Source organism: Salvelinus namaycush, chromosome 32 (assembly GCF_016432855.1).
Source record: "Salvelinus namaycush isolate Seneca chromosome 32, SaNama_1.0, whole genome shotgun sequence".
Classification (NCBI taxonomy): domain Eukaryota; kingdom Metazoa; phylum Chordata; class Actinopteri; order Salmoniformes; family Salmonidae; genus Salvelinus; species Salvelinus namaycush.
Genome location: NC_052338.1, coordinates 12,913,140 through 13,057,318, shown reverse-complemented (window position 1 = coordinate 13,057,318; position 144,179 = coordinate 12,913,140). Strand labels below are relative to the sequence as shown.

At 42.6% G+C, this 144,179-nt stretch overlaps 3 protein-coding genes across 5 annotated transcripts; 2 read left to right on the top strand and 1 right to left on the bottom strand.

Moving 5' to 3' along the window:
• Positions 1-34,509: 34,509 nt before the first annotated feature.
• LOC120027241 (gonadotropin-releasing hormone II receptor-like) lies at positions 34,510-47,038 on the bottom strand. Its single transcript, XM_038972142.1, has 3 exons — positions 46,496-47,038; positions 35,768-35,969; positions 34,510-34,928 (listed from the first exon to the last, which is right to left on the bottom strand). Exons 1-3 carry the CDS (start codon positions 47,036-47,038, stop codon positions 34,510-34,512), a joined length of 1,164 nt encoding a protein of 387 aa, XP_038828070.1.
• Positions 47,039-82,085: 35,047 nt separating this feature from the next.
• Positions 82,086-120,996, top strand: LOC120027485 (transcriptional repressor p66-beta-like). Its single transcript, XM_038972434.1, has 11 exons — positions 82,086-82,160; positions 112,614-113,010; positions 113,333-113,462; positions 113,664-113,795; positions 114,449-114,577; positions 115,187-115,354; positions 115,640-116,024; positions 116,619-116,821; positions 117,231-117,341; positions 117,676-117,895; positions 120,837-120,996. The coding sequence occupies exons 2-11, from the start codon at positions 112,622-112,624 to the stop codon at positions 120,971-120,973; spliced, it is 2,004 nt and encodes a 667-aa protein (XP_038828362.1). The 5' UTR covers positions 82,086-82,160; positions 112,614-112,621; the 3' UTR covers positions 120,974-120,996.
• Positions 120,997-126,758: 5,762 nt separating this feature from the next.
• Positions 126,759-133,985, top strand: LOC120027020 (DNA-directed RNA polymerase III subunit RPC7-like). 3 transcript variants are annotated; one of them, XM_038971863.1, is made up of 8 exons: positions 126,759-127,105; positions 127,608-127,750; positions 128,088-128,217; positions 128,861-128,929; positions 129,311-129,367; positions 131,972-132,042; positions 132,186-132,305; positions 133,190-133,985. In XM_038971863.1, the coding sequence occupies exons 2-8, from the start codon at positions 127,631-127,633 to the stop codon at positions 133,274-133,276; spliced, it is 654 nt and encodes a 217-aa protein (XP_038827791.1). In that variant the 5' UTR covers positions 126,759-127,105; positions 127,608-127,630; the 3' UTR covers positions 133,277-133,985. The 3 variants fall into 3 exon arrangements, with proteins under 3 accessions (XP_038827791.1, XP_038827789.1, XP_038827790.1); XM_038971861.1 differs by lacking the exon at positions 126,759-127,105 and adding an exon at positions 127,217-127,431; XM_038971862.1 differs by lacking the exon at positions 126,759-127,105 and adding an exon at positions 127,217-127,482.
• The last annotated feature ends 10,194 nt before the right edge of the window (positions 133,986-144,179 follow it).

Below are 144,179 nucleotides of genomic sequence, written 5' to 3'. Positions count from 1 at the left end.
ACGCTGGACATAGAGCGGGAAAGCACCTGGAGGATGTTGGACTTTACACCTCCAACACATCACTGGACTTTTGTCTTGGCTCTTGGGTACAAATATCTGAGATGGTTTAGCCCCCAGAGAGCTATGGGTATACTGGGATGAGGGAACAGGGTTTTTAGTTTGAAGGTGGTGCTTCCAGTCCTTTTCAAACTGAGTCCCCAGACGCACCAGATCATCCACATTCTGCACACGTTCTCGAAGTTGACTAGCAAGGCGGGGAACCATGTTCTTGAGAATGAGTTTGACCATCTCCAGCTCAGTAATGTCAGCCTTCCATCTCCTACATAGAACTCGATAGGATAAGGCAAAGTCCCGTATTGGCTCTGCTTCACCCTGGACTCTGTTACGAACACGTTCCGCCAGTTCATCCCCATAGTCCTCTGAGAGGAAGGCTGAGAGGAATATTTTTTGAAACTCCTCCCAGGTTTTCACATGTTCACAGGCGATCTCCCACCAGTCTCTTGCTGTACCATGGAGAACACTGCGGAGGGTGGCAAGAACCTCCCAGTCCGTAAGGGGCCGGATAGAAAGAAAATCATTACACTTAGATAAGAAAAACAGTGGATCAACATCATCTCCTGGGCTGCCAAAAGTTTTAAGTTCCTCGGCGTACTCATCATGGACAAACTGAAATGGTCCACCCACACAGACAGTGTGGTGAAGAAGGCGCATCGGCGCCTCTTCAACCTCAGGAGGCTGAAGAAATTTGGCTCACATAAAACCTCACAAACATTTACAAATGCACAATTGAGAGCATCCTGTCGGGCTGTATCACTGCCTGGTACGGCAACTGCACCGCCCTCAACCGCAAGGCTCTCCAGAGGGTGGTGCGGTCTGCACAACGCATCACCGGGGGCAAACTACCTTCCCTCCAGGACAACTACAGTACCCGATGTCACAGGAAGGCCAAAAAGATCATCAAGGACAACCACTGCCACTGTAATAAATGGATCACGAGTCACTTTAAATAATGACACTTTAATAATGTTTACATATCTTACATTATTCATCTCATATGTATATTCTGTATTTTATACCATCTATTGCATCTTGCTTATGCTGCTCTGTCATTGCTATTCCATATGTACATATTCTTATTCCATCACTTAAGATTTGTGTGTATTAGGTAGTTGTTGTGGAATTGTTAGATTACTTGTTAGATATTACTACACTGTAGAAACTAGAAGCACAAGCATTTCGCTACACTCACATTAACATCTGCTAACCATGTGTATGTGACCAATACAATTTGATTTGGTTTGATAGAAGCGAGATGATTACGAGGTAGCTGGAACAAACAAAGGGTAAGGAAATGGTCTGACAATACTACTGGTGAAGCAGTGTGTCAAGCATATTTGCCTGTTAAATCTCCTGCGTCAACCCCTGTTTCAATGGCGAATCACAGAACTCTGGGACTCTTCCCCTCCATGGTTTGATGTGTGACACACTGAGAAAATACCTTTCAAATCGTGCATTCCAGTGACATGTTTTTGGGTTAACGATAAAAGATGTGTCCGCCGATGACAGGAATTGCAACATAGACTACATAGCTAAAGCTGTGGCTTAGCTGTCAGACTGGCCCTATCCCATTCGGGGAAATTGCTTTTTTCCCATTCTTTCACTGGAAAACAACTAGGTTGGGGGTCAGGTGGTGGGGGCTTTGCTATACATGAACAGACCACTGTGTCAGACAGATGAGGCTTCCCAGGGTTAGTAACCCGGACATTCAGGATCTGATGGAATCAATCCAGCTTTGGAGCTGTTGTGACCTACATTATATAAATCTGGGACATTGTGATAAAATGCTTGGTTCGTAGTCTGAGTCAGGCGCAGGACACAGGTTTGAGAAAAACACAAAAGTCTTTATTCAAAATATATTACAAAACCGGAATATCTCCAACAAGGAAACATAACGAGAAAACCCTCCAACACACACGGTAACACAAAACAATCACGGACAAAACAGAAAGGTAGACGAGAGGGTAAATAAGGAACATAATAAGGGAATAGAAAGCAGGTGTTAGTAATCAAGACAAAACAAAAGGAAAAAGGAAACATGGATCGGTGATGACTAGAACCGCCGAACGCCGCCCGAACAAGGAGAGGAGCCGACCTCAGCCGAAGTCGTGACAGACATGCTTGTTTTGGTGTGTTAATTGTAAAACCTAACTGATACCATACACAAGTATGCATATGCAAGAATACAATTAGTTACTCAAAATGGCTCCGGTTGTTGGTAGGGGTAAATGAGGTGGATACCCTCCACCCTCCTTTAGCGTATTTCTGACAAGAACTTCCACAGGCTTTCTTTACCGAAGGTGAAGTGAAAGCCTGTGACAAAGACTACTAGAAGAGTTGTACACTATCTCCTGTAAGTGGTTTTGCCACAACTGTTCTGTAAATATTGTGGAACATTTTGATCTGATTTAAAGTTATCTGTTGTGCTACAACCATAAATGTGTGGTACAATGGTTAGAAGCTCCATTCAATGTGAATGAGGTCGAAGTCACCAGCCACCACTCATTCACCATCCTTCTAAATTAAAGAGAGAAGGAATTCTGACCACTACTTTAATTATCTATCCATTGACATCGGGTACAAACATCATGTGTTAGGGCCAGAATCCCTCAGTCTAAGTTATCACGTTTCAAGACCCAGATGCAGACAGTGTCGAAGTAACACAAGTTTATTACTAGAACAGGGGGCAGGCAAAACGACAGGTCAAGGGCAGGCAGAGGTCAGTATTCCAGATCAGAGTTCAAAAGGTACAGAACGGCAAGCAGTCTCGGGGTCAGGGCAGGCAGAGGTCAATAATCCAGGGCGGTGTAACAAGGTACAGAATGGCAGGCAGACTCAGGGCAGGCAGAATGGTCAAAACCGGGAAAATTAGAAAACAGGAACTAGAGAAAGTTAGGCGCATGGGGAAAACCGCTGGGAGGCTTGACGAACAAACCGAATTGCCAACAGACAATCGGAGAACACAGGTATAAATACACTGGGGAAGATGGGCGACACCTGGAGTGGGGTGGAGACAAGCACAAAGACAGATGAAACAGATCAGGGTGTGACACAAGTGAGTTATCCTGGGTGGGAATTCCTCTCTCCAAGATTATAACAACACTATCCCTTTTAAATGTCAGATTGGATGAGCAGGGGAATTGGAACTCCTATCATAGGCGAGACATTGGACACATACTGTCCTTTGTCTAAAGGTCACCCAGAAACTGTAGGAAAGGGCTTAACTACTGTGTTCAGAAGGTAATTATAGTGTGTTGTTGTCATCTTCAGTTTAGCTTCTTGAGGAAGGCTGGACTCAGAAGCTTGAGGAAGGCAAGACTCAGAAGTTCTGAAATGGCATTTTTTGATAATGTGTTTTTTTATGCTAAATTGGGTATTCACCTCATGCTATATATTTTTGGAAGAGAAAACAAGATATATTGAATGATCAATCACATTATACAATAATAGCTTTCATCACATTTTAGTTATTTAACTTTCATGAATAAGTATAAGTAATATGAACAGTTAATTAATGATTATTTCATTAATTGCAAAAATGTGTAAACAATACAACTCCAGAATTTGTAAGGATTTGCAATGGCTTATTCATGAAATGTTACGTCCATCGTTAGAATGAGACCAAGGTGCAGCGTGGTAGGCGTACATGTTTCTTTTATTAAAAATGACACCAAAAAAGCACAAAATATAAACGAACGTAAAGTTCTGCAGGGCTAACAGCAACTGTGCAAAAACAAGATCCCACAACTGAAGGTGGGAAAAAGGGCTGCCTAAGTATGATCCCCAATCACAGACAACGATAGACAGCTGCCTCTGATTGGGAACCATACCCGGCCAACAAAGAAATATACAAACTAGAATGCCCACCCAAATCACACCCTGACCTAACCAAATAGAGAAATAAAAAGGCTCTCTAAGGTCAGGGCGTGAGAGTACCCCCCCCCCCCCCCCCCCCCAAAGGTGCGGACTCTGGCCGCAAAACCTGACTCTATAGGGGAGGGTCTGGGTGGGTATCTATCCTCGGTGGCGGCTCCGGTTCGGGACGTAGCCCCCGCTCCGTACGCTGATCCCTCCGTTTCCGTGGAACCGGACCGTGGATCGTCGCTGGAGGAACCGGACCGTGGATCATCGCCGGAGGCTCTGGACTGGGAACCCCCGCTGGAGGCTCTGGACTGCAGACCGCCGCTGGAGGTTCTGGACTTTGGACTGAGGTCAGGGCGTGGGCGTGAAAGTTGACCGTAATGTTGTTATAGAGTATAACTGGATGCATTTATACTCTACATGCATCATGAATATGCAGCACTTTTTCAATGTCAACCTGAATGTGTGTGTGTTTGTGTGTGGTGTATGTGCATGAAGGATAGGGTTCCCAGGGTAACCGGTCCTGTGAAAACAGTGTGGAGATAAAATGTCTTTGATCTGAGAGCTGTGGCTGTCCGTTGTATGTTCTAAAAAGTAGAGTTCCCTAGCATACTGTATTGATTTCCCTCCCCTACTATGTATTGTTTTCAAAAGTTATTATAAGTGAAGGTAGGAGTGTGCCAACAGATGGAGCCTAATGACCTTGTGTATTTTTATACTCTTAAATTGAACGGCTGTCCTGTTTTTCTCAGATCAAATCAAAGGTGTTTAATGGAGATGGGTTCTTATTCCCTCGCTATAGGAAATAAAATCTATAGGATCCAGAATATGACTTTGCAATCTAATTATTCAGATAGGCAAGAATAAAACAAACTTTTAGCACAGTCATTACACACAATCATTTGTATATGCAAACACACAGATCATAGGATACCCCATGGAGGACTGATATTGAAAGAAATAACTGCTATTGTGTGGCCGACAATTTGTCTACCGGTAACACCACCATCTTTCAGTGCATATCTGCATGAGATCGAATCCCGTACTTTGGCACAAACGTTCTCCTCAAAAATACAAAAGATTGGAAGTTCCTACTCTTTAAACTCTGCCATTCTACCTTGATACAGAATGTATCATTTCAAACACACCACATGGCCCACTGTATTCAGGTATACAGACTCAGAGCCCCTATAATGCTTCGTTAATCAATGCCAGGTCCCAGAACTATCTGCAGGCTTTATCTGAGAGACACAGGCATCTGGCATCTATGACTTGAGAAATATTTCCCAATCCCGAAACGTTCAAGGAAAATTCAAATCTCAAATTCAAATCTATGTCAACAAGGAGACAAGCACTTTTAATCACAGTCTGACTCCGGGTGGTGCTGACTGCCACCTCAAAGGGGTTTGACATCAAGCTGGAGGCCCTGTCTAAGTGTCACAGCTTAGATTACCTGTCTAGAATACAATGCTGCCCTAAGAATACCTGTGTTCAAAGAGAGAGCTTCTGTCTTGACTATCGATTATCTCTTGAAGACAGCCCTCCTGCAGTTTCTTGTGCAGCAACATTCCTGTAGCTTTGCCACCTCCAAATGTCAGTTCCCCTCCTTGGATAAGTTACCCATACACTTTTTTTTACTCGTTCTATAGATATAATCAGTCTGGCTTTGTGCTATTTGTTAATATTCCATACATGCAGTGTCCTTACCACACTAAACTACAGATCTTCTCACCACTTTTGGTTGTAAGTAAATGGCAGCAAAAGACAATCCCCCAGTAAATGTTGGCTTGTGTTCTCCTCTTTCACAAGGTTTTTTATACCCTTTGGATCACCTTCTGTAGAGAAGGATTTCGTCTATACACTAGAAGGTACTATGTCAGCATGGTTTACAGAGCCGGTTCAGTGTGAAACAGGGAACCTGAGGTGTTAAGAGGAATATAGATAGAAATGCAGCGCCTCCAGCTGTGAAAGAACAATAAATAAGTGGCTTCTAAGCTTTAAGGTGCTAAGCGCCTCCATGCTCCCACAGCGCCGCTCCCACAGCGCCGCTCCCACAGCGCCGCTCCCACAGAGCAATGGGGTAAAGTACTTAAGTTGTTTTTTGGGGTATCTGTATTTTACTTTACTATTTATATTTTTGACTACTTTTACTTCACTACATTCCAAAATAAAATAATGTAATTTTTACTCCATACGTTTTCCCTGACACCCAAAAGTACTTACATTTTAAATGCTTAGTAGGACTGGAAAATTGTCCAATGCACACACTTATCAAGAGAACATCCTTGGTCATCCCTACTGGCTCTGATCTGGCAGACTCAATAAGCACAAATGCTTCGTTTGGAAATTATGTCTGAGTGTTGGAGAGTGCCCTTGGCTATCCTTAAAAAAAGTTTTTTAAATGGTGCCCTCTGATTTGCCTAATATAAGGGATTTGAAATTATTTATACTTTACATTTACTTTTGATACTTAAGTATATTTTAGCAATTACATTTACTTTTGGTACATAAACATATTTATAACCAAATACTCTTTAACTTTTACTCAAGTAGTATTTTACTGGGTGACTTTCACTTTTACTTTAGTAATTTCTTTACTCTTTACTTTTACTCAAGTATGACAATTGGGTTCTTTTTCAACCACTGCCACAGAGCCCCTGCCACAGAGCCACTCCCACAGAGCCCCTGCCACTGAACAATGGCTGGATAGAACAGAGAGGAAGGTCACAGTGACTGCTCAACACAGCTGGACCATACCAGGCCATAAACTAAACGGCTCAATGTCTCAACAAGGCAGGAAACTGAACACAGCTCAATGTCCCAACAAGGCAGGAAACTGAACACAGCTCAATGTCCCAACAAGGCAGGAAACTGAAAACAGCTTGGTCTTTAAAGCCAGAAACTGAATAGAGCTTGCTTGGTCTTACAAATCAAATCAAATTTTATTTGTCACATGCTTCGTAAACAACAGGTGTAGACTAACAGTGAAATTCTTACTTACGGGTCATTTTCCAACAATGCAGAGTTAAGATAAAGATACAAAATAGACATGTAAAGTGTCACAAGGAATAAATACACAGTGAATGACTAATAACAATAACGAGTAAAAGTAACATAGCTATATACAGGGAGTACCAGTCCTGAGTCAATATGCAATGGTACGAGGTAATTAAGGTAGCTATGTACATATAGGTAGGGGCAGTGGCGTGCCGTGGGCCTGGGGCCTGGGCCTTCAGTGAGGTCCTACACAGTCCCACCCGAATTAATCCACCTCTTATTACCATCATTATGATGCCATGGCTCTAGACACTATACATTGAGACAGAAACGCAGTATAACCAGGCGTTGCGTCACCTTGAAATTGACAAAAATTGACATTTTTGGGTAAACAGTGTTTCCCCAAAAACATGACACAATCAATGAGTCTTTTCAATATTTCCCTATTTTTCTTCACCTTTTCATTGTGCAGCTCCGTTGCCCTGCGCGCTTGCTCGTTGAGCTGTAGATCCACTCGGGTGTCCCCAAAAGTTTTCAAAAGCACCATTGCTTGTAAGTGCCCAGCCGTACTTTGGTGTCTCGTTGCTGCCTTGGTTAGACAACTCAAGTTTGTAAAGCCAGTGTGGCTCCAAACACCAAATCGATCACTTGCAAATAATAGGCATTCCCAGCAGTACAGTTTGCAGTGCTTCTCGGAGCCTGTGAGCCATTGATAGCGCTCGTAGTTGCAACTTTGAAAGTGGCGAACGAACCCCTTTCCCGCCTGTGACAGGCTTTGTAGCGTCGGCGTCGGGCGACCTCTCTTATCTTGAAAAGTTTGTCTTGAGAATGGCGTTATAATTATATCCTCGACCAAATCGATATCTTCTCCTCCTTCCGCCATTTTGGGTTGAAAAAACAGCTTAGTAGTACGCGAATTAATTCGTTTATCAAATTCAGTTTCCTAGTTTTGAGGTTCTGCATAGACCTGCCCATAGGACCTTCCTCTCAATATTGGTAATCCAATCAAAAGACGTGCACGCACTACGCCTGCTAGCTGGCTCCTGTGTAACACTGGAGCCAGCCAGCAGGCGTACAATAGCCAACTCTAAAGCTGATTGGTTGACACTAAATTTTCATTTCCATTCACTTTAAGCTACAAGCGCCCGCACTGTTGATTCTGAAGGCCTGAGGTCAGATTTTAGAACCCTGGCAACACATGATGGCTGAATATGATTGGATAAAAGATCTAACATAAAGACCAGCCCTCCAAATCTCAACCTGGGGCTGGAAGCAGTGCAACCAAGAGGAAAGCTATGAAATGAAGAGTATAACTCTTACTCTGGGGAATAATTTAATACATATTTGTGGGAAAATATATTTAAAAAAAAATTATATTCTGATGATGTTTAGGCCAGCAGAGAAGGCCTTGCTGGCCCTGACGGCCCACCACTGGGTAGGGGTAAAGTGACTAGGCAAGAGGATAGATAATAGACAGTAGCAGCAGCATGAGTACGGGGTGAGTCAGTGAGTGGTAGGTGTGAGTGTGAGTGTGTGTGTGTGTGTGTGTGTGTGTGTGTGTGTGTGTGTGTGTGTGTGTGTGTGTGTGTGTGTGTGTGTGTGTGTGTGTGTGTGTGTGTGTGTGTGTGTGTGTGTGTGTGTGTGTGTGTGTGTGTGTGTGTGTGTGTGTTGGGATGTCAGTGTAAGTACGTGTGAGTGTATGGGTAGAGTCCAGTGTGTGCGCATCGAGTCAGTGCAAGAGAGTTAGTTTTAAAAAAACGGTCAACGCAGGTAGTCAGTTAGCCATTTGATTAGCTATTTAGCAGTCTTGTTTAGTACTTATGGCTTGGGAGTAGAAGCTGTTCAGGGTCCTTTTGGTTCCAGACTTGGTGCACTGGTACCGCTTGCTGTGTGGTAGCAAAGAGAACAGTCTATGCTTGGGTGGCTGGAGTCTTTGACAATTTGTTCGGCCTTCCTCTGACACCACCTGGGGTAAAGGTCCTAGATGGCAGGGAGCTCGGCCCTAATGATGTACTGGGCCTTGTGGTCAGGTGCCTTGCAGTTGCCGTACCAAGCGGTGATGCAGCCAGTCAAGATGCTCTGTAGGTGCAGCGGTAGAACCTTTTGAGGATCTGTGGGCACATGTCAAATCTTTTCAGCCTCCTGAGGGGGATGAGGCACTGATGTTCCCTCTTCACAACTGTGTGGGTGTGTGTGGACCATGTTAATTCCTTAGTGATGTGGACAACGAGTGTCATTGAAATTCTTACACAGGGACACTCGAAGTCAATCTTTAATGAATCATTATTTATTGTCAGCGCGCTGGAGAGGTTCCAACAAACTTAATGCACCATAGTGAATGTCTGTCAGAAGCTCTGCTGGGGGCAGTCCCAAAAGTCGTCTTATATATGGCTGTACACAGACAAGTTGTATTTGCATGATTTAGCATAATCAATTCATCATTACCGTTTGTTTCATTATTGTGACCGACCAATACTGGTTCATAACATACCTCACGAGGTTTCTCCTCTAAGTTGAGACCTTGAAACTGAGATATATTTTCTTAACAAAACTAGGTCTGGGCGTACAGACAATTATTCTATGTTTTTATCCTTTATTTAACTAGGCAAGTCAGTTAAGAACAAATTATTATTTACAATGATGGCCTATCAGGGAACAGTGGGTTAATTGCCATGTTCAGAACAGATTTTTAACTTCACAGCTCAGGGATTCGATCCAGCAATCTTTCGGTTACTGGCTACCTGCCACCCCATCAAATTGCAGCTACTAATAGTGAGGATTTGTTCAGTCAGTCACCTGCATGAACACAGAAATTGGTTTATAGAAGAAAAAAAACATAGACATAGAAATTGGTAAATAGAAAAGCACAAGTAAAAAATGTCCATCAGACAAGGAACTTGACGCTCTTGACCCGCTCCACTACAGCCCCATCAATGTGGATGGGGGTGTGATCACCCCTCCATTTCTTGTGGTACACAATCAGATCCTTTGTCTTGCTTACCATTGAGGGAGAGGTTGTTGTCCTGTCACCACACTGGCAGGTCTCTGACCTCCTCCCTATTGGCTGCCTCGTCGTCGTTGTTGATCAGTCCTACCACCGTCGTGTCATCTGCAAACTTGATGATTGTGTTGGAGTCATGCGCGGCCACTTAGTCGTTGGTGAACAGGGAGTACAGGAAAGGACTAAGCACACAACCCTGCGGGACCCCCGTGTTGATGGTCAGCAAGGCATATGTGTTGTTGCCTACCTCACTGCTTGGGGGGCAGCCCGTCAGGAAGTCCAGGATCCAGTTGCAGAGGGAGGTGCTTAGTCCCAGGGTCTTGAGCTTGGTGATGACCTTGGAGTGGACTATGGTGTTGAATGCTGAGCTGCAGTCAATGAAAAGCATTCTTACATAGGTATTCATTTTGTCCAGGTTGGTGAGGGCAGTGTGGAGTGCAATAGAGATTGCATCATCTCTGGATCTGTTGGGGCGGTTTGCAAATTGGAGTGGGTCCAGGGTATCTAGGATGATGATGTTGATGTTAGCCATGACCAGCCGTTCAAAGCACTTCATGGCTACAGATGTGAGTGCTACAGGGTGATAGTAATTTAGACAGGTTACCTTGGCGTTCTTGGGCACAGGGACTATGGTGGTCTGCTTGAAACATGTAATTATTACAGACTGGGTCAGGGAGAGGTTGAAAATGTCAGTGAGGACACTTGCCAGCTGACACTTACAGCCGTAAAAAGCCAGAAACTGAACACAGCTCAATGTCATGACAGATGAAAAATTATGTGGCGCAACACGTCCTGAGGGTTCGAGGGATGAAGAGAATATAAAAAAAGATTAGCTGACATTAAGACAACGTGAACTCAGTGCGCCCACAATGACATCTCAGCCGTTATGAGGCATGTATCTGGAAATGCGTTTGTCACTTATTCGTTTCCCCGGACACTTTCACTTGTGTCAAGTCTCTCATCAATCCAATATTGTTCCATTGTGCCCAGCCATGGTCCCCCCAAGGAGAATTTCCCCATTGCAATTCAACATTGCTCAATGACATTACACTAGCTCATCTGAGAATATGAAGCTATTACCCCCTGCATATTCCCAATGAAATGTGCCATAGAAAATACTCTTTACAGAGCTTTATAGTGTAGGTTTTTTGAGGACACATTTTCCAGCAGGACCAGCTGTTAAAAAAGGTGTATTTTTATTATATACATTCATACACTCGATTGTCCCCGTAGAATAACTCTTTTTGGTTCCAGGTAAAACCCTTTTGGGTTCCATGTAGAACCCTCTGTGGAAAGGTTTCTACTTGGAACCAAAAGGTTCTACCTGGAACCAAAAAGGGTTCTTCAAAGGTTTCTCCTATGGGGACAGCCAAAGAACCCTTTTAGGTTCTAGATAGCACCCTTTTTTCCTAAGAGTGTAAGTAACAGTCACTGAACATATGCACATATGGGTTGCTTATTAAATGTGCATCTGCATTCACACAGGCAGCCCAATTATTGACAAAAGAGCTGATCTGACTGGTCAATTAATGGAAAAATATCATGAGGCTGACTGTGTAAACGCAGCCTTCGTGACTAAATATACAATAATATCGGCACACACGGATTCTTAAAGGCACAGCAGATGCCTTAAAAACATGTTGCAGGGAGGTGAGTCATTGTATTCTTTATACTGATTTCCATTAAGACCTCCTGTGCCTTAACACTTAACAACAACATCATGTACAACATGACATGTTCTTGTCATCCTCATCATCTTCAACGTAACGACAATCAGTGATATTTATATTGACAATTCCCCCACGTGTTTCTATAATGGCTGCAATAGATGGCTCTGCATTTGGTCACACTTTATTTTGATAGTTTAGATGGTCTATCTGTAGATGCTCTACAGATGGTCATACTATCAACACACTATCTGTTGATAAGCAACTGCTTGCTAAGGTTACGGTTATGGTTAGGATAAGGGTTAGGCTTAGCGGTAAGGTTAGAGTTAGTAGATAGTTGAAATGTTACTGATCGTCTATAGAGAGGTGGTCACAAACCTTTTCTGAGTCAAGATCTCTTTCTGAGTCAAAATACAAGATATACGGCTCAGATAGTTTTTTAAAGTAATGTAAAAAGATATATTAAAAACAGCACTGTAGCAATGACGTTTGTGCAGTAGGCTACAGGCCCAATACATTATCACCACATATTGGCTTTACTTGAATTGCCCTGCCAATGCATTGCTGTTCTTCTCAGACCATTTTGAGGTAGGCTATATGATCACACCGGTAATAGACAGTACTGGAAAAAGTACCCAATTGTCAAACTTGAGTAAAAGTAAAGATACCTTAATATAAAATGACTCAAGTAAAAGTGAAAGTCACCCAGTAAAATACTACTGGAGTAAAAGTCTGAAAGTATTATGTTTTAAAAATACTTAAGTATCAAAAGTAAATGTTATTGCTAAAATATACATACGTATCAAAAGTAAAAGTATAAATAATTTCAAATTCCTTACATTAAGCAAACCAGACGGCACCATTTTCTTGTTATTTTAATGTATGGATAGCCAGTGGCTAACCTTTGAAGAACCCTTTTTGGTTCCAGGTAGAACCTTTTGGTTCCAAGTAGAACAGTTTTGGGTTCCATGTAGAAACCTTTCCACAGAGGGTTCTACATGGAACCCAAAAGGGTTTTATCTGGAACCAAAAAGAGTTATTCTACGGGGACAATCGAGTGTATGAATGTATATAATAAAAATACACCTTTTTTAACAGCTGGTCCTGCTGGAAAATGTGTCCTCAAAAAACCTACCCTTTAAAGCTCTGTAAAGAGTAGTTTCTATGGCACATTTCATTGGTAATATGCAGGGCGTAATAGCTTCATATTCTCAGATGAGCTAGTATAATGTGATTGAGCAATGTTGAATTGCAATGGGGAAATTCTCCTTCGGGGGACCATGGCTGGGCACAATGGAACAATATTGGATTGATGAGAGACTTGACACAAGTGAAAGTGTCCGGGGAAACGAATAAGTGACAAACGCATTTCCAGATACACGCCTCATAACGGCTGAGATGTCATTGTGGGCGCACTGAGTTCACGTTGTCTTAATGTCAGCTAGTCTTTTTTTTATGTTCTCTTCATCCCTCGAACCCTCAGGACGTGTTGCGCCACATAATTTTTCAGCTGTCATGACATTGAGCGTGACATTGAGCCGTGTTCAGTTTCTGTCTTTTTACGGCTGTAAGTGTCAGCTGGCAAGTGTCATCACTGACATTTTCAACCTCTCCCTGACCCAGTCTGTAATAATTACATGTTTCAAGCAGACCACCATAGTCCCTGTACCCAAGAACGCCAAGATAACCTGTCTAAATTACTATCACCCTGTAGCACTCACATCTGTAGCCATGAAGTGCTTTGAAAGGCTGGTCATGGCTAACATCAACACAATCATCCTAGATACCCTGGACCCACTCCAATTTGCAAACCGCCCCAACAGATCCAGAGATGACGCAATCTCTATTGCACTCCACACTGCCCTCACCCACCTGGACAAAATTAATAACTATGTAAGAATGCTTTTCATTGACTGCAGCTCAGCATTCAACCCCATAGTCCACTCCAAGCTCATCACCAAGCTCAAGACCCTGGGACTAAGCACCTCCCTCTGCAACTGGATCCTGGACTTCCTGACGGGCTGCCCCCCAAGCAGTGAGGTAGGCAACAACACATCTGCCATGCTGACCATCAACACGGGGGTCCCGCAGGGTTGTCTATCCTCCTACACTGCTGCTGGCCCTGCCCGGTCATATTGACATTCCATTCATGTTGGCAGCATTCCTGTTTGCAGCGTGCAGTTCGGCTACTGAAGACCAACATATTTCTGGAGTTACTTCCTACTTTAAGGCAATGAGGAAAAGCAAGATACATTGTGCAGTAGCTGGCTGCAAGGCAGCAAATGCTTCTTTGCACTGTCTTGCATCCGAACAATCACTTTGTCTGATTTGGTCAGAGAAGTTCATGTCACACAGTGATGCCAACTTAGCAATTTCTTAGCTAGATTTAGCAACTTTTCAGACTACCCTGGCAACTTATTTTTCAAACAGTACCTAGCAACAAATTTAGCTACTTTAAAAAATGTATTTTGAACTTTTAGCAACTTTTGAAAAGTGACACAAATGCTAAAATGCATGCATTTTCCTTCTAAATTACACAAAAACGATTTTATCTGTCACACACTCAGTCACAACACACGTGCCTGGCTGCAAAAGTGCAATGTGAGTGACGTCAGCAGCAGGCGCTCAGTTCGTGCACAGGCAACAACAGGCCAGCATTGTTGGCTGACTGCAGCAGCAGTAGTATTTCGACGAGCCAAACCCAATGGATATAGTTGGTCTCGAATGTTTGATCTTGAACAGAACTTACAACATCAATCAACATGTCTCAATCAAAATTGTACAGTCAGAAGTACAGAAAATAGTGGGAGTCTGTGCCTGAACAAATGTCAAATCATATTTTTTGCCGAGTTGGCCAGTCAATTTGAGTAATGTTATTGTGTATTCTACATAATGACTCAGTTTTACGTTATCACGCAATGACATCACAACGTCATTTAGCAACTTTTACCAACAAATCAACCTGCCTCTTGCAACGTACCCTGAAAATTAGTTGGCAACACTGATGTCACATTGGACTGCATTGGGAAAAAATGAAAAATACAAAGAAATACAGACATACTGTATGTGGATTTGCTAGCAGCTTGGTCCTCCATCCCATCAACCTTGTAACGTAAACTCACTCACATTTGTACATCGCCTTGGTCCGTACATCGCCTTGATCAATACCATTGTAAAGCACAATTTCTCCCCTTTCCAACAGAATCAATTACATGACCCCCACGCTGCCCATTTCTGCATAATTCAACAAGGCAATGAGCTCCGTCGGGTCTTTAAAAAAATGGCGGGTGGGGAAGCGAAACTAATGCGTGATAGTGAGAAGGAGAGATGTTGTGTGGGAAAATTGCTTTTTTTCACTCGATCTGTCCAACTTATCACCTTTTCGCCTCTTAAATGTAAATAAAACACTATAAAGAGTTTATATAATGTGTCATTACATACCTATTTGAATGTTTGTGTCGAATTTGAATCGGGTTTTTAGGGCGGTGCTAAAGTGATATTAGAAGTTAACAGCGGCTTTGAGAATGATGATCGCATGCAATGATGACGCAAAAAATTACTAGGTATCCCCCTTACCCTCGTCACTGTCCATTTCTTGTTTTTAAAGGATGAGAGAAGTGCTACACCTGGTGGAGAGAGATTGTAAGACAGAAATAGTTGCTTTATGCGTGCTGTACGTTACGACATGACACGTCACGACGTAACGGAGGGTCCGTTTTTTCAACTTTTCTCCAATACTATAGAGCCATTACCATGTCGATCAACGCTTTAATAGAAACGTAGTTCACACCCCCGATTTTGAAGTCAACACAGTCGCTACAGTCCCATTAGTTTTCTTTGTAGCCTCGTTTGAATGTTGCGGTTGCACACATTTGTACGGAATTGGGTGAGTTTATGTTACCCGGCAGTGGCGGCAACTATTCAAGAAATAAGTGTCTGGATAGTTATTATTTTATTAAGTAAAGAACATGCTATTCAAGGGTTCCACGTTTTGATTCAAATGTTCTTTTGAAGACTGATGCCTGACTGAAAGTTGTAACGTTACTCTCAATTGGCGCTGATGAAGATTTTTTCCAAAAGCGTGGCTTGGAAACACGAGGCATATAATTAATAGGAAAACTTTTTGTCATCATTGTTATGTCGCAAGATTGACTTTCGATGTGGCATAACGTTAGCTAGCTAGCTAAAATTGAGGGGACTGCACCAGATTTAACTAGCTAACATTAGCATTGCTAACTTGGCTAGCTAATGGCAACATTGTCATCAAATGTGATGATATCATAATGATTGCATAGTTTTTTACTACTAATTATTTTAGCAATGTCATTTTCCTGGTCACCATAGTGTAATTTAGGCAAAAACAGTAATTGGCTAGCTATGTTTTAGCAGCAGCAGCAGCATCATCAATGTCGCATTGAAAACCTAATTTACAGTTGGAGTCACTTAGTTATAACTATTTATGCATTAACCAACTTATAAATATAGAATGGGTGTCTGCCCAACCCTCTTGGACAGCCAAATCTGGATGGCCCATTTTTTCCAATCTTTAAAATGGACTAAATAACCATTTTTATTTCACCACATTCTAGAAGTCAAAATATGTTGCAAATTATGTTAAGGATATGAAAGTGATTTAGATGTATTGAATGTCATTGTATTTGTCCATTTCTTTCTGCAGACAAGGCACTAAATCCACACTCAAAGTTGGCAAGTCTCTCTCTCCCCCGCACGCATGCAACCTTGGCAACATCCTGGATTCCACCCTCTCCTTCAACGCCCACATCCGACAGACTGTCAAAACCTAATTCGTCCACCTCCGCAACATCTCCAGAGTCAGGTCCTCCCCCTCCCGTCCTGGTGCTAAAACCCAAATTCATGTATTCATCTCCTCCCAACTAGACTACTGTAACGCACTACTCTCTGGCATCAACACAAGCTCCTTCCATAAACTCCAAATGGTTCAAAACTCTGCAGCCCGACTTCTCACCGACACAAACTCCTGGCAGTACATCACCCCTGTCCTATTACTTTTTTCAGAGAGTGTTAAAGTGGTTAAACCATGCCCTATAACTGATTAGTAGGAATTATCAATGAGTAGGGGCTATGTCTATCTGTTTGACTGAATTATTATTCAAAGACACATTTGTAGTGTGTAGGGGCAGTGGCACCAAACATCCTCCTGGAGATCCATTCTCCGGTAGATTCCGCCAAAAATGTATTGGTGAGACGCTAAGTGTAATTGTGTGTGTGCAATACTGCAACTTTTCCACTTTTCCTCTCAGGGGATGACATTATAATATCGTAGTTGTGTATAGTAATGTCAGTGTTTGAGAAAGCTGATGATGACAATACAAATAAAACCACTTATTTTTTGTACTTAATTCCATAGATGACTACTCTGTTGCTGCACTATACTTCCTATCCGATTATGTTTAGCTAACACGCTCTTACTTTCACCATGAACTGTTTTCCTCTCACAGCCTTCCAGACCTTGAGCACATGTTTATTATGTTATGTAAATAACTGACAAGAGAATTTATGAAGAATAACAACCTTTCATTGCAGTCTGGTTTCTTTATTTACCTTCATCAGAAAACATTCCAAAATGTGTAATTCAAGAGTGTTTACTCATTAGAAAAATGTAAATAAGTTATACACTTCAGTATCATTACAAAGTCTATTTTGCAAAATGATGAAACCAGCTAGAACTCCAGCCTGAGCTTTCATAAGTCATATGATCTATCATAGTGGTTATACATTAATTCTTGCATTCTACAGCCGTACTATTCTTTAGGAATTATATCACAAATAAACATACCTCTAATGAGATATATAGTTAGGGTATATTATTATTATTATTAGCTATGTTTCTTCTGGCTGGTAGGCTAGTAGCTACTAATCCAATCACAAGCCAGTTCTTCATTTTAGCTAATACCTAATGACAAATACTCTTGAATTTGTCTATTTGAGCATTTTATTTTGTAGTCATAAAAAAAAAACATTAAGATCAAAAAGACAAGACACAAGCTAAATTAAGTAGGCTACCTTGGTCCGTTTTGGGTGACTGACTGACTGCAGCTTGAACAACAGTCAACAGACTAGCTTGACTTTGGTAGCTAGCAATCTAGCTAACATTATCTGAGGAGACACTATAGTGGCCTGAACATACGATGACTGCTAAAGTAGGCAAATAATAATTTGGAAACAACTTTGCCATCATTAACAGGTTGTCACGTTCCTGACCTGTTTTCCTTTGTCTTGTATTTATTTTAGTTGGTCAGGGCGTGAGTTGGGTGGGTTTGTCTATGGTTGATTTTCTATGTTGGGATTTTTGTGTTCGGCCTGGTATGATTCTCAATCAGAGGCAGCTGTCAATCGTTGTCCCTGATTGAGAATCATACTTAGGCAGCCTGGGTTTCACGTGTGTTTTGTGGGTGTTTGTATCTCGTGTCAGTGTTCGTGCCACACGGGACTGTTTTCGGTTTGGTCACGTTTGTTGTTTTTTGTATCTGTAAGTGTTCAGTTTACGTTCATTAAATAATGACCACTTTCCACTCTGCGTCTTGGTCCGATCCCTACACCTCCTCTTCAGACGAAGAGGAGGAAATCTGCCGTAACAGAAACACCCACCACCAAGGGACCAAGCGGAGTGGAAAAGGGCAGCAACAGCAGCAGCAGCAGCGGCCAAAAACCCAGGACTCCTGGACTTGGGAAGAGATCCTGGACGGCAAAGGACCCTGGGCTCAGCCAGGGGAATATCGCCGTCCCAAGGCGGAGTTGGAGGCAGCGAAGGCAGAGAGGCGCTGGTATGAGGAGGCAGCGCGGCGACGCGGTTGGGAGCCCGAGAGTCAGACCCAAAAATTTCTTGGGGGGGCACACGCGGAGTGTGGCAAAGCCGGGTAGGAGACCTGAGCCAACTCCCCGTGCTTACCGTGGAGTGAGAGGGCGTCGTACTGGTCAGACACCGTGTTATGCGGTGGAGCGCACGGTGTCCCCAGTACGCGTGCTTAGCCCAGTGCGGGCTATTCCACCTCGCCGCACTGGTAGGGCTAGGTTGTGCATCGAGCCGGGTGTCATGAAGCCGGCCCAACGCATCTGGTCTCCAGTGCGTCTCCTCGGGCCGGCGTACATGGCACCAGCCTTACAAATGGTGTCCCCGGTTTGCCAGCATAGCCCAGTGTGGGCTATTCCACCTCGCCGCACTGGCAGGGCTACGGGGATCATTCAACCTGGTAAGGTTGGGCAGGCTCGGTGCTCAAGAGCGCGTGTCCTCCTTCACGGTCCGGTATACCCGGTGCCACCTCCACGTACCAGTCCTCCGGTGGCAGCCCCCCGCACCAGGCTGTCTCTCCGGGTTCTCTCCCCAGTTGCTCCCACCTGTCCAGCGCTGTCAGAGCATTCCTCTTCTCCAGCGCAGCCAGAGTCTCTCATCTGCCCAGCACTGTCTGAGCTGCCTGCCTGCACAGCACCGTCAGAGCTGTCCGTCTGTCCCGAGCCGTCAGAGCTGCCCGTCTGTCCCGAGCCGTCAGAGCTGCCCATCTGTCCCGAGCCGTCAGAGCTGCCCGTCTGTCCCGAGCCGTCAGAGCTGCCCGTCTGTCCCGAGCCGTCAGAGCTGCCCGTCTGTCCCGAGCCGTCAGAGCTGTCCGCCAGACAGGAGCAGCCAGAGCCTTCCGCCAGACAGGAGCAGCCAGAGCCTTCCGCCAGACAGGAGCAGCCAGAGCCTTCCGCCAGACAGGAGCAGCCAGAGCCTTCCGCCAGACAGGAGCAGCCAGAGCCTTCCGCCAGACAGGAGCAGTCAGAGCCTTCCGCCAGACAGGAGCAGTCAGAGCCTTCCGCCAGACAGGAGCAGTCAGAGCCTTCCGCCAGCCATGAGCAGACAGAGCCGTCAGCCAGCCAGGACCAGCCAGAGCCGTCCAGCCAGGATCCGCCAGAGCCGTCCAGCCAGGATCCGCCAGAGCCGTCCAGCCAGGATCCGCCAGAGCCGTCCAGCCAGGATCCGCCAGAGCCGTCCAGCCAGGATCCGCCAGAGCCAGCCAGCCAGGATCCGCCAGCCAGCCAGGATCCGCCAGAGCCAGCCAGCCAGGATCCGCCCCTCAGTCCGGAGCTGCCCCTCAGTCCGGAGCTGCCCCTCAGTCCGGTGCTGCCCCTCAGTCCGGTGCTGCCCCTCAGTCCGGTGCTGCCCCTTAGTCCGGTGCTGCCCCTCAGTCCGGAGCTGCCCCTTAGTCCGGTGCTGCGTACATGGAGGGTGGCTGTTAGGAGGAGGCCACGGGGGCGAGTAAGGAGGCGGACAAAGACATTGTTAAGGTGGGGTCCACGTCCCGCGCCAGAGCCGCCACCGTGGACAGACGCCCACCCAGACCCTCCCCTAGAATTTATGGTGGTGCGCCCAGAGTTCGCACCTTAAGGGGGGGGGGGGGTTCTGTCACGTTCCTGACCTGTTTTCCTTTGTCTTGTATTTATTTTAGTTGGTCAGGGCGTGAGTTGGGTGGGTTTGTCTATGGTTGATTTTCTATGTTGGGATTTTTGTGTTCGGCCTGGTATGATTCTCAATCAGAGGCAGCTGTCAATCGTTGTCCCTGATTGAGAATCATACTTAGGCAGCCGGGGTTTCACGTGTGTTTTGTGGGTGTTTGTATCTCGTGTCAGTGTTCGTGCCACACGGGACTGTTTTCGGTTTGGTCACGTTTGTTGTTTTTTGTATCTGTAAGTGTTCAGTTTACGTTCATTAAATAATGACCACTTTCCACTCTGCGTCTTGGTCCGATCCCTACACATCCTCTTCAGACGAAGAGGAGGAAATCTGCCGTAACAGAAACACCCACCACCAAGGGACCAAGCGGAGTGGAAAAGGGCAGCAACAGCAGCAGCAGCAGCGGCCAAAAACCCAGGACTCCTGGACTTGGGAAGAGATCCTGGACGGCAAAGGACCCTGGGCTCAGCCAGGGGAATATCGCCGTCCCAAGGCGGAGTTGGAGGCAGCGAAGGCAGAGAGGCGCTGAAATCTGCCGTAACACAGGTCCTACGCTATTACTCCAAGATCGGTGTACAAGCTGACGCGTTTTCCTCTACAGCAGTGTCTCATGCTGAAGTTGTCAAGAGAATAAACTGCTCTAACGTTACAGGCCTCAACAATATCCCTGCCAGGTTTTTAAATGGTGCTGAACTTAATGCCCCCTGTGTCACCCTCTCTATTGAGCAGGGTGGAATCCCCACGGATAAAACAGACACTGGTAACTATAGACCTGTATCTATTTTTAGCATGCTGTCTAAAGTGATGGAAAAAGTAATTTATGAATAGATAGAGGAATATGCTAGCAATAATAATACTTTATATGCTCTACAGTCTGGTTTTAGAAAGTCCCACTCCACTGACATGTCTATTATTTTTAATTGACTTTACCAGAAAATCATTCTTGAAGTTGATAGGGAACATTTCTGTGGAATGTTAATGCTGGATCTGCAGAAGGCGTTTGACACGGTTGATCATAGTATCATGCTCTACAGGTAAATAACCATTGGTTTTAACAGCAGGGCCATTGACTGATAGACCAAATGGTGGATGTAAATCAAAAACATTCTAGTGCGAAGGGGATTAGCTGTAGGGTCCCACAGCGGAGCATGCTTGGCCCACTTCTCTTCCTACTGTATATTAACGATATGAAATCAGCCTGCTTTCGTCATTTGTTTTTGAATGCGGATGACTCCGCTCTACTGGTGTCCCATGAGCACAAAGCCTCAGTAGAAGAGATCTTTAGTGCAGAGTTAACCAATATCACTAAATGGCTTTTATCATTTTCACAATTTCAGTGTTATTTCAACCTCATAGTGTGGATATCATCAAAAAAAATCAAGAAGATCCAACCTCATTGCGGAGAAGAAACTAACGTCTGTGGGCGTGGCGTAGCGTTTGCCCAGAGCAAGGAGTCTGGGTAGCCAGGTAAACAACACTGTAATGAGGAGCGTATGAATTTATGGTTGGATCAGAATCACCATTATAATCATTGGCCAGAACGGAGAATTAAGTAAACCCACAAGTCCAAATCCCTATCTCCATCCATTACTAATTTAGGAAAGGGACAATTTTAGCTAGCTAGCTGGCCACTGGAGGACAACACAACAAAATGCACAACAAGTTTCTGTCAGTGACGTATGCTCTCAATGCGATGTGATTGGAGTGAAGCCAAATCCAAACTGGCTTCCCTTGACACTTTTTGTTTGTGCGCCAGGACCATTCACAGTTTAGCTCACTCAGTTTAGCTCAACACTTCATTTTTTTTATCAAGGGAGGCCAAATGCTCGCTGGCTTCCCTTGCATTCAATGCTGCGGGCGGCACAATGTCATACACTTTTGGACCAGACAGCATCAGATAGATGGCCTACACATACAGCGACAGAGTGGCACTGTTTCGCTTTCTGATGAGATACATCAGATAACACAGAGAGACGAAAGATAAATTATTTAATGTTTTTAATTTAAAAAATGAAAATATTTGGGCCTGGCTTCCCTTGGCCTGGCTTCCCTTGGCATCAATGAATACACGCCAATGGGCCTAAGAGGATGGAAGTTCAATATATAGCTAGATGTAGAAGGATAATGTTAACTAGTTAACGTTGCCCATGAAAGGAAGTTAGGCTAGCGAGCAAGCTTTTTAGCCAGGTAGCCTTGGGACAACAAAAATGAAAGTGTGTACCATATGACAGAGTGATAGACTGTTTCTTCAACATGAAAGAGAGGTGGATGGCATTAGCATTTCTCTACAAGTAGGGTGAGTCAACGTGTTTTTCTACTTGCAAGCAAACACACGCACACACACACACAGCAATCAGAACCATGGACAGCCACATCATATTTAGCTTATGTTTATTGGACTAAATTGTTTTTGGTATATTTCATTTGTCACTGTATTAGACTAAGCACATGTGATTTGATTATGTTGAAATGTTGAAGTTGAAATGGTGCTGGAATAGTGGAGGTTGTTTAGTGGTCAGAAAATGTCGGAAACATTAACTTGCTTGACCATGATGTAGGTCATGTAACTGTTTGTTACATGCAATATGCTTTGTTGACTTCACCTGACAGAGGTTGCTCTCCGGTTTTGTGACGAAGCAGAGGTGTGGTTGAATTTATTCAGCCACTGTGTCTTCTTATTGTCTCGGCCTTAGGCCTGTATATCACGGTGTCAAGGCGTATGAACTAACAGGTTATAGAGCAAAGAGCCCAATTATCACAACACAACGGTTGTAATATGGCTTGTTTCTGGCTTGGCTTCCTCAGGGATTTTACCCACGCAACGCTACTGGTAAAATAGCGTTCAGCTAGCCGTGGTTTCTGATGTTAGTTGATTTCATTAAAGTATGATTAAGGCTGGATTAGGAGTATAAACAGGAGGTCCTTCCAGAGCCTTCACATTATATTAATCTTCCATTTTGCTCTAATCTAATTCCACCAGTGAAGGCTGCTGAGGGGAAGACAGCTCATAATAATGGCTGGAATGGAATATAATGGCTGGAATGGAGTGAATGAAATGGTATCAAACACATGAAAACTATGTGTTTGATACCATTCCATTTACTCCATTCCAGCCATTATTATGAGTTGTTCTCCCCTCAGTAGCATCCACTGAACTCCGCAAATTGGAACCACGAATCCGTGGAGAAGAGCGAATAAGGCCGCATTTCACCAGGGGAAGCGAAAAAACTATAAATGCAAATTAGGAGTGATGTGATGTTTATTCAGGTCACTCTTCGACACGCCGACACCCCATAGGAGTTGTGTTGGTGATAGTTGTGGGAGCAGTGAAGGTCGGTGGGTGATAAGTTTTGTTGCCCATTGTCTCACACAGTGATGGGTGGCTGTGGCGAGGGCAAGACCCTTGGAGATAAGGATGCCACTTACTGTCCTGGGTTGATTCAACTGGATGGCCACGGTGAGACCGGTTTCATCCGTTGCTGTGTAGGATGCTTCCTAACTATTGTGTCAAAAACAAGCCTATAGTGATTCCTGTGATTTATGGTACTAAAGCCCTCAATCCGAATGTGCACAAAATGTGCACCCCTTTGGGTCCCCAGGACCAGGATTGAGAACCACAAGGGGTCCTTATTACAGTGTAATTACACATGTAATGACACTGTAGCACGTATTGTAGTTGGTTGTAATAACTCATAGTTACACTGTAATAACAACATGTAACTAGTGGTAATTTCCATCTGTAAATACAGAGGTTCTTACAAGTGTTTAGTTTCTTCTCAGCTGCATTTGATACAGTAATAACTGTCACAAAATGTCATCTCTTGTGGACTGATGCGCTGGGTGTTTGATATTACAAAGGTTGGAGGCTCAATAGGTTTTAATTACCTACCCGTGAATGCGCACTCAAAATCTCCACTCAATGTTGTTGCTAGCACTTTCCCCCAAAATGTGTACCATCTGGGTTAACTTGATTGAGTTTACAAAAACAGATCAAATATAGGTCAACCTCACTGACTGGGGTCTACTATATGGGTGTCATCACAGATTATAATAATACAGAAATAACTTCTAATTAATGTGTACATTACCCATTATGACAACCTGAACCTCCTTGCAATCCAAGTGAAAGGATAAACACACTAGTACACAAGAGAGTACATGCAATATCTGCATAAGTACAATGTAAGTACTCAGTGTTACACAGGATTTAGATAGTTGTAAAGAAGTGTATGTTGAGGGGCACTTACTTGTAACTAATGTGTACTTATATAGTACATTACCCATCCTGACAACCTGGTATTTATTTTAAGGCTTCCGGAAGCAACATCCAAGTGAGAATATAAACACACTAGTGCACAGACTACATGTAATATCTGCATAAGTACAATGTAATTACTAGGTGCAACACAGGGTTTAAAATGAAGAGTATCTTGAGGTGTACTTACTTGTAATTATTGTGGACCTACAAAGTACATTACCCATTCTGACAATCTAATCTTCAGCTTCTGAAAGTGCCATCCTAGTGAGAAAAATAAACACAGTAATACACCACAGAGTACATGTCTATAATATTTGAATAAGTACAAGGTTATCGCTAGTTGTTACACAGGATTTAGCTATTTAAAGTGAATTGTAATTTAATTACTTATTACTCATTACCAAGTATTGAGGCGGCAGGTAGCCTAGTGGTTAGAGCGTTTGGCCAGTAACCGGAAGGTTGCTGGATTGAATCCCTGAGCTGACAAGGTAAAAATCTGCCGTTCTGCCCCTGAGCAAGGCAGTTAACTGTTTCCCGGGTGCCGACGACGTGGATGTCAATTAAGGCAGCATGATGTATGATGCAAACCTATTATTTTAACTGTTTGTAGGCTACTAAGGCCGACGACTAAGTGCTGCACCACAGTTTGATGAATATTGTGGGGGGAAACATAGAAAAACTTCTATGTGAACATCAAACGCTGACACTGTATGTATTGCTGACCAGCAGGTGCCTCATGTTCAGAGTAATGAACTGTTTTTCAGCGCAATTTGGTGAAAGCTCCAAAGGCTTCAGAAAGCCTCGGTTTCCCATCGCTATAGCTAACTACCTACGCTAAATCGTCCATCAGAATTCTTGTATCCCAAAAAAGCAAAACAAATTGCATGGAGAGCATACATTCTCTGTCCTGTGTTGACGTTTTTGACATACAACACTTTGTTTCTTTTTCTGTGATCTTTCATGGATTTTGCACACTGACCTTCTTGACCCCGTTCTTTGTGCACTGTTACATGGCGTCAGTGTCAACACGTGGGCACATTCCCAGTTGTTGTTATTTAGAGCGAGTTGCGCAGATGGGCAGATCTTGACATGATGCCATATTAAATCATTTCACCAATGCATCCCATCCAAAAGTGAGAATGTTCCTCAACAGTGAAACCCTTGCAAGGTTACATGATGGAATAAGAGTTTTGTCTTATGACCATTTTAAGCGCATTTATATACCATGATTCAACCAAGCTTAAGAGGCTTACAATTTGCCAAGCATGAATGACTATCTCACAATTTTAACCTTAACTGTTCATTAATGTGTAGTTTTTATTATTATTGATATTTAAAGTAATTGACCCACTGTTAAATGCACCATTAAATGACTGAACAATTGAAAGTATTTTTTATGTGGACCGTTTGTGAACCCATTTTTGCCATTGGGCCTGGAATCAGACTCCAGATCTTCATTGCAGAGTTGTATCAATGAGGTGTTCGGTTTTCAATTGGCGAACACTTATCACAAGGTTTGTGCAGGATGAAATATGGTGCATTGGGATGATATCAGAAATGTAACATTTGTAACAAGCATGGTAACAAACCCTGATAGAACATTGGATGGTTCAGCTGAGGAGAGCAAAATCAGAGTACACAGTTCTCCTGTGATGGAGCAAAGACTTTTATTTTCAATCGACATTAATACACTTTGAACATATACCAAAGAGACACAACAACCAGAACTCGCATTAGCATTATTATGGTTGCATGTTGTGTTGATCATATAATATACCATGTTTAATGGAATGACTTGGGGAAGGCACAGTGATGCCCAAACGTTGGTAAATACCCATTAAATTGCTGGGAGTTTATATATGGAGTGTGTGACTTTCTTTATTTTGATAGTTTAATGGAATGACTAACCTTGTTTGGGACTCATAACATAGGCTGGTTGGTAGAATCAAGCATCACAAGTCTAGCCTGGATCTAAACTGAATTTTCACTTTACAATATCAGTCTGGGCATCTCTTCATTGGAACCATGAGATGAAATCTGTAATGAGGGACAATACTCAAAACTAATTTAGGGACTGGGACTGTACTTTATTTATAATAAACAAAAATATAAATGCAACATGTAAAGTGTTGGTCCCATGTTCCATGAGCTGAAATATATGAGATCCCAGAAATGTTCCATGCGCACAAAAAGCTTATTTCTCTCAAATATTGTGCCCAAATTTGTTTATATCCCTGTTAGTGAGCATTTCTCCTTTGCCAAGATAATCCATACACCTGACAGGTGTGGCATATCAAGAAGTTAATTAAACAGCATGGTCATTACACAGGTGCACCTTTTTCTGGGTACAATAAAAGGCCACTCTATGTGCTGTTTTGTCACACAACACAATGCCACAGATGTCTGAAGTTTTGAGGGAGCATGCAATTGGCATGCTGAGTGCAGGAATGTCCACCAGAGCTGTTGTTAATTTCTCTACCATAAGCTACATCCAACATCAATTTAGAGAATTTGTCCAACCTGTCTCACAACTGCAGACCAGGACCTCCATCTGGCTTCTTAACCTGCGGTGATGTGGAGTATTTTTGTCTGTAATAAAGTCCTTTTGTGGGGAAAAACTCATACTGATTGGCTGGATCTGGCTCCCCAGTAGGTGGGCCTGACTCCCAAGTGGGTGGGCCTATGTCCTCCCAGGCCCAACCATAACCTGCCCCTGCCCGGTCATGTGAAATCCATAGATTAAGCCTTATATGAACTGTAATTGTAATCCTTGAAATTGTTGCATGTTGCGTTTATATTTTTGTTCAGTATATAATGAAGGATACCTCTATTTATAATCGGACCCCTTTGAAATTAAAATGGATGGCACTCCCTTCAGTAAAATATACTTTTTCCCAACCCTTCCTGAATGCTTGAAAACAAGTGACCCTCCACTGTACCCAAAATAATAATGAAAACATAAAGTGGATAGCAGAGAACATGCCAACCATTTACCCTCACTCCTAGGTCAGACCAGTGCCGATATGCAGTTTTAGAGACTGTTCTTCGTTTTCTAAGCATTAAATGGCAAAGTAACCAGAAGGTTGTGTATTCACAGACCACCTCCGACAAGGGTAAGGGTGAAAAGATATTCATTATAAGGAAAGCACTGCATGAATCTATCATATTATTTGCGTTCCGAGAAAAAAATACCTTTTATAAACACATTTCATGCAATTATATGTCATTTTACATGACTGAAGAAGAGCAGAATCTACTAGAGTAACGCAACAGAGCATGGCAACGTATGAGCGCACGCTACAGCACTGGCACCGGAGACGTTTTGATATCAAAACAAGCTATTGCTAAAAAAGAGGATAGTCCAAGTTTGGAAGAGGGCTAAAGTTGTCTATCAACTATAAACATTGAACGCAACAGAACCAGTTACAAGTGAAGTATCTGATCATCAATGAGTTCGAGAAAAACACAAGTGTTGTTTAACACAGCAGCTGCATATCATCAGGTAGGACTATATGTCCTTGGTAATTTGGGAAATTATCATTTTCTAATTTATTCTATTTTACTCCATTATATTGTTGTTACAAAATAGATTTGTTTTGACTGTGATAAGGGCAAGGGAATATAAGAGCATCTGCTAGGCTAAATGAACAAACTAGGCATGCATAGTTTACCGCATGATCCACAAACTCATGTTTCTAGAAGTTCATTCAAAGGCACTGTAGAATGACTGTATAGCCTTATGAATTGCAGTTGTTGATGTGTTGAAATGTTGAGTGCTCCTGCCAGCCTGTAGCATATCACAAATGCTTCACAATTGATTTCTTAAATGGCAGTCTATAGCTTTGAAATAATAATAATATAGCCTAAATAATTCATTTTTGGCGACCTGTCTTGCTCCTGACTGATTTATGGTTAGTATATTGTTTAATAGCCTGTTTAAATGTCCAATGTCAATTGATAGTGACAGAATCACACATTACTTCCCAAGCAAAGTAAAAAAAAATGTCTCCTCGGCTATCGAAGTTTGTAGTGCAACCTCTAAATGTCATAGAGACAAACCAAAGATATTCCGTATGCATCGGAGTCACGTCTTTCCCAGCATTTTACATAGTTTCTAGCATAAAGCATTGCGGACTAAAGAGTCATTATAGATTGCTTGATATAATCAGGTCCATGTAAGTATTTTCAAAGTCTTAAAGCTAACAAGGGATAGGCCTATGCTTTGAGCCATTTTCTTTAACAAAAGCCACAATACACTCACATATCTCCTCAATTCTAGCCCTGATTTTAACTTAACACAACAAGCTCTTTCTTGAATAGGAAGAAATATGCTCCAACACAAAGCAATCTTGTGGTTAGTAGCCTAAAGTAAAATTAAAAGGAAGACTGTTTAAATGAATTATCCTCCTATCTGCACCCAAGCGCTGTCCATCTCCGCGGCTGCCGCATCACAAGTTATGTCGATTCCTCAAATATGGCTTATGGTGAGGTCAATAACGCTGATAAATAGCTTCAGAATTCTAGCAGTAGCAAGCTTATCTCCAGTCTTCCTTCTCATCTTCGTATTCTCCCTTTCAAACTGAACAGGACATCAGTAGGCCTAGTTCGGCACACACAGATATTGCATTTTTTGGACAAATAAAACATTATTTTGGGAAGAAACCTTTGACTCACCTCCTGAAGTGCCACCATACACAGCACAGTCATTGGTTAGGCAGCTAAAAATGGTTTAAATCAGCAAGAGCAGGGCAGGCCTGGCCTATCCATTGCAGTGTGTGTAATGCAGTGTAGCCTAGTTTTATATACTGTACACCATACCAGCAGCGCAAAACTTGGGAAGGAAGTGCATTTTCTTAGAAATATAACTTTGCCATTTGCTTCTCTGAGCATGTTCTTTGTATAGCCTATATTAATAGCCTATAGTATAGGCTATGGATAATGTTATTGAGACCACACTAGGAGCACTTAATATTGCACGACCAGCAGGGAATCAGAGATGAGTGGCATCATCGGGCACACATCGAGATACTATAATAAGCAACTCATTCTGAAACCCTGAGCAATATAACATTTAATAGATTACAAATTACATGACCCTCCCCTGGACTAAATAAAAAAACATTCAACCCTCCCCCTTCCTCATTTTGCTCCGGGTAACAATTGTGTACATTTCGACTGCTCCCTTGTTACAGATTGCATTCAATCAATCAGAAAATGACCTGATCTGGACATCCTCTTTAGATGTTGTTGAACTGGGAAAATCAAGCTTGCAACAATACAATAAATTGTCTCAAGCAATTGGATAGGCTTTAGAAATAGAATCTGTAAAACAAAAATAATAATACAAATAGTATGTACTGATAACAAAAATGTATGATAAACCCAGATTTTTTTATATAAAGTGCATTCGGAAAGTATTCAAACCCCTTGACTTTTTCCACATTTTGTTACTTTACAGCCTTAACCTAAAATGGATCATCTATCTACACACAATACCCCATAATGACAAAGGGAAAACAGGCTTTTTGAAATGTTAGCAAATGTATTAAAAATAAGTATTCAGACCCTTTGCTATGAGACTCGAAATTGAAATTGAGCTGCGGTGCATCCTGTTTCCATTTGTTATCCTGGAGATGTTTCTACAACTTGATTGGAGTCCACCTGTGGTAAATTAAATTGATTGGACATGATTTGGTAAGACCTGTCTATATAAGGTCCCACAGTTGACAGTGCATGTCAGAGCAAATACCAAGCCATGAGGTCAAAGGAATTGTCCGTAGAGCTCCGAGGCAGGATTGTGTCGAGGCACAGATCTGGGGAAGGGTACCAAAAAATGTCTGCAGCATTGAAGGTCCCCAAGAACACAGTGGCCTCCATCATTCTGAAATGGAAGAAGTTTGTAACCACCAAGACTCTTCATAGAGCTGGCCGCCCAGTCAAACTGAGCAATCGGGGGAGAAGGGCCTTGGTCAGGGAGGTCCCTTCTGTCACTGACAGAGCTCCAGAGTTCTTCTGTGGAGATGGGAGAACCTTCCAGAAAGACAACCATCTCTGCAGCACTCCAACAATCAGGCCTTTATGGTAGAGTGACCTAACGGAAGCCACTCTTCAGTAAAAGGCACATGGCAGCCCGCTTGGAGTTTTCCAAAAGGCACCTAAAGACTCTCAGACCATGAGAAACAAGATTATCTGGTCTTAGGAAACCAAGACTGAACTCTTTGGCCTGAATGCCAAGCGTCACGTCTGGAGGAAACCTGGCACCATCCCTACGGTGAAGCCTGGTGGTGGCAGCATCATGCTGTGGGGATGTTTTTCAGTGGCAGGGACTGAGAGACTAGTCAGGATTGAGGGAAAGATGAACGGAGCAAAGTACAGAGAGATCCTTGATGAAAACCTACTCCAGAGAGCTCAGGACCTCAGACTTGGGCGAAGGTTCACCTTCCAACAGGAGAACGACCCTAAGCACACAGCCAAGACAACGCAGGAGTGGCTTCGGGACAAGACTCTGAATGTCCTTGAGTGGCCTAGCCAGAGCTTCGACTTGAACCCGATCGAACATCTTTGGAGAGACCTGAAAATAGCTGTGCAGCAACGCTCCCCTTCCAACCTGACAGAGCTTCAGAGGATCTGCAGAGAAGAATGGGAGAAACTCCCCAAATAGAGGTGTGCCAAGCTTGTAGCGTCATACCCAAGAAGACTCAAGGCTGTAATCGCTGCCAAAGGTGCTTCAACAAAGTACTGAGTAAAGGGTCTGAATACTTATGTAAATGTATAATTGTAACGGCTGTCTATCTCTTCCTCCTCATCTGACGAGGAGAGGCGAGAAGGATCGGAGGACCAATACGCAGAGTGGTAAGTGTCCATGTTTTAATAATATAAACTGAACACTACACAAATAACAAAATAACAAATGTGAACGAACCGAAACAGTACCGTGTGGCGACAAACACTTTCCGAAGGCACTGTATCTTGCACTTACTATTAAAACCACATTACTGTTGTGTTTCGTTTGTTTTGTTTGTAGTCTGGCCCTATAAAGATCCGTAACATGCCATTATAGTGAAGTTTACAGACAACAGTCAATGGCACTAACGAAGAGGCAGTGGACAACAAAGAAGAAAAACTGTGAAATTCAACACTGACACTAAATAAATGTTGGATTTGGGTGTCAAGAAAATCTTGGATAAACTCTTCCAGTCAAAGGACATCAACACTTTCAGTTGCACCATGCTGGAGAACATCCAGATGTTCAAGAACCCTGGGTGCTACCGTTACCAACAGGAAATCAAGGACAAATAATAGAGAAAGGTGGTTTCAGAGTACCTTTACTGGCATTTCATCATGAAGAATCAAGCAGCCATCGCTAAGTTTGAAGATGAATTAATCGGAGGAGTTGGAGATGCACCCAGAGCTATTCTGTGGCACAATGTGCTTCATCGACATCAAACAGACTGTTGAGATCATCGAGACGCTCTTGGTCAAGAGGTTATCGCCGATGGAAGCAACAGGAGGCTTGGGGAAATTTCCAGTCCAATCTCGAGGGACCAGGAAAAGAGTAGACACTAGAAGAGATGGTGTTCTTTACGACTGGACTTAACTGCATCCCTCCTTCAGGGACACAGTCACAGCTCTGCATAGAGTTCAGTGATGACCGTCTATCCACTGCTAGTATAATATATGTGGGAACGTACTCAGATTACCCAACGGAAGACTTCGAAAAGAATATGGCGTTTGGCAGTCCTGGCCACTTACAAAAAGTACTTGAGATAGCACTAAGTAGTTGTTTGCCATATTTTTGTTAACAAACCCTTTTCCGTGACAAACAAAAAAGGGGGAAAAATAGCTAAATTTGTCCATGTGGGTTTTCATGCTGTCACAATCACAATTCATACTGGACCAGTAAGATTCTGTGGAACATTTTAGCCATGCATAGAATGATTACAAGAGTTGAAAATATCAGGTGTGTAAACAGAGATGATTAGGCTGAGTACAACACAAGACGTTGAGAAAACACAAATCTCTGTATATGAATTTGTTCCTTATTAAACACTGACCCGTTGCCTACTCACTGGCATTTGTTTTTCTGGGTCTAGCTTATAACGTCACTGGCTCCATAGAGACCTAAATTGTAATTGCCTTCCCTTTGACTTAAGAAGTAAACATTTCTCAGAAACAGTTCAACTGAGCCTACGCTGTATCATAAAAAAATTCTGTCTTGATACAGTAGGATTAGTTTAAGACAGTAGGATTTGTTTAAGCCTGTGGACAGACTTACTCAGGAATTAGTTGTAATGAGTGTTTGATTCTTGCTGAGACATCAACAATGCCCAGTTAGTTCATCTTGTAGTAATTCCCGTGTGATGATCCAGAGGATAGAAATTCAAAAGAGGTCCCAAGGTTCTGTCCTCCCTGGCCAAAGACCCAAAGTATGTGGTCCAAATATTTGATGTTCAATATGATCCTCCTTGGGTACATAAGAGTTGTTTGGTTAGTGTCAGAAGCGAAGCAGTTCTCTAGGAAGTCTATACTGTTCTGTGGATATATCTAAACTCGTAGAAAAAAATGGTTCCAAAAGGGTTCTACGGCTGTCCTTTCTATGAATGTACTGTACTGCAACCAGGGTCTTCACTGAAATCCCAAAGTACAAAGTCATTAATTGAAGAAATGTACTTTTAATCCAAGGTACTAGTTAACTAGATATTCCCTTAGAGACTGGTTTAAAGGAAGTGTTTGAGTGTTCTGCCTAAGACACTGGAGGTCTTTACATTCATAGTGGAACTGCCAGGACCCACTCAATAATACAGATAATGTTCTAGAATCCATTCTTCCATTACCAAGCTTTATGAAGCTGTATGTGAAATAGTCAAAGGGCCAGTTTTCCAGATCCAGATTAAGCCTAAACCTAGACTAAAAAGCTATTTCAATGGAGTCTCAATTGACCACGTGTTTGGTTAAGTAGTCTTAGGACTCTATTTAATCTGTATCGCTGAAGCACTACAGATTGCGCAATAGACATTTAAAGGTGATTTCCGATTGAGCCGACATATGCAGTGTTTACCGTGAGTGCAGTCTTCGCCTTTAAATGTAAATTATGCTGTAAAGCTGAACTTCAGCGATACAGATTGAATAGAGCCCTTAATTTGGGTCTGGGAAACGGGCACTAAAGAGTAATAATAATAATAATCTGCATCCCACACACTGTAAACCAGCCAATTTAACCAAGTGTTATTCTGTGAGTTGAGTGACATTTGAGCTAATGTGTTAAAGTGTGTTTACTCAACACTCTCTGCTCGAAGTTAGCTGAATTTGAAAAAGCTTGTTGAGTAAACTTACAAATTCATGTTTGCTCAAAACAAATCAAAACTACACCAACATATTCATATTTCCCAGCATGCTCTCTTGCAGGTTGATTTTCAGAATGGTTTGTTTCAATACTTGTGTTTTTGCATGTACTTTGATTGGTTAATCTTATGCTACACAAACATAAATAACATAAATGTTTCTAAACTAATACAATCTGTTAGTAGTTGGACTTATTGCACCCGTTTCTGAGATGTCTGTTCCAGTTTATATGATTTAGGTAGTCTCAATAATCAACATTCCTTACCCCGGCAATCATTCTGAATGCATGTTGTGGGTTATTAAAAGTTCCAATTGTTGGATATCCTCACTCTGGCTCGATTCCAACAGGAATTACACGCCACTTTGCAAGCCAGCATAATGTGACATGCAGGCTTAATGTGACCTACAAACTAAGAGTTTCAGACCATTGTGTTAGGGTTTATACAATATATTATCATAAATAGTTACATTTTAAAGATGACATTCACTTAGACACTCACTTGGGGATAGCTACAGTACGGAAAACCATTGAATACATAAAGCATGTCTCTGTCGCTAACAAATACAGTCATGGGTGGTAAATACATTTCACTCAAAAGGCAAGGCACTCAGGGAAATCTGCAAAAAAGGTTAAATACATTTTCTAGTTAAATTGTATGTTTACTCAACCTAAAATTCAAAGTCGAGTGAACATACAATTCAACTTGAGAATGTATGTTACTTCAGCTACTGTATACTATATGCCCAAATGTTGAGCAAACTCACAATCCTATTGCAGCTGGTTTGTTTACAATTGTACGTTAAATCAACATATGTATTTTTTTACACTGCAGTTGAACAAGAGGCCCACGGATATCTACCCCAGGTTTCCACTTGGCTGGTCGCCACTGGGATTGTCAGACTCTGCCTCTCTGCTTGCCCTGCCCCCCCGACACGCCAGGCGGTCCAAGGACCTCGGGGAGATGTCCTGCGATCGGCAGCGGCAGCAGCAGGCGACCACATCAGCCAGGTCGGCCCGGAAGGAGGGCGTGTAGAAGCCGTAGATCACTGGGTCGCAACATGTGTTGAGGTTGCCGAAGACGAAAAGGGCGTGGTGGACGTACTCGGGTGTCTCCTGGAGCATGGCTGGCTGGAACCAGTACCAGATGCCCAGGAGGTAGTATGGCGTCCAGCAAATCACGAAGGACGCCACGATCACGATGGTCATCTTCAGGGTCTTCATTCGCGCCTTGGGGATCATGTCGGCACCACTTCGCCTAAGGCACGGCTCCCCACCTGAAGTGATAACAGACATACACAGTTTGTGAGGAGATATGGAATGGTACTATGTTGAAGATGTTGATGATAACAAGAGCCCTGGGTTTCCTGACCATGTAACCTGATCAGGACCTGACTATGGCTGATTGATTCATGTATTAGATGTACAAAAAGTGAGACTATAACACTGAGTGTACAAAACATTAGGAACACCTGCTCTTTCCATGACATAGACTGACCAGGTGAAAGCTACGATCCCTTATTGGTATCACTAAATCCACTTCAATTAGTGTAGATGAAGGGGAGGAGACAGGTTAAAGAAGGGTTTTTTAAGCTTTGAGATAATTGAGACATGGATTGTGTATGTGTGCCATTCAGAGGGTGAATGGGCAAGAAAAAAGATTTAAGTGCCTTTGAACGGGTTGCCAGGTGCACTGGTTTTAGTGTGTCAAGTACTTCAAAGCACACAGTTTTCTGTGTGTATGAAGAATGGTCCACCACCCAAAGGACATCCAGCAAACTTGACACAACTGTGGGAATCAACATGTGCCAGCATCCCTGTGGAACGCTTTCGACACATTGTAGAATCCATACCCCGACGAATTGAGGCTGTTCTGAGGGCAAAAGGGGGTGCAACTCAATATTAGGAAGGTGTTCAGTGTATAAAGGTACAAAAAAATTAGAGATTTTCTTGGTCAGATCATGTGGACAGTAACAACTTTGGGCTCTAAATATGACAATCGAGTATGTGTTGTTGAAACGTCCAATAGTCAAATATATCATGAAAGCCAAGAATGCAGTGTGCAGAGTCTCTTCACCTTTTACACTAACACACAGACACACACACAGACACACACCTTTGCCCTTGTGCATCTGACGGCTGATCTCGATGAGGATGCGGGTGTAGCAGAAGCTCATTACTAACAGGGGGAACACATAAAGCGTGACAAAGTGGAACATGTTGTAGACCGTCTCTTGCCAGCGATGGTGGAAGCTTCCATGCGTCACACACTGAGTGAATTCCACTCCCTCGGCTTTGATTGCTCGAAAAATGAACAGCTATGAGATAAAGAAAGACAAACGGGCAATGAGAAATCATGATTAAGGTCTATTAATCAATCAATACAAAATGTATTTCAATTCCTCTTGACAGCAACAGGTCTTTAAAGTAAACCTGACCTATTGACCAGCAAAGCGCATACGAGGCACAGTGACAAGGAAAAGCTCCCTAGAGGGAAGAAACCTAGAGACGAATGAGACTCTGGGTTCGATTCAATCCGCATCACAGAAGTTCAGCGCTATAGTGTGATTGAAGTTTAAAGGCAATGTTCCTTGATCCTTGGAGACTGCTTTCACAGTAAACAATGCATAATCCGGCTCAATCAGAAATGTCCTTTAAATTACAATTGCGCTATAGTACGGAACTTCCGCGATACGGATTGAATCGAGCCCTCAGAGGGTGGGGCCCATTCTCTGGCTGTACAGGGTAGATGATATGTAGCGCCCATCAGAAATAAAATACCATGTTAACTTGGTCTCCTGGTGTGGAAATTGATTGCTCAGTTATAAGGGCAATGATGCATTAATAAGTACAGAATTACTATACATACATACGTTAATGGAGTGAAGAAAAGTATAATTACATAGGACAGACAATTGTACGCACTCAGCGGCCTTTGAATGGCCTAATCAGAAATCTAGTGCAAAATCGATCTATTCTAATCTGTTAGAATGATGATTCCTTTCAAAACAATTTCTGCACCAGAGGTGATATGATGTAGAAGTGATATGATATAACAGATATGAATTTAATGTGAAGACTAAAGTCCTAAAGCATAAATCTCTATCATTTTTTAATCTCTATCATTTTTAAATTGCCTTGTTTTAGCATATCAGGAATCTGTAATAAAATACAGTATAATACAGTCATCTTGTACAGTGCTGAGCCAGTCATGTTCATGACTTTTGACACAGGTTGCATGCCTCTCCCATTTTGGGGTGTTTTAACTGTTTATTGGAAATGCTTATGTTTATAAATATAACAAGTTAAGTATTAAGTATGAAGTATATATTTTTGTTAGCTATTTTGGTATAATGTTTCTGCATTTGTATATTTTGTAAATACAACCTCTGGATCCAGTCTCCTCCATTACCTGTACGGTAAATAAATACCACCGATTTTTACATCTGTTCTACTGACTGTCTCGACAGTTGCTGCTCCATACCAACTAAATAGGCTGCCAGCTCCTCTATTTTAACAGTGAGCACAAGTGTGATAGCCCATGGGTGCTTTTGTGAATGTTTAGGCCAATACTTTGTTACGCTTGAGGCTGGAAATAAATAAATGATCTTCACTCCAGTTATGACCCATAGATAGGGTTCATATTGCTCTCACATCTTACCCTAGTCCTGCATTCCTATCTGGAATGGAGGAAATTAACTGTCAATGCTTTTATGTTTCAAATAGTCTTAAAAAATATATTTTAACTAGCATAATATCGTTTTCTTCCCTTTGCCGTATTATAATTTCCTTTTAAGGCAAATTCTTGCACTTTCTCAGTATTTCATGCAATTCATGACAGACTGTCATACACGCCGCTTCTTGCTTGCTGTTTTCCACTTCCTCCATCACCAGCACTCAATATCAATTAAATGCACAAGGACACACACAAATCAATGTTAATCAGCGTATTTTCTTTGGCTTTGTCAGCTACAGTGCTTTCAGAAAGTATTCATACCCCTTGACGTATTCCACATTTTGTTGTGTTACAGCCTCAATTTCAAAATTGATCAAATAAATACAAATCGCACCCATCTACACACAATACAACATAATGACAAAGTGAAAACATGTTTTTAGATTTATTTGATTTATTTATTGAAAATGAAATACAGAAATATCTCATTTGCATAAGTATTCACACCCCTGTCAATACTTTGTAGAAGCACCTTCGCCAGTGATTACAGCTGTGAGTCTTTCTGGGTAAGTCTCTAAAGAGCTTTCCACACCTGGATTGAGCAACATTTGCCCATTATTCTTTTCAAAATTCTTCAAACAATTTTCAGGTATTGCTGTCACACCCTGATCTGTTTCACCTCTTTGTGCTTGTCTCCACCTCCCTCCAGGTGTCGACCATCTTCCTCATTATCCCCAGTGTATTTATACCGGTGTTCTCTGTTTGTCTGTTGCCAGTTCGTCTTGTCTTGTCAGGTCTTACCAGCATGTTTTCCTGTCTCCCTGCTGTCTCAAGTTCTGTTTCCCTGGTTCTGGCCATTCTGCCTGCCCTGACCCCGAGCCTGCCTGCTGTTCTGTACCTTATTGACTCTGCCCTGGATTCCGGACCTCTGCCTGCCTTTGACCTGTCTTTTTTTAATGTATTTTTTTTATTTAACCTTTATTTAACTAGGCAAGTCAGTTAAGAACAAATTCTCCTTTACAATGACGGCCTACCAAAAGGCAAAAGGCCTCCTGTGGGGACGGGGGATAAAAAAATGTTTAAACAATATAAATATATGACAAAACACACATCACAACAAGAGAGACACAACACTACATAAAGAGAGACCTAAGACAACAACATAACAAGGCAGCAAAACATGACAACACAGCATGGTAGCAACACAACATGACAACAACATGGTAGCAACACAACATGGTACTAGCACAAAAACATGGTACAAACATTATTGGGCAAAGTCAACAGCACAATTAAGAAGGTAGAGACAACAATACATCATACAAAGCAGCCACAACTGTCAGTAAGAGTGTCCAAGACTGAGTCTTTGAATGAGATAAAACTGTCCAGTTTGAGTGTTTGTTGCAGCTCGTTCCAGTCGCTAGCCGCAGTGAACTGAAAAGAGGAGCGACCCAGGGATGTGTGTGCTTTGGGGACCTTTAACAGAATGTGACTGGCAGAACAGGTGTTGTATGTGGAGAATGAGGGCTGCAATAGATATCTCAGATAGGGAGGAGTGAGGTCTAAGAGGGTTTTACAGAGATGACCAGTTTACAGAGGAGTATAGAGTGTAGTGATGTGTTCTATAAAGAGCATTGGTGGCAAATCTGATGGCCGACTGGTAAAGAACATCTAGTTGCTCGAGAGCACCCTTACCTGCCAATCTATACATTTTGTCTCCATAATCTAGCATGGGTAGGATAGTCATCTGAATCAGGGTTAGTTTGGCAGCTGGGGTGAAAGAGGAGCGATTACGATAGAGGAAACCAAGTCTTTTGCCTGCCCCCTGTTTGGGTCAATAAACATATGTGACTCTAGCTGTCTGCATCTGGGCCTTATCCTGAGTTCTGTTACTTGCCATAGATTTTCAAGTAGATTTAAGTCAAAACTGTAACTCCCTTTATTTTTTATCCTAAAAAAACTCCACAGTCTTTAACGATTACAAGCATAACCATAACATGATGCCGTCACCACTATGCTTGAAAATATGGAAAGTGGTACTCAGTAATGTGTGTTTGGGGCAAATCCAATACAACACAACACTTTGTATCCAGGACAAAAAGTTAATTGTTTTGCCTATTTTCTTGCAGTATTACTTTAATGCCTTGTTGCAAACAGGATGCATGTTTTTGAATATTTGTATTCTGTACAGGCTTCCTTCTTCTCACTCTGTCATTTAGGTTAGTATTGTGAAGAAACTACAGTGTTGTTGAGCCACCCTCAGTTTTCTCGTATCACAGCCATTAAACTCTGCAACTGTTTTAAAGTCACCATTGGCCTCATGGTGAAATCCCTGAGTGGTTTCCTTCCTCTCCGGCAACTGAGTTAGGAAGGACGCCTGTATCTTTGTAGTGACTGTGTGTATTGATACACCATCTGAAGTGTAATTAATACCTTCACCATGCTCAAAGGGATATTCAATGTCAGCTTCTTTTTTTTTTACCCATCTACCAATAGGTGCCCTTATTTGCGAGGCAATGGAAAACCTCCCTGGTCTTTGTGGTTGAATCTGTGTTTGAAATTCACTTCTCGACTGAGGAACCTTGCAGATAATTGTATGTGTGGGGTACAGAGATTAGGTAGTCATTCAAAAATCATGTTAAACACTATTATTGCAACTTATTATGTGACTTGTTAAGCACATTTTTACTCCTGGACTTATTTAGGCTTGCCATAACAAAGGGGTTGAATACTTATTGACACAAGACATTTCAGCTTTTCACTTGTAAAAATCTTGAAAAACATAATTTCGCTTTGACATTATGGGGTGTCATGACGTGGCCCTCTTTGGGTATAGCGTGCCTTCCCCCTCTCTCTCTCTCACCTACACCCAGGCTGCTGTTATCTCAGGTCGTAAATTCCTGGAGGATTCTCTTCCTCATGGCCAGACAGTATAGAGAGAGAAAAGGTTTCACAGGAGAACAAAGGAACCTCTTCTCCAGCAACTTGACAACTGAACAATGTACATGTTTTGGAAAAGGTGTACACGGTCGGGGAAGAATCCAGCTACGACCGGTCCATTTCGTTACCATAACCCTGTTTATACAAGAGTCTCAGTTATGAGGCTTGCATCTAATTGTTGAATAAAATGAATGAGTAAAGATGAAACTATTTGTGAACTTATGTAATGTGATTTTAAACTGTTTAATGAAAGGGAACCCAATTCCCTTTAAAGTTAACTAAGTCATTGGCCCGCCCCATGAGCACAGACATTGATCTGGCGTCATAGGACAGCCCCTTTCTACTGATACAAATATAACCCCCACCGGGAGGAATTCCCTTCAGACCATGGTTCTCTCAATTACGAGAGGGCTAAGGTTAGAGTAGAGACCAGCTTACCTCGATAACCGAGAGGGCTAAGGTTTGAGTAGATTGCTGAAATCTTAACCATGCCACGTGGTTAAACTCTGAGACTATCGATACCGACAGAATAAGAACAAATCTTTGATACTAATTACTAGTCTGCAGCTAGGAATTATGTACCCATGAACGCGAAGGCCGACAACCGCCGAAACATCTATTCTATAACAACATTGCTGAATGTTACTCTGAACTATCCATTCTTTTTTTTTTTTTTTTTTTAAATAAATTTTATCCCATTTTCTCCCCAATTTTCGTGGTATCCAATCGCTAGTAATTACTATCTTGTCTCATCGCTACAACTCCCGTACGGGCTCGGGAGAGACGAAGGTCGAAAGCCATGCGTCCTCCGAAGCACAACCCAACCAAGCCGCACTGCTTCTTAACACAGCGCGCCTCCAACCCGGAAGCCAGCCGCACCAATGTGTCGGAGGAAACACCGTGTACCTGGCCCCCTTGGTTAGCGCGCACTGCGCCCGGCCCGCCACAGGAGTCGCTGGAGCGCGATGAGACAAGGATATCCCTACCGGCCAAACCCTCCCTAACCCGGACGACGCTATGCCAATTGTGCGTCGCCCCACGGACCTCCCGGTCGCGGCCGGCTGCGACAGAGCCTGGGCGCGAACCCAGAGACTCTGGTGGCGCAGTTAGCACTGCGATGCAGTGCCCTAGACCACTGCGCCACCCGGGAGGCCTGAACTATCCATTCTAACCATGGCAGAGAGAGAGAGGGCGGACAAACTCTCCAACAGAAACTAACTTTCCAACAGAGATCACGACGACACACTGAGCGTGAATATATATATTGATTGCAATTATTCCCGAATGAGTGAGCGTTCATGTGCAAAGGATTAGCATTTCAATTGTTATAATTATCAACTTTGTAGTGTCTTATCTTTCGTGCCCTTCTCAGTCCCTTTGTCTAACAAGTCGCCATGCCGGTTTAGCAAACTAGGGCACATTCTCCTATCATTTCCTTGTGACCATATCTACTTGTTTGTTTGTGTGTGCATTTCTGTGATTATTTAGTTAGTTAATAAATAAATGATTGAGACAATTGATGTATGGATGACTCATAGTGAAGACTGGGTTCGTGCAGATAACCAACAATTTACAATGTTTGGAATGAGTCTAACGTGAGGTAAAGAATAATTCATTAATTAGAAGACTAATTGATCAGATATTAAAATATCTGAAAGTTATATTAGGAAAATTATAACTTTGTCATCTGCATATTTTCCTTGGTTCCCCGACTTCCTAGTTAATTACATCTACCTGATTAGTTAATCACGTAATAATAATTACAGAGAATTGATTTGATAAACTAAACAGTCTTCAGTTTAATGATGCCAAAGACACGACAGGGGTATTGTGTGTAGGCCAGTGAAAAAATAATATATTTAATCCATTTTAAATTCAAGGGGTGTGAATACTTTCTGAAGGCACTGTTTGCAGACATCACTCTCAGACACACGTATCTCCTATAATTACATAAATACAAAATGGCATGGGGAACCAGAAGATAATAGCTTCCCTTCCCTTGTAACACCTTCCATCATAATGTCCTCATATCTATAGCTATCGTAGCAGACAAAAGTTGAGAAAATATCATAATGACTTATGAATGTAAACAGTTTTTCTGGTTGTAGAAAAGTCAGCAGTATTACACCTAGGTAAAGATGTTTCTTTCTGGAAAATACAACTTTTGCAAATAGTATACCATGACATTACAGAAGATGTCAGAAAAACATCACTGCAACCAGTTTTGCCTGCTGGGAGAGCTTCACTTCGCTATTCTATTTTTGGCAGTGTTTTTGATGAGGGCCTTTGAGGGTACACTTTGCCACCGTTCTGCTGTACTGAAGTGCTAATAAAATCGGCTTTCAGTCACCTCCCACTGGGCACAAACGTAATTCAATTTATACTAAAAAAACATAAACGCAAAATATAAAGTGTTCGTTTATTTTTCATGAGCTGAAATAAAAGACCACAGAAATGTTCTATATGCACAAAAAGCTTATTTCTCTAAAATGTTGTGCCAAAATGTGTTTACATCCCTGTTAGTGAGCATTTCTCCTTACCAAGATAATCCATCCCACTGACAGGTGTGGCATATCAAGTAGCAGATTAAACGGTCAAATCTTTGAAATTGTTGCATGTTGCGTTTTTTTATTTTTGTTCAGTGTACATTTGGTAAAGTCAACCAACATGAATTCAACATGAAATCATCAAAAACTGTCACCATGTCATTGGATTTAGGTTAAAAGTCGGGTGAAAAAAATACTAAATTCCCTTAAATTGATGGCTTTCTGAAAATCCAATCAGTTTTCAAAACATTGTGAAAACAATGTTGATTCAACCAGGTTTTGTGCTGAATGAATTGAACCACTGACCAACTCCACCAATCCTTGAAAATCATTGGTCAATTAGTAAGCATAAACATGGAAACACTCAATATGAGATGGCTTCTGTCTGCACATAATATCTGCTCCATGATTATCATCATTTAAAGTGTGTGTGCGTGCGTGCCTGCATACATAGTAAATGAGATGGATTCAATAATCCATGTATTTCTCTTCACAGCCACAGTCACCAGTGCTGTGTTCAGTCACCATCAGATGAGTTGACTTAATTTCTTAACCAGGAACATGCATTTCCCATAGAATGGCCATCCATGTCAAGTGTGTATGTGTGGTTGGTAAAGGGGCCATATTGATCTCTCCACAACTCACCACCCACCCTCCTTTCTCTGAGCTAACATCTCTCTCCCTTGTCCACGGTCGACTGACTCCCCCGCCTTGTGTCTCTCCCTCCCTCCTACAGCCGAAGTTCTGTGTTGTTCCCTTCTTCCTATTCATTTGGAACAACAGCCACTGACTAGCACCTCCAAGGTTGTGTCCACTGACAGCCAGAAATGTCATCTCTCCGAGGCGCTGACATTAAGGGGATTGGATTTGTGGTAAACTCTCTCTCTGTGACAGTAAAAAAAGAGGGAACACTGAAATCTAGCCATGCGGGGAGGGAAAGCAATTTTCTCTCAGTGCAGTGCAATGGGGCCTTCAACTCTGAACTCAAATCAAATCAAATGGAATTGATTGAGTGTCCAAAGTACTGTACTTTCGGTTACAAATTGATCTGTGAGCATGGAATGAAATCTACTCCCTCATTTCTCAATTCAAATTCAAAATCAGTGCGCATTGGCATGAAATACATGTAAATACAAAAATATTGCAAAAGAAAAATGGTTTGAATAGGAGTAAAATTGAAAAAATCCACATGATTTGTTTATAAAGACCAATTGACAATACACCTCAAATGAATGAATATATACAGTGCCTTATTAAGTATTCAGAACCCTTGACTTTTTCCACATTTTGTTTTTACAGCCTTATTCTAAAATTGATTAAATAAATTCAAATCCTAATCAATCTACACCGAATACCCCATAATGACAAAGTGAAAACTGTATTTTTTTCATAAAAATCTGAAATAACTTATTTACAAAAGTATTCAGACCCTTTGCTATGAGACTCGAAATTGAGATCAGGTGCATTCTGTTTCCATTGATCATTCAATTGATTCAATTCAATTGATTGGACATGATTTGGAATGGCACACACCTGTCTATGTAAGGTCCCACAGTTGACAGTGCATGTCAGAGCAAAAACCAAGCCATGAGGTCGAAGGAATTGTCTGTAGAGCTCAGAGACAGGATTGTGTCGAGGCACAGATCTGGGGAAAGGTACCAAAACAATTCTGCAGCATTGAAGATCCCCAAGAACACAGTGGCCTCCATCACTCTTAAATGGAAGTAGTTTGGAACCATCAAAACTCATCCTAGAGCTAGCCCGTCCGGCCAAACTGAGCAATCGGGGTAGAAGGGCCTTGGCCAAGGAGGTGACCAAGAACCCGATGGTCACTCTGACAGAGCTGCAGAGTTCCTCTGTGGAGATGGGAGTACCTTCCAGAAGGACAACCATCTCTGCAGCACTCCACCAATCAGGCCTTTATGGTAGAGTGGCCAGACGGAAGCCACTCCTCAGTAAAAGGCACATGACAGCCCGCTTGGAGTTTGCCAAAAGGCACCTAAAGACTCAGAACATGAGAAACAAGATTCTCTGGTCTGATGAAACCAAGATTCAACTCTTTGACAAGAATGCCAAGACTCACGTCTGGAGGAAACCTGGCACTATCCATAATGTGTAGTATGGTGGTGGCAGCATCATGCTGTGGGGATGATTTTCAGTGGCAGGGACTGGGAGACTAGTCAGGATCGAGGGAAAGATGAACGGTCAAAGTACAGAGAGATCCTTGATGAAAACCTGCTCCAGAGCGCTCAGGACCTCAGACTGGGCTGAAGGTTCACCTTCCAACAGGACAATGACCCTAAGCACACAGCCAAGACAATGCAGGAGTGGCTTCGGGACAAGTCTACCATGGTTCTTGAGTGGCCCTGCCAGAGCCCGGACTTGAACCCGATCTAACGTCACTGGAGAGACCTCAAATAGCTGTGCAGCGACGCTCCCCATCCAACCTGACAGAGCTTGAGAGGATCTGCAGAGAAGAATGGGAGAAACTCCCCAGTATAGGTGTGCCAAGCTTGTAGCGTCATACCCAAGAAGACTCGAGGCTGTAATCGCTACCAAAGGTTTTTCAACAAAGTACTGAGTAAAGGGTCTGAATACTTTACATTTTTTATAAATTTGCAAAAAAATCTAAAACACTTTTTTTGCTTTGTCATTATGGGGTATTGTGTGTAGATTGATGAGTGGACAAAACTATTTCATACATTTTAGAATAAGGGTGTAACATAGAAAATGTGGTAAAAGTCAAGGAGTCTGAATGCTTTCCGTATGCACTGTATATACACTGAAAGCAGTGAAAGCAATCTCTCTCTCCCTGTCTTCTCTCTCTCCCTACCTGTCAGGGTGGGTAAAGGCTTATACCATTCACAGCACTACTGTTTGGATTGGGGTGGGACTATAATCAATATGCAGCTGACCTCCTCAGCCAATTTGATAATTTTATTTAACCAGAGAAACACTTTGTTACCAAGCTGACAACTGCTTCAGCTGCTTCCTCTTCTAAGCCAATCTACTCACATTACTACAACCAACAATCAAGAGCTGGTGTGTTTGTCCTATAGAATTACAGTTGAATACACCAACCTTAAAAATGCTCTCTTTTTTGCTGAGAGATAATTTCCTCACAATGCACCACCCACCTACTCATAGGACTTAATTTGATTGGCAGATCACTGACTGTATGCTCTATTGTGTGAGGAAGACAGTGACCAACTTATGATCGATTGCAGCCCTGCTATCTTACTAGCCCGGAATCCAAACTGAATAGATCGCCATTTCACTATTGCTCCTATACACTGATTCAGTCTGGACCTGTTCCAGTAGAAGGACACTTTGATCAGCTAGAAAGTAGTCCTCTAAGAAACTATGGTTTAGCATAAGACCAATGTGGAAAAATGTTGTCGATCAAAAGATTTGGTTTTCTGATTCGTAAATGGTGATCCAGTCATGGACTGCATTGTTATACATAACCATTACAAACATAGGCACAAATTATTAATTGAATGCGGGTGCAAAATTATTCAGTGAAGTCAAACCATAGTGAAATGGAGTGATATTCAATGTGGATAACAGGCTAGTAAGATAGTAGATCAGCAATCAATCAATACAAGGCTTCCTATTTGATTATTCGTGTTGTTATGCTGTAGTCTGAGAATGATGTAGATGCTATCGTATGTACACCCACCTGTGGGGAGGCCAGGAGCAGGCTGAGGACCCAGGCAACGAGCAGCATCCTCTTGTTCCTTCGCCCAGCGTCCAGCGTGTCCAACGGGTGCAGGATAGCATGGTGGCGGTCCAGGCTGACCACCACCAGGATGAAGGCAGACGAGTGCATGGCAAACAGTTTGAGGAAGCACAGCAGCTTGCACATGGTATCACCGGCATACCACTGCACGGTGACGTTCCACACCGCGTCCAGCGGCATTACCACGAACGTCATCACCAGGTCTGCAGAGGCCAGGCTGGCAATGAGTGGCCGGAGATGGGCAGCCAGGCGGCGCCCGCGGCCCCGTGCCACGCTGATCAGCACAGAGAGGTTGGAGAAGGCAGCGAACACGAAGAGGACCATGGTGGCGGCCACGCGGACGCGGGCAGCGGCGGTGAAGGTGGGTGCCTCCCAGTCCGTGAATGACGGAGGGAGGGAGGAGTTAAAGGAGGAGTTCTCTGGCGGGAACATTGGCGTCGCCGACCAAAGAGACAAGTTTCCCAACATCCTGTCATCCGACATCCTGGAAGTAAGAAAATAATTAAATCATTTTCCTCCTCATCTTCATCATCATCATTCTTATCCTCATCATAATAGTTTTCATTTGTAATGAAATCACTGTAGAAAGTGATTCACTTGACTTGGTTTATCTGACTGGGACATATTTCAATATGTTGGCTGGGTGAGGAAATAAATAATTCAGTATAATATGACTATTTGGGGCATTTACTGTTGAACCAACATCTCTGTAAATGTGCCAGATTTAGCCAGCTGGCTAATTTTCAACGGCTGTAAGTGAAAACAGAAATTAATGTAGCATTGGCCGCAACAAGGACAACATTCTCTTGGCGCCAATAATGAATTTAGGATGATTTATATAAGTGTACAGGCACACAGCCACCCTACTGCCTAAGTGCAGTTTCAGCCTCCTAAAGCTCATATACGGATTGGCAGCTGATATACGGTTTGGCAGCTGATATACGGTTTGGCAGCTGATATACGGTTTGGCAGTATATTCCTTTGCAGCTGCAAAGGAAACTAATGATGGGTCTGATATTTTGACCTCAGTAATATTCCTTAACATAAAGCTTTATAGCTTTATATTAATCTTTATAGCTAAGGCAATATTCTAGTATCGATAACAGATCATAGATGGGACACAAAACAAATAGTGGGTCAGTTAAGTTTGTCATCTGTAATGTTCCTTAACAGCCATCTTCATTTCTGAATAATGCAGGTTCAAAAGCTCATATGACACGCATCTAATTTATTAGGTACACCCATCTAGTACCAGGTCAGACCTCACTTTTGCATCCAGAACAGCTTGATTATTGTTGTTGGCATGGATTCTACAAGGTGTGGCGTTCAAACGTTGCTCAACTGGTATCAAGGGACTTAACGTGCCAGGAAAACATTCCCCACACCATTACACCACTGCCACCAGCCTGTACTGTGACAACAGGCAGGATGGGGCCATGGACTCATGCTGCTTAAGCCAAATCCTGACTTTGCCAACAGCATGATGCAACAGGGAATGTTTTTCCACACCTCAATTGTCCAGTGTTGGTGATCGCATGCCCATTGGAGCCTCTTCTTGTTTTTAGCTGATAGGAGTGGAACCTGTTGTGGTCGTCTGCTGCAATAGCCCATCCAAGGACCGACGAGTTGTGCGTTCCAAGATGCAGTTCTGCATCTTCTTATTGTGGCCCCGTTAGCTTGCACGATTCTTGATATTCTCCTTCGACCTCTCTCATCAACGTGCTGTTTTCGCCCACAGGACTGCCACTGACTGGATGATTTTTGTTTGTTGCAACATTCTCGATAAACCCTAGACACTGTAGTGTGTGAAAAGCCCAGGAGGCCAGCCGTTTCCAAGATACTGGAACCGACGATCATACCAATCTCGAAGTCGCTTAGGTCACTTGTTTTCCACATTCTAACGTTCAATTATATAGCAAGCCACGGCCACGTGATTCACTGTCTGTAGGAGTGAACCACTTTCTTGAACGGGGTGGTGTACCATATAAACTGCCCACTAAGTAAATATATACAGTGTATATATAAACTGTATATATAAACTGTGTATATATATATATATATATATATATACAGTTTACACTGAGTATACAAAATATTATGGACACCTGCTCTTTCCATGACATAGACTAACCAGGGGAATCCAAGTAAAAGCTATGATCCTTTATTGATGTCACTTGTTAAATCCACTTCAATCAGTGTAGATGAAGGGGAGGAGACAGGTTAAAGAAGGATTTTTAAGCCTTGAGACAATTGAGACATGGATTGTGTATGTGTGCCATTCAGAGGGTGTATGTGTGCCATGTTCCTCCGGACATGACGCTTGGCATTCAGGCCAAAAAGTTGAAACTTTGTTTCATCAGAGAATCTTGTTTCTCATGGTCTGAGAGTCCTTTGGCTTCCGTCAGGCCACTATACCATAAAGGCCTGATCGGTGGAGTGCTGCAGAGATGGTTGTCCTTCTGAAAGATTCTCCCATCTCCACAGAGGAACTCTGGAGCTCTGTCAGAGTGACCATCGGGTTCTTGGTCACCTCACTGATCAAGGCCCTTCTCGGGGGGATTGCTCAGTTTGGATGGGCGGCCAGCTCTAGGAAGAGTCTTGGTGGTTGCAAACTTCCTCCATTTAAGAATAATGGAGGGGGACCTTCAATGCTGTAGACATTTTTTGGTACCCTTCCCCAAATCTGTGCCTCGACACAATCCTGTTTCTGAGCTCTACGGACAATTCCTTCGACCGCATGGCTTGGTTTTTGCTGTGGGACCTTATATAGACAGGTGTGTGCCTTTCCAAATCATGTCTAATCAATTGACTTTACCACAGGTGGACTCCAATCAAGTTGTAGAAACAAGGATGATCAATGGAAACAGGATGCACCTGAGCTCATTTTCGAGTGTCATAGCAAAGGGTCTGAATACTTATGTAAATAAGGTATCTGTTTTTTATTTTCAATATATTTTCAAAAGTTCTAAAAAACTGTTTTCGCTTTGATATAATGGGGCATTGTGGGCCTGTGGAACACTAAAATATATATGTCCTTTGAATAGCTACGGCACTATTTTGGTACTAGTTGATGGGACACTGACTAACATTACTGGACTAAAAGTGACACAACTTTGAAGAAGACCTGAATCAGCGGCAGATCTTCCACCAAAAAAGTACCCATTCCAAAATCATAATCACCACTTAGCCCAACTCTCTTTATCTGTCTGGTTCTCTCTGTTCTCTTTCTCTCTTTGTCTCTCTGGTCAAGGCAAACTTTTGGGGATTTACAGTTCCCTCAGGCCAAATCCCATCTAACCTCAGACACTTCAGCTGGTGCTGTTGTTCATGTCTGGTATTCACAAAAGAAGACAGAGACCTTGGTTGTGGTGAGCAGTGGTCTGATACACAGCTATCTTTGGGGCGTGTACAGCAGGAGAATAGAAAGCCTTGAGAGGCAGTGATTTGGGCCGTGTGCCTTGTTTGTGCCCAGACCCTAGAGGTTCAGTTGAAATGAAATTGAGAAATATATGATGGAAATGATGGAAATATATATTTTTCTCTCTCTCTTCCTCCTCCTTCTATGCCTCTTCCTCCCTCCCTCTCTCTCCCTCCCTCCCTACCTCCGTCTCCCTTCCTCTCCCCCCTCGCTCTCTCTCTCTCTCTCTCTGTCTATTCCTCCCTCTGCATCTTCCTCCCTCTCTCCCTTCCTCTCCCCCTCGCTTGCTCATTCACTCCATCCCTCTGCCTCACTTTCTCTCTCACTCCCCCTCTCTGCCTCTACCCCCCTCTCTCCCTCCCTCCCTCCATCCATCTTTCCTCCTCCTCCTGCATCTTCTTCCCTCTCTCTCTCCCCCTCGCTTGCTCATTCGCTCCCTCCCTCTGCCTCACTTTCTCTCTCACTCCCCCTCTCTGCCTCTTCCTCCTCCCTCCCTCACTGCCTCCATCAATCTCTCCACCTCCCCATGCTCTCTCTCTTCCCCTCCCCACTCACTCCCTCGCTCCCTCCCCCTCACACTCTCTCTTATAGGGTGGATAATTGAAATTTATGGGTGGACAGACTTTAGGGGTTGAGGTGGTGTGAAGCTAGCCTTGGGATTTGTTGTATTCTTCTAATGAGTTTTCGGTTATATGATTCAGTAAGCCGTTCAACCTGATAACGTAATGGAATTCTCCACACTCTTGGCTTGCAATGGGTCTCCATAAAAACATTGTTTTAAAAAAATTTCATCTGAATTGAACTGTGGATAACTTATGTTAGCAATAATGCATCTGCCACAGAAATTGTTGGGGTAGCTGCACCGATGGCCAGGTACAAGGTTAGAGTATAGCATAAAATATGATAACACAAAGCATCCATGTTGAAAGCTGATACATTGTCTGTTATTTGCTCTCTCCATCAACAGTCCTTGATCTTTCTATACAGGTATGTCTTTCTATAAGCTACAGTAGCTATAAACTTGATATGTATTTATCATGTAAAGCATATGGAAGCATATGGCAACTGCCCATGTGGCAGGCTCTACGCCGGTGAGTATGACGTGGCCTCTGTAGCCTGGCGTGGGTGGACAGTCAGTGCACTGTAAGGTAAATAGAGCCATAGTGATTAATCTACAGCAGTAGACCTATGAAGACACTGAAAATACCTGAGGGAGCTACAAGATACAGCACAAACACAATCTGTAGGTTGTCGAAGGGTAAGAGACAGCTGCGTCATAGGGTGAACATAGAATGAACTACATGTATATTGAATTTCACCTTATACTCTCCTGATTCTCCTGATACTTTCTCCTGATATATAATGCAGAATGGATGCGGAACCAACTTTTCCCTGACTTTTTTTCATCAGACTAAAGATCCCGAAGCTTCTGCGCATGTGTGGATCACGTTCTGCACATGTGTTTATTCTCTAATTTATGCAGTGTCTGCTCTACTTGTGGAGAACAGACTAGTCTAGCTAATGGGGCTTGTTTAAAAGTTAGATCAAAGCTGAATCAATGTCTGCAAGATCACATAATGATAGTATTCTACATAACAGAACCGAATATAATATAATAGCACGTATAGCGTTACTGTAAGACAGAAACAACACCGCATTTTTATCTCATGTGGCCAAAACCCAACAGCCACCACTAGGCAAAATATGTAGGTAGGCTAGCCCACAGTTTGTTAAATCTGCTCTAAAATTCGCTCTCTGTACATCATTCAGAACAACACTGTAGGCTACTTCGAAACAACACTGTATAACTCAAAAAGCTCTAAATTAATGTCCCCATGAAACTGAACGGGATCAAATGGTTGGTTTCACCAGTAAAACTTGAAAAATTAATTCACGATTATCAGTGGGAAATGTGAAGGGAAGGAGACCACAAAAAGGTTTGTGTAAAGTAGAGGTAAAGAAACACACGCGCACAGGCTTTTGGACCTTTAGTCAGGGAAAAGAATGTCTGAGAAAAGTTGGATCTGCAGCCACCGCCATATATAATGGGCTCCCGAGTGGCGCAGCGGTCTAAGGCACTGCATCTCAGTGTGAGAGGTGTCACTACAGTCCCTGGTTCAAATCCAGAATCAAAAGTAAGATGGTGCCAATAGAGATGGCAGCTGCTAGTCTTTAGGAAACTGTGCAGTATTTAGTTTTTTAATGTATTATTTCATACATTGTTAGCCCAGAAAACCTGAAGTGTTATTACATACAGCCAGGAAGAACTATTGGATATCAGAGAGACATCAACTTACCAGCACAATCAGCACTATAGCCAGGAATACAACTTTCCCAAAGCGGATCCTTTGTCTGCACCTCCCAGGGAATTTAAACTGATTCCAGAGGCCGACCCAAAACAACGCCGTCGGAGGAGAGGGTACCGGAGCGGTCTTCTAGTGAGGCTTCGGATGTGTGCACACCACCCACCACTTCCGAGTATATTACTTGCTAACGTCCAGTCCCTAGTTAACAAAATCTACAAAATCAGGGCAAGATTTGCTTTCCAAAGAGATATCCGGAAACATGGCTAGCTGGGGACATGCTGTCAGGGGCCGCACAGCCAACGGGATTTTCAGTGCATCGCGCCGACAGGAATAAACATCTCTCCGGTAAGAAGAAGGGCAGAGATGTATGTTCCATGATTAACGACTCATGGTGTGATTGTAACAACATACAAGAACTCAAGTCCTTTTGTTCACCTGACCTAGAATTCCTCACAATCAAATGCCGACCGTATTATCTTCCAAGGGAACTCTCCTCGGGTTATCGTCACAGCCATGTAACAAGACGGTCATCATTGAACTTCACTGGACTTTATGTAAACTGGAAACCATACATCCTGAGGCTGCATTTATTGTAGCTGAGGATTTTAACAAAGCTAATTTGAGAACAAGGCTACCTAAATTCTATCAGCATATCGATTGCAGTACACGAGCGAGTAACACACTCGACCATTGCTACTCTAACTTTTGTGATGCATAAAAGGCCCTCCCCCACCCTCCTTTTGGCAAATCCGACCATGACTCCATCTTATTGCTCCCCTCCTATAGGCAGAAACTAAAACAGGAAGCGCCCATGCTTAGGTCTATCCAACGCTGGTCTGACCAATCGGATTCCATGCTTCAAGATTGCTTCGATCACGTGTACTGGGATATGTTCCAGATGGCCTCAGACAATAACATTGACGTATACGCTGACTCTGAGAGTGAGTTTATAAGGAAATGTATAGGAGATGTTGTACCCACTGTGACTATTAAAACCTTCCCTAACCAGAAACCGTGGATTGTTGGCAGCATTCGCGCAAAACTGAAAGCACATACCACCACATTTAATCATGGCAAGGCGACTGGAAACATGGCCAAATACAAACAGTGTAGTTATTCCCTCCAATATGCAATCAAACAAGCAAAGCATCCGTATAGAGACAAAGTGGAGTCGCAAGACGTATGTGGCAGGGTCTACAGACAATCACGGATTACAAAAAGAAACCAGCCCCGTCGCGGACATCGAAGTCTTGCTTCCAAACAAATTAAACAACTTATTTGAACGCTTTGAGGACAATACAGTGCCAATGACGCGGCCTGCTACCAAAGACTGTGGGCTCTCCTTCTCCATGGCTGATGTGAGTAAAAGATTTAAACGTGTTAACCCTCGCAAGGCTGCGGCCCAGACAATCTGGACCCTCTCTTTCTAAAATTATCTGCCCGAAATTGTTGCAACCCCTATTACTAGCCTGTTCAACCTCTCTTTCGTATCGTCTGAGATTCCCATAGATTGGAAAGCTGCCGCGGTCATCCCCCTCTTCAAAGGGGGAGACACTCTAGACCCAAACTGCTACAGACCTATATCTATCCTACCCTGCCTTTCTAAGGTCTTCGAAAGCCAAGTTAACAAACAGAATACCGACCATTTTGAATCCCACCGTACCTTCTCCGCTATGCAATCTGGTTTCCGAGCTGGTCATGGGTGCACCTCAGCCACGCTCAAGGTCCAAAACGATATCATAACCGCCATCGATAAGAGACATTACTGTGCAGCCGTATTTATAGACCTGGCCAAGGCTTTTGACTCTGTCAACCACATTCTTATCGACAGACTCAACAGCCTTGGTTTCTCAAATGATTTCCTCGCCTGGTTCACCAACAACTTCTCTGATAGAGTTCAGTGTGTCAAATCGGAGGGCCTGTTGTCCGGACCTCTGGCAGTCTCTATGGGGGTGCCACAGGGTTCAATTCTCGGGCCGACTCTCTTCTCTGTATACATCAATGATGTCGCTCTTGCTGCTGGTGACTCTCTGATCCACCTCTACGCAGACGACACCATTCTGTATACTTCTGGCCCTTCTTTGGACACTGTGTTAACTAACCTCCAGACGAGCTTCAATGCCATACAACACTCCTTCCGTGGCCTCCAACTGCTCTTAAATGCAAGTAAAACTAAATGCACTAAATACACAATGTCAGCAAAACAAAAGAGAGGATCGTGGACTTCAGGAAACAGCAAAGGGAGCACCCCCATATCCACATTGAAGGGACAGCAGTGGAGAAGGTGGAAAGTTGTACATATCACCGACAAACTGAAATGGTCCACACACACAGACAGCGTGGTGAAGAACTGCACCTCTTCATCCTCAGGAGGCTGAAAAAATGTGGCTTGTCACCGAAAACCCTCACTAGCTTTAACAGGTGCACAATTGAGAGCATCCTGTCAGGCTGTGCCACCGCCTGGTACGGCAACTGCACCGCCCACAACCGCAAGGCTCTCCAGAGGGTGGTGCGGTCTGTACAACGCGTCATCGGGGGCAAACTACCTGCCCTCCATGACACCTACAACACCCGATGTCACAGGAAGGCAAAAACAAAAAGATCATCAAGGCAATAACCACCCGAGCCACTGCCTGTTCACTCCGCTTCCATCCAGAAGGCGAGGTCAGTACAGGTGCATCAAAGCTGGGACAGAGAGATTGAAAAACAGCTTCTATCCCAAGGCCAATAGATTGTTAAATAGCCCCCACTAGCACAGAGAGGCGGCTGCCTACCTACAGACTTGATATCATTGGCCACTTTAATAAATGGAACACTAGTCACTTTAATAATGCCACTTTAAAAAAGTTTACATATCTCGCATTACTCATCTCAAATGTATACAGTCATGGCCAAAAGTTTGGAGAATGACACAAATATTAATTTTCACAAAGTCTGCTGTCTCAGTTTGTATGATGGCAATTTGCATATACTCCAGAATGTTATGAAGAGTGATCAGATGAATTGCAATTAATTGCAAAGTCCCTCTTTGCCATGCAAATGAACTGAATCCCCCAAAAACATTTCCACTGCATTTCAGCCCTGCCACAAAAGGACCAGCTGACATCATGTCAGTGATTCTCTCGTTAACACAGGTGTGAGTGTTGACGAGGACAAGGCTGGAGATCACTCTGTCATGCTGATTGAGTTCGAATAACAGACTGGAAGCTTCAAAAGGAGGGTGGTGCTTGTTCTTCCTCTGTCAAACATGGTTACCTGCAAGGAAACACGTGCCGTCATCATTACTTTGCACAAAAAGGGCTTCACAGGCAAGGATGTTGCTGCCAGTAAGACTGCACCTAAATCAACCATTTATCGGATCATCAAGAACTTCAAGGAGAGCGGTTCAATTGTTGTGAAGAAGACTTCAGGGCGCCCAAGAAAGTCCAGCAAGTGCCAGGACCGTCTCCTAAAGTTGATTCAGCTGCGGGCCACCACCAGTACAGAGCTTGCTCAGGAATGGCAGCAGGCAGGTGTGAGTGCATCTGCACGCACAGTGAGGCGAAGACTTTTGGAGGATGGCCTGGTGTCAAGAAGGGCAGCAAAGAAGCCACTTCTCTCCAGGAAAAACATCAGGGACAGACTGATATTCTGCAAAGGGTACAGGGTATCAAAGGGTATCAGTTTCCTCTAGAGAATCCCCTTTCCGATTGTTTGGGGCATCCGGGATAAAAGCTTGTCCGGAGAAGACAAGGTGAGCGCTACCATCAGTCCTGTGTCATGCCAACAGTAAAGCATCCTGAGACCATTCATGTGTGGGGTTGCTTCATGGCCAAAGAAGTGGGCTCACTCACAATTTTGCCTAAGAATACAGCCATGAATAAAGAATGGTACCAACACATCCTCCGAGAGCAACTTCTCCCAACCATCCAGGAACAGTTTGTTGACGAACAATGCCTTTTCCAGCATGATGGAGCACCTTGCCATAAGGAAAAGGTGATAAGTAAGTGGCTCGGGAACAAAACATCGATATTTTGGGTCCATGGCCTGGAAACTCCATAGACCTTAATCCCATTGAGAACTTGTGGTCAATCCTGAAGAGGCGGGTGGACAAACAAAAACCCACAAATTCTGACATACTCCAAGCATTGATTATGCAAGAATGGGCTAACATCAGTCAGGATGTGGCCCAGAAGTTAATTGACAGCATGCTAGGGCGAATTGCAGAGGTCTTGAAAAAGAAAGGTCAACACTGCAAATATTGACTCTGCATCAACTTCATGATATTGTCAATAAAAGCCTTTGACACTTATGAAATGCTTGTAATTATACGTCAGTATTCCATAGTAGCATCTGACAAAAATATCTAAAGACACTGAGGCAGCAGACTTTGTGAAAATGAATATTTGTGTCATTCTCAACTTTTGGCCACAAATCTTTTGGCCACTTTTGGCCACTTCACTATCTATTCTTTACTATCTATTGCATCTTAGCCGCTCTGTCACCACTCATCCATATATTTAATACTTATATATTCTTATCCCATTCCTTTACTAGATTGTGTGTATTTGGTTTTGTTGTGGAATTTTTTAGATATTAGGTTTTGTTGTGGAATTTGTTAGATATTAGGTTTTGTTGTGGAATTGTTAGATATTACCTGTTAGATACTGCTGCACTGTCGGATCTAGACGCATAAGCATTTCGCTACACTCGCAATAACATCTGCTAACCATGTGTATGTGACCAATAACATTTGATTTGATTTGAGGCTGTATCACATCTGGCTGTGATTGGGAGTCCCATAGGGTGGCACACAATTGGTGCAACGTCGTCCAGGTTTGGCCGGGGTAGGCCGTCATTGTAAATAAGAATTTGTTCTTAACTGACTTCCCTCGTTAAATAAAGGTTAAATAAAAAATTAACAATAATAAAGTTAAAGGCACTTACATTATGGATGTGACCGACTGGTTTTCCTGCATGTTATAAGACTGTTAGCTTGCTCAAGGACCTAACGCAAGGTTTCAGCCAAGGTTAGATAAGCTACATCCAGAAGACGATTTCACTGTCAAAATCCCTTGTAGAAATTAGAATCCCCACCAGTGATATAATTAAGTTGCTACCACAGACTGTCTAAGAGACATTCTCTGTATTTGAATTCAAACTGGATCCTGTGGGTTTACGGAATCGAAAGAGGAAAAACAAAACGTCCAGACTAACCTCGGCCAACTTAACCTTTGATCTTGGGGGACTTGCAGGCTCTATGGCCAACAATAGAGTCAACTTTTTACGTTCATTGGCAGTCCAAATATAATTGCCTTTTAGGGAGGCTGTGGCCTTGCACGGTCTTGGAACCTTGCCCAAATCCTCTAGGTGACTTTTATCGTCCTAGAGCGTTTAAAGGCACAAACAGGAATATCTCCTTCTGTTCAATTATAATTTTATTTATGATACATAACCATTGATTCTTGAAGAGGATACATTATAAAAATGCAAGTGGTGCCATCAGTCATCCTCTAGGTGACTTTAAAAGCCTTTTCTTACTCTCAAAGGAAATTGGCTCAGCCTCTCATGCCCAAATATGCCATTGTTTCAGGGAGAGTATCAGTGTGCTCTAATGTGATTAGCGGCAAAGCATAACTGCATTAGCTCCCTCAACATATCTGCACTGTGTGTCAGTGATTATTTTAAGAACATGACAGGTGTGGAGGGAGAGGGGAATTGTTAACACTGACCCAGCCATGCTCTGAGCTTTTCAACCACTTCAGCGGACAAATGTTGACATAGGATGACATAACTTTATGGTTGTGAACTATTTTTCTGATTGTAGAGATGTCAGGTAAATATGGATTTTTTTCCTGACTTCATCAAGACATCAGGGAAATGTGTAATGTTTTGGTTGTCATCTGCATGGTGAGATTACATACACTACATTCACAGTGAGGACTGAATGTGTCAAACTCCTGCCTTTATCTGTAAGACTATGTGCTAGCAAGACAACCCTCAATCTATCAAATCAAACCAAATGTTATTAATCACATGCTTGGTGAACAACAGGTTTGGACTAACAGTGAAATGCTTACTTATGTGCACTTCCCAACAATGCAGCGAGAAAGAAAATAGAGAACTAATAGAAAAGTAAAACACGTAATATGGTCAAACGCCCAACCCCAACCCGAGCACGCCGTTCTGCCACCTCTGGTCTTTTGGCCGTCCCACCCTATGGGAGGGCAGCTCCCGCTCAGCCCCGTCCAAGCTCTTCTCTGTCCTGGCACCCCAATGGTGGAACCAGCTTCCCCCTGAAGCTAGGACAGCAGAGTCCCTGCCCATCTTCCCGAAAGCACCTGAAACCCTACCTCTTCAAAGAATATCTAAATGAATCCCCCTCCTCCCCTCGACCACCCCCAATTAAAAATAAAATAAAAACTTTCCTGAACCAGCACTTGACTCCCCCTGTCCCCTTTCTAGCTCTGACTTTGCTGATAACTACTTTATTGAGGAAAAGTGTACTTACCATGCCTGTGACATGTGGTTGTCCCACCTAGCTATCTTAAGATGAATGCACTAACTGCAAGTCACTCTGGATAAGAGCCTCTGCTAAATTACTAAAATGTAAATGTAAAATTTTTATAATAAAAGTAATAATAAATACACAATGAGTAACTTGGGAATACTGTATACACGGGGTACCAGTATCGAGTCGAAGTGAAGTGCAGGGGAACAAGGTAATTGAGGTAGATACAGTGCCTTGCAAAAGTATTCATCCCCCTTTGCATTTTTCCTATTTTGTTGTATTACAACCGGTAATTTAAATAGATTTTTATTGGGATTTCATGTAATGAACATACACAAAATAGTCCAAATTGGTGAAGTGAAAAAAAAAAAAAGATTCAAAAGATTCAACAAAAAAAAAACGGAAAAGTGGTGCGTGCATATGTATTCACATTTGGTGTTCGCCAAAAGGCATGTGGGAGACTCCCCAAACATATGGAAGAAGGTACTCTGACCAGATGAGACTAAAATGTAGCTTTTTGGCCATCAAGGAAAATGCTATGTCTGGCGCAAACCCAACACCTCTCATCACTCCGAGAACACCATCCCCACAGTGAAGCATGGTGGTGGCAGTTTTTCATAGGCAGGGACTGGAAAACTGGTCAGAATTGAAGGAATGATGGATGGCGTTAAATACAGGGAAATTCTGTTTCAGTCTTCCAGAGATTTGAGACTAGGATGGAGGTTCACCTTCCAGCAGGACAATGACCCTAAGCATACTGCTAAAGCAACACTCGAGTGGTTTAAGGGGAAACATTTTAATGTGTTAGAATGGCCTAGTCAAAGCCCAGACCTCAATCCAATTGAGAATCTGTGGTATGACTTAAAGAGCTGGAGCAGTTTTGCCTTGAAGAATGGGCAAAAATCCCAGTGGCTAGATGTGCCAAGCTTTTAGAGACATACCCCAAGAGACTTGCAGCTGTAATTGCTGCAAAAGGTGGCTCTACAAAATATTGACTTTGGGGGGGTGAATAGTTAACCAAGTTTTCTGTTTTTTATCTTATTTCTTGTTTGTTTCACAATAAAAAATATGTTGAATCTTCAAAGTGGTAGGCATGTTGTGCAAATCAAATGATACAAACCCCCCAAAAATCATTTTTATTCCAGGTTGTAAGGCGTGTAAGGGGTGTATACTTTTGCAAGCCACTGTATGTACATATAACTGTAATAAAGTGACAGATAATTAACAGTAGCAGCAGCATATGTGATGAGTCAAAAAAGGGTCTATCTTTTGGCACTAACAGAATCTATCTACAGATTCTGAGAATTGCTATAAAGCGTAAAGATTCACTGTATAAATATAGTTCTACCCCAGGTTGTATTCTTTACCCTTCAGCTCAGCTGCCTGTGGTATGGATATGAATTCCATTCCAAGAATGATTGACAGCATGGCTTGGCTACCTGCATTACTTTATTCTTTGACAGACAGTCACTGCACTGCAGTGATCAAACTTTCTGAAATAGACGGGTTAGCTGACAACATCACAAAAACGATGCGCACACTTCAATTGGGCAGAAGTCCATTTGTTGTTTTGATTTTGGATGGCCAGATAGCTAGCAACAATGACAAGAAGCTGCCATGTGGGGAATCGTTGGTGGCTCGTTTCAGTTTTATTTTGTCCTTGTTACCATGTCTTGTTTTGAGGTGTTTTGACTTATGTCACATCTATGCTAATATGTCTAAAATTCAATAACTACAGTAGCTAATCAACAAATGTAACAATGTATTTGAGAGACAACAAGTGTTCATTATACAAATGTATTTCTGTTTTAAATAAACATTGGAGATTAAATACAGTTTACATGTTGTCTGTTTTGCCCCATAGTTGAGCACGAGTCAGTTTGTCGCCTGACATCTACTACCATACCCCACTCAAAGGCACTTAAATATTCTGTCTTGCCCATTCACCCTCTGAATGGCACACATACACAATCCATGTCTCAATTGTCTCAAGGCTTAAAAATCCTTCTTTAACCTGTCTCCTCCCCTGCCTCTACCCTGATTGAAGTGAATTTAACAAGTGACATCAATAAAGGATCATAGCCTTCACCTACATTTACCTGGTCAGTCTATGTAATGGAAAGAACACTCAGTGTATTTGTACACTCAGTGTATTTACATAATTGCGTCACCCATTAATATTCCAACCCAATCAATATCCTGTTATTTGCCATAGATTTGAATAAGGCCATTATGATTGTCGTCATTTCTCTTTTCCACGCTGTTTCCCATCACCATAAATCTCTACAGAGAAGAAGATGGAACTACACAGTATAAGGGTATCTGTGGAAGAGGGTGAGATAGTTAGTTTTAGGCTTATATAGTAGGCTGCTGTATCTCCGGTATCTTCCATTCACTCACTCATGGTGCACCATTCAATTTCAGACCACCACAGATAGATTGCTATTGACTTTAAAGAAAGATTCACCCATTTTAAACGTTATATCGTATTTGTTCATCTCGGAGCGATGTTCTATTGATTCCCGGGGTCCTTTAATATTTGAATGTATATCTGAGCTATTCGCCGTTCAAGCAGGCAGAAATATAGCCGTATGACACGTTTTGTGTCATATCAGAGATGCACCAATACGATACAAAATTCGAAATGGGAGAATCTTTCCTTTAAGTCCTCAGCAGCCTTACTTTCTCATGGAAGATGCATGTGGATTTATACAACTTTAAGATGCATGTAGGCTGCAGCTTTCATAAAAATGGGGATCAATACCTGGTTTCGCTTTAAAATTCCAATAACGCAAAAATATTGATTATTTTTAGATTACAGTATAGGAACCCTTTCAGCAGTCAGCACACTTAAAGCGTTTGGTTGTTTGTGCTATATTGGTTAAAATAATGTAGGTGTACGTTCCCTGACAGAACCTGTATGTAACTTATTATTTCTTAGAATAGGAAGAATGCATCTTTCCAATCCATGTACTGTAATTCTAATGAATGACTTCAATTGCAAGTGATAAACTAATTGGGGTTTAAAGACAGCCCTCTATCTCCCATGGCTATTGAATACTTGGGCTCCCGAGTGGTGCAGCGGTCTAAGGCACTGCAGCTCAGTGCAAGAGGCATCACTACAGTCTCTGGTTCAAATCCAGGCTGTATCACATCTGGCCATGATTGGGAGTCCCATAGGGCAGCGCACAAATTGACCCAGTGTCCAGGGTAAGCCGTCATTGTAAATAAGATTTTGTTCTTAACTGACTTGCCTGGTTAAATAAAAAAAATACTAGCAAGACAATCAATGTATGAATACAATGCTTCAGGGGTGTTCATAAAAGGCATGAAACCTGTTACATTGGGTTTTATAAGGAAATATCCAACCAACAGCTAGTATCATCTATTAAAGGTATGAGATTAAATAATTGAATCATACTTTCAATTAATTATATGGGTTCCTGTAAGGGTGAGTGGGGTGAGTTGAGTCACCCTTGTTTCTAGGAAACTGTACACAAAATGTATAATTCGTTCAAATATTTAGGAAGAGGTCATCATTTCAGGGAGTTTGTGAAGGAATAAACCACATGGAAAAAGTGGAAAGCATGTTAGATACAAAAAAACAAATGTATGTGCTAGAGGTTTGCTTGTGTCTAAACCAAAGAAAATATTTAAAAAATTGTTCTATACTGTAAATCAGTTGGGATCTCTATAAGGTTCAATATGAGCTCCTAAACCTAGCATGAAAGTGCATCCTTGCAACTGTGTGGGCTAAAATTGTCTAAATGTTTCACTTAGGGTTAGTTGAGCCAATGTTTGAGCCAATGACAGTTGAGCAAAGTGAAGTGTTTTCTTCCCAGGCATAATGCAAGGCATTATCGCTAGGATATGAGGTAACAACAACAACTATGTTAAAAAAATGTAAAAAGTACAACGTTTGTGAGGTATTAAGCCTGTGTTAAGATTTTGCTTAAAATTATTAAAAGACAAAAAAAGCGATTGTGATTGGATTGAATTTGAGAAATAAAGATATAAAAATAAATAGAGTCGCACACTATACTGTATATATAAAGTCGCAGTAAATGCATCACTGTGCCTTCTTCATGCTTTTTATTAGGGAAATAAAGATATTATTGGTTTTAAAAAGGTAGTGGTAATATTTAATTTAGTACAGGCGGCTGAACGTACCCTGTCCAGCGGCTCAGCTTACCCCTTACCCGGGCAAGTTGTGCCAAGAAACCACTTTTTGGGGGGACAATGTGTGTTTTCTAAACTGTAATGTTTACATGAATTCTGATTATTTCCAGCAATACACAACATCCTGGAATATATGTACATATCTTTGTTAGAAAGAATACTATATTTCCCTTGACCGAGTTATGTTGAACGTAAAAAAATGGCTCAATTTAGCCGACTCTCCCCTACTTCCCAAATACGGACCTTGTGCCCCTGGCTATTCTGTACTCTGCCCCACTGTCAATTCACTGAAACCAGCAGGGTAGGTTATCATCACTATGGGAACAATGCAGCAAAGCATCCACAGCCATCAGTACCTGCCATCAGAAGACTCACCTGGTGCTGAGCTTGCAGGTTTACAATTAAACGTGAATACCATTCAAAAAGGTATGAGCGCAAAAGGCCCCTCTGCGCGACTGCTACAAGTTTGTTCTGTTACTAAACTGAGTATTTCAACTAGTTTAGACACGAGACAGTCAATAAAGACGAATTATTTCATATGGGAGATTTCACTACATGGGAATTCAGTTTATCGATCTTTTCTATATGCAGCATGCCGCTGTCCATGGAACTCAAGGCATGGATAATGTTCCTAAGGTTTTGACAGGCCGGCAATTATATAGCAGACAAAAACATACGTAGGCTATGTGAGAGATAAATGATTGTTAGTGTCCACTCCTTACGGGTTCCTATTCAATGTTTCAAACTCCCCAAAAATATTTAGATTTTAGGAAACTGCAACCCAAGAGACAAATGACTGAAGGATTTTAGGATTATCAAGAAGCATGCTTACCCGATTAGTTTGGCATGACACAGTTGAAAAATGAAATAATTCCAAAAATCCAATGCTCTGCCTCAAGCCCCATCAATTCACTCCTCTTCCAAATACTGTCATTCAAAAACCGTGAGAATGCATTTTTTCCAGAACTGTTTGGCTAGTCCTTATGTTTCCATCTCCCAAAAATATGAAAAAAGCTCTCACTCAAGTGGTCGTGGTCACTGATCGCTCAAATCCTAGTCCTGACAATTCCTAGTATTCCACAGCTGTCCAAACTGACGGCAGTCAAAATATTGAGTTCATGCATGTACAATATAGCGCACTTCCCAACAGCGCACACTGTAGGGTAGGCTACTAATAACACCGAAAGAGCGTGCGCGTTTCACTGCGACAAAGACCAACCTGCCAGCATAGAGAGGAGCTGTCCGGGCACCAAGTGCTGAAGCGAAACTTTTTAACCATCACGCGCAAACATGATAAAGCACCTCCAAATGTTAATCCATATACATCGAAATTCACTATAAAAAATTTAAAAAAACATTAAATGAAGCTCTCAATTCATATGCTATTAATATGGGATTAATATTCACATAGCATCACAGCTCAATGTTCTTATCAGGAGCAGAGACAAACGAAAGAAGTCATGCATCCTGACGGTTCATTCATCCTGTAAGAAATTGTCAAATATATTGTCAAAGACGTATAAACTCCAGTACAGTCCGCTATTCGAGTCTTATCTCACCAACACATGCCGCCTCCCCCTCCCCATCACACCGGCATCGTCACGCACCAATGGCATCTCTTCAATTCTGAGGCGACAATTCCCACCTGACCTCTCAATATTTCACTGCATTATAGACAACAGGACCGCCTGCGGAAGCCAAATCACCCTGAAAATCCATAATTTCATGTCTCTCAGAGGCAATTATTCTATTTGAGGAACTTTTTTATCACCCTTTTGGTGACAGGAAATATTAAGAACTCTTTCAATCTAGAAAAAGGTGTGAATAAGGCACCTAGTAGACGTTGCAGTTTGACAAGATCTAAGACCTGTTTACCCTTCCCAAATTCCAACCACTGCCATTAGTGTTACATTTTTCATTCATTTTTAAGAAATGTTAGATTTTTTTGTTGACATTTTGACATTACAGAGTATTAGATCATTGACCCCAAAAATTATACAATAATAAAATGTGAAGAAATCCACGGGTGTGAATACTTATGATACCCACTGTATGGGCCTATATAAGATTGTCCAATTGTGGTTGTCCAATTATGTTATTGTGTGTGTGTGCATTCATACATATGTGCCTGCACAACTTCACAGTGTGTCAGAGAGTTTGATGTTACTTGCCACACCCATGAGCTAACTAGAAACAGAAAGGAAATATATTAATGGTATAATCATAGAGAGGTTATTTAAATAGATGGGGAGATATTCGACGCAACAAACCCACACCAGGCACACTGGCAACGTGTGGCACAGATGTCATTGTCCTGATTTAAAAGTGATTTCCTTAAAGAGCAGTCTTTCATTTTCCATTTGCCCTGTAGGTCAAAGGAGTTCTACTGCTGTGAGGTGATTAAACCAAATGGCTACTGTGGACAAGACAGCCTGATTAGTAATAATTGCTGTCATCTAAGTTCAAAGGTTGATGATTAATAAAGGCCTTTTATGTCATGTCCAGTGCTCCAAGTTCCCACAGAAAAAAACATCCACATTTTGTTCAAAAGCAAGGAATTTTTTATTTTACATTTATTTAACTAGGCAAGTCAGTTAAGAGCAAATTCTTATTTACAATGACGGCCTAGGAACAGTGGGTTAACTGCCTTGTTCAGGGGCAGAATAACAGATTTGTACCTTGTCAGCTCAGGGATTTGATCTTTCAACCTTTCGGTTACTAGTCCAACGCTCTAACCACTAGGCTACGCTGCTGCCCCGGAATGCGGTAGATGTCAACTATAGAGATGATTTGTCATGACAACCAAGGTGTAAAGTACTTAAGTAAAAATACTTTGAAGTACTACTTAAGTAGTTTTTTGGGTATCTGTACTTTACTTTTTTATTTATATTTTTGACTACTTTTACTTTTACTTCACTACATTCCAAAAGAAAATAATGTACTTTCTACTCCATACATTTTCCCTGACACCCAAAAGTACTCACTACATGATAAATGCTTAGTAAGACAGGAAAATGGTCCAATTCATGCACTTCTCAAGAGAACAAGTGGCCATCCGTACTGCTTCTGATCTGGCAGACTCACTAAATACAAATGCATAGTTTGTAAATTATGTCTGAGTGATGGAGTGTACCCCTGGCTATCCATTTTAGAAACAAGAAATGGTGCCACCTGCTTTGCTTAATATAAGGAATTTGAAATGATTCATACTTTTACTTTTGATACTTAAGTATATTTCAGCAATTACATTTACTTTTATTTTATTTTAATTAATTTTTTTAGAACCTAACACTTTTTGACTTTTACTCAACTAGTATTTTACTGGGTGACTTTCACTTTTACTTGAGTAACTTTCTATTAAGGTATCTTTACTTTTACACAAGTATGACAATTGGGTACTTTTTCAACCACTGATGCCAACAACTTTCATCTTGAGAGTAGAGAAGAGTAGGGTCCACTGCACACGCAACTAAAATGCTTCTTTAGCTTTTCATTACTGACGTATCAATTAAAACAGTCAATGTGACTTTCGGCTGGGCCTTTCTCAAGGGAAGCTTCGGATGTGCACCATAGACGCGGGAAGTAGGGGTGCTGAGGGTGATGCTGCACCCCCAGATAAATCAGAATACAAAATAAATAAATAAAACATTTAGAGAATTTTGTTTTTCTTCACAAAATTTGTGCACTTACCTCCTCCACCCCTAAACATCTTCCTGCTGCCATGATGTGCACCTTACTCTCCTCTATAGGCTACTCTCAGCGTTTATCAGCAGACTCTGCTTTTGAAAAATGCAGGCAAAATTATTTTGTAACCCTACAGAGGTATATGTAGGCCTAGTGAATGATTTAGAAAGTTGGGAAAATGTATCCCCCTTTTTTTCTACTTAGATCTGATAGATGGGTATAAGTCATATTTCATGAGTGCAATAATTGTTGTTTTTAATTAACGTTTATTAATTAAACTTTTATTCACTTAACTCTATTTGTCCATTGCGAAATAGACATTTGTATTTATGCTGTTTTATGCTTTTTTCAACCCCCAAGACACTACATATAGCCTACACTGAAACAAGAGGCTGGAAGGAGCCACAGCTGTAAATCTAAATGTAATGCAGGCCTAATGTCTCTGCTCTCTCATCTGAAAAGACAGGACAAGTGAAGCAGTATGGGGGAAGCCTACAGAGACTGCTTTACTGTGACTAGAGTAAGAGACTATTGAGATTCACCCATAGGGTTGACTAGGGAATGAAGAAAGCTAAAGGACAATACTGACCTCTGCTGTTCAGATTTATAAGGTGCAGCTGGGTGAATCCTCTTTAAAAAAAACTGTCACATCGTGGCACAAGGGCCCTGTTCAAATACCTTTTTCTTTTTTTAAGGAGCAAGTCCAATTCCTCACACATTTTTTTGTTTAATGGATAGGACAAAAGTAGAGAGGAAAGAGGAGATTGTGCTGAAATAGTAGTGGACCTGATGACTAAAATGTAAATGAATTCAAACCCATGATGCAGCAGTACACAAATTCCTTTAAAGTGCATCCTTCACTGGTCTGTAAGTGGATAGGTAAACAATTATTTTAATATGTCAGATTAGCGATTACATTGAGGAAAGAAGGGTGCATTATTACATTATTAATCAAACAGAGACCAGATATAGTTAAAGGTAGGCACCAAGTTCAAATGTTTCATTTATCTTTCATTTCGTATTCATACCAGGCCTCAGATATGTTTTGACCATTTTCATACATACAGTGCCTAGCGACAGTGCTCACTCCCTTGCACAATTTTCCCATTTAGTTGCCTTAAATTTGTAAATTCATGACATTTGTATTTCTTTTCAGCATTCTCTTTCTCCACACTCGCAAATTCTCTTCATGTAAGTTATTTTTTATTCACAGTGGTATTTAAAAAATATACCTTTAATCATGTAAAACTGAATATATAGTATATCAAATTCTAAAAGAAAGTGGCCTTATTGTATAAGTATACGTTTGTATGTACGTATGTATGTACTATTTATAAGTAATGCTTTATTTTACAGCCCAGTTTTTACCAGGTAGTTACTTAGAAAGCATCTGTAATAATGGTAATAACATAATAATGACGTAGCCTGATTAGGCTACACTTCCGTTTCTTTGAGATGCAATGACACAATACAGGGTCGCTAGCTTGCTTGATATGTGGAATAAAGTGTGTGTCATTGTAACGGCAGTCTAAGTCGTCCTCCTCATCGGACGAGGAGAGGCGAAAAGGATCGGAGGACCAATGTACAGCGTGGTAAGTTTCCATGATTTAATAACAAGAAAACTAGACAAAATACAAAACAACAAACGTACTAACCGTCACAGTCCCGTGTGGCACAAACACTGACACAGGAAACAACCACCCACAAATCCCCAACACAAAACAAGCCACCTATATATGATTCTCAATCAGGGACAACGATTGACAGCTGCCTCTGATTGAGAACCATATTAGGCTGAACACAGAAACAGACAAACTAGACACACAACATAGAATGCCCACCCAGCTCACGTCCTGACCAACACTAAAACAAGCAAAACACATACGCACTATGGTCAGGACGTGACAGTCATTGTTTACTCTTGATATTAATGTGTGTTGTATAACAGTCTGAGGACATCCATATTCATGTCCAAACATTACACAGTAGACTATTAATTAGTGGATCACATTGGTAAGGAGGAGAAGGCTGGAACAGTAGTGGATACAGCTTCAACCACCAATGGTGTTCTAGAAGCGGACATCTTGTGAAAATTTGAACAAACACACCTACAATACGGAGGACAGGACCATCCACACCCCTACTGAATACAGGTTGAGTAGCCCAAACTCACTCCTGATGAACCCTTGTCAAAAATGACCTGCCACTATGTTTAACAGCAGAGAAAAGCCCCTAAATGATATTTTTTCAACTTGAAATTTGATGACTTTTCCTAGAGTGACTACTTTTCCTAGAGTGACTACCTACTGCTTTGGTGATATTTTTTATGGTAGCTGCAATGTAAAACTATGATTTATACCTCAAATATGCACATTTTCGAACAAAACATAGATTTATTGTATACATGTTATAAGACTGTCATCTGATGAAGTTGTTTCTTGGTTAGTGACTAATTATATCTCTATTTGGTCGGTTTTGTGATAGCTACCTATGCGGTAAAAAAATTGTGAAAATATGCGGTTGAGTCTTTTGCTATTGTGGTTAGCTAATAGAAATACATAGTGTTTTCGCTGTAAAACATTTTAAAAATCCGAAATGATGGCTGGATTCACAAGATGTGTATCTTTCATTTGGTGTCTTGGACTTGTGATTTCATGATATTTATATGCTAGTATTTACTTGTGGCGCTATGCTAGGCTATGCTAGTCAGCTTTTTTACTGATGAGGATGCTCCCGGATCCGGGATGGTGACCAAGTAGAAGTTAAGACTACACAAGGGTTAAAGGAATTTATGTAAAGGAATGCAATGCCAGAATATGGCCACTAAATGGAGAACTCACTTGGAATCTTCTCATATGAGTTCATGTATTTGAATCCCCAAATCGACCACCTAGTCCCTAGCAATGGGTTGATACATATCATTGGTCCCTAGCCACTCCTGTAAATCTGAAAGGATCAAATGGGATGGAGACAATATGATAATTGCATCACCTTGCTCTGGGTGGAATTTTCAGCACAGTGCATACAGTACATTTATTCAATGATTTTAGGTCTACAGTGCCTAGGGGTAAGGAGATAAGAGTTGATTTGGAAGCCAGCAATCCAGAGGTCAACAGTCTGTAACGTTTGTCTATTTCGTCCTCCTCATCGGACGAGGAGAGGCGAGAAGGATCGGACCAATATGCAGAGTGGTTCGTGCTCATGATGATTTATTAAAACCGAAACTGAACACTGAAATACAAAACAATAAACGAAGTGCAGAAAACCGAAACAGTACCGTGTGGTGAAAACACTAACACGGTAGACAAACAACCACAAAACACACGTGAAACCCAGGCTGCCTAAGTATGATTCTCAATCAGGGACAACAATTGACAGCTGCCTCTGATTGAGAATCATACCAGGCCGAACACAAAATCCCAACATAGAAAATCACACATAGACAACCCACCCAACTCACGCCCTGACCATACTAAATAAATACAAAAACAAGGGAAAACAGGTCAGGAATGTGACAGAACCCCCCCCCCTTAAGGTGCGAACTCCGGGCGCACCACCTAAACTCTAGGGGAGGGTCTGGGTGGGCGTCTGTCCGCGGTGGCGGCTCTGGCGCGGGACGTGGACCCCACTTAAACAATGTTTTTGTCCGCCTCCTTAATCGCCCCCGTGGCCTTTTATGAGCGGCGATCCTCGCCGCCGACCTTGGCCTGGGGACCCTAGCCATGGGTCCCAAATGCACGGGGAATTCCGGCAGCGCCGGACAGGCGGGAGACTCCGTCAGCGCTGGAGTGAAGGACGCCTCCGGCAGCTCCAGAGTGAAGAGCGATTTTGGCATCGCCTGGCTGACTGCAGGCTCTGGCGGATCCTGGCTGACTGCAGGCTCTGGCGGATCCTGGCTGACTGGCTCTGGCGGATCCTGGCTGGCTGGCTCTGGCAGCTCCTGGCTGGCTGACGGCTCTGGCTGGTCATGGCTGGCTGACGGCTCTGGCTGGTCATTGTTGGCTGACGGCTCTGGCTGGTCATGGCTGGCTGACGGCTCTGGCTGGTCATGGCTGGCTGACGGCTCTGGCTGGTCATGGCTGGCTGACGGCTCTGGCTGGTCATGGCTGGCTGACGGCTCTGGCTGGTCATGGCTGGCTGACGGCTCTGGCTGGTAATGGCTGGCTGACGGCTCTGGCTGCTCCTGTCTGGCGGACGGCTCTAGCGGCTCGGGACAGACGGGCGGCTCTGACGGCTCGGGACTGACGGGCGGCTCTGACGGCTCAGGCAGACGGGCGGCTCTAGCGGCTCCTGACTGACGGACGGCTCTACTGGCTCGGGACAGACGGACGGCTCTACTGGCTCTGGGCAGGCAGGCAGCTCAGGCAGCGCTGGGCAGGCAGGCAGCTCAGGCAGCGCTGGGCAGGCAGGCAGCTCAGGCAGCGCTGGGCAGGCAGGCAGCTCAGACAGCGCTGGGCAGGCAGGCAGCTCAGACAGCGCTGGACAGACGGGTACACCTGTAGGGAGGAGACGGAGAGACAGCCTGGTGCGGGGGGCTGCCACCGGAGGACTGGTACGTGGAGGTGGCACCGGATATACCGGACCGTGAAGGAGTACACGAGCTCTTGAGCACCGAGCCTGCCCAACCTTACCTGGTTGAATGGTCCCCGTAGCCCTGCCAGTGCGGCGAGGTGGAATAGCCCACACTGGGCTATGCTGGCGAACCGGGGGCACCATTTGTAAGGCTGGTGCCATGTACGCCGGCCCGAGGAGACGCACTGGAGACCAGATGCGTTGGGACGGCTTCATGACACCCGGCTCGATGCCCAACCTAGCCCTACCAGTGCGGCGAGGTGGAATAGCCCGCACTGGGCTAAGCACGCGTACTGGGGACACCGTGCGCTCCACCGCATAACACGGGGTCTGACCAGTACGACGCCCTCTCACTCCACGGTAAGCACGGGGAGTTGGCTCAGGTCTCCTACCCGGCTTTGCCACACTCCGCGTGTGCCCCCCCCCAAGAAATTTTTGGGTCTGACTCTCGGGCTCCCAACCGCGTCGCCGCGCTGCCTCCTCATACCAGCGCCTCTCTGCCTTCGCTGCCTCCAACTCGGCTTTAGGACGGCGATATTCCCCTGGCTGAGCCCAGGGTCCCTTGCCGTCCAGAATCTCCTCCCACGTCCATGAGTCCTGGATTTTTCTCCGCTGCTGCTGCTGCTGTCGCTGCCCTTTTCCACTCTACTTGGTCCTTTGTTGGTGGGTGTTTCTGTAACGTTTGTCTATTTCGTCCTCCTCATCGGACGAGGAGAGGCGAGAAGGATCGGACCAATATGCATAGTGGTTCGTGCTCATGATGATTTATTAAAACCGAAACTGAACACTGAAATACAAAACAATAAACGAAGCGCAGAAAACCCGAAACAGTACCGTGTGGTGAAAACACTAACACGGTAGACAAACACCCACAAAACACATGTGAAACCCAGGCTGCCTAAGTATGATTCTCAATCAGGGACAACGATTGACAGCTGCCTCTGATTGAGAATCATACCAGGCCGAACACAAAATCCCAACATAGAAAATCACACATAGACAACCCACCCAACTCACGCCCTGACCATACTAAATAAATATAAAAACAAGGGAAAACAGGTCAGGAACGTGACACAGTCTTTGTTGTCAGACCTACAATATGAGGCGAATGCTTTCAGTGTCAATCAGCAAGACAATTGGACTATTGTGTCAATGTGAGTAATACTATCTTCTCTTCAGGTATACAGTTTATATACTATTTTATATTTCCTATGTGTGCGTGTGCGTGTGTGTCTATGCATCTGTGTCCGTCTGTTTGTCTACTGTATCTACTAACTGTCTGGAACACCACTTGTTCCTCTCTCTAACATCTGACAGTCTCACCAAAGTGTTTGCTACCTTATCCGTATTTTGTAGTATGGGTTTTAAATCAGGAGCTAAACCTCGTAATCTACTTAGAGTCAGTATTTAATGTGGGCTCCATGTTGACACACCCAACTTAGAGGGGGCAGGATTATAGATTGAATTTGGGCAACCATAATGAAGTGTTTTTTTGGCAAAGACTGGACCGGGGCCAGTTGAAACCTACATCCGCCCTCAGATCTCCCTCTGTGTGAGTTTTTTCCCGTTATACCCTACTGTAGGTTGAAGAGAGGTTAATGTCGGATTAGGCCAAACATCACATCTAATTGTGGTGTAAAAACATATCTCCGTGTCAGCTGGAACGATGCAAGGGTTTAAAGCCGTTCGAAACATTTCGGCAAACGGGTGTTAAAGAGCGATGACAAAACCCAACTTGGATCTACAGAGGGCCTTGCTAAAACAGTCACTGCAGCCTCTGCCAAGAAAATCTGTCAGTCAATTAGATGTGAAAAAATACCTATGAAGGGATGAGAAAGCAGATATTTTTAACCACATTCTTTTAGACTCCCCATCTCCCTCTAATATTCAGCGGGAAGAACGACCTGATGTTGTTGGTGGCCCAGTGTAAGCATGATTTGGACCTGCATGGTAAAGCAACTGCCAGACAACCATGTGAGAGGCAGAATGTACCTGTACTGACTGCAATTCTCATCAGCAATCAATCAAGGTTGGAGATCACGCAGTTGTTCTTTTCCATGCATGCTAATTGCCTATTAGCCAATGACCCAAACTATTTTATTGGAATGTCAGGGGAATCTCCAGTGGTGTAAACAATGAATGTGGCTGGGATTCAATGCAAGGCGCTGCACTATAACTGACGTTAAAAGGTCATTTAAAAGGTGATTGTTGGCTGTATAGTTCCCTTAGATTGAATCCCGGCTTACATCTTCCGAATTGTTGGGAAGGGCAAGGGTTGTGTTCATTAGACACCGAACTGACCAATGAAGAAAACTGACTAAAATAGGGAGGGACTTCCTGTACTTGTCCAATAACAATCGCTTATAAAATGTTCCCCAAATGAACATGACCTAGGTTACACTACTGTGTATCTCCCTCCGTATCTGCAGTGTTTTGAGCAGTCCCTCACCCATTTAACTGTAATTTCCTGGCATGTACTCAAGAACCCCCATTTCATAACCCGTAATCCCCACATGTGATGGAGAGCTTTGGCGTCAATGGTCATGTGTCCTTTCATATGGGATCAGGAAGTCACTCAGTGTCTCTGATGAAAATACTTTGAATATGCGTTCTTCCTCCCTGCATTTGAGGAGTCACTGATCTGACATGACTGTGAAGGTGTAAGTTCTGTGCAGCCATGTAAAATAAGACTTCCCCTCTCTTCCTTTTCACACCAAAATGGCCAACCATTAGAGAACATGTTGTTGAATCACAGTGGACATGTGTGAAATTGATCTCTAATCTATTTAATACCTAAATCCAGTGAATGATCCGCATTGTAGGAAATCACCACTGAATTATAAGTCCAGCTTCACAGGGGAAGTAAAGTGTTGGTGTTTTTCAAGAAGGATTTGCAGGGAAATGTGGAGCTTTACAAATAGCATTTGTTGGGACAATAGTTGACAAATGCAATATTCAAAAGGGAGAGGTTATAAGATTCATATGTAAATGACACTGTTGGCTTAAGCAATGTGCATTAAGGCACTGAGATTAAATAATGCATGAGATAAGTCACACAGCATCCTCTCTCAAAGCAAGGTACAATGAATCATAGGATATGCAGTATAATGCGGTTGGTGGACTACTGCAGTGTTGCAACCCTCCAGATAACTTCTCTGTTTTCTGTTGATCTCTTGTCCAGTTGCAGTGTGCACCTTCACATGAATGATTTAGAGCAGGCCCCGGAGAAGAACACTCTGACTCTCACGCTTTGTGCCCTGCATGGTCCTCTGACAGTACAGCGGTTGCATGGATATTAACGGAGACATTCGGCGCAGGGGACTATGTCGCATTCCGTTCCTACTGGTATGTTGTACATACAGTTGAAATCGGAAGTTTACATACACTTAGGTTGGAGTCATTAAAACTCGTTTTTCAACCACTCCACAAATTTCTTGTTAACAAACTATAGTTTTGGCAAGTCGGTTAGGACATCTACTTTGTGGATGACACAAGTAATTTTGCCAACAATTGTTAACAGACAGATTATTTCACGTATAATTGACTGTATCACAATTCTAGTGGGTCAGAAGTGTACATACACTAAGTTGACTGTGCCTTTAAACAGCTTGGAAAATTCCAGAAAATAATGTAATCGCTTTAGAAGCTTCTGATAGGCTAATTGAAATCATTTGAGTCAATTGGAGGTGTACCTGTGGATGTATTTCAAGGCCTACCTTCAAACTCAGTGCCTCTTCGCTTGACATCATGGGAAAATCAAAAGAAATCAGCCAAGACCTCAGAAAAAAAATTGTAGACCTCCACAAGTCTGGTTTATCCTTGGGAGCAATTTCCAAACGCCTGAAGGTACCACGTTCATCTGTACAAACAATAGTACGCAAGTATAAACACCATGGGACCACGCAGCCGTCATACCGCTCAGGAAGGAGACGCGTTCTGTCTGCTAGAGATGAACGTACTTTGGTGCAAAAAGTGAAAATCAATCCCAGAACAACAGCAAAGGACCTTGTGAAGATGCTGGAGGAAACAGGTACAAAAGTATCTATAGCCACAGTAAAACAAGTCCTTAATCGACATAACCTGAAAGGCCGCTCAGTAAGGAAGAAGCCACTGCTCCAAAACCGCCATAAAAAGACAGACTACGGTTTGGAACTGCACATGGGGACAAAAAAATCCAGACTACGGTTTGCAACTACACATGGGGACAAAGATCGTACTTTTTGGAAAAATGTCCTCTGGTCTGATGAAACAAAAATAGAACCGTTTGGCCATAATTGTCACGCCCTGACCTGAGATATCTCTGTTTTCTTTATATTTTGGTTAGGTCAGGGTGTGACTAGGGTGGGTACGTTCATTTTTGTATTGTCTAGGGTTTTTGTTTGTCAAGGGTTGTTGTAGGTCTAGGTGATTTATATGTCTATGGTGGCCTGATATGGTTCCCAATCAGAGCCAGCTGTTTATCATTGTCTCTGATTGGGGATCATATTTAGGTAGCCATTTACCCTTTGGTGTTTGTGGGTTCTTGTCTATGTGTAGTTGCCTGTCAGCACTCATTTGTATAGCTTCACGGTTCGTTTTGTTATTTTGTTCGTTTTGTTCAGTGTTCATTCTTATAATAAAGAAGAATGTACGCATACCACGCTGCGCCTTGGTCTCCTCCTTTTGACGGCCGTGACAATAATGACCATTGTTATGTTTGGAGGAAAAAGGGGGAGGCTTGCAAGCCGAAGAACACCATCCCAACCATGAAGCATGGGGGTGGCAGCATCATGTTGTGGGGGTGCTTTGCTGCAGGAGGGACTGGTCCACTTCACAAAATAGATGGCATCATGAGGAAGAAAATTATGTGGATATATTGAAGCAACATTTCAAGACATCAGTCAGGAAGTTAAAGCTTGGTCACAAATGGGTCTTCTATATGGACATTGACCCCAAGCATACTTCCAAAGTTGTGGCAAAATGGCTTAAGGACAACAAAGTCAAGGTATTGGAGTGGCCATCACAAAGCCCTGACCTCAATCCTATAGAAAAATTGTGGGCAGAACTGAAAAAGCGCGTGCAAGCAAGGAGGCCTAGAAACCTGACTCAGTTACACCAGCTCTGTCAGGAGGAATGAGCCAAAATTCACCCAACTTATTGTCGGAAGCCTGTGGAAGGCTACCCGTAATGTTTGACCCAAGTTAAACAATTTAAAGGCAATGCTACCAAATACAAATTGAGCGTATATGTCACGCCCTGACCCCCTGACCTTATTTCTCTATTTGGTTAGGTCAGGGTGTGATTTGGGTTGGCATTCTAGTTTTTCTATTTCTTTGTTGGCCGGGTATGGTTCCCAATCAGAGGCAGCTGTCTATCGTTGTATCTTATTGGGGATCATACTTAGGCAGCCTTTTTTCCACCTTTAGTTTGTGGGATCTTCTTTGTGTGTAGTTGCTTTCTGCACTGCATGTAGCGTTACGGTCGTTTTGTATTTTGTTGGTTTTTCGGTGTCATTTAATAAAAGAAAGATGTACGCCTACCACGCTGCACCTTGGTCTAATCCTTCCATTAACGATCGTGACAGTATGTAAACTTCTGACCCGCTGGGAATGTGATGAAAGAAATAAAAGCTGAAATAAATTATTCTCTCTACTATTTTTCTGACATTTCACATTCTTAAAATAAAGTGGTGATTCTAACTGACCAAAGACAGGACATTTTTTACTAGGATTAAATATCAGCAATTGTGAATAACTGAGTGTAAATGTATTTGGCTAAGGTGTATGTAAACTTCCGACTTCAACTGTACATACCATTGCACAACCCACTGCCTCATGTATAATACAAACTTTAATTAAGTAGTCGTGGAGGGAAATTACCACTCTAGAACACAAAGCAGGCTCACGAGAATGGCTTGACTTCCTGTCTTTGTGGGGTATTTTTGGGCAGCAGTGGTAGGTCACTTCTGGGAAAGGCACTGAATGTGTTTCAAAAATACAATACAGTACAGCAGTTAGTGAGATGACCTGGTGGCTAGGGACTAACGCGTACCCCTGCACATTGACTCGGTACCGGTACCCCTGTAACGGCCGTCTGTTGAAGAAGGTGTGGACCAAAGCGCAGCGTGGTAAGTGTTCATGCTTTTTATTACAACTGAACACTAATAACAAAAATAACAAAGAGAATGAACGAAAACCGAAACAGTCCTGTCAGGTGCAGAAACACAAAACAGAAAATAACTACCCACAAAGCATCGGTGGGGAAAAGCTACCTAAGTATGGTTCTCAATCAGAGACAACGATAGACAGCTGCCTCTGATTGAAAACCACACCCTGCCAAACACAAAGAAATACAAAAAATAGAAAATGAACATAGAATGCCCACCCGATCCACCTCTGGCTTGGCCCACTTGGGTGGCGCCTCTAAAGCGGGGACCCTCGTAGCGGGCCCCGGACTGGGCGCCCTCGTAGGGGGCCCCAGGACTGGGTACCTCTGTTGGGAGCTACGGACTGGAGGGCGTCGCTGGAGGCTCCGGACTGGAAGGCGACACTGGAGGCTCTGGACTGAAGGGCGACGCTGGAGAGTCCGGACTGGAGGGCGACTCTGGAGGCTCCGGACTGGAGGGCGCTGCTGGAGGGTCCGGACTGGAGGAAGACTCTCGAGGGAGGAGACGCAGAGACAGCCTGGTGCGTGGGGCTGCCACGGGGCCAACCAGGCTGGGGAGACCTACAGGAGGCCTGGTGCGTAGAGGAGGCACCGTATGAACCGGGCTGTGGGAGAGCACTGGAGCCCTGGTGCGCAGCCTTGGCACCACCCCTCCAGGCTGAATGCCCACTTTAGCCCGGCCCCTCCAGAGTGCAGGCACAGGTCGAACCGGGCTGTGGGGGAGCACTGGAGATCTGGTGCTTACCACTCGCACCTCTCCATTTGACTCAATGCCCACTTTAGCCCGGCACGGGCGGAGCGCAGGCATAGGACGAACTAAACCGTCCCGGAGACACAGTACGCAGAACCGGCGCAGGATACCCTGGGCCGAAACGGCGCACCAGAGACCAAGCGCGCTGAGCTGGCACAATCCGCCCTGGCTGGATGCCCACTCTTGCATGGCACTTGCGGGGGGCTGGCATATAGCGCTCCGGGCTATGTGCGCGCACTGGAGACACCGTGCGCTTTACCGCAAAACACGGTGCCTGACCAGTACCGTGCTGCTTCCGGTAAGCACGGGGAGTTGGCTCAGGTCTATCGCCTGACTCCGCCAATCTCCCCGTGTGCCCCCCCCCAAAACATTTTTGGGGCTGCCTCTCGTGCCTGCTGCGCTGCCTTGCCTCATATATTCATATTCCCCAGCATGTCTCCAGGGTCCCTGTCCGTCCAATATCTCCTCCCATGTCCAGGAGTCCTGAACCCTCTGCTCCTCCATACCACGCTGCTTGGTCCGATTGTGGTGGGTAGTTCTGTAACGGTCGTCTGTTGAAGAAGGTGTGGACCAAAGCGCAGCGTGGTAAGTGTTCATGCTTTTTATTACAACTGAACACTAATAACAAAAATAACAAAGAGAATGAACGAAAACCGAAACAGTCCTGTCAGGTGCAGAAACACAAAACAGAAAATAACTACCCACAAAGCATCGGTGGGGAAAAGCTACCTAAGTATGGTTCCCAATCAGAGACAACGATAGACAGCTGCCTCTGATTGAGAACCACACCCGGCCAAACACAAAGAAATACAAACATAGAAAATGAACATAGAATGCCCACCCAAATCACACCCTGACCAAACCAAAATAGAGACATAAAAAGCTCTCTACGGTCAGGGGGTGACAACCCCTTGTATATAGCCTTGTTATTGTTATTTTATTGTGTTACTATTTTTCCTTTTGTTCATTTAGCACATTTTCTTAGTGTTTAAAAACTCAGTATTGTTCAAGAAGGGCTCATAAGTAAGCATTTCACGGTAAGGTCTAGACCTCAATCAATCAATCAAATGTATTTATAAAGCCCTTTTTATATCAGCAGATGTCACAAAGTGCTTTACAGAAACCCAGCTTAAAACCCCAAACAGCAAGCAATGCAGATGTAGAAGCACGGTGGCTAGTAAAAACTCCCTATAAAGGCAGGAACATAGGAAAAAACCTAGAGAGGAACCAGGCTCTGAGGGGTGACCAGTCCTCTTCTGGCTGTGCCGGATGGAGATTATAATAGTACATGGCCAAGAATACAACACCTGCTGTATTCGGCACATGTTACAAATACATTTTTATTTTACTTAATATGATTTGGATAATAAAAATAAGGAAAGCGTAGTGTCTCTATTTAGAGTAGGGGACATAACCAGGAACTGACCACTATTAAAGTTCACTTGACCCTGACACACTGCAGATAGAGGATGTGTTTATATTCTGTGAAGATTTTCCCTGTAATCTTAATTTTATGTTTCATAATTCTTTGGTGCCGGGCAGCAGGTAGCCTAGTGGTTAGAACGTTGGGCCAGTAACCGAAAGGTTGGTGGATCGAATCCCCGAGCTGACAAGGTACAAATCTGTCATTCTGCCCCTGAATAAGGCAGTTAACCCACTGTTCCTAGGCCGTCGTTGTAAATAAGAATTTGTTCTTAACTGACTTACCTGGTTAAATAAAAAATATATATGTTTAAATGATGAGAGAGTCCAAAAAGAGAGAAGTAGTCGACAACAGATACAGCAAGAAAAAACTCTCAGATGTTTGGCAGATGTATTTCTCATATTTAGCAGGGGTTAAATAGATACAGACACACACACTCTAAAAATGAAAAGGTGACTGCAGTCATATTGTGTCCATAAAGAGTGATGAAGCTTCTATTTTCACTATACAATACATAGAGACTGAAGAACCCTGAGCAAGAGTCAGCTTGGTTTTGAGGCATTACCTCATCCCATTGATTAATGTCAATTAGTGAACAAAGCTCCCTAACCAGGTTTCCTTGGCTACTCTTCATGGTTAATGACTTTGACCAAACAAATGACTTGAAGATGTGTGACCCTTTGGCCTTGCGCAAGGCTGATTGATAATATGAAATTATATTTTACAGGACATGGCTAAGCCAGCTCAGGTTATAAGACTAACGTGACCCAGTTTAATATTTAATCGTGAATAATTAATTATATATAGTGTAATATAACATTTATGGTAAATAAATAACAAAATACTGATGTCAAACCCATTATTTACAGATGGTAAAACCTCAAGATTACATCACTGGGGGTTTACATGAGTAGCATATAGCCTTTGTGATTTTATATAATCGCCTGATAGGACTGTACAATACATGTAGTATATTGACTGTATGGTTACATGTGTTGGCCAAGTGCCAAGCGAGGGTTTCTTTGCATGCCGCTAGAGGGCTCAGTTATCGCTGTTGCAAACATTGTCATGATTTTAACAGTGAATATCAACACAATCGCGATTAATATAGCGTAAACTGCGGCTCTGCAACCCTGCATAGGGAAATATGGAAATCTATCGTAACATTGGTAATTTATACTTGAATAACTTTTATAAAACGTATTCCATATAGCACTCATGTTTATGTGTCCATATTGTCCATGAGTTTCAAGAGCGGCACTATTTTAAATTACCTCTGCAAGTTGTCCAACTATTGACTTTTTCACAACTGCAACTATTTTGACTCCAAAACATTGACAACAAACACATATTTACATAGTAAAATAAATTAAAGTGTGTAAAAAATATAAAGGATATCTAATGCTGAAAGCCTCATATTAAGCATCAATGGTATTTGCAAAATGTATGGTTTATATTTAGGATAATATTTAACAGCTTTGTCATTGATCATTTTCAATTAGAATTTTATTTATTTATTTCATATATTTTTTTATATATGTGATATGACCAGAGAGAGGGCCCGAGATAATTACAGACACCTGTAATAATCTGAAGTACATAAAATCCTTGAAAGATACCAAAATTCTGGTAGTTTACTGGTAAACTTCGAAAGTTTCCAGTAATATACACTCACTTTTTTTTGTAAAGAACAATATTTCTTGCCTTTTACGCACGGCCTAAAGTGGAGTTCATCAATACTCCGAGCCAAATCCATGCTTTAACGATCCTATTTTTGTTCCAAATATGCATATTGAAACATTTACTTTCGATTAGGCTATAGTTTGTAAAGTAGGTCAGGCATCTTATTGTTCGTGCCTCAACGCAGAGAGGCTATACATTATTGATCGTGTCATCGTTCATCCATTCGCTATCACAATAATCGATCTCATTTCTATTGTAGCCTAAAGGATAGGATACAGATGTGACATGATCTTGTCTTTGAATATGCATTATACGCAGGCCTTGTATATAAACTATATATTATTTTGACAATTCCTAAATTGTGTTAAACAAGTTACAATTTGAAAAATATAAATTATATAACACCAAATTGATTTATTTTATTTACGCTTTTACGCATATGATTTACTGCCATATAGACAGACTATCAAGCGTTTGATCGGGTGTTCTTCTTGGTAGAAAAGCGATTCTACAAGTTACGAAAATACTAGGTTCAAGATGAGTCGTAGAAAGGGCATTGTTCCTCGGAGATCCACTCGATGGCCATCGCTGAATGAAGAGGGGCTTAATACGGTTGTCCACTCTTTATCTGTCAATGTAGTACGCTTGCCTTGTACTGAGGACACGGCGCCCATAACAAGCCATTTAGTTCCCATCATTTCAGTGCTTTTTGTCCCCTCCCCTCTAGACATAGACAAAAACACACACCTTATAATAATAGGGGCGCGCCTCCGACACAGCCGCCGACCAATAACCCGTCTGTCTGGGCTGAGACCAAGGGGATGAGCGCTCGTTGAGGCCCAATCAGAGCTTTTGTGTTGCCTGCCGGTGCCTGGTCGTGAGGAGCTACTGCAGCGCTTCAGGATCGGAAAGAGAACCCTGAGCTTGTGGAACCTGAGGGGTAAAGGCGAGTCAGGTGAGTCCGAGGATATGGATGAGGCCTAGCTAAAATGGAATATCATTTTTGAAATTGCGGCGGCAGGATTTGGATTCTTACGGATGGTAGAGTAAACTCTACTTGGGGTAGTAATAATCACATCCAACGTTATGGGGGGTGACTCGGGGGTAAATGTGGCGCAAAGACAAACAATACCATAGCATGGTTCGTATATTGATGCAAGTTTATTTGCAAGCCATCAACAACCAACGGTTCAAAGTGACTAATCAAGGTCTGGGATAATTTGATAGGCATTTTTTATACATGTCGCGCATTGTCATAAAGAACGCATGTTAAAGAAACGAACATTTTTAGAGAAATATCTAAGATGCGGGTAATAGCAACATTGTAGTGAATGTCTAAAATCCGTTTCATTGTTTCATCTCGCGTCTCTAGGGGTTAAGTCATATTGGCGGAGAATGCGCTGTGTGCGCCCGGCAGGCTACACAAGCAGTGCATGTGCACACGGTGAAATCCTCTAAATATACCACATTTTTCGCTTTAAAACCCCTTGTATTAAGATGATCCGTGTGTACGACCAATGTAGTGGTACTTGTAGACACAAGACCAAGCGGTAGTTTCACAGAGCTGTGTGGAGAGCGCAGCGAGTAGCCAAAGCTAGTGTGCATTGTAGTTGATGGCTGTACAATTAGGGGAAAAAATCCGAAAATGCATCAGCCATGTATGTAAGTGAGGACGTGCTCTCAACTGGTTCCATATGCACGCAAATGGCTGCCTGACGTTTGACATGTAAGACTTGAAATTTAATTCACGCGAATGTATGTATTGATTGTAACCAACGGGCAGCCACTGATAAACGGCAGTAGATGCCTAGATGACGTTAGGAAAGAAACGCAAATTAGCTAATATGTGCTGGCTATTATTCTCGGTGCAGCAGAAAAGTCAATAGTGAGAGAGCGCCTAATTTATTTATATAGGTGGTTTGGGTAGAGCCAAGGCTACTGAACCGGGACAAGCCGAACTGTCTGATACTCATGCGGCTTTGGCAACATTTTGGGGTTCATATGTAGACTCTCTTGCCAGGTAGCTGTTAGAAGAGACTAAATTGCAATATACATTTGTTCCCAATGAGAATAGTCCTAAACCATTATATTAGCCTATCGATGGTTAACAGATTGCCAAAAGACTGAGATTGAATTACATTTCAATTATTCTACTCATCCCTCATTGAATTACTTTGTAAGAATTAATCTGACTGCGGGAGCTCTAAGTGTCTATATAGGTCTAATTATAGGCTACAGTTTACGGAACAATGTAAGGAAAAGTCTCAGCGGAATTGATGAAGACTGCTGTTATTTGGAACACAGGTGGGCCCATTCTGAACGCAGGAGGGCCCATTCCTAAAAGTTTCAAATATACCCTATGTCTGCTCTATTTTGGGGTCTCAACTTTAGAATTACACAGGGGTATTCAGGTGCAATGTCAAGTTATTTTTGAGTTAAAACTTCAGCCAAGAGGAATTATTTTCTTTCAATCATATATGGAAATAAGAGATGCATAACCAACTGTATCTTTACCAATCCAAGATATTCAGGAATGAAGGATTAACACATCCAAACATGGATCCTTCATCGTGGGTCTTGTTGTCTGAAGATTTTATTTGTTTATTTACTTTTCCCTTTGTCTTTATAAGCCTACACTACATTTTTGAGATGTATTTCACCTGTGCTTTGCCTGTGCTCTGCAGTCTATGAATGGTAGTCCCTGGTGTTGAACACTGTCTAGCAGTATGAATGAACGGTTACGGCACTGCTTTGTCAATGATGGAACAGCCATGGCCATGTCCTCCAATGTGTATCACTCTACCATCCATCTGCTCCTTCCCACACTGTATTTGTATGGCGAGACCTATGGCCCTGATCACACTCAACTGCATGGGGTAGAAGAGGAATCTATTACAAATGTCTTATCATTTTTTGGGGTGGCTTTAGCATATTTGTGAATGCTGTCCCTGATATAGAGCATCGATAGTTCATAATCAAGGAGGGTTTACTCAGTTTAGGTAGTATGTGACATACAATGTTATTCATTTATTTGATTTATTTGCAGTTCTTTAACACAATTGATGTGTTCCAGCAGACTGGAGCTGCCCATGAAGGGATTTCAGTGTGCACACTTTTTTAATTTCCACGGTGCCTTATCGCAACTGACTGCCTGGTGTAGCAATGCCCATCAGGCCTCCGTCACTCGTCCTCCTGCATTTTCGATGCGACGTTGTGCCAAGATTCAATGCTGACAAATTCCCATCGTACAGATTCAGTTCCACAAAGAAAGGTCGAGCATTAGCCTTGATAAACGTTACACTGTTTGGTTTCTGTAGATGTGTATCATGAATGCAGTATTTCAGATCTATCACAAATCATGGCTAAGCCAGTCCCTTGGCTCAATAGAACTTACAGATGCCATTTTTATAATCCGTTAAAACTATCAGCCTCTGCATCTCATTTAAGGATAAGCAACTGCTTCCTCTCCTGGGGACAAATCTGTTCCAAACAAACATGGCTTATAAGAAGATTTTAGGCCTATATCAGACAAACTGGACAGTTTACGTAGGCTTTATCATTTTTGGAGGGAAAGATCACAACAGAACTCAATGTAAGTGGCCTTGGCTCTGCTTCAGGATCATTGACCTTGGTCAAAAGGAAAAAGGTTAGAAAATAGGCAGGCTGCCCTTTAAACACCCCCTTTGTTCAAACATAACAAAGTGACAGGCTCTAAATAAGCGACCAGTGCACCTGCGGTTGGGTAACAATAGACCAGGTGCCCTCCACTGATGTACTTAGGATCCAGCCACAACGACGCCTGATGAAAGGAGCATGTTGTGGTGGTCCCTCGAATATTGACTATCCTAATATTGATCTCATGACCTTTTATAGGGAAGGTATTTTTCTCACGTGGTGTGGGGAAAAGTACAATGTTGATTGCACTCACCCATTGATTCAGACACTCAGTGCTTGTTTCAAGAGACCCTCGCTTTTGGTGTGTGTGTGTGTGATGACCCTACCACTGAGTTGGCATGTCCAGATTGACTCAATGGCCCTGGGTTTGGCAGGAGACTGGAACTCTCACAGATAAAGCCTGTGTGCCTTGACACCAGCTATTCACCAGCTGTTGGTTCCTGTACCCCTGCACATTGACTTGGTACCAGTACCCCATTGTATATAACCTCGTTAGTTATTTTATTGTTATTTTTCTTATTTTTAGTTTATTTAATTATTTTTTCAGCAAATATTTTCTTCGTTTTTTAAAGTATCTGCATTGTTGGATTAGGGCTTGTAAGTAAGCATTTCACGTTAAGGTCTACCTGTTGTATTCAGCGCAGGAGACATAAAATGTGATTTGATTCTATACAAAAGCAGAGTCATGACAACACCATTACCTCAGACTTTCCTACGACAGTGTACAGGAAGCTCTCTGCAAAATATCAACAGAGTGTGCCACTTATTGGTCTGGAGAAGCTATGGTCCGGCGGCTTTTCCACTTAAGTTTATATCAGAGATGATTTTATGAGGGGGTAGGGTAAATTAGGACGGTAGCCTTAATTTTTTTATTTAAAGGAGTCTCAAATTTGCAGTTGAGTCAGTCAGCTTTGGTACCACTAGCTTTGCTATGTTATTGTCCAGCATTCAAGTAGACCTATGTTATTTAAGCTCAAATACATTTGCAGTGCAAAAGGATTGTCATACCCAGCACACTGCCTGTGATATCTTCTGAAAGCTGCTGTGTCCAATGAAAGGCCTTCCTTGTGTTTTCAGTCGTGGAAGAGGGATCCTTAGAAGAGGGACCCCATTTAAAATCTATGCTCATTTAGGTGTCCATACTTACTTGAAATTAAGATATAAACGCTCTCTGTTTGAGGGGAGAGAAATCTGTATAATTACATCTTAATCAGGAAAATGAAGTTTATTTAAGAATCCGCCCAAGTGAAAATCCTTTGAGGGGGAGAAGCCTTGTCGTCAGTAGCTTATTGATTGATATGTGCGATGTTAATGAATGTATGTGAAGTGTAGTGATAAACAAGGGATCCATCTCGCATAGCAACGTGTGTAAAACGAAAGGAGAGTGCAGAAAAATGTGGCTTCTAAGGCTTCTAATTTCTTTCTGACATGTCCAGTAACAATGTTTTTCAAACAATATTGCAGTTGATTCACAATGCGATTGTGCACATTGCAACCTGTACGGTAACTTAGTATTGAGAAGATCACTGTAATGCCGTGTTGGTTTTAGCCTTTTTCTCGCTGTCCACAGGTCATGAAAGGTCAGCACAGCCAGTGATGTCCCCTTATTTGCATATATAGTTTATGGTTTAACCTTTAACCTATTCTGTTCCTTGAAATAATTATAATTGAAACCAGTCCCGGTTCAAGTTGGTGAGTATCAATGAAAAAGACATCAGTTTTAGTGAGAGCCAGGGCATTCCCAAAGAGGAGTGCTGAGGCGTGCATTGTGGGATACCCTTGCTTGTAATGTGGTTTCTGTTCAGTGTAAGTCCTGAACCAAAAATGTGTAGGTTATATGAAATCCCCAACAGCTGCAGGCTATACATAGCCATTGGTTTACTGAAAACCATTGTTTGAATCTGGAAGTGAGATGCGAAAGTAATTGGCTAGACTTTCCCACAGATATTACACAGGTATTGCATTGGCCTATTTGTTGTCAGTCAAAGAAAAAGGTACCTTTACTACTCACCTTGGAATGCCCCTTTTAACGGGGCCTTAGCCAGCAAACTCTCAGAAGAAGAGTATCAATTTAATTCAATAGTAGCATGGGATGTAATTGGTTTGCGAATGGGTCTCAAGAATGCTTGGTTTTGCATGTTAAATGTGTATGTTTGGCGTCACGGCCTTGTTAACACCTGAATGGGGGTTGCTGTGTTGTTCAGTGGGCTTCACGCGAGGCTGATTAAACCCTGTGCAGAAACAATCAGCCCAGATGAATGGCTCCCTGCGACGCTTAATTAGCAGGCCTCCCCAACGTTTTTGCTCGATAAGCAAAACGCAGCTGTGGAACTCATGTGGAACACGTAGTCGCCAAGCATCACCAGGTCCCAGATGACTCATACCCTTTCAGACAACTGCATACCACCCTGCATCTCACTGCTGGCTTGCCTCAAAAGTAAGCAGGATTGGTGCTGGTCGGTCCCTGAAAGGGAGACCAGATGCTGCTGGAAGTGGTGTTGTAGGGCCAGTAGGAGGCACTCTTTCCTCTGGTCCAAAAAAAGAATCCCCCAATGCCCCAGGGCAGTGATTGGGGACATTATCCTGTGTAGGGTGCAGTCTTTCGGATGGGACATTAAATGGGTGTCCTGACTCTCTGTGGTCACCAAAGATCCCATGGCACTTCTCGTAAGAGTAGGGGTGTTAACCCTGGCATCCTGGCTAAATTCATACCATCATCGTCACCTACTCATCCCCAGCTTCCAATTGGCTCATTCACCCCCACCCCCCTTCTCCCCATGTAACTATTCCCCAGGTCGTTGCTGTAAATAAGATTTTTTTTCTTAGTCAACTTAGCTGGTAAAATAAGGGATACATAAAATAAACTGTGCCTACCCAAACCTTGCTGTGCTGGAATAGATATTTCGTTTTCACATTGTCCTTTCCAGCACAGTTCCAGCAAAGATGGTGGATGCGTAACCAGTTCAGCCCAGTACCGTTCAGCCCAGTGTAGTTCAGCCCAGTACCGTTCAGCCCAGTGTAGTTCAGCCCAGTACCGTTCAGCCCAGTGTAGTTCAGCTCAATAGTGTGAACAGGGTAGCCTATAATTGGTTCGATCAGACAAAGTGAGACCTTTTTGAATGACTCCTTTCATAAGAACATTTTAGGTCCACGGGGGTCCTAATGCCACTGTGTTCTCTTGTGTTGAACCTCTGCCATTGTGTCAGTGACCATGAAGGTTAAATGCGTATGGCACCATGGTGGCTAATTGGCACCGTTGTTCTGGATGAGTAGTTTCGCCTCCCAGTAGGCTTTCACTACATCCCCATTTCTGGGTGTTCCCTTGTTTGATTAATTGGGTTTTTAGTTTTTTAAGAGCTTAAAATGAATTCACTGCAAAGGTAGGCTGGGAGGTGTGCATGAAGGGGATGAGTTGGGAAAATGAAAGGCTGATGGACTGAAGGAGAAGTGGTGTCTATGCTTGGTCTTTGAGTATCATTTGCATGACACTCAAATTAAGATGGATTGACAGTGGGAGGGACATGGAGGGATATTAACAAGGTTACATGGAAATTCTACTTTTTACATGACCATGTATAAAATACTGCTTTATAGACTTGTAGCATCTCCATGTAGATGAGGGGAGGAGACAATTATGCAACAGTACCCCCTCAGACTTGGGTTGATGAAGAGAGGGGGTGATGGGAAGGCAGGTTTTGTATGCAGGAATTGCTATATTGGACTCAGTCTGAAGTGACACTATATATTGACATAAGTAACTCTTCCCACCTGTCAATGAGAAGGTGTTTCCCTTCTTTTAGCACTTCCCAGATCCGGCAGGCAGTAGAATCTCACATTTCCTTGCAGTAGATTGTGTGGCTGGTGTGCTACACTACTGTAGCTCTCCTTTTGTTGCACTGTTTGTTTCACATCTTAAAAAAAAAAAAAAAAAAAGTATTTGAAAATTACTTAGACGTAGTTACGTCCTACAAAATCATTTCAATTTTATGGTGTGCCACGTCTTGTTAAATGAAGTGAATTTAATTGTCACTTTCCACAATGTTTTTTTTGTCCACCAAAATATACCTTTCACACAAATCATACCACTTTGACGCTGTGACCTTTTGTGGAACGCGTATCCTGCCACGGCTTTGACCTTTTCCCGCTCTTTTGACCTTTTTTTTCCCCCCAATGTTGAACTTTTCCCAATGTTGACAGTCGGGACGTGTCATCCAGGATGTGTATCATTCCCTGTCATCCAAACACTGTCCCCTTCACTGATTTGTAGGGATGTCTGTGCTGTTATGAGTCAGCCAGAATAGTAAAGTAGTAGTAACAGAATTGTTAACAGTGAACACCAGTCAGTACACTTATACTGTAGTTTTCATTTCTTTGCTCTCTGTGTCCTAGTGTAAAGAGAACTAAGGCCAGTAGGTGAAGGAGAATCTGTCAATAACTGTGCTGTTGTCTATGGTGGCTAATTGGCACCGTTGTTCTGGATGAGTAGTTTCGCCTCCCAGTAGGCTTTCACTACATCCCCATTTCTGGGTGTTCCCTTGTTTGATTAATTGGGTTTTTAGTTTTTTAAGAGCTTAAAATGAAAAATGAATTCACTGCAAAGGTAGGCTGGGAGGTGTGCATGAAGGGGATGAGTTGGGGAAATGAAAGACTGAAGGAGAAGTGGTGTCTATGCTTGGTCCGGTTATCATTTGCATGACACTCAAATTAAGATGGATTGACAGTGGGAGGGACATGGAGGGATAATAACAAGGTTACATGGAAATTCTACTTTTTACATGACCATGTATAAAATACTGCTACTGTAGCATCTCCATGTAGATGAGGGGAGGAGACAATTATGCAACAGTACCCCCTCAGACTTGGGTTGATGAAGAGAGGGGGTGATGGGAAGGCATGTTTTGTATGCAGGAATTGCTATATTGGACTCAGAGTCTGAAGTGACACTATATATTGACATATGGCGTCCATCTCAGACTCTCCTTCAGGACAGCGTTTCTCAACGTACAGTGCATTCATAAAGTATTCAGACCCCTTGACTTTTTCCACTGTTTTTTATGTTAGACATATTTCTAAAATTGATTAAATTTAAACAAAATCCCCATCAATCTACACACTACCCCATAATGACAAAGTGATTTTTGCAAATTTATTAAAAGCAGAAATACCTTATTTACATTAATATTCAGACCCTTTGCTATGAGACTCGAAATTGAGCTCAGGTGCATCCTGTTTGATTAGAGTCCACCTGTGGTAAATTCAATTGATTGGAAATGATTTGGAAAGGCACACACCTGTCTAATTTAAGGTCCCACAATTGACAGTGCATGTCAGAGTAAAAACCAAGCCATGTGGTCGAAGGAATTGTCCGTAGAGCTCCAAGACAGGATTGTGTCGGCACAGATCTGGGGAAGGGTACCAAAAAATGTCTGCAGCATTGACGGTCCCCAAGAACACAGTGGCCTCCATCATTCTTAAATGGAAGAAGATTGGAACCACCAAGACTCTTCCTAGTGCTGGCTGCCCGGCCAAACTGAGCAATCGGGGGAGAAGGGCCTTGGACAGGGAGGTGACCAAGAACGCGATGGTCACTGACAGAGCTCTAGCGTTCCTCTGTGGAGGTGGTTATCCTTCTGGAAGGTTCTCCCATCTCTGCAGCACTCCACCACTACACCAGCAATAACATCTGATAAACGCATGTATGTGACCAATAAAATTTGATTTGAGTGGCCAGACAGAAGTCACTTCTCAGTAAAAGGCACATGACAGCCCACTTGGAGTTTCCTAAAGGCAACTAAAGGACTGTCAGACCATGAGAAACAAGATTCTCTGGGCTGATGAAACCAAGATTAAAATCTTTGGCCTGAATGCCAAGTGTCACGTCTGTAGGAAACCTGGCACCATCTCTACGGTGAAGCATGGTGGTGGCAGCAGCAGCATGCTATGGGGATGTTTTTCAGCGGCAGGGACTTGGAGACTAGTCAGGATCGAGGCAAAGGTGAACAGCGCAAGTACAGAGAGATCCTTGATGAAAACCTGTGCCCCAGTTTGAGGTCTTGAGCGCTCTGGAGAAGATTCACCTTCCAACAGGACAACGACACTAAGCACACAGCCAAGACAACTCAGGAGTGGCTTCGGGACAAGTCTCAATGTCCTTGAGTGGCCCAGCCAGAGCCCGGACTTGAACCTGATCGAACATCTCTGGAGAGACTGAAAATAGCTTTGCAGCGACACTCCCCATTCAACCTGACAGAGCTTGAGAGGATTTGCAGAGAATGGGAGAAACTCCCCAAATACAGATGTACCAAGCTTGTAGCGTCATACCGAAGAAGACTCCAGGCTGTAATCGCTGTCAAGGGTGCTTCAGCAAAGTACTGAGTAAAGGGTCTGAATACTTATGTAAATGTAATATTTCAGTTTTTTAAATTCTTTATAAACTAGCAAAAAACTGTTTTTGCATTGTCAATATGGGGTGTTTGTAGATTGATGAGGGGAAAAAACAATTGAATCAATTTTAGAATAAGGCTGTAACTTAACAAAATATGGAAGTCAAGGAGTCTGAATACTTTCCGAATGCACTATGTGTTTGATTCCAGCAGCACTAGCCCACCTGATTCAACTAGTCAATTCAGCCGTTGATTCATTGAATCAGGTTTGCTGATGAGTGGTGGAATGGAACAAATATGTGCAATGGTTGGGGGTCCCTGAGGACCAGGTCTGGAAACACTGTCTTCATGTGACTATATGTCCTTCACCTGTGCTACTCACTAATGCTAACGATAATACAGGGCTATATCCTCGTTGTCTTTAACCACAGCCCTCTCCCTCTCTCATATGAGCATGTTTATGCACTGGAACAGATTGCTATTCTGCCCCTTGAGATATTTCCTCATCATTGTCCTTTATGGCAGCATCAGCCGACCATGATGAGAACTACAGTTTGCCTTCTGCGATAGGGCACCTTTGTGTGGTGGTGGCCAGACCTGAAATATATTTTGTTTGTACAGTTAGTGGCGTCAGCCCACAGAAGGCATCAGAAACGAGCAAGATGTTTTCAGACGCTCCGTCTTTGTATCTCCCTTCTCTCTTCCTGTAACCTATTTTCACCTGGCCCTGTATAGTGGGATCTTGTGTTGTCCTTTTGTGTATGTGTGTGAGGAGGAGGAACATCCTCCTCAGTGAATTTAACTTCTCTAGGGTACGTGAGACGGTAGCGTCCCACCTCTTCAACAGACAGTGAAACTGCAGGTCGCCAAATTCAAATACAGAAATACTCATTATAAAAATTCAGAAAACAAAACATATTTTACATAGGTTTAAAGATTAACTTCTTGTGAATCCAACCACGGTGTCAGATTTAAAAAATGCTTTTCCCGCAAAAGCATACCTTACGATTATTTGAGAACATAGCCCAGCAGACAAATCATTACAAACAGTAACCAGCCAAGTAGAAGAGTTACACAAGTCAGAAATAGAGATAAAATGTATCTCTTACCTTTGATGATCTTCATATGTTTGCACTCAGCAGACATTCATTTACTCAATAAATGTTTCCTTTGTTCGATTAAAGTCTCTTTTATATCCAAAAACCTCTGTTTTGTTTGCGCGTTTTCTTAAGTAATCCACAGGCTCAAACGCAGTCAAAACAGGCAGACAAAAAATCAAAATTGTATCTGTAAAGTTCATAGAAACATGTCAAACGATGTTTATATTCAATCCTCAGGTTGTTTTTAGCCTAAATAATCGCTAATATTTCAACCGGACAATAACGTCGTCAATATAAAAGGTAAACAAGAAAGGTACTCTCTCAGTCGCGCGCATGAAAAAGCTCTGTGACACTTTAGGGTCCACTCATTCCGACTGCTCTTACTTCCTCATTTTTCAGAATACAAGCCTGAAACAATTTCTAAAGACTGTTGACATCTAGTGGAAGGCATAGGAACTGCAATTTGAGTCCTAAGTCAATGGATACTGTAATGGCATTGAATAGAAAACTACAAAACCCAAAAGAAAACTACTTCCTGAATGGATTTTTCTCAGGTTTTCACCTGCCAAATCAGTTCTGTTATTCTCACAGACACTATTTTAACAGTTTTGGAAACTTTAGAGTTTTCTATCCAAATCAACGAGTTATATGCATATCATATCTTCTGGGCCCGAGTAGCAGGCAGTTTAATTTGGGCATGCTTTTCATCCAAAATTCTGACTGCTGCCCCCTACCCTAGAGAAGTTCATACAAATTTAAATTGTAAAACATTTAAAGTTCTAATTTTTAGATCACTATACTAAATATAATTACTTGTCACCAAATAATTGATTAAAACACATTTTGCAATGAAGGTCTACAGTAGCCTCAACAGCACTCTGTAGGGTAGCACCATGGTGTAGCCGGAGGACAGCAAGCTTCCCTCCTCTAAGTACATTGACTTCAACACAAAACCTAGGAGGCTTATGGTTCTCATCCCCTTCCATAGACTTGCACAGTAATTATGACAACTTCCAGAGGACGTCCTCCAGCCTATTAGAGCTCTTGCAGCATGAACTGACATGTTGTCCACCCGATCAGAGAATTAATCTAGTACTGAAAGCATAAATACAGCTAGCTAGCACTGCAGTGTATAAATTGTGGTGAGGTAGTTGACTCAGAGAAAGACAATAGGTGAACAGTTTTGAACAAAATATTTTCTTCCAAAATAAAGGAGAAGCTAGAGATTCTTCTTTTTTTCTTTTTTTTTTACACTCTGTTTTACTTACTTAGCTAGCAAATGCAGCTAGCTAGTTTAGCACACTGCAACACCCTATTCAAACAGAGGGATGCTATGTTAGCTAGCTCGCTATGACTTTCCAACACAACACTGGAACTCTCCCAAGTCACGGTAAGCTTTTGGTATTACTAAATTATTGCCACTGGGGCCTCCGGTGTAATGGCTTACTGTACACTGTAACTTTACTGCAGGATTGTAAAGGGTTTACTAACACGTTAGTTCTTTTACGTTACTTTAGCTAATATGGTGGAAACGATGTAGGCTGTGTGTAGCGGTTTGACTTGGAAAGGTTTTTTCGTCTGGTCACATACAGCTGATGTGTTGTGCATTGAAGTCCTCAAGCGAAGGGAACATTTGAGAGGAGAGATGTGAGACGGAATACAATGTGGCTGCTATGAAAGTGAACTGTATGATCAGGGGTGTATTCTTTCCGCCAATTCTGTTGAAAACGTTTCTTAAATGGAAGCCAACGGCACAAAATGGGGATAAATATACCTGAATTTGTCCAATATAAACTCTTGTTTACAACTAATGATTACACCCTATATCTGCTAGATGCAGGCAAGAGAGTGTAAGGCATTATTGAATGTCACTGTCTGTCCAGTTCCCTACTCGGTGTGCGTGGCCCGTCACCGACACTCATTTAATGTGAACGGTTTAGAGACGCAATCTCAGGGCTACCGATCCCGTCTTTGAGCAGTCCCAGACATCCCAATATTTTCAAACATGTTTGATTTTATCAGAACAAAATCTGCAATGCTCTTATAGTGTGAGATGTGCAACGACAAGTTTTGAGAATGGCGATCAGCAATAGCCAATGAGAGCTCGTCAAAGAAGCCCGTGAGAGGTTGTTTCGCGTCACCCATAATTTGTAGACTCTCGAGCAGGAGCCATGACTATTAGTATGTGTTTATACTTGCCTTTAACCAAAGTGTCTAATCAATCTAATCACATCATTGTTTTTTCGCAAGACAGCATGGTGGTATGGAGAATCCTCATGACCAAGTGAAGAATCTTGTAGTGTGTGACAACCCGTCTGTGCCAGATCGTTGAGCGTGCGCACCACTACGTTGGCAAGACAAAAACATACAGGAAATACGGTCACTTAATGTGAGAGGCTCGGCGACGTTAGGATTTTGAACGTTGTGTAGTGTGCACCCGGCATAAGAGTATCAGTTATGTGATTCAAGGGGTTAGGGCTCACAGGGTTTAATGTAGAAAACCTGCCTGTATGTCTGTTTGGTTAAGATGTGTTTCTTGTGCCTTTTGTGTGCATCTATAGGCATGTGTTGATGTCTTCACTGAAGACATCGATACCCTCACTGCCCCTCACTGCCCCATTTTACAAATCTTACTGCTACCTCCGTCTATCAAGATAGCCTATGTTCAAGCATTTTTTCCTATTGAATCTTTTGTTTAAACAACGTATGCCCCACCCTGTGGTCTGAAGTTCCACAATGATCCCTTTTTGTCAAGATGCCAGGTTTAGAATCAGCGTCTTGCAAGAAGTAGCTTTTCCTCTTTCTGCATTGCCCCCCCCCCCCCCCCACTCCTCTCTCCCTCCCAACCTCACTCGGACTCTTTCTCTCTCCCTGTCTTCGTGTGACGTCCTGACCACTAACGGCTACATATTAAGAGATAATTCCATACCCTGAGGTTACAAACCGGCTTAGACTGGCTCGCTCGCATTTTGACTGCGCTGAGTACTCTGGGCAATAAAAAAATAAAAGTGAACAGAATTGTAACTCTGCTTTTTAAAGGAACAGGACACTAATTTATGCAAACAGTGACAAAGTTTGGGTGTTGTGTCTGAGAAACACACAGCCACATCCAGAAATACATATGGTGGATTTAGTAGGCTACAGAGGTTCAACGCAGTTTGGTAATCGTGGGGGTAACCACACATTCTCAATGAACGAAACTCTATTCATTAGAGTAGACTTGCTTTCATGATGAACCAATGTCTTGGGATGGGTTCTGACTCTGCCCTTTGTTCTACCCTTCCCTCTCCAATTCCTCCGTGAAGAGGCGGAGTACCTCGAATAGCAGTGTCACTAGTCAATGTTATGCAGTTACATTACTGTAACGTAGGTCAGTGGGAATCCGGTGTCAGTGAAAATCATAATTAGTTCATCTGTATGCTGCCTAATGTATACGCCACAGTACTGTTTGTCAGCATGCATGTGTATGGTCCACTTAAAGTGAAAGGGTTCCATGGTTGACATATGCACACCAAAATCAGCATCTATGAAAGCACAACGTCATGTCCATATGACCCACACTCCGAAATGGAACCTATTGGTCTGAATACAGTGTCTTCAGAAAGTATTCACACCCCTTGAATTGTTCCACATTATGTTGTGTTACAGTCTGAATTTTAAAAGGTATTAAATATATATATTTTTGTCATTGGCCTACATACAATACCCCAGAATGTCAAAGTGAAGTTATGTTTTTTTAAATGTTTACAAATTTATAAAAAATGTAACGCTAAAATGTATTGAGTCTAGGCATTCAACCCCTTTTGTTATGGCAGCCTAAATAAGTTCAGGAGTTAACATAAGTTGCATGGACTCACTCTGTGTGCAATAATAGTGTTTAACCAGATTTTTGAATGACTAACTCATCTCTGTACCCCACATATGCAATTATCTGTAAGGTCCCTCAGTCGAGCAGTACATTTCAACCACAAAGACCCAGGAAAGTTTTCCTATTTATTTTTATTTAACCTTTTTATTTAACTAGGCAAGTCAGTTAAGAACAAATTCTTATTTACAATGACGGCCTACCAAAAGGCCTCCTGCAGGGATTAAAATACAAAAAATAATCAAATATAAATATAGGACAAAATACACATCACGACAAGAGACAAAAGAACACTACATAAAGAGAGACCTAAGACAACACAGCATGGCAGCAACACATGACTACCCATCATGGTAGCAACATGACAACAACATGGTAGCAACACAACATGGTCCAAACATTATTGGGCACAGACAGCAGCACAAAGGGCAAGGTAGAGACAACAATACATCACGTAAAGCAGCCACAACTGTCAGAAAGAGTGTCCATGATTTGAGTCTTTGAATGAAGAGATTGAGATAAAGCTGTCCAGTTTGAGTGTTGTTGCAGCTTGTTCCAGTCGCTAGCTGCAGCAAACTGAAAAGACAAGCAACCCAGGGATGTGTGTGCTTTGGGGACCTTTAACAGAATGTGACTGGTAGAACGGGTGTTGTATGTGGAGGATGAGGACTGCAGTAGATATCTCAGATGGGGTCGCCCCCATCCCAGAGTTTTATAAATAAGCATCAACCAGTGGGTCTTGCGACGGGTATACAGAGATGACCAGTTTACAGAGGAGTATAGGAGTGATGTGTCCTAATAAGGAGCATTGGTTGCAAATCTGATGGCCGAATGGTAAAGAACATCTAGCCGCTCGAGAGCACCCTTACCTGCCGATCTATAAATGATGTCTCCGTAATCTAGCATAGGTAGGATGATCATCTGGGTTAGGGTTAGTTTGGCAGCTGGGGTGAAAGAGGAGCGGTTATGATAAATCTAGACTTGGTTTCCTTTAACTTTAGCCTGCAGCTTTGATATATGCTGAAAGAAGGACAATGTACCGTCTAGCCATACTCCCAAGTACTTGTATGAGGTGACTACCTCAAGCTCTAAACCCTCAGAGGTAGTAATCACACCTGTGGGGAGAGGGGCATGTTTCTTACCAAACCACATAACCTTGTTCTGAACACCTCCAAAACAAAGGTAAAGGGCAGAGAGAGCTTATTGGACACTAAGAAAGCTTTGTTGTAGAGCATTTAACACATTCTGGGGAGGGGCCAACTGAGTATAAGACTGTATCATCTGCATATAAATAGATGTGAGAGCTTCCTACTGCCTAAGCTATGTTGTTGATGTAAATTGAGAGGAGAGTGGGGCCTAGGATTGGGCCTTGGGGTACTCCCATGGTGACAGGCAGTGTCCGAGACAGCATATTTTTTGACTATATACACTGCACTCTTTGAGATGGGTAGTTAGCAAACCAGGCCAACGACCCCTCGGAGACACCAATCCTCCTTAGCCGGCCCACAAGAATGGAATGGTCTACCATATCAAAAGCTTTTGCCAAGTCAATAAAAAATAGCAGCACAACATTGCTTAGAATCAAGGGCAATGGTGACATCATTGAGGACCTTTTAATGTTTCAGTGACACATCCATAACCTGAGCGGAAACCAGATTGCATACCAGAGAGATTACTATAGACGTCAATAATCAACTGACTGGCTTTCTTGATAAGTTATTCCAACACTTTTGATAAACAGGGCAAAATAGAAATGGGCATACAACAGTTAGGATCAGCTTGATCTCCCCCTTTAGATAAAGGACAAACTATGGCTGCCTTCCAAGCAATGAGAACCTCCACAGAAAGAAGAGACAGGCTTGGCAATGATAGGGGCAGCAATCTTAACAATACCACTGAAAATATCAAAAAAGAAGGTCCAAGTGTTTTCGACAGAGAGGGATCAAGCTGATTCTATACCATTTTACAGAGGCCAGTTCATGAAGGAAGGCTTGCTCATTAAAGGTTTTTAGCAATTGTCTATGACAAATCAGGACAGGACGTTTCACTGAGCAGCCATTACAAACACAGGCTGTAAAACAGGGATCACTAAGGTCATTACAGAAAACACCAGACTGATACCTATCAGGATTATTTGTGAGGATAACATCAAGAAGAGTAGCCTTTCCTGGGTGTTTGGGGTCATACCTTGTGGGATTGGTAATAATCTGAGGACGATTTAGGGAGTCCCATTGCTTTAGGACTTGGTCAGGTGGTTTTAAGCAATGCATTGCAAAGAAGTGCACTTATTAGTAGATGAGTAAATGTATAAAAAACAGACATTGAATATCATGGAGCATGGTGAAGTTATTAATTACACTTTGGATGGTGTATCATTACACCCAGTCACTACAAAGATACAGGCGTCCTTCCTAACCAATGCCAGAGAGGAAGGAAACTGCTCAGGGATTTCATTAGGAGGCCAATAGTGACTTTAAAACCATTACAGAGTTTAATGGCTGTGATAACTGAAGATGGATCAACAACATTGTAGTTACTCCACAATACTAACCTAATTGACAGAGTGAAAAGAAGGAAACCTGTACAGAATACAAATATTACAAAACATGTACCTGTTTGCAACAAGGCACTAAAGTAATCCTGCAAAAAATGTGGCAAAGCAATTCACTTTGTCCTGAATACAATGTGTTATGTTTGGGGCAAATCAAATACAACAAATTACGGAGTACCACTCTCCCATATTTTCAAGCATATTGGTGGATGCATCATGTTATGGGTATGCTTGTAATCGTTAAGGACTGGGGTTTTTGAGTTTTTCAGGATAAAAAATAAACGGAATGGAGCTAAGCACAGTCAAAATCCTAGAGGAAAGCCTGGCTCAGTCTGCTTTCCACCAGACACTGGGAGATGAATTTACCTTTTCAGCAAGATGATAACCTAAAACACAAGGCCAAACCTACACTGGAGTTCCTTACCAAGAAGACAGTGAATGTTCCTGAGTGGCCGAGATGCAGTTTTGAATTAAATCTACTTGAAAATCTATGGCGAGACCTGAAATGGTTGTCTAGCAATGATCAACAACCAATTTGTCAGAGCTTGACATTTTTTTAAAAAGAATAATGGGCAAATGTTGCACAATCCAAGTGTGGAAAGCTTTGAGACTTACCCAGAAAGACTCACGGCTATAATCACTGCCAAAGATGCTTCTACAAAGTATTGACTAGGGTGTAAATACTTTTGTAAATTAGATATTTCTGTATTTTATTTTCAATAAATTTGCAACAATTTCTACAAACATGTTTTCACTTTCTCATTATGGGGTATTGTGTGTAGATGAGTGAGGGGAGAAAATCTATTTAATCTATTTTGAATTGAGGCTGTAACACAACAAAATGTGGAAGCATTCATACCCCTTGACTTATTTCTGAAGGCACTGTAGACTGGAAAACAGCGTGATATTTCAGTGGAGACCGCTATGCAGTTGTTTTTTTTAATTATTCTTCAAAAAACTAATTTGACATTAGATCATTTTAGATAAAATGTATTAACACTTTGAAAATTGTCAGTTTAATATTCACTCCTTAGTACCCAATCATTTTTTCCTGGTTTTCCTGGAAGGGCTGAATAAAATATATGTTCCATTGAAATGAATGGAGTGATTTCCCATTCAGGTTCATTGTAGAGAAGTTACTGGAGCTGAAGGTAGTGTAACCAATGTCATCACGATCCCAGTATATACCAAACATTTGTCCAATATGTTGGTTGTATTGTGGAATATGGTGTTTAGGGTAACACTATGAATATCCCACACCTGTCTTTGAGACGACACATTTAGTAATGGGCATTCTTCCCATCTGATCTTTGCAGCAATGGATTGTCATTTATGCTTTTCCCAAATTGAATAAGGGAAACTAGCCTATTTAATAGGGCCTCAGATGAGCTAGTGTATGCTCATCTTATGTAAGGGAAAAAAACACATTGTTTGGTGTCCTTTCAATAGGCGTACAGATTGTCTGTATTTTGGCCTGACCAGCATTGCCTTCTTTATAACGTGTGCTCCAGCAGTGGATAACTGGTTCTGTGGGAACAATGACCCATTGAGTTCTGGACCCATTTGTTCTCTGCTAGGTAACCTAAACTCATTGGGTCCTGGACCCATTTAGTCTGTGATTGGTAACCATGACCCATTGGGTTCTCATCTGTTACCGTCCGTATAGTAGTCTCCAAAAACCCAGACTGTGAGGCAGACTTATTTGAAGGAAATCCTGTGTTGTGTTCATTTGGCACCAACTGGAAGAAAACTGACTTGACTGAAAGGAGGGACTACATGGACGTTTTTGTTTTAAGTTGCAAAAATATTTCAAACGTATATTTTAAAACTGATGAATACAGCACAGCCATGGTTGAGGAGTCATTCCTCTTCCAGATAATGTTGCTGCTGCTTGCTGCTTACCATGGATGGTCCCTCAAGGCCACTGTCGAGCTCCGCCATGTCAGTCAGCTACCTCGGTGCTCACGTTTGTGCGTTTGGCTCTTTGTCTCCCAACTTCACACCCCACACACTTCCTCCCCTTTGCCCCCTGCCGCTGCCCAGCCCCACCTCCCCACCCTCTTCACCCCCACTACCACCCTCCTCCTCCCTAGCCACCCCTCCCTCTCTCCCTCCCTCGGGCGACAGTATAACAGGAATTGATTAGTGGCATGGCTTGAAAATAGAAGGGGGTCGGTTGTCGTGGCAACGACCACAATGAGCGGTTGTCTTGTTTAATGAAGACCAGAGGTGTGTTTAAGTGTTGTGCCTGAGCAGGGGTGGTGTGAACGGGAGGTGTGTATCGATGCGGCAGGCGAGACGCGTACATTTGGTGTTGAGTATCTTTGATGTTTGGTGTTCTGTAGATGGCTTGTATTTTATGTTGGTGTGCAGGTGTGCACATATGTGTTTGTTTGTAGCTAATTCCGTGTGTGTTTATATTTATTTGGAAGCCCTCCTCCCCATGCCATTTTTATGTGGATGATGTTGCGTCTGAGATGTGACTGATTTTCTCTGTCAGTCTAGCTCTTGATAGGCTTACTCAACCTGAGGGTATATAAACAAGAACCACCAATATGAAATACGATGCTGTAAGTCTGTCAACGTCTCACAGTTGCAGTGCTTACTATTGACTTCAATCCCACATCTTGTTATCCATAACTCCTGAGCAGTTCAAGCCAACCAATTACAACTCTGTGGCCATGGGCGCCATCCGCCTAATTGGCCTCATTAGTGTCAGAAACTAACCGTATGCAAATTCTGGTCATATTCCCAGCAGCCCCCAGATCTGAGTAATATACGGCAGGGCTGCCAGTGTGTGGGTTGATCAGGATGTAGGTCCAATTAATACATTAACCAATGAGCTTAACCGCTGCGCTCCTGCCCAGACCTTCCATTGGCTTTTCAAAATTGCTGTGCAGTGTTTTTTTCTTCTTCTTCCTGTTCCCAGACATATCTTTATCAGCACAACAATTGTGATACGGTTGGCCTCAAATTCCCTTTCAACAACAAACATTGTCGTTGTAGAATACCAATAAGTATTTTAGTAGTTTGTTAGCAGTTTGTTGATTTCATGGCAACTAAATCACCTAATAATGTGACACAAAACTAGCTACCAGTGATGAGAACCTGCATTGGACTTAAATGGGCTCATGTCACTGCTCTGTCCTAGGCTGTATTACCATTCTTTATCTAAATGTATGCTAAAAGAGCATAATAAATGTGATCTATGGACTGCCACTTCTTGTCCAACTAATGTGACCTTTACCTGTGATCTGTATGTACCATACCCACAGCACTGACAGTTCTTCCAGAAAATATGTATTTTAAATGTGTAGATTTTATTGTGTTGATGGATTGTATTATTTATTTGTAAATGGTTTCAAATAAGTCAGCATTAGCTGCTATTGATACCATGTAATGTCGCCTTATTGAAATTGTAGCTTGTAGCTCAGAATCAATTTATCCACTACCATCACCAGTGTTGTTTTTCGATTAGCGCAAAAAGCCAAGCTAACAGTATACCTCCCAGCAACTCTTAAAGCTGATCGGTGCATTGTTCAAAGTCCCTGCCTTGCCTTAGTGTTCCAGTGAATTTGTTAATAATCATTTTGAACAGATTTGGTGACTGATAAAATGGGGTTGTCTACATCTCTTCTACATTTGCTTGAAGTATGGGATTTAGACTGTATGCTTCCACCACTGTTTTTCTGCTTACAACATTTGTAGATCCAGTAGTGTTTTTCAGTGGTGTGATCTTTTCTCTTTGCATACAACTGCATCAAGAGATTCATTCCAATCAGAAGACCAATGCCAATCATAGTATTGATTTCTATCAACTAGATTACCATTTTGTTTTATAAACTCATCAATCAATGTTGATTTTTGGGTCACTAATCCTGGAAACCAATACAAGGTTAGATAATTACTAACAAGGAATGGGTTTCGGGCTCTTGTAGGAAAGCTCTGTAGAAACCAAGCTTTGGCCTCAAATGAAGCACTGGAACTCTACATCTCTGGCATTTTGGCGCGGCGAACCATAAGCTCAAGTTCCCCAATAATGCATTCCCCTTAACTATAAGCACTATAAAAGCAAAAAGGATGGATGGATCATCTGCAAATGCTATTAAACCGAAGAGATTTTATTGAGTGAAATGGAGGGAAAGGCAGAAATAGGACTTCTGCAACCCCAGCGTTTCTGACCCTTTATGGTGTTTTGTCACCTGCGATAGTCTCCTGTGGAGTTACAAGGCACAGGAATGGCTGCAGTATGAGATCATGAAGCCAGTGTCAGCTGCTGAAGTAATATTTCTGCTTTATGTGCCCTTGGGGATGTCGCACTCTCATCTAGTGCGTTGTCGCCTGTGAAAGCGAGCTCACTGTGTCTCGGCTCTGCTTTGCGGAACCCCATAGGACTGCTATCCTAATCACAAAGGATTGGCTGTTTTTCGTGCTGACCTTCAACCCCGAGCAGGGCAGCTAAACCACTTTAAATCTGGACTTTGTCTCCATTGTGCAGAAATGCAGGTCTGCCGCCGATTTTTGAAAATCATAAATATCCCTCAGAAGTTCGGAGCATACAGCTACACTAATGAAAATAGGCCCTTATCGGATCCCTTGATACTAGGATCGTAAACAGCCTGTGGAATTCAGAGGAACTCAAAATCTGAGGATGCGTGAGGGATACTTGTTGGTCACGGCCAATTTTAAAAATACCAGTCACGTGTAGGAAGCATTTTTCAGCAACGGAAATCTGTCAAGTGATATGACCTACACATGATGTCAGGTGTCATTATTCCAATAGCATTATTGCAATGTTCAGCTGGTTAGTAAATGTTCTCCAGTTTGAGAAAGCTTCATCGGATGTCTTTCAGAAAACCATGAATCACAATGGAAAGCCAGTATTTCTACGTTCCTTGTTATTCCTCATACAGTTTTATATTTATCTGTGGCACAAGCACAGCAACCTGTGTCTATGGTTACCCTGCTTTGGAACTGGGAATGTGAAACTGGAGATTGGTCAGCCATCAATGGCCATGGTCACTGAGCTCAAATGAAAGATTTCTGCCCTATAGCCTCAGAGAAACATACTCAACACTTCTCTTTTCACTTCACAGTAGTGCTGAGTGATTAGTGCTATTTGAAGTCAGTTCGGTTTCCATTCGATTATTAAAAAATAATCCCGGTTTTCGCTTTTGATTATTTGGGTTGAATGCTGTAACACAGAATAAAACAATTAATACATGTGCATGATTGTAGTGACTGCCCATTGCTGCTTATCACTTATTAACCATTTATTCACATTACTTTAATGAAATATTTCAGTTGTTGTGTTTGTTCGTTTTATTTGATGACTTATTTGATTCTAAGTCATCATCATCTCTATAGAGCTGCTGCCTATGCTGTCTGACAAAATCACTATTTTGTAGTTCTTCGAAGTACAGTGCCTTCGGAAAGTACTCAGACCCCTTCACTTTTTCCCAATTTTGTTACGTTACAGCCTTTATTCTAAAATACATTCAGTTGTTTTTCCTTTCCTCAAAAGTGAGCTCAGGTGCATCCTGTGTCCACTGAGCATCCTTGAGATGTTTCTACAACTTGATTGGAGTCCACCAGTGGTAAATTCAATTGATTTTAACATGATTTGGAAAGGCACACACCTGTCTATATAAGATCCCACAGTTTACAGTGCAAAACCAAGCCATGAGGTCGAAGAAATTGTCAGTAGAGCCCCGAGACAGGATTGTGTCGAGGCACAGATCTGGGGAAGTGTACCAAAACAATTATGCAGCATTGGAAGGTCTCCAAGAACACAGTGGTCTCTATCATTCTCAAATGGAAGAAGTTTGGAACCAACTAGACTCTTCTTAAAGCTGGCCGCCCGGCCAAACTGAGCAATCGGGGGAGAAGGGCCTTGGTCAGGACGGTGACCAAGAACTCGATGGTCACTTTGGGTGAGCTCCAGAGTTCCTCTGGAGATGTGAGAACCTTCCAGAGAAGGACAACCATCTCTGCAGCACTCCACCAATCAGGCATTTAGGGTAGAGTGGCCAGATGGAAGCCACTCCTCAGTAAATGGCACATGACAGCCCGCTTGGAGTTTGCCAAAAGGCACCTAAAGAACTCCCAGACCATGAGAAACAAGATTCTCTGGTCTGATGAAATCAAGATGGAACTCTTTGGCCTGAATACCAAGTGTCACGTCTGAAGGAAACCTGGCACCATCCCTACAGTGAAGCATGGTGGTGGCAGCATCATACTGTGAGAATGTTTTTCAGCGGCAGGGACTGGGAGACTAGTCAGGATTGAGGGAATAATGAACGGAGCAAAGTACAGAGAGATCCTTGATGAAAACCTGCTCCAGAGCGCTCAGGACCTCAGACTGGGGCGAAGGTTCACATTCTAACAGGACTACGACCGTGAGCATGCAACGAAGACAACACAGGAGTGGCTATGGGACAAGTCTCGGAATGTCCTTGAGTGGCCCAGCCAGAGCCCAGACTTGAACCCGATCTAACATCTCTGGAGACACCTGAAAATAGCTGTGCAGCAACGCTCCCCATCCAACCTGACAGAGCTTGAGAGGATCTGCAAAGAAGAATGGGAGAAACTCCCCAAATACAAGCATGTGCCAAGCATGTAGCGTCATACCCAAGAAGACTCTAGGATGTAATCGCTGCGAAAAGTGCTTCAACAAAGTACTGAGTAAAGGATCTGAATATTTGTGTTAATGTGATATTATCTATAATAAAAAAAATGACCAAAAAAATGTTTTTCTTTGTCATTATGGGGTAATGTGTGTAGATTGAAGAGAGAAGAAAACAATTCAATCAATTTGAGAATAAGGCTGTAATTGAATGAAATGTGGAAAAAGTCAAGGGGTCTGAATACTTTCATGAATGCTGTATACCAACTATCAATCACTTAGATCATGCGAAGCAACAGCTGCTCTCTTTTTCCCCTCACAATTTCACATTCTTCTGTCTCTTCAGTAGCAGGCATAAAAGAAACACAGACCAGACAAATAGATGCACAATGGATTATGGTAATTGTAGTTAATTACCACGTTTTGTGCGCTAAACTATGTAGAATATTGGCCACATCTCCCTACTACATTGCACAGTTCAGGCTGGATCTAATGTATCAACAAAAAATAACAATGTGCGCATTGAACTCTCATAAAATAAACAAACAAAATGGAGTTCAAATACTTTAACCAATTTAGGTCAAGTTAATTTGATAAAACTAACCGAAATGTTGGTTAATCGCTCAGCATTACTTCACAGACCATTATCTTAAATAAATAGGCACCTATTCCTCAGCCGCATGAACTTAGTCTTTGGAGAAATGCCATGAAACGCTGTAATACAACTTTGATTTGAAGTCTGTGGATTATGCAAGCTAGTTAAAAAATGAGACTCCTCTAATTTCAGCAAATGTACATAGTAGTGGCTCCAAACAACATAAAAGGCCAAGTGGGTGTAGCAGGACTGGATCATGCGTTTCCAGAAAGATCCCCGAGCCCAGCAGCCACCCGCATCCCCAGACACTTGCAATGCTCACCCTGTCTGACCCAGTGACAAGGCTTTAATAACTCCTAACTTGGTCACAGCCCACAGCCTTGTGATTCCATACCACAAATTCCATACATTACTTAAAGGCGTAACCGTACGTAACTTTTATAAGGCCATGAGGATAACTGTTATGATACTGATAATGACAAATATATGCATTTCACAAGGGTAAGTGTCTACTTGGGTTATGGCGACGGCGGACATTTTGTATGCCCGTAACGCTCGCTTGGCATCCGATGCGGTGAAGAGGAAAATGATTAATTGAGCCAATTGAGCTGGTGGGTGATCAGACGAGCTGGATGGGTAGAGCCAGAGATGTTGGGAGTTTTGCCAGGATCACAGGATGGAGATGAGGGGGCGGGGTGGTGATGGCAAACACCCCCCCTGCGCCTCTGTGATAAGCGCCCCCACCATCAGACGAATCGAATTGTAACAAAAAATGAAATTAGAAAAAAAGGAAGATCTCAGTCTTGTGTGAAGTTGAGTCAGAAGGAGGTGAAGAATTTCCCTGTCTTCTCCCTCAGTCTCTCTCTTTCTCTCTCGCCCTGGGTAAAAGATGCGGTGCCACCAGCGTGTTGGGGACGGTGAGGTGCAGGAGTTGCATCAGCCAAATTAATTGTCATGATGCAGATCATGCGTGAAATGAGCTGCAGATTCCACCGTGTGGTTGCAAATGGTCTTATTACTATTGTACCCCACCATCTGGCATTTGTCCTGTTTGGTCAACTCTCCAAACCAGTTATGCCAAGCTTCATAGGAAGACCAATTGTGCGGACGTATTGACGTTAAGGTGTCTGGAGGTGGTGGATTTTTGGGGTGCCCCCCCCCCCCCCAAAAACGAGGTGGACATTTTGGCGTGTGTGTGTGATCTGATCGACAGGCAGCAGTGGCGTGCGCATTAAGAAAATGGTGTGTGTCGGTGGGGGGATGGGCGGTGGGGGGAATTAAGGGTTGGCATCATGTCAGGGTAGCGTGTCAGAGCGCTCATCTTTTTTCTGCTCAATCTTCCTCTCCGCCTATCCACCCCCTACCTCTCTTCCCCACACACACACACACTTTTAGATAAGGGTAGTGTAATGAAAATGCATTCCTAAAAAAGCCAGTTGTGTGGGTCAGTACCTTCAGTACCTTCGAGGGGCCCCCAGAAAGTAAGCGTGTGTGTTTATTTTTACAACTACGGGGAGAAAAACTTTTGGGGGGGGGGGGGGGGGGGTGCAGGAGAAGGGAGGGGTCGCTTATGCACACTTCTTTGTGGTGTTGCACAGCTGTAGTAGAATACCGAAGAGGAGGGGGAGGGTGGATGAGGGGGGTTACTAAAGATTGCCTTATGTTGGCATGGCCTGTTAATTCCCTGTGTGCTGACTTTTTGGGGTAGGAGGCCCCTCTTTCCCTCCGTCTCCTCACTGTCACTGTGTTCCGACTATGCTACTTGTGACAATCACAGTCCGTGTGTGCGTGCATTGCTGTGGAATCCCTCTGGATCAATGGCGACGTGAGGTGAGGAACTCTGTACAGAGAGAAGGGTGGGGGTTAAAGGAAAAATTGCGATTTGGGGTAAAGGGGGGATGATGTTGTTCTTTTCTCAAATTGTCTCCTCCCTCTCTCGCTTTCCCTCTCGCACCGTCTCTTTCTTTCTTTTCGATTCCCTTAGCTGCTGCTGCATTGGCTGGCAAAGTGCCCAAAGCTGTGAGTCTGTCATGGAGTGCGCGTGTGCAGGAGGGAGGGGGGAGCTGGGGGGGAAGGGAGGCGTGGCAGAGGGGGAGCGCAGGGGTGTTCGTTTTAGGCAGAAGGATAAGGGGGAGAGGGTTGTTGGGTAGAAAGAGTCTGGTTTGTGTAGCAGCTGACTGAAACAGTCATTATATTATGTAAAGGCAGACGGGGCACTGGGGGGGGGCAAGACTGACGTGCACCACAGTAGCCCTCTGATTGGCTCGGGCCAGTGCCATTGTTGGCCATGCACGTGCTTGTGCTTTCTTTTTTCCCTTCTTCTTCCTCTGTCTCTTATTAGAGGTGGGTGGCTTGGCATGGAGGTTGCAAGGGTGTTTATTTATTTTTTTACGCGAAATGGAGACTGTGATTCGCATCATGCCTTTGAGGCATCCAAAATGAAACGAGGTGAATGTGCACTTGCATTTCCCCGACACTCCCTGAGTCCCTATTATTGAGGAGGGGATAGTAGGTTATCATTAAAGATCCCACTTTTTTTTAAGGAACGGCTTCAGATCTGGAGATGATAATATTGAGATGTAACAGAATGACAGGCTGAATGGATTTAATGGTGCCAGACAGAAGAATAAGATAATGCTATAGATGAGGGGGAATGATAGAACGACACCACAAGGAATAATCCGCTATCAGGGAAGTGATAAAGTGATTAAAAGGGGCCAATTAAATCTCTATTTGAATTCCAATTGAGGAGGCTCTCGCTACATGACATTTTTGTAGAGTTAGATGTTGGGCCCTTGGGATTAATTAGTGATGGTTCCTGTACAATGCTGCAAGTGAACTACTATTGCTGATGGCTCAGTCTTACAAAGGTCAGTTCAAAGCAGGTGTTTGCGTACTGTGGCCCTTTGAGGGACAAATAAATCTTAACGCGATTCAGTGTTGAAGTTGAGAACATTTTGGACTCTTAACTTGTAGAAAAGAGTCTCTGCGCTCTTCGAACAATGCACATTTCAGTAATTTAATGTGCCAAGCTTTTGGTCTTACAAAGACCTTTGTCCGAGTATCTGATTGTCTCTAATAGTTTAAAACAGAACGGGACTGTTTTGAGAAGCAGGATAAAGACTTTCCCTTGAGGCGCTTGACCTCTACATTGCCCTTCACTTGGCGAGTGTGGTCTGAGAGTTATGTGTTCAGGAGCTCAGCTCCAGATCCTTTTTGTAACACAGTTCGATGTCTGACTCCATGTTTGTAGGTAAACGTGATTTGGAAACAGCCCCATGCATAGATGAGACACTCATCTATGCTTTGGAAGGTTATTTGTGATAAAGTTGTTCTATTTTGGCAGTTGGGATCCATTTGTCTTTGAGACCATTAATATTTGGACATTACTAGTGGTGGAGTCTTTCTTCGGTTTCAAGTTTTGTGAGACTCATTTGAACCTGGATTGAAACCTTGGTGCTAAAGCAATAGGCTATAAACCGAATACTTCACAAGAAAGTAGACCGTTGGAATGCATTCTGAGGACCAAGGATTCATTGGAACACAGTCACCAGTCTTTGGTGGAAGTCTGCTCGCTGTTGACTTTCGGTCAGAGGTCCTTTGGTGTATCTGGAGACTGTGTTTTTCTTACCGTACCTCGTCAAACGCCTCCATCTCTGTGAGGTCAGATGCAAATCAGACCCCGTCAGTCAACATGGCTGAACACAGAGCAGTTAGTCTAGCAGCCTCCGTGCCTGTCACCAAGGGGAATAAGGTCAGAGCGTCAGTGGTAACACTGTACCATAATAATGCTACTGTATAACTTACAGGCCCTGACGCTTCCCCTGTGGAAAGGTATTATTTTTCATTTACATAACAGAACTGGAAGGGTAACAGTTACGACACACATGGACTCCTGTTGTGATGGGGAAGCGTCATATGACGGAGCACCTGCATTGTGTGAGTACAGACGAAGCATCATCCATGGTGCTACTACTACAGCCCTGTTTGACTGTTGGTGCAGTGCACTCATATATGCATCACTGAAGGCCTCCCCGGTTATTAAGAATGAGCTTGGCTAACCGCGCACATTGTCTGAATACGAATCTAGATAGTTTCTTAATTGGGATGGTTTTTCATCAGATGCTGTCTATCTGCAATGGAAATCCATACAGATATGCTGCCATGGAAAACCTAGATTTTTGTTGTTGTAGAAAATCCGGGAAATACCTGAAGATTATAACATAGCCAGCCATACATCTATAGATTTAAATGTACTCAGCAGGTTGTCACCAACATCTTGTGTTTATACTAGCCTTTGATGTGCAGGTGTTTATTTTATGTATGTCTTTTGCTGCTTTTTAGCGTTTTATCGAATGTTGTATTTTGACTACAATCTAGTGTTTTGTCTACTTGTAGACAGTGGATAGGTTTTAGGAAATACATTTCTGAATTGTGTGCTTATTGTTCTTTTTACCTCAAAGTCCTCTCTATGCAGAGCAAGATTTCTAGGAACCAATGCAGACGTCAGAGCACTCACTGTGCAGTGCAACACCTGATAGTAATGCACTTAATCTCAGGCTTGCTATCTATGCTGACTGGAATACAAATGTATTGGGCAGATAGGGAGTTGCCAGCAGACAAAAGCCGACGCACACTGTCTAGTGCATCTGTCCTCGGGCCATCCATAGCCCACCCAAGCGAGCTTAACCTAGTGTGACTAGCACGCACACACATGATCATTTAGATCACTTGTACGTGACATGGTCAAACCCGAGCAGACTCTGTATGTATGCACACAATTCAACTCTGGGGCACTTGAACGCGTATGACCTCATGCTTTTATGTTCTCCACCCACATTGAACATCCACTATCTAGTATGATCTGGATTGAAACTGGCCTCTGAGAAATGTTTCTTCCTATGTGGATATTATAGGACATTTCTTTGGAATCTAGATTTTACAGCTGTACTGTAACTGTGCAGACCGAGGGCTCCTTTCGCGTGATTTATAAAGATGAATGTGCAAAACGTAAAATCTGATATTGTTGCCTTATTCAGTGAACGTGCAATTACTGTGTCTGTGTTTTGAGGCTTTTTGCACTTCCAGCTTGCATTCCTGACGCAGGCTTTTGATTGGACCAAATGCTCAGTCAGCCTACTTATAGCAACCAGTCACATGACAAAGCCGTGTTTGTGAGAGGTCATTGGTTGCCACCCAACCAAAGTCTTCCTCACTGGTGTGATCCACATAGTAGGGAAAGGGGGATACCTAGTCAGTTGTACAACTGAATGCCTAGAACTGAAATGTGTCTTCCGCATTTATCCCAACCCCTCTGAATCAGAGAGGTGCGGTGGGGCTACCTTAATCGACATCCACGTCTTCGGCGCCCGGGGAACAGCAGGTTAACTGCCTTGCTCAGGGACAGAATGACAGATTTTACCATGTCAGCTCGTGAATTCGATCCATCAACCTTTCGGTTACTGGCCCAAACCCCATGCAATGGAATTCATCAAGCATCCCCTAAAGCAGGGTTCCCCAACTAGCAGCACGTGGGCTGAATTTGGCTCATGGGTGATTTTATTTGGGCCCCCAAGTTTTCTGAGCAAAAACATTTTATTTGTTATTGTTGGACCTAAAAGACTCTTAAAAACACCAGCAAATCTGCTCCATGTGATTTTAATTTTAGGAATCTGCCACAAAGTATTCCCACGCATAATAAAGAGAGATGTGATTGTATACAAATCTAAGCAAGGTTGGAAATTATGTTTTAGTCAAATTCTATCTGTTTGGCTTCTTGCGGCCAATTTTCAGTCTACAAATTATTTGTAATTATTTTCTGACCCCCTGACCATCCCCTCAATAAAGAATCAGCCCGTTGATGATCCCTGCCCTAAAGAGATGTCTTGAACAACAATGTAGGTAACTTTTTAAAATGCCAGATCAATGTTTAACACACTTTCGTTGTATTTGTGTGTTCCTTCTCATGCATTCATTTGGTGAATAGGAACTTGTTTTAATATGACGACATGAATAACCGTCATCCACTTATTAACATAATTGTCACTTAAGTCACAGGTCAATGCACCTGGATGTCATCTCGTGATGTTGTGAAATAAGAATACCCCCATTCACTCAAGGTGAAAGAGTTCACTTTCAGACTCACAGATTCACCGAAGAGGATGAGAACTCTGTAGGCTTTCAGATATATAAAAATGTTTAAAATCCCTCTGTTGAAAGACTCAAACATGTTGACTTCAAGGGGTGAATATTAGTGCTATCAAGCGGTGAATATGACTGGTATCATCTAAATGTAATGCTTGTGTAATTAGTTAATTCGATGCTGTCAGGGAGTTGCCTGATTTGAGTAGTTAGTCAGTGGGCGGTCAGGAAACTAGCAATCCCACACTCTCAATTTTACACGCACGCACGCACACGGAAAGAACAACTAAGCCTCTATTTTCACTATAAAATACATAGCTGCAGGATGAGACTGTTCGTTTTGATGTGTTATCTTCACATAGGCTCACTCTCAACCATGGTTCATAAGTATCTGTGAAATGCTTTAAAAAATCTGGTTGAATTGATTTAAATTGCATTGAATTGAACATCACGTTCCTCCCTCCCTTCCTTAGTTTCCAGGATGGAGCGGATGTCTGAGGAGGCTCTGAGGCTGAACCTGCTCAAGCGGGGCCTGGAGACGTCCGAGGAGCGTGAAGAAGCCCTGGCCAAGCGCCTCAAGATGGAGGGCCACGAGGCTATGGAGCGCCTCAAGATGCTGGCCTTGCTCAAGCGCAAGGACCTGGCCGCGTTGGAAGGTGCGGCGGCGGTGGCTGCCGGGTCCCTGGACGGCAGCAAAGGGGGGCCGGGAGGGAGCCACCACCACCACCACCACCACCAGAGTATGCTGGCAGGCGCGGCGGCTGCCTATGAGGAGAAGATGAACGGGAGGCTGGGGGGCCACGGAGGCCCCAGTAAGAATGGCAAGGAGAACATGGTGGACGAACCAGTGGACTTCAGCGCCAGAAGAGGGTAAGAATCATGATTAAAATGGATATAGGACAGGTAATTCGTGGGCAATTGCGGATTGAAGTTAGTTGTTCAGAAGATGTGGACTTAGGAAGTGTATTTAGTTGGCATGTAAGGCCGATTAAAAAAAATATATGTTTTTAATTAAATAAAAAAAGAACATGTACAATGCATATTGTTGTAACCTGTTTAGTATTGTGTTACTCGGTGTAGTTCTATGTAGTGGAGGCAATGCAGTGTAGCTCCATGTAGTGCTAAACAGAGTACACCATTCATCCTCTGTTAGTCATCATTCGTCACTGATCCCGCTCTCTCCCACCTCCAGCGACTTGGACCGTGAGCGACACACTCCGTCCCCGGACGTGATCATCCTGTCAGACAACGAGGCATCCAGTCCCAGAGGAACGCCCCATCCCGGAGAGAGGCTGCACCAGGCCAACCTGGAGATCTTCAAGGTACGTTGTCACCACTTAGCCTTTGTGGTCTAGCGGTTAGAGCCGCTGACCCCGGCACTCAAGTAGACCAGAGTCTGTGTGGGTTCAAATCTGACCCACTGCCCTTCATACTCACACTCCTCCAACCTTTCCTGTCAGTCCTGTCAGCCCTTCACTGTCCTATCCATAAACGTGTGAGTGTGTAACGTGTGTGTGTTCTAGGGGAAGAATGGCGAGGAGCGACAGAAGATGATCAAGGCTCTGAGGGAAGAGCTGCGTCTGGAAGAGGCCCGTCTGGTGCTGCTCAAGAAGCTTCGGCAGAGCCAGATCCAGAAGGAGAACGTTGTGCAGAAGGTCAGTATCAGCGTTGACACCAATTCCATATTTCATTTTCAATTCAGAAAGTAGATTGAAATATCGTTATAGAAAATGTAAAATGAGACCCAGCACCCGAGTATGTGACAATATACTGGTGTTTGAATTCCTTAGCCAACTACCTCACTTTACATTGGATAATCAACAGGTAACAAAAATCAAAAAGGGCATCAAATATTCTAATGGCTACTGTATCTCACAAAATACAGGCTAATGCCACTCTTGATTGAATGTATAGCCACCTAAACAGCCTGATACTAGTACAGCCTCTACTCATGATGTGAATGGCCCCGCAGGTAGCAGTGTTACCTAAGGCCCCTATTTGAGGTAGTAGTGAAACTCTGCTGACACACAGACTAAACATCTCAATGTCAGAGCAGGAGTAAACATAGCATAGATCTGTTATAGGGTATCAGTGACGTTATTGTGTGCGGTTTGTGTCTCTGTTTGAAAGAGAGTGTGTGTGACCTTGTGTGTGTGTCACATTCTTCTGCCAGACCTGACCTTAATATTTATATGTTGTATCATAACTTGTAATATATTGCAGCAATTTATTTATCATCTTTATAATGTTCTCTATTGTATTTTATTGTTTTTATTTAATTCAAACTATTCTATTCCAACCAATCCAGGTACCTGTGGTACAGAATAGCCCCTCTTCGGTGCAGCCGTCCCCCATCCACAGTTCACAGGGCATGGGAAAGCTGCCGGTGCGCCCTGGCATGCACACCCCGGAGCCCCAGAACCTCCGCACTGCACAGGTGTGTGTGTCTTTGTTTATTGCAGTGGTTTTGGCAGTGGCCTGACTGGAACACAACCTGCACCCCTGGTCTGAGTCAAACCTGCTATCCACAGCTCCAAAAGCATTATTGCTCCTTCAGTTGGAACGTCTTGTAATGCATTACATACCAACGCTGGTTGATATATATATATATATGGTTGATATCTTACATATATGGAAGACAGTGCTTTGAGCCATGATCCCTTGAATTGTACTGGGTTGGTCAGGTCAGCTGTTTATGTAAGCAGTTCACATTGACTGTCTAAACTGTGAAGATAAGGCCACGTAAGTATCTATTGCCCTCTAGTGACAACAAACGGTACAACATATACCCATTACATTCGTGGCTGACTGGCTCCCTGTATTTCAATGGCACACTCAGTGTAGCAAGTGTGGATTCCTGGTCAATTCATGTGTGGAATTAATTCAAATGTATCCACATTTGAATTGTTACCCTCTCATGGTTCTCCCCATTTTTTAACCCTCTTCTCTCTATCACTTTCTCACCTTTTTCTGTCCCTCTTCATCCATCCCTGCTGGACATCCCTTCTCTTGATTTCCTCTAACCTTTCCTCTCCTCCCTCCTCAGGGTCACACAGTCATCAGGTCGGGGGCCAACGCCTCCCTGCCCCCGATGATGATGTCACAGAGGGTCATCGCCCTCAACCCGTCCCATCTGCAGGGTCAGAGAATGCCCTCCAAGTCTGGCATGAGCCGCTCCAGCACGGGCAGCATGAGCAACGTCAGCTACCAGCAGGTATGGTGCCACAACCCTCTGCTCGCCACGTTTCAGCGAACTCCGGTTGCATTCCGACTCTCTACCCTTCACCCATGAGTATCCACTCAGTCACTCCCCCTCCTAAATTTAATAGCATTGGATCAGTGCAAGCATGGCTGGAGGAAGTTTCCACCATATTCCTTATACCACTACATTCATTGAGCATGTGTAAAAGTCATAAAGACCACACAGAGGACCATTCTGTGTGAATAATAGCAATTACTTCAACTTGTCTTTTTCTGTTGTGTGTTGAACGCACCACAGGCCACTAGCCAGCAGGTGACGGCGTCCCAGCGTTCGGGCTCCTCTGCAATCTACATGAACTTGGCCCACATGCAGGCGGCGGCGGCTGGTGGCGTGGCCGGTGTGGGGATGGGCAGCAGCGGAATGGGCGCTGTTAGCCCTTCCACCATGTCGAGCGGCACAGGTGGCGGCGGCAGCTCCGGCGTGAGCTCCCTGGCGGACCAGGCCAGCAGCCAGGCGGCAGCCAAGCTGGCCTTGCGCAAACAGCTGGAGAAGACCCTGCTGGAGATCCCGCCGCCCAAGCCACCAGCCCCACTCCTGCACTTCCTGCCGTCGGCGGCCAACAGCGAGTTCATCTACATGGTGGGCCTGGAGGAGGTGGTGCAGAGCGTCATCGACAGCCAGGGTGAGCCACTGGACAGGCACCGCTCCAAATCTCACTGCATCCCAAATAACTACTCATTATATGATCAAGATTATTGATTCTGCGCATGAATGTGCTTAAAGTAACTGTCCAGTGAAAATCAAACTTTTAATATTCTGTTAATTTATACCCAAATAATGATGTTAACACATCCTATACTCATATTTGTGGCAAAAGCATAAATTGATGGAAAAAAACACTTAAACCCCAACTCAAACTTGTATTTCAAATAGACTGTTTAAAAGATGCTTGCTTTTTCCTCATAGAGGATGATGTCATCCTCATGAGGATGAGCTGGTTAATCACCGGTCTATTCGCATGCATATTTGTAATGACCGTTATACGCCCACACCATTCTGTTTTTGGGGTGTCCACGCCATCCAAACACATAAAAGCTGCTTTTAACATACTTAATTAAACAAATTTGGAAGGAAACTATTTTGCTCATATTGTAATTAATTATAGGTATTATTTCATATAAATCTGGAAACACTGGACAGTAACTTTAAACTGACCCCCTCAGTTCATTTAAGAACCAAAACCTGTAATAACTGCCTCTTTCCTGCCTCTCATCAGGTAAGCTGCGGGGGGCGCTGTCACGCATGGAGCCCTTCTTCTGCGCCCAGTGCAGGATCGACTTCACCCCACACTGGAAGCAGGAGAAAGGCGGGCGTATCCTCTGCGAGCAGTGCATGACGTCCAATCAGAAGAAGGCCCTGAAGGCGGAGCACACCAATAGGCTGAAGAACGCATTCGTCAAGGCCCTGCAGCAGGAGCAGGTCAGCTGTTTAATAAAGCATGGATTAAAGAGATCCACAACAGGCTTTACAGCAGGGATAGGTCAAATATACTAGTATGCAGGAATGTTACAAACTACGTGTGTTTTAACGATAAGTACGTTTTGTGGCTGACCTCCTTTTGACAGCTGTGAGAGGGTGTGACCTTATTATGTTCTAGTACCCTGAGCTGTCGGAGTGAACCAATTGACTTTTTCCACTTGACCACTGACATGCTCTGACTGATGAAAGCAGTAGTGTGTGCTCTGACTGTTTTACAGTAGTGTGTGCGGCTGTCCTTTTGTACTTGAATTTCTTGTTTGTTTCTCTCCCTGTCCCAACCTTTTCTTCCCATCTGTTGTTCATTGTCTCAACCCTTATCTCTCTCTCTCGCTCTCCTCATGTTTAACAGGAGATTGAGCAAAGGCTCCAGCAGCAGGCAGCCCTCTCCCCCAGCACGGCTCCGACTGTTCCCAACGTCGGCAAGGCCGAGACCATGATCCGACATCACGCCCTGCGTCAGGTAACGGGCCTACACTAAGAAACTTTAAAGTGACGAACCTTAATTTGTTGGTTGTTGTCAGACCTCAAAAGTTGACCATTTTTTAAATATATAAAAATAGTCCTTGGTCCACCCCAATCTGTTGAGTAGATCCAGCTATATGCTTCAATCAACCATCTATAGGCCCCATTTAAATCTGGGGTGAGTCCGTAGTTTGCAGCGTTTGTAGACTGTACTCTAGCACAGTATCATATTATGTTTTAATTCGTTATGTTACCAAAACCATTTTGGTTGGACCGACATATCTGGAGGTCACTGATTTCCTCCACCTCTCTCTCACCCTCTGCTCCCTCAGGCTCCCCAGCCTCAGGCCTCCATGCAGCGGGGTCTCTCCAGCTCGGCGAGGGGCGTCCTCTCCAACTTCGCCCAGGCCTCCCAGCTCTCCGTGGCCAGCGGCCTGCTGGGGATGACGGGGAAGCAGCGCTGCGGAGGAGGAGGTGGTGGCGGGACTAGTGGCGGTGGTGGCAGCAGTCGGATCCAGCATGATGGCCGTCGCCAGATCTACAACATCCCCGGTGGGTTTTTGAGAACCCCTTATGGTAACACTTCACTTAGGCCTAAAAGCCTGCAGATATAATGCTATTACATGTTAGAAGTCTGGTCCCTTGTGTGTATACAATACATTCGGAAAGTATTCAGACCCCTTGACTTTTTCCAAGTTTTGTTACATTACAGCCTTATTCTAAAATTAATTTTAAAAATGTGTCCGTCAATCTACACACAATACCCCATAATGACAGGTTTTTAGACATTTTTGCTAATTTATATAAAACAAAAAAATATTACATTTTAAATAAGTATTCAGACCCTTTACTCAGTACTTTGTTGAAGCATCTTTGGCAGAGATTACAGCCTCCAGTCTTCTTGAATTGTAATGCTACAAGCTTGGCACGCCTTTTTTGGAGAGTTTCTCCCGTTCTTCTCTGCAGATCATCTTAAACTCTGTCAGGTTGGATGGGGAGCGTCGCTGCACAGAGATCGGGTTCAATTCCGGGCTCTGGCTGGACCACTCAAGGACATTCCGAGACTTGTCCTGAAGCCACTCCTGCATTGTCTTGGCTGTGTGCTTAGGGTCGTTGTCCTGTTGGAAGGTGAACCTTCGCCCCCTCTGAGGTCCTGAGCGCTCTAGAGCAGGTTTTCATCAAGGATCTCTCTGTACTTTGCGCAGTTCATTTCCCTCGATCCTCACTAGTCTCCCAGTCCCTGCCGCTGAAAAACATCCATACAGCATGATGCTGCCACCACCATGCTTTACCGTGGATGGTGCCAGGTTTCCTCCAGACGTGACGCTTGGCATTCAGGCCAAAGAGTTCAATCTTGCTTTCGTCAGACCAGAGATTCTTGTTTCTCATGGTCTGAGAGTCCTTTAGGTTCTCCAAGCGGGCTGTCATGTGCCTTTTACTGAGGAGTGACTTCCGTTGTCCTTCTGGAAGGTTATCTCATCACCACAGAAGAGCTCTGGAGCTTTGTCAGTGACCACTGTGTTCTTGGTCATCACACTGACCAAGGCCCTTCTCCCCCGATTGCTCAGTTTGGCAGGGAGGCCAGCTCTAGGAACTGTCTTGGTGGTTACAAACTTCTTCCATTTAAGAATGATGTAGGCCACTGTCTTCTTGGGGACCTTCAATGCTGCAGAACTGTTTTGGTACCCTTCCCCAGATCTGTGCCTCGACACAATCCTGTCTCGGAGCTCTACGGACAATTCCTTCGACCTCATGGCTTGGTTTTTGCTCTGACGTGCACTGTCAACTGTGGGACCTTATATAGACAGGTGTGTGCCTTTCCAAATCATGTCCAATGCATTGAATTTACCACAGATGGACTCCAAGTTGTAGAAACATCTCAAGGATGATAAATGGAAACAGGATGCACCTGAGCTCAATTTCGAGTCTCCTAGCAAATGGTCTGAATTTCGCTTTGTCATTATGGGGTATTGTGTGTAGATTAATGAGGAAATGTTTTTATTTTATCCATCCATTTTAAAATAAGACTGTAACATAAAAAAATGTGGAAAAAGTCTGAATTCTTTTCGAATGGTGTGTATATAATTAGTCCCGTGTGGCTTGGTGCAAATGTCAGAGTTGTGGGTTTGATTCCCACGGGGGACCAGTATGAAAAAGTACGAAAATGTTTGCACTCACTTCTGTAAGTCTCTCTGGATAAGAGCGTCTGCTAAATGATTAAAATGTAATAAGCATGTGTGAGCCTTTATAATGTGTTATTATAATAAGTTATGTTTCTCAATGTAGCAAATTTGAAACATTTTAAACTGCTTCCAAATGGCTTTTTAATTTACTCACGATCATGATGAGATAATTATGATAATATGGTGGTAATATGGTGGTAATATGTGCTTATGACAAGTCTTAATGTATTATAACAGCATTATAATGCATTTTACCTGAAGGTGTTTCCTAAATGGTTAGCATTCAAAGAAAGAGTAAGAGTGAGACACGATGGGCTTTACACATTTTTCCAAAGATAGCCATACAGAGAGCATACATAAAAAAAGTATTATTGCAATAAAAATTGTCATACCTATCATTGTCTAACAAACATCTAATCTCAGGTCAGGTGGACAGCAGGGTTGGGGTTAATTAAACAATTTATATTCTATATAATTAAATTCCCTCTCCCTGTAAATTTGATTTCATTCAATTAAAATTCCAGGTCAGTCTTTGAATTCAGAGGGAATTCAAACCCTCTCAATTCCAATGTTTAGGTTATTCAAAAAGCAATAATTCCACAAATTCCAATTAAATTCCCTCAGGCTGATCATGTCACTGTTCAGACAGCCTAGCTATACTGGACATATAGAAATCCAAGTTGAAATAATTTGTACATTTTTTGTATTAAGTGCATTAACTGTGAAATGTACAAATATATTAAATTCAATTCCAAATATTTGTTTTACAATTTCAATTGAATTAAAATGTATACAGTCAAATTCCATAATTTGAAGATTATTGTAATTGAATTCAATGTAAATTAATTGAAGTTTACATTGGCGTTTCAAATTAAATTGGAATTGACCCGATCCCTGGTGGACAAAACAGACACAGCAGACTCTGGAACATTTTGTTAATTTTTAAATATGTTTTATTATTAAATGTGTTCCTCTTTCTCCCTCTCTTTTTCCTCTGTGTTTCTTCCTGTCCTTTTAACTTCCCTTTCCTTGTTCATTCTCTCAACCTCTTGTTTGAACTCTCTCGGTCTCTTTCTCTCCTTCTCTATTATTCTTGATCTCTCTCCTCTCTCGCTCTCTCTCTCTCGCTCTCTCTCTCTCGCTCTCTCTCGCTCTCTCTCTCTCGCTCTCTCTCGCTCTCTCTCTCTCGCTCTCTCTCGCTCTCTCTCTCGCTCTCTCTCTCGCTCTCTCTCTCGCTCTCTCTCTTGCTTTCTCTCTCTCTCTCTCTTGCTTTCTCCTTCTCTCTCTCTTGCTTTCTCCTTCTCTCTCAGGGTTGAACATTGCCTACCTGAACCAAGGAGGGGTCGGGGCCAACAAAGGCTCCAGCTTAGCGGACCGCCAGAGGGAGTACCTGTTGGACATGATCCCGCCGCGCTCCATATCACAGTCCATCAACGGACAGAAATGAACCCCCCCTTGTCCCCACCCTCCCAATCCCCACCCCAAGGACCACCTTCAACACCCCCCCACCACCATGCCCTCACAAAAAAAAAAACTTGACCACCTCCCCCACCCCATTGCATGCAGTGCCTGTCCGTGTGCCTACCTAAACTAACCCATGAGAAACGACACAATCAGCTTGAGAAACGACACAATCAGCCAGACAAAAGACAACCAAACTGTCAGTGCATCTTCTCGACTTTCTTACTATAGCAAAATTATTTAGAAGACTCAAATAATTTGTACTACTATTATTACTGTTGTTACTATTATTATTATTATTATTATGATTATTGTTACCGCTTCAGTTACTATTGCTCTTATTAAGCTTGTCTATTGTTATTCTACGTAGAGCGCCTCACTTTCAATTCATACCCTTACTTTTATTTATTTTTTGGGGAGGTAGGGGGTACTGTTGCAGGGTTGCTTTAGGATATCTTTGTTTTTCTTTTCACATATAATTTTATTTTAGTTACTCCCCTGCTACACTCCATATGTACGGTTCTTTTAATTTAAGATTTTTAAAGCAGCAAAAGAGATGGGCATACCGCTATGTAAGAGAGAGATCATGCGGAATGAACCGGATCCACCTGGACACTGGTCCAATGACTCACTGCCCTGCTTTGAGTGGTCCCGCAAAGATAATGGATCATAACCAGGAAGCACTATTCATATGTTTGTTTGACACAGCATTAATGGGAGCGAGAACAAGGACAGGATCCACAAAGTGCGCACTAAGGTGTGGATAAATAGATAAACAAATCAATGAAATAAGCACAGGAAAGTCCACTGGTGTTTGCGGTGAGAAAAACATACATGCCGTGTCACCAGTTGAGGCCATGGCCTGCAGAGAGGAGGAGCGTGGCAGCCATTTTGGAGTCTGGCGTATCGTCCCATCTCGGTGCTTGGCACTGGCCTGAAAATGGGGTCATGAAAGCTGCACCCAAGATCCCTCATTGCCCCTCAATGCCTCAAGTCCAGAGACGTCAACCCTTTCTAAACCCAACTTTCTTGTGGTACCGTGAGGGAAATGGTGAGGACTCGTGCTGGAGGTGGCGGTGGCATGTTTTTAGTTTTCTTGTTGTAGAGTTTCTTGATTTTTGTTTTTTTGCGGCGTCTCTAGAAAAGGCTGCGTATCTCAGAGGTACTTGCCCCAGGAGACGATAATTATCAAAAAATTGTGAACAGATTGAAACTATTCAAATATCTATATGGATTATGTATCGATGACAAGCTTGAGAGAAAGGAGACTGATATGGATTTATCTTTAAAATGGGAGAGACGTGGATCAATCATCGTGTTCAGGCAATGCACACGAGATGCCTCATTCTCGAGGAGCACTTTTCTTATTATGAATAAAATAAATAAATAAAACGTTTAAAAAGAGAATAAGAATGTTACAATTCACAGGTCCCCCAAGGTGCGGATGTCATCTGATTGTCTACAAGAGAGTCGGGAGAGAGACCATTGTCCAGAGTGTTCATGTGGACTGTATCAGATGACTTTCAATTGGTTAACCCTCTTACTTTTTTCAATGATTTGAACAAGTTCGTTAACGCTGGCAGTGACAAGTGATTTTGTCCATTTTTGCCCCCATTGACCTTTGGGACGTCGGTCATATGAGCATGGTCTCACACGCCGGTCAACACTTACCACTGCCATGTACATTTCACCAGCAGCACTTTCTGTGTTTGTTTGTTTTTCGGTTTGGTTTTGAAGTCCCCTAGACTCACTAAGCCAAGTTTGCTACAGGTCATAAAATACATTTAAAGCAATTTTCAGTCAATGTGCAGTATTTCTCAGAGAGAGGTAGACCAGCAGATCTTCAATTCATTTGGGGTTTGTCTGGCTGGCATAGGAACTAAGTATTTACATGTGCGTCCATGTAGGAGCTATAAGGGGTTTATGGCTAGTGTTGGGAAGATCAGACAGGACTTTTAGTTTGCTAGGTTCAACGTCACAGGTTTCAGTCTTTATTTCAGGATTTTAGAGGATTGTTGAATTATTTACTGCTGTAACTGCTATAAACCATATTTTCAATTTTACCTCTCACTGTATCAGGAATTTAGGTCAACCGTTGAATGACATTAGAAAATTTGCATCTGTAGGCCAATGGCTCAACAGCGTATTATGTCAGTATCTGGTCAAGTAGGTTGTAGAATCAGGGGTTAGGGCACATCACCATCCTGATGGCCATAGAAATACTTAAGTAAAGCCAAAGGACCATGGAAAGATCCATGGCAACACTGCAATAATATTGGCACTTAAAAATATCTCACCTGTATTGTTCACTGGCCTCAAGAGTTGTGGAGTTTGGGGTTTGTCATCCTCTTACACACTGACAACCTGTAAGGTTTGGCTGAGAGATTATGGCATTACAAACACTGTTCGAGTGGAAGCTTTGAGGAGCTGAACCAATCCAGATGGATTCTTTGAAATTGATCTAATCAGTTGATTACTCCATCTCATGATAGGTAACGCTCTACTATCATTAGGTGTGCACAGTTCAGCAGGCCTGACATGAGAGGTTTACATTAAATTGGGTGTGAGCTCTGCCCACTAGATACAGATTCTGTGTATCAAGTCAAGTGCACTCATGCAGTGGCCTATGAAATCTCAAGTCTCCTTTCCTAGTTCTCGTAAGTTATTTATACTGAACACACACCAAGTCATATATGAAACTACCTTTTGGTTTGATTGGCAGGTGCAATATGTAGATGTGAATGGAAGTTTACATTCAGAAGATATTTGTTTTTGTTGCTTATACAATTGTCAATCAATTCCCTCTTGTGGTTGGTTAGAATAGGATGTCATGACTTTTTTTTATATCGGGGTACATTTTCTTTCCCATCCCCTCATGTTTGATTCGGCTGTCTCGTTTTTCTATGTCCTTTTGCTATGAAGCTGGACTTGTATATTGAAGCTCCTTTCTCTCTCTTGTTCTCTTGCAGACTAATAGACGCATCCACACACCTTTTGTAATTTCAACCACAATCTTTTTTTTAAATGTCCTATTTCTGATGTCTCAATTAAGTATTTTTGTTTTGTTTGTTTTATGTTTTCAAGGAAAAAAATCAAATTTAATCAAACATTTTATTGACTGAAATAAAAATTACATGATATTTGCTATGTCAGAACTAATAATGACTTATTGTACATAGGCTTTTTTTTCTCACTTCGAAAAAAAAAAAAAATGGTATATTGTGTAGAAAAGCAAACAAAAAGCCATGAATATAGTGAAGCTTGTCATTTTGTTTTGTGATCACTGTGTATTATTGTGTAACAAATGTGCAAAATGTATGGGATTATTATTATTCTTTCTTTTAGACAATTTTTTCCCCCTGAATGTATGTTTAAAAAAAATAAAAAAAAAATAATTTATAAAAAATGTAGTGTTTGCCGGAAAAGTGATCATTGTTCTGATGGAGTTTGAATCCATTTCACAGGCTTCGAGCTTGAAGAATGTCAGGTTCACGTATGTTTGTTGTATGTATGTATGTTCTATTAGAAACTCAACACTGTTCAGTGTATTTCTTACTTTGGATGAACCCATGCAGACTTCATTTGTGAAAACGTGGCATGATCAAACCACTGACAGACAGTATTACCCCGGGGGAGTCATCAAATCCAAACAGCTCTCTGTTTTGTTGATTTCAATTTCTGTACTGAACTACAGGGCTAACCATGTCTGAAATGACAGGTATAAAAATTACATTTCCTTTTCTTTCTTCCATATGAATATGAAAATATGCTCATGTTTTCCATTGGAAAATATAAATTTAATAAAAAAAGTAAAATGTTTAATTTGTTTTTACCTTTTTAAAATCTAGTGTACTAGGAGCTGTTGGAGATGAGAGAAATCTTGCCCTTATCACCTTTGTTCTGGTCAACGTTTGTTTTGGGGGAATTATCATGTTTCAAACTGACAATATTCAAACTGACTCCCATATAAGGGAGTTCAAGGGTTATGTCTAAAACATTCTAAGGCAGATAAAGCTGCCCATCAAGACAGTGTGGTAGTTATGGGGTGTACTAATTGTGATGTTATTCTTATGGAGGGTTGATCACATTTCCTGGCTAAACAAATGTATTATGTTATTTTATTGGTATCCTTTAATGTACTCTTGGCATATTAGTTATTGTTGGAAATACAGGGAACTTTTTGAAGGGGGGGGGGGTGTATTCATTGCAAATAATTTTCTACATTTGAAGTGAATATGCTGAAGTTTTTCTTTTATACATGTAAAATGAACTGCAATTCCCCAGTTTAAACATTGCATAATGTTGATGTTGTAAATTACATTTGTGAGAAAAAAAATGTCATGGAGTCATTATCAATCTGTATCAATTGAATGGACATCTGGGGAATGGGTGAAAAGAGAATTCATTTTTATCCTAGAAAATAAATCCCTTTTTTGTTTGTTTTATTTCAAATATAAATCCTGACCTTTTGCACATACTTGATATTTAACTGTCTTCAAATAAAAATTTAAAGAAAAAAATATTAATGCTGTTTGAATACTGCCAGTTGATTAATAACGATTATGCATTGACTGAAAAAATAAGCTAATTTTGGAGGAAATAACTTTGTAATATTTATCTCTTGCAAGCTATGTTTAATAAAGGATGGAACGATTTACTTCTGGATTTTATGACTTGTGTTCTACAAAAACATTGTTTTCCTGTGAAGTCTATAGGGGTAGATGTGTAAAGTAATAATTTGGCATTTACATGCCATTTAAGAGGCTAACCTTTTCAGCAACACAACCACAAAGCTTACATGCAAATATAAAACGCACTCAAAACTAAACACACCTGATTAAGAGGAGTTGGGTTTAATGCGGAAGACGAATTTCGGTTGAATGCATTTAGTTGTGCAACTGACTAGGTATCCATCCATCCCCCTTTCCGTCAGTTTCTTACTCAAACAATCCCAAATCTTAAAACGTAAGGAATAATAGTGCTGCATGGTGGCAGTGGGGAGCACGAATATGTTGTGAGACGTTTTTCCTTATAACTCAGACAGAATAATTAATAAATGAACAACTGCTAAAAAACGCTACCACATTTTTTTGTGGGGAAATTGTATTATGCTAGATTAAAGTAACAATTATTCTATAAAAAAGTAAAGGTTAAATTCTAACGTTATACCAGTACAGACAGTAGGGTGGAAATATTGCGCACAGAATATTGTAGCAACCCGCACAGACAGCGGTGTGTTATGTGGTAGGCTATTAGTGGGTTGTGTTGTACTTAACAGTGTTCGCGGGGTCCGACATGCCAATCAACCTGCTATCTGCCAATCACGGGGATGCCTGGAATGTTCTGATGCTGGGCATCCTGGTGTTTGGCGGAGTGGCGTGGAGGGGGGTTGGGCAGGGGGATGGAGCGTTGGAAGTTAAGGCCAGGTTTAGCCGTTGTTCTCTCTCTTACGTCTGGGCTTCACAAGAGGTCACGGTTGGCTTGTGGGGTATCTTTCGTTTATTTGGCGTGGGCTACAGCCAAACAGTAGCCTGTGTAAAGTTGGGTTAATAAACCGTCAATTCGTAAACTCAACCCTCTGTCTGGACAATTGTTCCTTCATGATCTTGTCAGGTCGTTGCAGGTTAAAGGTTAAATTCAAAGGTTAAAGATTAAAGGTTAAATTCTAACGTTATACCAGTACAGACAGTAGGGTGGAAATATTGCGCACAGAATATGTTTCCTGAGACATTCAATGCCGACGGAACACACGTGTACTCCAGTTGAAAACATCCGGCAGTCTGTGCACGTGTGGGCTTACTCAGAAATAATTTTTCATATTATACAGTATAATAAGCTATGTATGTATCAAGAGGAAAAACAACATACGTATTATAGCCTGCACTGTAGTGTATTAGAACGCTCAGCCTGCAAGCCTAATCGTCAGACTAACGTTGGCTACATCGCTATCAAGCCAGTGGATCTGGTTTGGGCTCTGCAGACTGCAGCATTTCTAACGTTACTACTAAGTTAGCTAGCCATTCAATATATTTGGGTTGGATTCTGTTGGGCTTGGTTTTTATACTGTACGTTTCAGGGCTTGGCTCTATATTTCACGATCTCAACTGACACATTGTAGGTACGTGAAAAAGTATAATGTCATAGAATAGCTGCCAAATATAACGTTAGCTTGCTTGAATGCCAGCCAATAATAGCTAGCTGGCTATGCAAACAATGCTGCACTGGAGAGGTCACTTGCCGGCAGTTCAAGTATCATAGCTAACTACTGTAGCTATATATTTTGCTTGCTAAGGATTTGGTGTAATCATGTGTGAAATTAACTTTCGAGATTCCAAGACGATACAGAAGAGTCAGTAGGGCCAGGGTGAAATGCGATAGCTAGCTAGCTTTCTTATTCTGTATGGACTTCCATGCGGTCATTGAGTGCTAGCTACCTAACGAACGGTATCTACCCAAAGTTAGCTAGTTAATGTTACTAGTTACCTGTAAACAAAGGTAAATTGGGAGCCTAGTGTTGGGAGCCCACTCCAAAATGCGAGTTAGATATCCACAATACTGGCTGCTATGTGTATTTGTTAGGCTACATCTATCTGATTTTTTTTCTCCCACGATTCTTTCAGCATTTAGCAACAGACTCATCCCCATGGCTGGAAGAGGCAGGGGTCGTGGAAGGGGACAGATGACCTTCAACCTGGAGGATGTGGGCATAGGAAGGGGGGACAGCCTGCCCCCCACCACCTTTAAGCCCTCACCCCTCTTCCCTGTGAGTGTGCACATGGAGTCAGGGCTTGTAACACAGTCTGGACTCACCTTGCCACAATTGCTTATAGTGCTCTTATCTAATATTGCTAGTAACGTAATGCGTACATGTTTTCTTTTTCTCTTCAAGGCATTTTTCTCTCTGAGGTACATGTACAGTATGATTTGTATGGACACTGTCTGGTTTAGACACATTATATAGCCTTACCATCCTTTAAACGGTTTGCAGTATTATTAAATACTGTATAGTAATTTAAACGTAGTAACATGTTTGCTTAGTGCTTGTGTTGTGGTACAATAGCAACCCAGTCTCCTGATCTGTTCCCTCTCCTTAACCTCAGCCCATGCCAGTCCAGCCTGTGCCCCTGCAGACAGGAGAGGAGGTGGAGTACATGCTTGCTTTGAAACAGGAGCTGAGGGCCGCCACCAAGACCCTGCCTTTCTACATCAGACGGGCTGCTCCCAAAAGAGGTAGAGTAAATGGCAATATCATGATGATTTCAGCAACAACTAAGCATGAGGCTAAACTGTTCTGCCTTTTTGGTCCGATAGTTATCATGTTGTAGCAATTGAAGTGCACATGCACAGATACTCTATGATATTCGGTGAGTACATCGTCTCACCTGCGGTGCTGCTCGTGGCAACATCATATCGCAGAGTCTCAGTTTAAGGGGTGGAGAAATCATAGAATGTTATTAACTCTGATTGAGCTAGCTTCCAAAGTTGTGTGGTTAATATTATTGGTAAACTTTTAAAGAATGTTGCAAGCATTTGTTACGTCATTTGTTGGTGTGAATGAAGTGAAATAGTTTCTCTTGTCATAATTAAATAGGCTTCCCAAAGATTATATAATTGCTGTAATTGGTAGCCCGATTAACAGCTGTCCATGTAAACCGGATTGTAAGGGCAAAGCATGTAAATATTTAAATCAAACTTTTCTATTAGAGCATTCACTATAATCGTATTGTTGAATGCTTGTAAAAAAGTACCCAGTTATGTCAGACAAATGGTATGGTATAGAAGGTTTTGTAATTGTGTTCTACATGTTTTCCCTGGTTGGTATTATATGAATAGGAAATTGTTAGTTATAATCTTGCTGCTGTTTCCCATGTAGATGTCGATCGCTACTCTGATAAGTACCAGAGCGGAGAGCCCAAGGACAGCACCATCGAGTGGAGCCCAGGTGAGGGATGATTGGCTGGGGCTGGTTTGTGGAAATACAGGCTGTTAGAATCCGCACTCAACTGATCACAGAACAGTTGTCTCTTTTATGAACTCTTTTGTTCCCTGTACCACTTTCCTACTGCTAGTATTCTTCACTGGCACCCCTAGCCTAGCCAGACTGTCGGTCCTGTTTCTGGTATTTTCTTTTGATGCAGTTTTGTTATATGTCCAGCTGATGGTGCCAGACAGTCAATTTCTTGTCTGAACTAATCTGATTTTTAATCTTGTGCTGTGGTGTCATTATTCCTCATACTTTGAATGTGATGCATTTCTGGTGTGTTTTATGCAATGCGTATTTTCTATGGTAACGTGTTTCTCTTTTTTTATGGTTCTGTTTCAGACTGGAGCAGATTGCCTAAAGAGCTTTGCATTAAAGTGAGAGAAAATCGGGGTAAAAGTGAGTGCTTTATCTCAAGGACTTGTGTGTGGAATTCAAACTTTGTGTAAGCCATGTATTGTTTTCAATTGAGATTTATTTCTCAGATACTCAGTGAAATTTAATTTACTTATTTGCTTAGCTACTTACTTTGGCCTTTGAATTCCTTGTGAAACATATGCCATTATTGAACTGATTCCAACCTCCTTCTGTCAAGTCCCTAACCAGGTTTTGAGTTTAAGTGAGGTCTGTAAGAATTTATTATTTTTAAGTTGAAACTCATTTATTGCATTTTAATACTTTTTTTTTTTGAATGCTATTTGGAGAACAGCAAAAATTACCCTAGCCATTATCACCCATTCATAGCCTATTAGTTATATAGTTGTAATGTTATACCCCTGAAAGGGGGGAAATATGAGAAACTATTCACACTGACACGTACCATCAACGACGAAACAAAAACGTATGTTTAGAACAGTATTATTTGCATTTTAATGTCGGCCTATAGGGCAGGTAGGCCATGTGGAGATGTTCATATTGAAACAAATCATATTTTTTTAATGTTCATAACTTGTTTGATAAGATTAGTACAGAATTTCTTGACCCAACGTTTGGGAACCACTGTACTAACCTCTCTCTCTGCTTGCTTCCTCGCTCTCTCTGTCTCCTCTGCTTCTTCCTGCATGCATTGCAGCCTGCCTCAGCCTCACCACTGAGCGCCACATGCCCACATCACTGTCTATCTCAGGTTGCCTACTCTCTGTAATGCAAAGTTATTATGAGAACTTATTGACATATGTATTGCTCCTGCTGAGGTAGGCTCCGTTTTAACGTTAGCTTCTTACTTCATCCTTCTAACTGGCTAAGTAATACTAGCCAGAGCCCTTCAACATTACTACAATAGAAGTCCTACGGGCATCTAGCCACCTGACTGACATAAGCGACTATTTACCAGTTGTGAGTCAGTTTCTGTTTGTTTGGGGGATGTCTGTAGACACGGCAGGAGTCGCGGGACGTTTTTAAAATTGCTTTTTGTCTGGTATCGCGCAGACACACTGTCAGCAGCAGCTCTTGTTGCCTACTTGAGCCGGCCTGTGGCGCGAGAGGCTGGAGTTAGCCTTTTGAGAGAGTGGTGAAAATGCTGCTAAAAAGGCAAATCTGGGGAACGCAGGCGAACAAAACCAACAAACAACTGTTCACGATTCCACTCATTCGCAAAGAGGCAGGCGCAATTAGAACTCTGTCAGATCAAAAATATAACTGTTCTGAGCTTTGATCAACGCTGGGAGCAATATTTAGATGTTGACCCGTAATTGATTTTCTTTGTGTACAATGTATATATATGTGTATATATATATATATGTGTGTATGTATATATACAAACACATACAGTACCAGTCAAAAGTTTGGACACACCTACTCATTCAAGGGGTTTTCTTTATTTTTGCTATTTTCTACATCGTAGAATAACACATGGAATCATGTAGTAACCAAAAAAGTGTTAAACAAATCAAAATATATTTGAGATTCTTCAAAGTAGCCACCCTTTGCCTTGATGACAGCTTTGCACACTCTTGGCATTCTCTCAACCAGCTTCATGAGGAATGCTTTTCCAACAGTCTTGAAGGAGTTCCCACATATGCTGAATACTTGTTGGCTGCTTTTCCTTCACTCTGCGGTCCAACTCATCCCAAACCATCTCAATTGGGTTGTGGTCAGGTGATTGTGGAGGCCAGGTCATCGGATGCATCACTCCATCACTCTCCTTCTTGGTCAAATAGCCCTTACATAGCCTGGAGGTGTGTTTTGGGTCATTGTCCAGCAAATTATAGTCCCACTAAGCGCAAACCAGATGGGATGGCGTATCGCTGCAGAATGCTGTGGTAGCCATGCTAGTTAAGTCTGCCTTGAATTCTAAAGAAATCACCAACAGTGTAACCAGCAATGCACCATCACACCACCACCTCCATGCTTCACGTTGGGAACCACAGATGCGGAGATCATCCGTTTACCTACTCTGCGTCTCACAAAGAAACGGAGGTTGGAACCAAAGGTCTCAAATTTGGATGTACCGATCCTGTGCAGGTGTTGTTACACGTGGTCTGCCACTGCGAGGACGATCAACTGTCCATCCTGTCTCCCTGTAGCGCTGTCTTAGGCGTCTCACAGTACGGACATTGCAATTTATTGCCCTGGCCACATCTGCAGTCCTCATGCCTCCTTGCAGCATGCCTATAGCACGTTCACGCAGATGAGCAGGGACCCGGGCATCTTTCTTTTGGTGTTTTTCAGAGTCAGTAGAAAGGCCTCTTTAGTGTGTCCTAAGTTTTCATAACTGACCTTAATTGCCTACCGTCTGTAAGCTGTAAGTGTCTTAACGACCGTTCCACAGGTGCATGTTCATTAATTGTTTATGGTTCATTGAACAAGCATGGGACACAATGTTTAAACCCTTTACAATGAAGATCTGTGAAGTTATTTGGATTTTTACGAATTATCTTTGAAAAGGGACGTTTCTTTTTTTGCTGAGTTTAGTTACGGCCATGCTTCTGTCCTTCGCCATTTGTTGCTATTTTTATTTACTTACTTTTGGTCTAACCTTCATGTTCCATTCTTCTTTCCTAGGACCTACACCTCAAGTTAAACGGACAAAGAAACCTCTTGTAGGAAAAGAGGAGATTCTCATCAAGCTAGAGGTAGGATATTACAGAAACGACTAACCTTTCTTCGAAAGGAGACTAGAGATCAGAAATGCAAACCTTTTAGTTAGTCCTAATTAGGGGCTAATTTGCATGTACCCTGCCCTGTTTTTGATGTTTCTTGGAAACACACTCTTCAGACTCTCGAAAAGAAAGAAGAGGCGGTGAACTCTGAGGAAGAGCAGGACGAGGAGAAAAAGAAGACGAACGAGGAAGAAGAACAGGCAGATGAAGAGGACTATGAGGAAGACTTTGAAGAGGTAAGGGGTAATGGCGACTGATGAGGCCCGTCACATTTTGTACCTTGTTCTGCTTTGAACCTGATTGTTATGGTTAGGGATTTAGTCATAAAAAAAAAGTGAAATGCCAGTGAAGATAATGGTCGGCGAGTAAAACTAATGCTAACAACGCTAATTTATCGTAATAGCTACTCAAAAGCTATTTACAAAATAAAAAAGGTGCATAAATGGTGTCTAAGGTGTGTTTAGGCTCCGTAAAATCCTCACCTTCTAATCAGAAGTTTGTTAGCTGGTAACAGCCATCTTTTGGTCAATAAAAGACGAAAATAAAGATATTGCCGGGCACATTGGCCAACAGCTAATACCCTGATGAAATGCATATCTTCTATAAGTCACCATGGCTATGCATGGAGATTGGTTCAGGTTGTCCTTTTTAATCTTCTGTCCGCTCTTCCTGTCTACCTTGAGCTAGCGCTCTAGCTAGCGAACTTGCCACATTCTATCAACTGGGTCCGGCCTTCAAAGTTTCCCGTGCCATTGAGTTTGTGACAGACACATCTGTATTTATGCAGGCCATAAGTGTTCTATGATGTTTTGCTAGATTAATCTCCCCAAAAGAATACTGACAGAAACGTCATACAAGTTCACAAAGGAGTAATATTTAGATGAAGTAAGATGCCTTCTTCCTCTAATGTATGGTTGAATAGCTATGTCAAACATGCTAAAAACAGCGCAAATCAAACTAGCTAGCTACTATACTAAGGAGGCACAGACAAGTGGAAAAATGAAGAGAAGCGACACTGAAAAAGATGTTGACAAGCCAGTGGACCGGGGAGCCATTGTTCACTTGGTAGGCTATCATTCCTCCTCGCATAGCTCAATGATCATCATCATCTGTGTTCCAGGATACCGACTACATCATGTCTTACTTTGACAATGGAGAGGAGTTTGGAGGGGACAGTGACGACAACATGGACGAAGCCACCTACTGAGAGACCGTAAGAGTGCTGATAACACTGAATAGACAAAAAGAAAAGGCTTTGAGTTATCCTCCCTGCGGACATAGTTACAGTATTCTAATTACTTGTGGAGTCATTGGCCATGGGAACAAAGACATTGACCGGTATAGTCTAAAACATGGAAAGAACAATATGCTGCTATCTGATAACCTAGATCCAAGACATGGAAGATGGTGACTGCTGGTGGAAACAGTGGCTCAATGTAGACATCTAGAGAGAATACTCAGACATTTTCTTATTGTGTGTGGTGATTTAAAGTGCCAAAGATACTAACTAGTCATACTGACTGTTCCCCTTTCTTCAGCTATGTTGAGGTAGTAATGGGAGCTGATGTATTTACAGGCTATTGATGCCTTTTATAACTTTAATAGATTTTATGGTTTTAATTAACACATGTACAATTGCAGTAGTCTGTGGTTTTTAAAGTAAAGACATGTTTTAGAGAGGTATTTTAGCTTTTGTAATTCCTTGGTGTAAGTATTTTTTTAAAGTGTATACGACAATCAAATGTTGGCTAAGACATTGAAAACAATAGTTGCAATCAAAAAAAATGGTGTGTATTCTTTTTAAATATTTTTTTCCTGTAATGTCAAATTATGTTATGCAAATTGACAATTTGAAAGTGTTGAATTTGAGTCTAAATACATTTTAAAGAACCAGAGTAAATATTTGTTTGTATCAACCAACCAGCAGATGGCATATTATTCCAAGGTACATCAGGTGTGGTGTATCTTCACTGTGTGTAGTTGGTAGGTTATGCAGTTAAAAAAGTTATTCACCATTGCCAATTTAAAAGGAGCAGGGATGGAATTGGGTGTGAACGTGTGTAAACTCATGACATGTTAAAAGTATTTTTTGAGCTGAATTCCTGGTAATTTATAGTGGTGAGCTCCCAGAATGTTTTTTTTATACTACCTGTTAAAGGGAGTGATCCTCCATTTCCTTGAACAGCGTGTGTGAAAAACCCAGCAGCGTTGCAGTTCTTGACGCAAACCGTTACGCCTGGCACCTACTACGCTAGCCCGTTCAAAGGCACTTCCTTTTTTTTTTTTGCCCATTGCACACATACACAATCCCTGTCTCAAGGCTTAAAAATCCTTCTTTAACTTGTCTCCTCCCCTTGATCTACACTGATTTGAAGTGGATTTAACAAGTGACATTAATAAGGGATCATCATTTCACCTGGTCAGTCTGTCTTAATGTTTTGTATACTCAGTGTATGTTTTCATCTAGTTGCTAAGGGAAATGATACCCATTGCTACTGTGTCGGGACCTAGTCCTGTGGTTAGTTCCTTTTTAGGAACAGAAGACTGTGTAGTCAGCATAGGCTGTGCGCAACAAATCAACTGCTTGTGTGTGTAAGCCCACTCTGCATAGCCCCTGGCTACTTTTTAAATGGATACTTTGGGATTTTGGCAATGAGGCCCTTAATCTACTTCTCCAGAGTCAGATGAGCTAGTGCATACCATTGTATTGCAAATGTTTTGGGTGTGGAATTAAACGTTTACAGTAGGCCTACTCTATCTAAAGGCAAGGGAAAGACATGTAAACAGCACAACTTCCTCAGATATGTGTGTGAACTAACCAGTTGAACACGTTGCTTCATATCAGGTCAACTTTGTTTGCCTTACATTGTATTGCCTATGGTTTTGTGGTTTAGCCTGAGGTAAGGAGTACAGTTCCTCCAAAGGAATAGTTGCTGCAGTCTTTATTGCTTTCAGTTCAAGTTATTTAGTGTCACATCTTCTGAAAAGTGAGTAATATTATGTACCGAACAAAAATATAAACATAACCGACATCAGTGGTTTAATGCTCACCTTCAATAGCCACTGGCACGCTGGAGAAGTGTGTTCTTCAACTGTACCAGGCAGATGGCGTTGCGTGGGCGAGCGGTTTTCTGATGTCAATGTTGTGAACAGAGAGTGCCCCATGGTGGCGGTGGGGTTATGGTATGGGCAAGCATAAGCTATGGATAACGAACACAATTGCAATTTTAATACACAGAGATACCGTGACGAAATCCTGAGGCCCATCCTTGCCATTCCTCCTCCGCCATCACCTCATGTGTACGATGGCGTGTTCCAGTTCCCACCAATATCCAGAAACTTCGCACAGCCATTGAAAGGAGTGGGACAACATTCCACAGGACACAATCAACAGCCTGATCAACTCTATGCAAAGGCCAGTATCTGGTCACACCAGATACGGACTGGTTTTCTGATACACACCCCTACTTTTTAAGGTATCTGACTGTGACCTACAGATGTATATTTGTATACACAGTCATGTGAAATCCATAGATTAGGGCCTAATTAATTTATCAATTGACTGATTTCCTTATATTAACTAACAAAGTAAAATCTTTGGAGTAAACTCCAATTAGGGGAGGGGTGGTAGGCTTAGGGGAAAATAAAGTAAAAATATTTTTTAAAGTTAAATCTTTGAAATTGTTGCATATTGAGTTTATATTTGTGTTTAGTGTAGGATGAGTTTCACAAAAGCATGTAGCAAATGTTCTCCTTTGCATACGCAGATCTAACCCCTGGCAAAGATGTCCCCTCCTGTTGTTGTCAACTCAACTCATAGAGCTTGAGTCTTCTTGTCATTCATGAGTTCAGTATCTGAGCCACAGCCATTGGTGAACAAAATCAAAGCTCTGTGGGCCTTTCTATTCATGGTGGCAGCCCCTCCCACTGTCATATACAGAAGGAGTGGAGGCGACGATGCTCCTCTGCCGGTCGGTCACACCACCATGAGTTCTGTTTACAAACCTGCATATCTCACTTGCTCTTCTTGCCGGATGACTCCTGCAATGTGTTTTTCTTCCTGAGGGAAGACGGTATACTGTACATGCGTGGCCCACACACAGTTTTGTTCTGTACACTATGCGGCATGGGTATTTCTAAAACAACATGCATGTTATTCTTACGTAAAACTCCTCCTATGATCACAACTGATCTCCACTGAGTTGGTAGTGGTTGGTAGTTGGTAGTGCAATTATAATACTGCTGGGGATTAAACGGTTCTCATGTTGGACTCATGTACAGTACCAGTCGAAAGTTTGGACAACCTACTCATTCAAGGGTTTTTCTTAATTTTTACTATTTTCTACATTTTAGAATAATAGTGAAGACATCAAAACTATGAAATAACACATTGAAATCATGTAGTAAACAAAAAAGTGTTAAACAAATCCAAATATATTTTATATTTCAAAGTAGCCACTCTTTGCCTTGATGACAGGTTCGCACACTCTTGGCATTCTCTCAACCAACTTCATGAGGTAGTCACCTGGAATGCATTTCATTTAACAGGTGTGCCTTGTTGAAAGTTAATTTGTGGAATTTCTTTCCTTCTTAATGCGTTTGAGCCAATCAGTTGTGTTGTGACAAGGTAGGGGTGGTATACAGAACATAGCCCTATTTGGTAAAGACCAAGTGCAAATATGTACTTTATTTAACTAGCCAAGTCAGTTAAAAGATTTAACCTACATAGACGAGGACATGTAAACAAACAGCTTCTTGACTGATTCTGAAGAGTTGGTCAACAAAATCACAGAATACTCCTTCAAAACAAGGTTGTGTTCATTTGGCACCAAACAGAAGAAAACATCCTGAAATAGGGAGAGAATACCTTGGTCGAGAGCAAGTCATTTTAGTTTTCAGTTGCAAAATATTTACTGTTGCATGTCCCCAATGAACATGGCCCTGGACTTGTTCACCACACACCTTCCATGGGTATCCCACTGGAATCGAGCCATGCTGCTCCCCCATGAATCAAGACCATGGGATGTAACCAGAGAGGATTCTACTGTCTGGTCAGGGCCGGCCAAGCAGGTGACAATTTACAGCTCTTGACAGCCCCTACATTTTAACTGCCTGCAAGAATATCAGCCTTATGGAGTGGCCTGTGGCCATAGTGCTGGCACCTACACAAGACAGTTTTTACAATGGGGCACACTTATTTCTTTGTCTATGACCTTGTGTTTGAACAGTGTATAAGTTAGTCCCTGTTGACCTCTTATGTCCCCTACCATGCTGGCCATTTTGTCAGCAAGATCACGTTGACTGTAAGTGTGAAAGTGGTATTGCGGTTAGCCTTCTGTTAATGGTGGGAGAGAACATAACCAGAAGGTGATGTACTGTGTCCTCTACTGAAACCTTTGGGTGGATGGGTCTCTACAGAGAAAAGGAACTCTTAGAAAAATAGACTCGCACCTCAGAGTTGTGTATAGGGACAAGCACTGGAAAGTGGCACAAGCTGGAGTGTGATAGTGCGAAGCATCTGACTGTTTCTTTTTGTTGTCATTGTGGTTTCCCGAGGATATGGCCCCACCATCCTCACAGCGGCAGTATACTCTTCTGAACTATGTTAAACAACAAGCTCCTCTCCTATGAACTGTTTATCTCACTTTCACCTGCCAACCATGGAAACTGTGGGGTTACGCAACACACGTTGCTCTGTCTTTATTTGACGTAATAACCATCATATGTTATCAAAAGAAATGGATTGCATTCAGTACAATGTCTGTAGATACAGCTGTACAAGGACGAAGGAGCATCCAGCTCTTAACGGTAGTTGTGAGGTTCACTTGAATGGTACATTTTGTTACATTAAAGATGTTTGTTATTGTGTCCTTCGTGTTTCTTCCAGGCCCTTCATTCAGCAGGGCCTTCCACCATATGTTTGTGTGTGGCAGTGTGCGCATTTGTACATAAGCTACCTTCAACTTTATGGTGGTTAGAGTGTCTGTCTCTATGGTATAGAGTTAAACAGTGGGCACAGACTGTCAAGGGCAATCCAATGTATGTGTGTTTATTCGTTTTTTTGCTTGCTAGTTTGTTTGAAGCTGAAGCCATACGAAAGACCTACATGAAATCTTGGACAACATGAAAAGACACGCTGTTTGTGTACCTCTAAGGCAACGCATTGTAGTCATGACAGAAACTGAGACGACACCGTGCCAGGGCAAGAGTTGTTTGAATGTATGGTATATCTATTGGCCTAATCACATGCTTAGTGTTTATATATCAAACCGCGATCATTAGGCCTACATTACTTTAGTGTAATTAGCTACTTCAACTATTTCAACACAATTGGTTGGTCCTGGTAGTAGACGATACCTCATTGTGTTTACAATGACACCCCAAAAAACTAAATGTAATTACCAGGGAAATAAAGTTAGGCATTTCCAGTAACAGAATATTTTTACATTTGCATTACTTATTTGAAATGGAAATTGATGCAGCCCTGATTAAGGTTGAATCCGGTGTGTATCTTGGTTACCAAAGTAACCTTTTGGTTCTAGGCTAGTTCTGCAATGTTTGCCTGTCAGGGGTTTAGCTTTCTGCCTGGCTGACCCAGCTGAGTTTTGCTGAGTAACACAAGCGGGTTAGGTTCCCAAGCACCTGTCACGCTTGGAGGAGCTCATCACTAATCAATAAGATTGTTGCCTTGAATACCCTCATCTATATCCACTGTGTTGAGAGACTAGCTTTGACCAAGGTAGGTGCGGTTTGTTACCATGGTAAAAACAGTGGAGATTGACTGACTTGAAGTGAGGTAATGGTCCTTTAGGTTGATGAACTGAAGGACTGAGTAGCTGCTCGTCATTAGTGTACATGCAGAACACACTAACCAGTATGTTTGCCCATATTTTCAACCATAAGGTCCATAGTAGAGTTTTGATATGTCAAAGAATGGTGTGTTAGTGTAATATTAGCACCTATATTCCCCAGTGCCTGTACTTTCCAAGATTTCTCAGTCAGGTCAAGTGCACAGACTCACACGTGCTGCAGCTAGTCTCGCAGCTCATTCTCTGGCTCTGAGAGGCTCTTTTCACAGGTGGCCATCTAATAAAACCACCCTCTTTGAGCCACCGCTGGTCATCCAATCAGGGCACCGCAATTATCCAAGCGCTGGCACTGACCCAATTGGAGGCTAAGCCGGTCCTGGTAGCATGCGGGATAACCGGATGGGCTTATCCGATTTTATCCTTCTCATTCTACGTCATCACCCCCAGGTCACCAAGTTCTGACCCCGTCCTTCAGGTGACACCGCATGGCGCAGGTTTCCGCCACACTGCCAAAACGAGCCAGGTGAAAGTAGAGGATGGAAGAGGTACTTATAGGACCAGTGCTAGACTTTGCTTTAATCCAGAGTCGGAAAGATTAGAACGCAGTAAGTAAAAAAGAGGATTGGACCAATGAGAATGAAGAGGGTGCACATGTCACAACTTCCCATGGTGTCACTCCAGACTGGGGGAGAGCTGAGCAGAAGGAGAGAGGAAGAGGACAACAGGAGTATTACAGCAAGGTGATCCCTATGAAGTGTGCCTAAACCTACGTTTACTGACGCCATAGTGTAGATTCATGCTTCTCTGGTCTGTTGATGAATCTGTTCTTCCCTAATCTAGCGGCAGGAATAGGTAAAACAGCCGTGATCGTCCGCCGGACAATTAATACCCTAGTCCGAGCCTCGTAAGAATCAATTTAATGAGGATATTATTTATGTCCTAAAGGACTGACATACTATTGCAGTTCTGTGGCTGTGAACTATGAATTCAGCTTTCAGCCATACCTATGGAAAGGGAGTAGTACAGGGTAACCGAGAGCCGTTACTCTGCACTAGAACTCCTGACCTCTTATGAGCCCTACATCCCACATTTCAGGCCACAGGCTGACTCAAATGTCTAGCACGGCGCTTGAAATATGAAGTCTTCCACTTTGGCCACATCAGAGTTATCCCCATATGGCCCCAGAGCAACAGCTCCAAATGACACCAGTCAATATTGTGCCGTTAATTGTTTGATCCTCTGTCTAACTGTGAGGAGAGAACCTGGTGGGTATTATGTCTTTATATAGTGAATAAAATCTAAATGTTTACAGAGAGCTACTTGCTTGTCAAGATGCATCAGTCTCATTTCCATATCAACTTCAAGTTTTGCTGTCTTATGTCATGGCTTCAAAAAAGATCAATCTGAAGTGAAGTTTTGTGTGGCTGACAAAAACGTATCTCTTGTTGGTTATATTTGGCTCAGCCAATGTCTTTTTAATCTGATAGACTCGGTTTTGTAATTGGTTTAAAACCAAACGGAAAACCGTGACCTCTGCTGTTTTATGAACATAGCCACTGGTGATTAACACAGGTTTCCTCCTACTTTAGTTTATCTCACAGAGTAAGAGAGGTAATCTAAGTGTAATAAACAAATCTAAATCTAGGATTTATCAGGTTCTCGTGAAAGCTATCAAGCCACAGTTGGATTATAATGTTTATGTCCTGTAATCAGTTTATGCTGATAAGGAAGCATATGTGGTCTTCTTGCTGAGGCTGACCCTTTTTTCACCCGCTAATTCAGTGTGGCGTGTCACCTGACTCCCACAAGACTCCCGGCCTACAAAACACTTCCTGTTTCACCCACAGCACAGAACAAGCCATTCGACAGTGTTTCCAGTCCGGATGGACCCTAACTGTGGGAGGGTCTGCGTTAGACTTCCTCTGTTTGTTCGTTTTACAGCTATCGCTTCCTCACAACTTCCTCTGGCATGGGCTTGCTACCCTGAGACTGCATGCTCTTATTATTTCAACAAACAAAGAGGATATTAGTGTTTCACTCTTACAAAGGTGTCAGTAAATATTAAATATATTTCTAATCAAATACCTCGTTGTAGTAAACGGGGCATATGAGGTAAAACCCGGTTTCACACTTTCCCTTTTCTCTGTTTCTCATGTTTCCTCATTTTCGGATATCTATTAACAAATGTACTTTATTTCTAGGTTATTATATTACAATGTTGTACTGATCCAGTATCTTACTTACTATATTTTCAACATCAAAGGTTATGTTCTTTATGGAAGAATCACTGATCCGATGAAGCCCTTGTCCCCCAGTTCTCATGATGACCTTTAAACTTCCTGGATTCAACCAATTACTGTATGCTCTAAACAGTCTGCCATGGGAACGGCCTGGGGCAGCTAACGCATGAGACACTTTGTTGAAGCCCTACCAGCTGTCAGCACTTCCTATGTGTGTGCATGTGGCCCTCGATAGGACTTGATGGCAGTGTACTTCCACAAGAGCAGCAGATCACTGAACTCTAATGCTTATGAATGAAGAAGTTAATGCTGACGTTATTGCTACCTATAAGGCATAGACCTATCAGGGCACTACATTATATATAATCTATAGTGCTGTGTATTGCGTAGTCATTTGAACTCATTGGCATATTGTACATACTGCACCTTTTGTGGTGGATCTGGACATTTCACATTGCTGTAGGGTTATGAATGTTATGTAATGGATGTAGGACTAAGCTAAAGGAACATTACATGTCATCTTTAATAGGAAATGACTGGAAGTACAATGATATCGACAGAATCGTGACTGTACTTTGAAGGGCAGACCTCTGAAGATTGATGTGCCATTGTCTTTTGAAGGGTTGTTACATTGCACACTCCATCTTAGCACACTCCATCTTATCCAACCAAACTCAAAAGCAGTTTACAGCCATTGGTATCAGAGAGCCTATGCAATATCCATGACAACAAAGCAGGCCATAGCCATTTAAATGATTTTGGATGAGAACATAGAGAAACAAAACAACAATATTCAGAAATTTAATATTTAGCCATAACACAGTACGATACTCGGAACAAGCCAAGGTCAGTAGTGTGTGGCTAAAGTTATTGGTTTTCTTCCATCCTTTGGGAGGATTCAAGTTTTTCTTTTCTGATGTCCTTCCATACAGAACAAAGACTCAGCAGCTGCATCTTAGCAGCATCCACCTGGACAAATCTGTGTCCTTCTGCGTCCTGAAACACCTTCTGTAATGTAATGCAATCATTCAAGCAAATGAAAGTATAGTCTACCCCTTTTTTAATGAAAACCATTTTTGTCTGTCTACTTGTTTCCTCAAATGGCTCCTTCAAGACCTATACCTCCTTCAATTACACTTGTACAGAACAGAGGCATGGGACTCCCAGGTCTGTTTCTCTGACGTCCAGCCAAAACCCTCCATGCTCTGTATCCTCTTTATTCCTTTCATTAAAGCTTCTCTCTACCACTAAGAGGGCCAATCTGTGATATATCGTCATTCTGTTCCTTTGCCAAGTCCATGTCAACAAGTTGACACTGAGATAGCGCAACCCTAACCCATGGTGAGACGGTGGGGACATCCATGCTCCGTATTGCCACAACCAGCAGAGCTCAACAGGCCATGATTGATGCTATTATTAGCCTAGGGTAGAGGGACCGTGTTAAGGTATAGTGAGAAGGGCATTTCCCTGCAAGGCATTGCAGCTGAATCGTTAGAGTGCACCTTTAGTGGTAATGGAACTCACTGGCACATGCAATGCTGTTTAGAGCTTAAAGATGTCCATTGAAGTTTTACTGTTGAAAAGCGATATCCCATTTATAAATACAGTAAAGTAGGCACACTAAAGGGTAAAGAAAATATGTTTTTTTTTGACACAGCTGCAAACTTCAAGGAGTTGATCTCATGGGTATTCGTGATGTCATCCACTTTTTGCTATGTCATGAGGATACCTGGACCACCTATTGAGACGGGCCTTTCTTTAAGTAAATCAGGTGATAAATGAGCTGAAAAAGAGACTGGAGTATGACTTTAAAGGGGTAGTTTACTCCAAAATCAAAGTTTGTCAGACATCTAGAGATCTTTAATGTGGTGTATTTTCAGGATATCTCTATTTTCTAAGACCTCTATTATGGAGATCCAGCTACCGGTATGTGACAACCCCAAATTAATGGAAAAGGCCATTGAAATGCAGTTGCATTACAGTTGACTGGCGTGTTTTGCAACGCTATCAACAATCAAGCAATACAGTGAGTCATTATCAGATAACTAGTGCGGAGCAGCACTTTGCGAGGGGAGTTAACCTCGTGGTGTCTCTTGTTTTGTTCTCTTTCGCCTGGTATGCTGAAGCTTCAGGTAAACAGCACATTCCAATCCCTCGCAGAGTGTGGGAGGGATGTGCTTGCTCAGCCTCGCTCTGCGTGCCTCTGCATGTCCACAAACACACATGTGCACTCATACACCACATGCACGCACAACACATGCGCACACACACACTCTTTCCCTTTCTGTGTACATTCGTTAACGATCTTGCCCATGATGTTTTGATTCTATCTTCTAATTGTCTTAAAGGAGAACCAAGTGTTTTTCACACATTTGCACAGTCTGAATAGTGAGAGTATTCAGGTCATAGATAGGCTTACTGTATCTCTGCATGTATACTGTATTTTACTGTGCAGAGCAGTTGACTTTACTCTTTCATTACTATGATCCAGAAAATGGGTGATAATAGCCGGTTTCCCAGACTTGGATTAAGCCTAGTCTAGTTTAGTCCTGGACTAAAAAACATATCTAGAAATTCTCCAATTAACTTTTTAGTCCTAGGACTAGGCTTAATCTGTGTCCGTGTGAAACTGTCCCTAAAGAGTTTAACCTGGCAAGTAGCTACAGATTATGTCTGTGTGTTGTGGGCAGAATAGCAGGTACTTTCTCTTCCTTCAGCAGAGAGCATGTACATGACCCCATTTGAGACATGTGACCACAGTATCTCAAATTCCACCAGCCCACATCCTGCTTATGTCTTTCACCAGTCCTTGTGTTGTGTTTTCTCTTTTACAGTTTTTCTGTGTTAGCTGATCAAATCGATTTTACGCAGCCTGTGTCTCATGTCTATGTGTAAGTCAGTACAGTCCTTGACCATGAAAGTACCTTCTATCTGCGGTAAACAAAGAAGACGCCAAAGAAGACATTAGTTTAGTGCTCCGGGAAGTAGTGGTTCAAAACGTGCAAATGTAAAAGTGGATGACGTGAAAGAGATTTGTTGAAACAATATGCTATGTTACCTT

Coding starts and splice junctions, on each gene's coding strand:
- LOC120027241 (XM_038972142.1), bottom strand. CDS start 47,038: ATGTCGGATGACAGGATGTTGGGAAACTTGTCTCTTTGGTCGGCGACG. Junction 35,970..46,495: donor TGCTCCTGGCCTCCCCACAG/GTGGGTGTACAT, acceptor TTTATCTCATAG/CTGTTCATTTTTCGAGCAAT. Junction 34,929..35,767: donor TCAGATGCACAAGGGCAAAG/GTGTGTGTCTGT, acceptor TTATCACTTCAG/GTGGGGAGCCGTGCCTTAGG.
- LOC120027485 (XM_038972434.1), top strand. CDS start 112,622: ATGGAGCGGATGTCTGAGGAGGCTCTGAGGCTGAACCTGCTCAAGCGG. Junction 113,796..114,448: donor AGGAGAACGTTGTGCAGAAG/GTCAGTATCAGC, acceptor CAACCAATCCAG/GTACCTGTGGTACAGAATAG. Junction 117,896..120,836: donor CCAGATCTACAACATCCCCG/GTGGGTTTTTGA, acceptor CTTCTCTCTCAG/GGTTGAACATTGCCTACCTG.
- LOC120027020 (XM_038971861.1), top strand. CDS start 127,398: ATGCGGTCATTGAGTGCTAGCTACCTAACGAACG. Junction 127,751..128,087: donor AGCCCTCACCCCTCTTCCCT/GTGAGTGTGCAC, acceptor CCTTAACCTCAG/CCCATGCCAGTCCAGCCTGT. Junction 129,368..131,971: donor GAGAGAAAATCGGGGTAAAA/GTGAGTGCTTTA, acceptor CTTCTTTCCTAG/GACCTACACCTCAAGTTAAA.